Below are 144179 nucleotides of genomic sequence, written 5' to 3'. Positions count from 1 at the left end.
ACTGAATTGCACATGCTAAGCCTGATCTTATGACAGAAAATTTTATGAGGTTTTTACTTTCTGAACGCAGTTTCGATAGATTCCGTGTGGGCAACTGAAGTTTAGATTTTTTTCTATTTAGGTAATTTTCAGTTCAGGTGTAACCTTTAATGACAATGTCTCTAAAAATTTCTGTATGCTTGGCTGAAAACAGAAAGGAAATCATATAACATAAAACTGTAAGTCAAGTTGCGCGAAAAGACTAATAGCGATCAGACCCAGATCTGAACAATAAGTGCCATCACAATAAATGTAAAGAACTGCACTAAAATATACGGGTGGTTGAGTCGGATGGATCACTATATTCAAAAGCACTAAAAATCTTTTTAAAGAGCTTTAACTAGAAAAAAAGAAATGATGTAAAAAGTTGATAGCATGCCAATCATAATAGATTATAAAAACTGAATTTTGTAGTATCGATTTTGGTTCAACTCTCGTTTTAACTGCGTTAAAAGGCTCCTGGATTCAATATTCAATACAAATACGGTACAGATTGTTTCCCTCCTGGCCGGAAAGCAAGAAGTGTATATAAAAACTCAATTTAAAAATCGCCTCTAACTAGCTAACTCTATATATCCCGTTTTCCTTTAGACTGGTACGTTCAAACAAGCTTAAGATGTGGCTGCGTAATAGTTTCATTATTTTGCTACTTTGTTTTCTGGCCACGGTCATCGCTGAAACGGACCCAGACAAGACCGAGGAAAACAACGTCGAGGTGGAAAAAAATGAAACCTTTGAAGAGGTGAACAATTCTGAAGAACACGAGGAAAACGACGACATACAGGTTTCGACGGACTCTAAACTGGAGGGCGATGCGATCGACGAAAAAGATAAAGGGTTAAATGAAAACATTTCTGATGATGAGCAAAATAAGAGATTTATGAGAGGAAGCACACGAAGAAGAAGTAGTGGAAAAAGAAAAAGAAGTAGACGTACAGCGGGTGGGGGAGGTGGCGGAAGTCGAACAAGTTCAGGAAGTGTAACACGAAGACGAACAAGTTCAGGAAGTGTAACACGAAGACGAACAAGTTCAGGAAGTGTAACACGGAGACGAACAAGTTCAGGAAGTGTAACACGAAGACGAACAAGTTCAGGAAGTGTAACACGAAGACGAACAAGTTCAGGAAGTGTAACACGAAGACGAACAAGTTCAGGAAGTGTAACACGAAGACGAAAAAGTTCAGGAAGTGTAACACGAAGACGAACAAGTTCAGGAAGTGTAACACGAAGACGAACAAGTTCAGGAAGTGTAACACGAAGACGAACAAGTTCAGGAAGTGTAACGCGGAGACGAACAAGTTCAGAAAGTGTAACACGAAGAAGATCAAGCACAAAACCTCCTGGTCCGAGAGGTAAAGTTAAAAAGTTTCCTTGAGCCAATAAGGACGTTGTTTTTTGTTGGTTCTTTTCTGAACATTAGCAGAAATAAACAGAAAAATATGAAATCTTATTTTAGTGGATGGGCATAGTCAATGGTTTAAAGAATGTATTATACTTTTCATCCAGTTAGAAAATAAAAGTGCCCTTTACTGATTCACTACAAGATTATCTTTCTCTTTTCTTTATTAAGGTGCGTGTCTTTAGACAGTTTTCCTCGAATATATTGTTACTAATATTTTACCTTACCTAACATGGTATCGATTCTCCTAAAAAAATGCTTTCAAAACACCGTGACACTCCATCTTCTCTGACAGTTATGCATTTAGAAAGTAGAAACCACTTAAAGGGACTAGCCGGATTAGTCTTCTACCTTTTTGTGTAAACTAAGCTAAAATAACGAGGGTGCACTCATTGATCAACAAAATTGCCTTTGAACAACAACAAAAAGGCATAAATTCATTTTCTATGATGTAAACTCCCCGTGATCAATGGCTTTTTTTAAAGATAACAATGGGGGTCACGTGACCAAGACTTACCACACCACGGAGTGAAAGCTAGGGTTATGCTTAACCCATAACAGTGTCTGGATTTGGGTTGCAGGTTAAGGGCTTATGGGTTAAGGTTAGGGTTGAGTTGTTGGGGTTAGGGTGAGATTTAGGCTTAGGGTTGCAGTTTGGGCCTGGGCTAGTCACGTGACAAGCACTCCTGCCACACTGGATCACCTTAGTTGAAGTAAGTGTAGCCTTGTGACTTTATTGGGCCCAAGTAAAGTTTCTTGTCAAGCTACAATTTTAAATTATTTACTCCTCTTGCTTCGATTTTGTGCTGTGATCTGATTATAAAGGTTTGAGGGCTAGTGCCATGACCACCCTCCCCCCTAACTTCTTGCCCTGTGCTCAAGTTGACACAAACATTTGCAGAGGGACTAGTATTGATGAGCCTTGCATGTTTAAAGAGTCTCCGAATTCGAAAGATGGATTGACTGACAAAGAGTATTTTTGCTTACCACTTAAAATTTCAGCCCATATTTTCCATTTTTTTCGGCCCAAGTTTTACTTTTTTCTGCCAGTCCATCAATTTCAAGACTAGAACAATACGTTTTAGCAAGGCCAGGCCCCTATTACTATTATTATTACCAACACTTTTGTTGGATTTTCAAGTAGCACAAAATATTAGTGACATGCACTGCCCCTTTAAGTGTTTGCTTTTTATTTGGGCTTTATCTTTGATTTGGTTTCGGTGAAGGCCTTTTGCTGTAGGGTAAAATGTCGGAAAAACTTTACGGGGGTTGCCATCCAGCCACCCCCCCCCCTCCCCCCCATGTACGTTCGAGGGTTAAGGGAACTAACACTTTGAGTAGAATTTCATTTTAATCGTTCGAGCATTATGTTTTGCTGAATATCAATCAAGGGTACAGCTACAATATTACACAAGAAAATAACAAGAGAGCAAAACGATAATGAATCCATGCGAAACTAAGTAATTTAAATTGCTGAAAATAGCCATGCATTATAACGAAAGAGTAAACAGTATGTGAAACATAAGTTTTTTAATTAGTTAAATCTGAAAAAAAAAACCATTAGAGTGGAAGAAATTTAATGTTAAATGTTTGAGCATTATGACTGAAGTGCAGAATCTCTTCGTTATTTTCACGTAGCTAACTCAACCTCCAAAACCAAGCAAGCAAACAAAAAAAGCGCTGCTGTATTTTATAGCAGTTTATTTTGAGTATATTCCCCGAAAATGTTTAACAATTATTCCACGAGCGCGTGTTGGATATGAGATAGTAGACAGCCAACGAGGCGCGTAATGTGTGTGTGTGTGTGTGTGTGTGTTTATTTATTTTCTCCATAGCCCTTAGCTGAGTTAAACACATGGGTGCATATATATGTTGTTTTCCCAAGAAAATAACCATATGCCCGTTTTCAGTATTTATTAATGTTCCTTTCATTCCTTGAATTTAACGCGATTTCACTTTTACCTCGCCTAAAAAATCCTCATCGCATTGTCTCTTTCCTTCTTGTTCTTTTTAATTCTTTATTAAGCTTCACAGCCATTACATATAGTTATTAAGAACTGAGAGAAAACGAAGGAAAAAAATGAATAGGCTCAGATAGGCATACAATATATTGCAGTCCATGCGAGACGATAAACATCGTACCGGGAAATTAATTATAATGAGCTCTACAAGGATTTGATGCACTAGTTTTACAAACACTGTAAGTAAGAGGTAAATTTTAACTTTATTACTTCGCACACAATGTCTGCTTGGTTCTGTGTAAACCCTTTCTAATCTTGCTCTCCCGACAAACAAATTTTATTTATCCAGTTACTTTAATTAAGAATTTCATTATTACCCACTTCTTACCGTTGTTAAGTTTCTTATGGACTCTACGCAAAAATGTTCAAATATCAAATAATAGGAACACAAAAGGTACTATATTCGCTTACCGAAAGGTGCGTAATTCAGCCTAACGAAGGAACAAATAAGCAAAAAAGCAACCAAATTAACCGTAAGCGTTTTTGATTTCTAGTTGTAATTATTTTTTCTTACAAGCTACGCAAGTTTATATAAATTTATCCACTTTTTTAGCGGCATTCTCACATGCGCTTTTATATGTTATTTATATACTATACGGTCTACAAAATTGTTTAATATTAAAGCAATTTTATTTTCTTGTTGTGATCTTGTTGATGGCGGTTTCTTCATTGTAGGCTTGGTGATTTGAATAATAAATTGCAAGTGCTAGTTAAATTTCTCAAGTTCTTGCGAATCAATTACTATTCGCCTTACGTTGATCGACTAAATTCTGGTGATATTTGAAATGTTATTGATTTGATAAGATAAAATCGGATTTGCGATAAATGCTTAAAAAACAAAAAGGGTTGAAAACTGAGTTTGGTTCTAGTTAAGCCAACAAAACAAATTAAATTCTAGTATTTAAAGAGGAAGCTGCATTAGCCCTAGCTTGTTTTCATGGAAGCTTTGTTATTCAAGCGGGAAGAAAACCCGGCTCGATCGGATCAAGGTGAACATCAACAACAAACTCAACCCACATGTGATTCCTAATAGAATCAAACCCGCGCCACATTGGTGGGAGAAAAAGCGCTCTTACCACTGCGCCGCATTAAAGAAAAAAATATATATTCCGTTTCGGCAAATATTCGATAAAATCCCGTTACTCTTATTATACAAATACTAAAGCAGGGAACAAAATTGCGTTGATTTTTATCCACTGATTCTTCTCGGTTCTATATAAACCTTACTTAATTTTGTACCATCAACTCCGGAATTCATGTCTCTATACTTGTCTGAATGAGCGTCATTTAATTGCGATTTTTTACGGTTGTAGAAGATTCTTGACTGCTTATACACGGCAATAAGATGGAATTAAATACAAATGTGCTGCGGTGCCATATTCGCACACACTGAATGCGCATAAATTTCATACCAGACGACTAAATGGGGTGTGGCATTTACGTCCTATTATGACTTAAGGTTAATTCTTTTCTTTATGGTCAACGGAAGTATTAAATTTAATTTCCATGGTTAAAAAAAATAAAAATAGATTTCCATTGGTATAGAACAACTTTAAAGGTCTTGCATGTAGGACCATGTAATTGGAGATAAAGAGATACAAAGCAACAGCCAGAGCTGTCAAAACGTCTGTCAACATGAATCCTGACTGGCATTTGGCAGACACTTCCAACACCTACGTACGGTTTGCATAATTCAGAGTATTGGCCTTTCTAGGCATTAAACACATAACAAGGAAGACAAAAAATGCCTTACAAAAAGATCTTGAGACCTTCGTTTTAATGCCTGGATTTTTTTACGGTTAACATCTTTTACGGCTAATGCTTAAAATATTTCAATTTTTCTGCCTAACGATTCAATTTGTGGCTGTTTTACGGCAGACAGCTAACCCCATTGAGAACCTCTTAATAAGTACTAAAGCACAAGCAAGATGCGACCCAATTAACTTTGACGAGGTTATTGTTTTTTATTGGGCATTTCTACGTATTTCAGCACGTTAACAATATTTTAGTTTAATTTTGTTTTTTATTTGTTTAGTTCGTTCTCCTTTTTTTGTTTTTACGAGGGCCTATTGATAACAGTTGTAATTGTTAAGCTGATGGAGTAACCCTATTTGAATAAAGGCTGACTTCCTTGATTTTCTTGTTTATTGATTTTACGCGGACATGACGAGAAATGCAGAATGAATCTTCTTTCGTACCCAGCAAAATAATAACAGCTAAAAGTTGTATTGCTTTTTAGCTGAGACAAAAGTTAAAGGATCTTTTCCGCTCGTAGGAAAATCGAATTCCAAAATTTAAGCTTTTGGGGTTTTAGGCCCTTTTTAGGATGTGCCTTTGTTTCCCCTGAAAAACCGAATGTATTTTTTTTTGTATTGTTTATATTCTCCTCATTCCTTCGTAAACTCGATCCATAGACGCAGCCCAGCTCGTAAAAAATAGAACAATCCCGTAGTGGCAACAAATTTCCGTGAATATACAAGTTTTCTTAAGCTGTTGGGGGTTTAGACCCTTCTCAACATTTGTCTTTGTTTTTAATAAAAAAAACACACGAAAGTATGGTGTTTTGTAAAGTACGTTTGCTACCACATGGGTGTATGATTGCCTCTCCATGAAAATCGAAAGACATCGTTTCGAGATGCGTTTTCAAAATTCCCTTTTTCATTTAACTCAATGTTCTTTTTCATTCTTTATAAATTTTCGCAGCCATTGCATATATTTACGATTAAGAGGAAACGAAGAAATAGGGGCCGGGAATAAATGAGCTATATAATACCAAAAATTGAGATATTTTGAGACGGCAAAAACTATACCAAATAATCAATGAAAAGCACACTTAAGGTCTGACTCACTAGTTTCAGAAATACTAAAAGTAAAAATCTAAATCGTATTTTTTTTTTAACCTCGCCCAAAATCGATCTGCTCGGTTCACTGTAAATCTTTCCCAATCTCGTTCCAACAGTAACTAACAAATTTTTTTTTTGTCAGTGACTTGACTAAAATATTTACTTATTGCCCATTTGTTAACGTTGTTAAGTTACTTATTGATTCCATGCAAAAATGGTAAAAAAGTAAACAAAAGCAATACAAAAGGTAGTATATTCGCTCACCGAAAGTTGCATAATTCAGCCTGAGAAGGAACAAATTAAAACAAAAAGCAACCGGTAGCCGATTTTGGTTTCTTGTTGTATGTTTTTCTCTTACATGCTACGCAGTACGAATTTAAAATAAATTAATTTATCCACTTTTTGGCGGTATTCTGATTTTATGCCATACGCTTGTTCATGTACGTGTTATTTATAGCTAGGCTACACAGCCAACAGATCTAGAATTGTTCGAGTTAGATAGAGAATATGCCATGGGTTCGTTAATTGGTGCTAATAACTCAATATTATTTGAGTTTAATATTTCCCAATTTAACGAGCGGCTGCGAATTTCCTCTTTAAGGTCGCGCAGGACCCTTGCTCATTAATATATTCATTAGCCAAATTTCTTGTTGGAGTGCTGTCTTGTAAAGCTTTAATTCACTACATTTTGAATATCGATTCCTCTAAAATTTAATAAGGATACCCAGGGATGATGGAATTACATCATGATTGTCCTTTTACTGAGAGATGACCGTTGTCTGTGATGTTACAAGCCCTTAAAAGTTTAACTGAAGATAATGCGATTTTGTGTCCAAGTTTTCAGCTAGCACAGCGCACCAAATTAAATGATTATATAGCCTAGTGATAAATCGTAACTTCTTTTGTGTTCCCACTAGAACGAAATTTTCGATTTCAAAAACTGCTACAAGTTAATGGCTTCTAAGAGAGTAAAAATGTGAAATCTAAACTTTGAAACATGCTATCTTCATTTTGAGAAGGAAATTTAAAAATTCGCTCTAGCCAGAACACAATAGAGTACACCAAGTTTATGTTCCTCGCGAATCAACTCTTGAAATTCTATATCGGCGGAGAAAACTTGGACACAAAATTACAGGTTTTGAGGCTTCCGAAGACCTTCCGAGTCGATGTTTACAACAACGTGTGCTTTATTTAAAGCTGTGAATCTAATTATGATAATTTGCTATGTTCCAGCGCACGGGATGCGAGGCTGAGAACAATACCGTGTAATTACTTGTACAAAGAACTCTGAGAAAAAAAAATTCTCATGAATATTTCGTTTGTTGTCGGCTTCAGTCGTCGCAGTTCGTGCATACTCTTTAAATAAATACATACATAATGATTTCAAGGGTCCTGCGCGACCTTAAGGTAGCAATAAATTGGACGACAATAATCAAATTATTCATTTTAATTATTCGTGTTATTCGCAAATTGTTGGGATATTTATCGAACTAATTAACTAATTTCCGCATGATTGTAAAAAGAGTTCAGAAAACCTTATCTTTTAAAACGTTAATAAAAAAGTACAGCATTTTTCATTTTCCTGTTTCTTTCATTGTTCTGAGTGGCAATGGTATTACCACAATGCCCACGTTGATTGCCCAAGTCTTGGAATATTTTGGAAATATTATTCAGTAAAATTTAATTTAAATTTCGTATTTGTAGCAAAGAACACAAAGGGGGTCGAAAAGCTGTATTTGCTTCCATTAAAAAAAACACAGTCAGTACTGGCATATAAAATTTACTGAAAGTGTAAAATTTACATTTCAAGGATGTTTTCAGTTTTCCTGCTAATTTAGCCACACTGATATCGTACCGCTTGTTTCTTTTGGCACTTAAAACTAACTCATATTTAAGTCGGTTTGAGGGTGTGAACGTCAAAAGACAAAAGGGTACTATGGGTGCTATATTCGCCCACTACTGAACTTCATAAATTTCTTGCCAAAGCAGCAAACAGAACGTAGCCTAATTGAAAAGGCCTTATGGATTTCATTCGCATATATTTTTTTTTTTAAAAATAATATTTATAGAGAGAGAGATTTTAAATAAACGTTTCAGAGAAAACGTAGCAGCAATATAACCCTGAATTTAAATAACGTTTAATCTCTACAAACTTCATAATCAATGGCTCCTTAATTCTCGAACTTGGAGAAAGCTTTGAGCTTTCTCTCTGTTAAGCGGCCTTCACAAGACAAAATTTAGATGGCAAACTCGTGTTGGCAAATCGCAGCACGCGCCAATTTGCAGCACTGCCGCCATAGTGCAATGGCACTCACGTAGATTTATCGCTTGTGTCTTGCTATCGCCAAAAAAGGAACAGAAAGCGTTGAAGAAATATAAAGGGTGGACGAAACCGTGCATTTGCAGAAATCCCTCCCCTTGGAGCGTACAATACGCTCGTCCAAGAGCTTCGCACATGAGATACCGCGACCTTAAAAAGTTATTTGCGCACGGATCAAGGCTTCGCGCTCGTCTTGTCGGCCCCCTGCCATTTTGTGGTGTGTCACGGGAATCACGTGAATAGAGCACGAATCTTGATTGGTTGAAATTTAGTAATACAAGTTTGCCAATCGTTCACACGTCAAATACGAGTTTGCCAACACGAAAAAGTTGGTAAAAAAAGTTGGCGAGATATAATAGAGACAAGTTTTATTTGTCGCCAAGAGTTTCAAAGTGACCAACATGTTAACACACGCCATCTTGAGTTTGCCAACATGAGTTTGTCAACTTTAGTTTTCGTGCAAAGGCCGCTTTATCAGTAAAAGTTGAAATCACACATGCACACGCAAAAGTTATTTTTAGTTAGACTTTTGTTATTTCATCGACAGCTTTAAATCTTGAATGCAATATGGTATTGACCGAATGGCACCTCTTGCATAAAACCAACCACAAAGAGTTTAAACGATGGAACAAAAACTGAATAGCGGGGAAATGCGTTCATTCAACCAGAATTCTGTAAGGATAAAAGAGCTATTATATATCCTGTCAAGATTCTTGCTTTAAGTTTTGCGTAGCTAAACAACCCTTCCTTATTATGTACGCAACAGACATAAGTTCAACACCTGAAGGAGGCTACAATGTCAGCAAATACATGGTTCATAGTATATAGCTCTAGATAGTCAAGTATGGCATCATTGAGAATTGAATCCTTTCACATTTCACAAATCTAATCAAATAACTGTTAATGATTAACCATAAGATACTACAACCAGGTTGATTGAGTTCCTTTTTTTGGAAGAGCAAATATCGTTTCTTTTATTTTCGTTTTCTTTCATTCTTTTTTCAGCGGCCCTTAATTAGCTAAACAACCAAAATGGTTTTGGCACATTCATTTGCTTTTTATCCACAGGGTGAAACAAAAGCAGCTAAATTAGATGTTGCCGCATTTGTTCGTATTGGACGTAGAGTATTCACGAACGTCTTGCTGCGAGAGATTCGAGCAACGAACCTTCAGTAATAACTTGGTTAGTTATTTTATATTTACTGTTAAACTCAAATTCAGTTCACATTCAGTTCAGATGTAACCTTTTTTGACAATATCTCTAAAAATTTTCATACGTTTGGCTGAAAACAGAAAAAAAATCATATAACACGAAAACTGTTACAAATCAAGTTGGGCGAAGAGACTCATAGCGATTAGACCGAGATCTGAACAAAAATGTCATAATAATAAATGTAAAGCACTATACTAAAATATACAGGTGGTTGAGCGGGATTGATCGCTATATTCAAAAGCACTAAAAACCACTTTAGAGAGTATGTTCATTTCGCTGATAAAAAACATATTAAAAATTAAGGTTAAAAGCTGTTAAAAATATGACTAAACGTTTTCGATCTATTTGATCATCATCAGAGTGATGATCAAATAGATTGAAAGCGTTTAGTCATATTTTTTACAGTTTTTAATCTTAATTGTTAATACTCTTTAGAGAGCTTTAACTGGAAGAAAATGAAATGGTAAAAAAAAGGCCATAGGATGCGGATGATAATAGATTATAACAACTGAATTTTTTATACAACGATTTTTGGTTCAAACCTCGTTTTAACTGCGTTTAATGGCTCCTGGGTGCATTATTCAATTAAAACTCGGTACAAACTGTTTCCTCCCTGGCGGAAAGCAAGAAGTGTATATTAAAATCAATTTAAAAATCGCCTCTTACTAGCTAACTCTATATATTCCGTTTTTGTGCTAGACTGGTACGTTCAAACAAGCTTAAGATGTGGCTACATAATAGTTTCATTATTTTGCTTCTTTATTTTCTGGCCACGGTCATCGCTGAAACGGACCCAGCCAAGACCGAGGAAAGCAACTTCGAGGTGGAAAAAAATGAAACCTTTGAAGAGGTGAAAAATTCTGAAGAACAGAAGAAAAATGAAGATAAACAGGTATCGACGGACACTGAGCTGGAATTAGCTGATGAGATCGACGAAGAAGGCGAAGGGTTAAATGAAAACATACATGAACAAGATAAGAAATTCATGAGGGGAAAAAGACGAAATGGAAGCAGTGGAAGAAAAAGGAGAAGGAAACGAAGACGTATCGGGGGTGGCGGAAGACGAAGAAGTAGCGGGGGTGGCGGAAGACGAAGAAGTAGCGGGGGTGGCGGAAGACGAAGAAGTATCGGGGAAGGCGCAAGAAGAAGAAGTATCGGGGGTGGCGGTAGTGAAAGACGAAGAAGCTCAGGAAGTGTATCGCACTACATGTGCTGTCCCGCGTTTTTTTCACATACCCCTATAAAAAAAATTTAAATCAAATCTTGAATCAAAATCTTGAAACAAAATCTGAACACAAATCTTGATTCAAAATCTTATACCAAAACTTTTTACAAACCTTGAATCCAAGCGTAGCGTTTTATAGTATTTTATTTTTTAAATGCATGAAACTTTTGATCAAATATAATATTTTATTATATTTGCTCCTTGTCTTTACAACTGATCTGGAAATTAAATCTTTTTTACAGTGCTTACTCCAAAACTGTATTCAACACTTTATCCCAATATAAAATTCTCTTATACTCTTTTTTAAAAATCTTGCATCTTAGTGCGTTTAATTATTCCTTTTATCAAGTTGGATTCTAGTGCGTTTAAAATGAACGTCTTATATTACATTTTCAATATAATATTTTTGTATTTTTATCAGATTTTTGAACATGTTTTTATGTATGATCATATTTGATATAATACCGAGATCAGTACAAATGTTAACTAATCTATTTGATTGTTCCTTTTCACTTAATTGTAAGAAAAGTGTATTGTCTTTAATGCAATGTTTTTCTATGATATTCATCATCTCAACGAATTTTTCTTTGATGTAATTTGATGTCATTATAATATTTATTATACATTATTTTTTATATCATTTATACAGTGCGTTTAATCTGATTTTTTGTTGTAAATGATGCTGTTATTAATATGCTTTTGTGTCAAAAGATGTCTCCATTTACCGGATAATTTATAGTTATAATTATTGCAAATGACACAAAACCATTCCTTTTTAGATGCATATAAAGTCTTGGACCTTCTTTTTGCATCCATCTTGTCTTTTTCAGTAAAATATCTTCGAACTTCAACCATTTATATATATACTTTAGAAATTTTTATATATTTTTAACCGACAGTTATGGTAAATTTTTAATGTTATATATTTCTTGTGATTCGTTATTTTTTATATATATTTATGACTTTTTTAAAATTATGGTGATTAATATTTTATAGTTCAAGGTTAAACATCTGCATTATTGTCATGGTTTCATAATATTTGGTTCAATACAATAGATTCGAATGTTCTATTGTTTATATTAACTAACCAATCATATTACAATAAACTTTTATACAAACTTTTATATAAACGTTTGTCATAAAATAAACTTTTATTCTCAGAATTGATTCAAGATGCCTAAGTCAATAAGCACGAATTTTATATATGTTGTAGATCCTTCATTGGTATCCAACTATTAAAATCATCATTATATCCTTTCCACTTCACTAAAGCTTGTTTCTTCTTATAATCCCTCCGAATGACTTTATCAATTCTGAATACATCCTGTTTTGCTTTTAACAGTTCAGGTTCATAAAAGCTTCCTTGTATGTCTTCATTATTGAGATCTTTCAATTTGAAAGTAATAGGATTAGTGTATTGTATCTTATCGATTGTAAAAATTTCTTCGGTCCAGTTTGGCGTGTACCCTTTATCGAAAATATTTCTTTTATACTTCGATATTCGAACCTTATCACCTATTTTGAATTTCGGTTTCTGTTTTGATGTTTTCATATCACCGTATAAATTGAAATATACTAAGCCTTCATTCTTTTTCCTCGATGCTTCTACGGGTGTCATTTTAATGCTTGAGTGTTTGGTATTATTATACTGCTTCACTAATTTGGGCAACATATCAACATACATAGTATTGCCTTGTGCGGTAAACTGCTTCCACATTCGGGTTTTAATTGTCCTGTTCCATCGTTCACAAACACTACTCTTCTCTTCGTTCTCGGTGGAGTATAGTGTTATACCATTCTTTTCCAAAAGCTCCTTCATATTTTTATTGTAATACTCTTTCCCTTTATCAGTCCAAAGATATTGTGGTTTACGCCCCTCTTTGAATATTGTTTTGAATGCTTGAGTTACTGTTTCACCTTTTTTATCTTTCAAAGGCACTATCCAACCATATTTACTAAAAACATCCAGTACCATGAGAAGATATCTGTAGCTTTTGTTCCATTTACTGAACTGTTGCATTTCAACCAAATCCGAACACCATATTTCGTCAATATGATTCACAATAACACGCCGTCGAGTAAAGTTCCTCTTTATTTGCGTGTGTAATTCATCAGCTAATTTTTCTTGCCAGTTTTCTTCACCCGACGGCTTTTTACGTTTTTTGGCTTTTTTTTTTTTATACCCAATCCGATTTTTCTTTTACTAGCGATTAAAGCTTGTACCCCTGTTGTTCCCCATGGACGGTCTTTAAATGGTATTTTTGATATTCTCTTAAGCATAAGATCATCTGCCTTATGTTTATCAGCTAGTGATTTTGAATTACTGTAATCAATATCATGCTGTTGGCATATGCTATCTAGATTGTTTATTGGATCTCTATATTTAGGATCGTTAGATGCTAATCTTTTTTCTAATTTAGTTCCAGGTCCACAATAATTGTACTTTTTTCCTGTAGGTGTTCTCATGTGTAGTTCTCCAAGTTTTGATAAGTGTTTTTGAATATCAAGACCCTTACCCTTTTTATAGTAATCAACATTGTCTTTTACACCTTTGAGAGCTTGCCCTGCTAAAAGTCTTGCCATTGAAGCAAAGCTAGGTGATGGAGTTACGAAATTTGATGCTACATAGGCTATTTTATCAACAGTAGAAGGGCCTTTATAACGTGCAAGAGCCCCACCTTTTATGAATTTACTCTTCTTTTTACTGCAAATATAACAATTTGATTTTTCCATAAGACGGCCATTCTTTGCTTTGACTTTTTTAGAATTCATTGACTCAGTATTCTTTTTACATGAAACACAGTATGACTTACACATATATATATATATATATATATACATTAGATATTTAATCACAGTATGTGTTTCGCCATTTTTTAGATTTCTTATCCCAAATAGTACCAGAGCATGAAGGATCTTGGTGTTCACTTGGAGATGTCCAGAACTTTTTTGAAAATAATCCATTTTTATTGTTAAAAGCCCCTTTAGCAATTTCACCACTCCAGTATTTATCAAACAATTTCTTATCACCTCCGGTAGCGCCCATGATGAAAGATGCTACGTCTTGAGCTTGTTGAAACCCCGGAATCTTATTGCCGATCTTTTTGTTGATGGTTTGACCAACTCCCCGACCTTGTGTCTTTTTTTTATTGCTTACAAAACGGGTTTTAACGCTTTTACATTCAGAGCAAATGCATCTCATCATAAGTCGCCCATTTTTGGTTTGAACATATTTTTCACTTTCTGGTACGCATTCTGTCTGTTTTTTCTGCTTTACGCAATACGATTTAACCATTATATATATAAGTTATATATTTCTGAAATAATGTTGAATGAATTTCTCATTCTTCATTGTGTCATATATGTCAAACACTTCCAACAAATTAGAATACGTATTCCCATGGTTCATCTCATTCAAAAAGTATAAACAGAAGTATCCGCATGTGGTTGTATTTATATTCTGTATCTGATTGTTTTGATGTAGCAATGTTAAATTCTTCTTTTTTGCGTGATCGACTATTTCTTGAAATGGAGGCATACCAAAACTATCAAAATAATTGATTACCTTATCTTTTACATAAGTTGCAACCCAATGACTACCACTCAGATATGACGGTTGGAGATTGTAAATAAATATTCCTAATTTGTGATTATGTGGCACAGTCTCGTCTCTCATTAGTACATTTTTTATCGGTATATTCAAATATAAACACCAGTTTATTAAATCAAAATTACTCATTGGTATATTCTTATGGAATGTTGGCTTTCTTACTTTCTTTTCGGTTTTAAGATCTTTTTTTTTGGAAGCACCAATCCACCTGTTCTAAGAAATTTATCATATTCATCCCAAGAACCAATGAATGGTGGCGGTGTGTAAGCTAATACATCTTTCTTACTTGGTAGTCTAATATTTCCCCCATCCTTCTTTGAAGTGTTATCAGTTGTTGATTTGTTAGTTGTTGACCTTCTTGATCTTGTTTTCGTTTTCGGAGCACTAATTCCAATCATTGGAAAACCAATACGCGGTGCTCCATGACCAACCTTTATAACCTTTCGAATTTGTGTCTTCGAGATTTTTAAATCAGATCCAACACCGGATCTCTTAGCCTTATTTAATTTATTGATTTGACGTTGAGTTAACATTAAACTATCATTGCCAGTCAGATCTGAATTGCTTAATCGAATTGTGATTTCACTTTTATTTCTATAAGCAGTCAAAAGCTTCCTTCGCTGTCCTTCTGACAGATTCACTTTATGAGAGTGATAAGTTGTCATTACTTGTATATATATTATATGTTATATAATTTCTTGTTTATAAAACGTATACAAAATAGAATGGTTTATACATAATATTCAATTGATTGATTTATACAATAACCAGCTCATTCCCCACATTGTCAATGACGATTGTCTCATCATAAAGAACGATAGCATGGACGTTGAAAGGACTATCTCCCGCACTATTAGCGTTTAGTTTATATCTGAAGATCAACTGCTTTGGGTCTCTAGTTACTCGCTCTGCTTGATATGATAAATCAAAAAAGATAATAGGATAGAGAGAGTTGTAATTTGCCAAGTTGAGTTGTGTACCGCTGTTGTAATCATTCTTTCTCATACCATAAGACATCAAATCATTGAAGATCCTAACTTTGGACTCACTATCATATTCGGTCTCAGGATAAAACACTCCGTTGCCGTATTCCAATCGGCATGTTGTCAAATAACTACCATTCCCACGGTCAAGATTGATATTGTAGGTATCAAATTCATAGGGATTTTCATCTGCATTGTTTGATTTAGCTCGTTGTAGATATACAAAGATAGCCTTAACATTATCAATACTGGATGAGATCTGGAAGAATCCACTGCTATTCGTTGGTGCGGAAACCTCATACATTTCGCGCATATACGTCCAAGTGTTCTTTACCAAGAAGGAACTAACAAACTTATCATATAGGCTGTCCTTTGGAGTCAATTTTGGGACCCATAGAAGGAATCTATTAAGGACCACTCGACCATCAGCTACATCATCGGCCTTTTGAAGTAATTCGGCGTCATTCTGTAACTGTATATTGAACTGGAGTTGCATTGGGAGTAACATTCGACCTTCCAGCTCTTCAAAGAAACTGTAACGATTTAGAGGTATAACAACATTGACATCATTGAGACCTGTCGTCAAAAGTCGCCTAGCCTCAAACCCTGCATTCTGATTAGCATTTGCTATCCTATGGTCGGTATCTAGATACCAAAGAGTATTTTTTGCTACTGAGCGACTAAAATCGTCACTATATTCGAGGAGGTTCTTAACGAAAGTAACTTTATGGAGATTATCGGTATCATAAACGATTTTTCCTGCTGATTTAATCATCATGTGGGCAATCAATGAATGTGCTCCATTAATAACTGTGATACGATTTGCCCCCGTTGTTGCTCCATCAGCTAACATTTGCACCTGGAATTGCACCTCGAAATACGCATTATACCAATCGTAGAATGAACTTCTATCGTTAATCGTGAACTTATAGCCGTTTTTAAGTTGGTGCTGATCGTTAGCTGGGACTCGAATAACATCATCGAGTTGAAATCGAACCAACTCGGACCTCTGTAAGTATTCGCTTGTTCTAAAAGACATATATTATTATGTTACATAATTTTGCAATTATGTACCAATTTTTTTAATCATTTTATTCATTTTACTCAACGCCTTCTTTTTACACCTGATCCTGATATTAATCTATTGATGATCATATCAGTACTTTCATTTTTCTGTTGGTGTCTGACAGGTGAGGCATTTACTTTCTGTAAGATTGGGGATAGTGCCTTTTGCCCTGCATTCCCCTTCCTCATATTCCTAAGCCTTTCCATTATAAGGTCTCCGGCTTTTTCTGAAACCCTTTTACCCAGTTTATCACCTGCATGAGAAATACCTGATTTTATCGCCTTCTTACCTAAGGGCTTGACAAATTTTTTAACAACAGACGACATAACACTCTTCATCGGTTTGAAAATGTTATCAACGATAATCCCTGACCCTTTGTGCTTATATACAAATTTACCAAATTTTGGATGGTAAAACCTCTTGAATTCATATGGTTTCATTATATACTATTATGTTATATTATTCTATCCTTTTCAAAATTAATGAAAAAGACGTATCCGCTCCATTCAGGTTAATTAACCGTCTCTTCCCATCTGTGATGTATATCCGAATGCTACTTATCTGTTGCTTATTAACCGGATTATATGTGACCCTACGAGGCTCGATTGTAAACGAATAACTCGGCTGTAGTACGCTGGTCGAAAAAGTATAAATGATATCCGACTCTTCGCCATCGACTAAAGAAGTATTGACTAGATCGCAATGTACATTTAATATATCGGTATCTTGGCTTAGATTTGGGACTCTTGGACCAATATTAACCGCATCCTTTAATACCTTTTTATCAAACCCTATAAGGTCGTTGAAATTGCTATGCGTCAAATCAAGTTGATAATTTTGAGATAAAGTGATTGTGACTCGGAATGTTGTTGAATCAAAATCAATAGAGATGGGATATATAGGGTTATCATCATCCCCCGTCTTAGTAATCTCTTTAATATATTCATCAAATTCAGAATAATTCCAAACACCTGCAGGGAAAGTTATGTCTTCAAATTTATTCCCATTATCTGAACTATATTTAATCAGCTGATTACCATATGAGGGATTTACATTAAACCATGTAAATGACATGTTAATAATACGATTGAGACCTATCATATATTGGTAATTGCTATCCAATGTTATAGGCCTGTTGAATTTAGTTGTAAAATTTTGAGGAGTGTTATTCCCTTGATTTTTAACACTATATGATGATAATACTAACTCACGATCCATATATATAATACAGTTACATAAATTAGACTTTAAAGTACTGATTATACAATTTATTATATTGCGGTCTATTGATTGTCGACATTTTCAATAATGTGTCCAATATATTAACTCCCGTATTCCGCATTTCAACTGACGTATTTCCAGCCATTGTTTCACCGATGATCAATTCTAATATCTTGAGAAGCTGATTTACATCACTGAAAAATATAACGTTCCCACCTCTATGCTTTCTTCTAATCCCTGAACCTTTTTTTTGAATAGTTTGAAGAAGCTTTTTGTTATCATTAATATAAGCTGTTAAAACTTTATTTGAATTATCCAACTGATAACCAGTTTCCTTAGCTTCTTTAGCACTAATTTTTTTTGCTGATAATTTCTTCGTATTGCTTGCTTTGAAACCTTTTAATCTGTTTCGTTCATGGGTTGCTTGTGCAATGATACTCTTCAAATATGTTGTCTTATTCTTTTTATCAACTAATTTTGTTTTGATATCGTCTATAGAAGGTAGATAAAAATCTTCGGGTGTTATTTCATCTTCTGATTCATCTTCAACTTCTATATCATCATCAGCGTCTTCTTCACTTTCTGCTTCTACAATCTCACCTTCATCTTCAGTAAAAGTCCCATAATCAGGCCCTTCTTTTCCAAAAACATCTGAATATCTAGGTGGTTGCTTTGGAATTTGTTTTTGTTGTTGAGGTTCAAAGATATTATCTACGTCCATTTCCTCAAAAGGATCAACCTCGGGGGCGTAATCTGGACCTTCTTGTTCACCTTTCATCACCTTTTTGACACGCTTTTTTGGTACTTTGGGAATCTGCAAATTACTTTCTATTACCTCATCTAATTTACTTGTAACTGGTTTGAATACCTTCGCTAATGACTGTTGGCTTGTCTGCTGACCGATATTATTTTGTGTGATTGCATTTTTAACATAATTGATTTTATCGCCCAAATCAGATTTACTCTTTGCAAGATCTTTCCATCTAAGTAAACTCATTTTATTTTATATTATTACGTTACATAAAAAATGAAAATTGAATATAAAAATCAACATTTAACATAGCGTTTAACACCTTGATGTACACCGTGTTGAACACCTTGTTGAACTAAAAATAATATACCCATATAATATAATGAGAATACCGAATTATGACACTGAAGACGATATGGCCTCAAACTTTAGACAACTATACGATTTCATGCCAAATCAATGTTTCCGGATGCTGCTTTGTGCTCCAAGCGGTTCGGGAAAAACAAACACACTAATGCATATGATATACAATCTATTATATTTTGATAAAATTTATTTATACGCAAAAAACTTAGAGCAGTCCAAGTTTGTAGATCTTATGGATATGTTTCAGCAAATAAGTAATGAAGCTGGTTATGATGTTATTGAAGCACGCAATGATGAGATTATTCCCGTTGGAGACCTTGATGGTGACTCTCAGAAAATCATCATTTTTGACGATTTTGTATGTGATAAAAACCAAAAACCATTAGTCGACTATTTTATACGAGGAAGGCATAAGAACTGTAGCGTGATATATCTGAGTCAAAGCTACTATAAGACACCAAAAGACATAAGATTAAACTGTTCACATTTCTCTATATACGAATTCCCAAGTGCTAATGAGAGTAGTCTAATATGCCGTGAAAACAGTATTCCAAAAGAGCTATACGATAAAGCAACTGCAGACCCATTTAGCTTTTTATATATTGATAAGCCACGAAAATTCGTAACTAAGAATTTCAATGAAAAAATATAATATAATATAACTGATTGATATAATATGAGTTACTCAAACGGTTTATTACAATCAAATAACACTAATATTACACCAATTAAAGGCCCTCGAGGTGAAAAGGGTGACCCAGGAGTCGGCTTTGATGTTACGCCTGAAGGTAATTTCAATTTGAACAAAAAGAGAGTAATAGGGCTAAAAACGCCTGATGACGTTGCGATCGATGATTCAATTGAAAATTATTCAAGGGATCTCGAGACGGCCGTAAATAAACGATATCTTAACCAATTCTTCCTTAAAAAGAACAGAAATGAAACAGTGTTTGATTGTGCCGGCCTTTCATTGCAAAATACCGAAGTGTATTATCCAAGTTTATATAACGATCGATCTGTACCAAACGTAGGCTATGTTAGTGTTGAGGATAACAAAGTAAGGACTGAAATTGATACCAAACTTGCTACTAAGGCTGACAAATCGTACGCTGATAATACATATTTAACGAAGAAATCAGGAGGTGTCTTAGCTCAAAGCCTTCAAAACAAAGCAGACAAATCGTACGTTGATAACACTTTTTTAAAGAAGGTCGTAGGACGCGTTTTGACTCAAAAAATTCTAAGCAAACTTGATATTCACGGTAGTAACATGATGGAGGCAAATCTTGATATGGGTGGGTATAATATAACCCATCTAAAAAACCCAACCAATGATACAGACGCTGTAAACAAAAAATACATGCTTGATTATGTTGATAGCAGTCATATAACTTCCGTTGGTCAAGAAAACACGTTTGCCCATATAATGACCGATAGTATCAATCAATTAAGTGAGGAAGATGATATCGAGTTAGGCAGTTTAATTGATCATCCGAATTCATACCATAAGATCAATACGAAAGTTGTAGACAGTAAGCTGGTACTTGACAGCAATAAAGGCTACTACTCAAGCAGATTAGGTATCAATGTATATAGTTTACCAATCAATCGATACACAATGGTTTTCGAGCTATTTTTTCCAGCTGAAATAGATCATGATAGTCTAGATATCGATATTGTTTCATTAATCGACAACATCGACAAATCAACTACGCGAGTTTATGATGGATATAGTAGAACAATAGCACAAATTAATAAATATCAACAACATCCTAATAATTATTTATATGTTGATATCGTTTTAAAGATGAAATCAGGGAACGCATATGTCCCAAAATTACAAACATATATCGTGATTTATGGAATAAAAGGTTATCAGAGTAACGTTGATCATAGGATATACGATCAGCTATATTATGTTGAAAATGATAGAATAGCTTTCAACGCATCAATTGATATGAAAACAAAGGCTATTTATGGTATTAAACCAGCTACTACTAATGACCAAGCTGTTAATTTTGAACAGTTAAAAAATTTTCGGGATAATTTGAAGTCTGATCTTGAATTAAAAATGGATAAAAAAAGAAACATCAGCTATTACCATAAAATTTTCGAGTATTTTTATGATCTAACGGATGCCTCAAATTTCATCATGTCAGATAGTAACGGTGCTGTAGTGTCTGGATTAAATGGTAATCTTGTCTTTAATCCCACAAAATTGTTAGAAGATTTTGATCCAAAAAACGGCTTTATGAGTGGTTTCGAAATTAATTTAAATGAAAATGTCACTGAATCCGATGAATGGACTATATATATGGCATTTAAATATGACTATAAAGCCGGTGATAATAAAAGAATTAAAATAAACTTCGACAATGGTAGTAGTTTTGATTTTCCATGGGTGAAATTAGAGTCTAATCAGTTATCACTCGATTATGATTTAGATGTATCTTATGAGCAAATTAGAGATGTTTACATAGGGGTTTATTTGAATCTCTGGTATACTAAAATAGGTAGTCAATTTCGGATCGGTATTTGTAACAATGGTATTAGTCTCGATAAAATTTTCTCGGGGTATACGCTGAATGCATCTAGCCTTCAAATTTCTTCAGGTTACTATATAAAAAGAATAGGTTTTAGTAAAACTGCATATCCAATAAATGGTAAAGAGTATCATAAAATCCAATTTTTAGATAAAACCAACGGTATTTTCTTCGAATAAAAAATGCTTAATTGTATAAACAATATATATATATGAAAACTGCAAATTTAATACATGAGATACTGAAAACTATTGAACGGTTGATTAAAAATATCAGAAAATTATACAACAGATTTAAAAATAGAAAGAAAACATTGTCTAATCAATAATATATGACAAAACAACGCAAAAATATATTCGAATGGAACCATATTAGTGACAAGTTAAATCAAGCGCAAATTCAAGAATTAAAAGAATACTACAGAGTATACCATAAGAAGTGTTGGTGTTATAAAAAAGCTACAAAAAGCTTTAGAAGGCTGAAATTAATAGGCAATTCGCTGGCTATTTTATTCGCTTCAGGAGGCATAGTATCTTCAATTTCAACTGGTGGTATCAGCCTGATTGCAATCAGCACGGGAGCTTTATTGATACAAGGCTGGCTTCAGCATCAGAATCTCGATTTAAAAATTCAAAATGGAATTTTTGCTTATCAAAGCTATCAGCATTTGCTTAATACAATAAAATTCATGTTAAGAACGGGGGAATATGAACTATCCAATATCTTTTTAATGATGAAAACTACTGACGACTACATATGCGATACCGGTCCAATAATCGATCGGTATCTACTCAAATATGATGATAAATTTACTGAATAATCCGTGCGATCTGGGACGATTTTAATGCTAAAATATTTGCCCAATATCGATTATAAAATTCAAGCGTTTTTCTCGATTTAGTAATACAGATAAAATTGTATGGGATATCGAGCATTTTAAACAGCTGTCTTATAATATATTTCGTTGAGATCATCCTCTTTCTTCTTTTATTTATAGATGGAAGAATAGTATCGATCTCATGAAACACTTTGTAAATCTTATCGCGCTGATTATGAGACAATTGAACTCCATTTTTAATACATAAATCGTTTAAAACATTTTCAATGTGGTATTTACGATGATATACCGATTCTCGCCGTATTCTATGCATATTTTCATAAAAATCAAAATACTCATTGTAATAAATAGAACCATGAACCAAACCGCAATTAATACAAACATTTATACCGTTTTGATTTGACATATCCTGCTTACTACAGCATTGCTCAGCATCCTTGATACCTTTTATCAATAGTTGATCACAGAAAGGGCATATAGGTTCTTTTAAAATTTTTAAATCATAGTGGATTTCAGAATTACAAAGCATTATATATATAACACACATAACTTCACGGAACAGCTGTTTTGGCAGTAAATTTCAGAATAAACTTTTTGAGTAAACTTTTGAGTAAACTTTTGAGTAAACTTTTGTGTAAACTTTTGAGTAAACTTTTTGAGTAAAATTTGTTGAAATATGATTGGTCAATAGAAATCACGTCATTAAAAACATTGTACTCATTAATCATTTATAACTTATGGCTAAAACCGTAAACTGAATAATTATGTATTTTGTTGATCCTTACGAGGCCTTCCCCGTCGTCGTTTCTGGTATTCAGGTATACACTTTAAAAACATGGAAAAGATCATTACAATACATAAAATCTATCATCAAAACATTGAACAACAAAACATAAATAAACTTTATAAATATACCAATCATCATACTTTAAAAATACGCATTTAATACCATCAATATCAATAGTTTCAACCTCTTTTTTAGATTTGATATCAACGATTTTAGAATTATTAACATTAAAACCATAATTTTTAAATTCAGGATTTGGTAATATTATACCAAAATGTCTTTCAATATTGATATATGAATTATAAAAAGATTCAAAAATAAATTTTGTCAGTATGTAATATACAATTGAATCTTGAAGTTTTAAAATTACATTTTTAACATCATTAATAAAAATAGTTTCAGCCTCTTTTCCAGATTCGATATCAACAACTCCACCGCTATAAGTACAACCGAATTCCGGAAATAACGGATGTAGAAATATTTTAACTCCATCTAACATTATCTGTTCACCTTCTTCAATAAAAGTCATTTCAGGTGATTTTAGATAATCGGTTGTAATTCTTTTTGGTTTTTCATCTTGACTATCAATATGAGTTTGAATTTCATTTGGAATTGTAATTTCATTTAGCAAATCCATTATTATATATTATAAAGAAAATAATTATCTGTTTATACGTTTTTCATGCGTGATATAAAGACAAGTTTATGTAACTTATATTGTATAAGACTAAAAAGTCGTTACGCAGTCATTATACTGCCATCGTTGTTTTGAACAACCAATAATATTTTATTACTGGTTATTTTTAAACGCACAATATATTTATAGTAAAGATATAAAGAAATATCATTTATAGTATAATAAGAGAAAATGGGAAGAAATTTAAAGTATGATAACGACGCTGATAGAATAAACGCTATCAAAAATTCAAAGACTAAGTATATGTTAAATAAACGATGGAAATGCGATATATGTAATTACGATAGTTCATTAGCAGCTAAATGGACACATTTGAAGTCAAAAAAACATATCAAAAATGCTGTTATCAAAGCAATAGAAGATGATGATAGATTTGAAATAATTGATAATAACAATACACAATAAAACACTTTCATGCACTTTAACAATGACTAAATATATAAATATATCTAGTTATTCAAAAACATGAAATTAAAAAAAATAAAAAAAATAATTTTACTATAAACACTTAAAGAAATACTAATTTCATATAGTATAAAAAAAATGAAAACAAAAAAATTATCAAAACCCGCTCTCAAAAAACGCTCTCAAAACCCGCTAAAAAATAATACGATCTCACCAGAACTCGTATTATTTAAAAATATATTCTCTAATAATATTAATATGAATAAAACAAATCAAAGCTATTTGAAAAAATTATCATCTCAATATTTAAAAGATGCCAAAGCTTTAGGCCATAAATGGAAAGATTTATTAAATAAAAAAACACGTCAGAATGTAATAAATGATATCAAATATCACAGAAAGATAAAACAAATCATTACAACAGAACTAAAATTAAGTAAAATACATGAAACACGAGACAAACTATTCAAATCAAAATACGATAAAATACAAAATATCGAAAAACAACACAGAGATAAAAAGACAGATCAAATTATAGAATCTGAAATGGAGCAATATTCTTTATTTCTTGCAAGAAAAAGTGAACAGAATATATCAAATGCAAAAGACAAATACAGACAATCGTTTATTTCTTTATTTGAAGAAAGACTGAACAAAATGGATAAAAACACCAACATATCATTAACTATCGATGTAAAAATAATAAATGATATACTAAATTCCGAAATTCAAAAATCGTATGGTCCATTTGAAACAATAATACCAAAAGATATATCTCATGAAGACATGTTAAAATTCAGTTTATATACCATTTTACAATCAAATATAAATATGCTATCGGGAGAGCATATTACACACATAAAATACAGTTATATTGTATTGAAAAAGAAACAATTTATTAAACACAAAATGGGCAATCTTAAGCTTGTAAACTACTTGTTAAAAGACCAAAGACCAATTAAAAAGCATGGAAATAATACATGTGTTATAGATTATATATGGGATCAAGTTAAAAACAAACAAGGATTTAAAAAGTATGATTATAGCAGATTAAGAGATGAAATAAACGAGTACGTCCTCGATGGTCCAAGAATAAGCACATATGAAATTATTAAATGGAGTTCAGCTTGTCATCCAAAGTTATCTATTCATGCTTTTGACAGTCAATATAAAAAATTTGTATCTCATATTGCAAATGATTGTATTTGTAGCCTTGTATATATAGTAAAAGACCATCATTTGTGGCCTATAACAGATGAAAATTTAAAAATAACCGCATCAAAAGCTAATCAAGGCAGATGCAAAAACCTATTAAAACATATGGCAGAATTCAAATGGAGTTCATATCACGAAAATATACTAAAATTAACTAATATAGATGAAATAAAGTCAATTACATGTGAAAATCAAATTATTATATTACCAAAAGATACAAAAATGGCCATCGCAATAGACCTATACACAAAAAAATCTAATTACTATGTCGAGTACATGCATTGGGACAATAATGGTGTTTTGGATGGCTTTATTGATCACAATCGTAATATGTATGTACTTAACAATCAATATGACGAAAGAAAGAGTATATGTGACAAGTTGTTTGATATATACAAATCGGATGATTTTAGATGGTATAATCAAAGTTTTACAAGCATATCTTCAGCTCTTTATAAACAATTAAATGGTTATATACCGGAGTCATCTTACAATATCAAAACACGTCAAATTCTCGACGAATATTACCCAAGGGCTCTTTTATTTGCTACTACAGACGAAATAACAGACGAAGATATATCGAAGTTAGTATCTATTGATATATCTAAGTGCTATCCAAGCATATTATTAAACAATTCATCACCAATTCCCATATATACGATTCACGACGATATCGAAGAGTTTGACTATGAAGACGATTTAAATGATAATGGAGAATATTATATCGATGAGTATATGTTAAAATGTTTTAATGCTCCAATTAAAATTGAGGCAGGTTTTTATAACAAGGATCTCATAAAATATCTCATCGATATGTTAAATATGCCGAAGAGCCAGATAAAATACAAAATCGTATCAAAAAAAGCATTAAAACCAGACACTTTCAAAGGGTATATCGAGTATATGTTCAATAATTTTGATGAAAAGGAAGCAAAAATGATGGTAAATGCTTTTATAGGTAATTTAGGACGCAAATATAACAAAACAAACAATGGTTTTATTTCATCAGATATTGATACTATTTTATGCACTTGGACTAGTGCTTTAAACGAAAGTAGAAATATTACAATATCAAATTACGATGATATATTTCTTATCAAAGAGACTAAGATTGAACGATTAATATCGGACTATACAAATATCAATCGATTCGTGATATCAGGGGCTATATTAAAATGTCTAAAGCTATTAAACCAATGCTATGATGATGAGAGTAAAATTATTTCAATAAATACTGATGGATTTCTCATACAAAATCCCCGAGTTTTATTCAAGCACAAAAAAGATATCAAATTTGATATAAAATGCATAGGAAAAGCATATGTGACTGATAGTAGTTTTTCTTACTTTGAAAAGAGGTATCGAGATAATATTGATTTGACACAATATAAGGATTTTTTAGGAGAGGGAGCCATATACAATGGAAAAGCTGGAACAGGAAAAACACAAAAACTTTGCGATTTAGTCATTAAAGAGGACAAGCCATTGGTACTCAGCTATACAAATAAAGCTATCGAAAACGTCAAATCTAGATTAATCAAAAATAATGTCGATATCAATAAAACAAATCAATATTGCCATACTTTCGATTCATATTTTTGCGAATGGAAAAGAAGAGATATGAGCTCTCTTGAAGGAAAAACCCTTTTTATTGATGAATTTTCTATGGTACCTAACCAATATATGACCTTGTTATATCAAGCATTTTTAAAACATAATATCAAAGTATTTTTGTTCGGAGACTCTTTCCAATGCTCACCAGTGGAAAACGGATCTCAGATATCATATGACTATGTAAAATCATCTGCTATCAATCAAATGTGCCCAAATATTGAAACATTAAAATATATCAAGGGCTGTTCTCGATATGATGTACCTGCTTACAAAATGCTAAACAAATTTTTAAAAAAAGGTAAAATATCACACAAGTTTGAACAAATAGATACTACATTAATGAAAAACATTTGTTATCTAAATAAAACACGAATAGATGTGAATAAACGTTGTTGTGAAAATTTTTGTAAGGACAAACAATATTACAAGGTAAATTTCAATTATAATAGCAAGAAAGAATCTTATGTAGTTTGTAAAAATATGCCTCTAATAGCAACATCAAATATCAAGGACAAAGATATATATAATACAATGCAATTCAAAATTGAAGATATCAAGGAAGAAAGAGAAACCACTTTATATTACATAAATGATTTTTGGTTTAACCAAAAAGAACTTGAGGATAACTTTATTCCTAGCTTTTGTATTACTGTATACAAATATCAGGGCGCTAATATCAACGAACCGTATAACATATTTGATACTAATAGGATGTGTAAAAAACAGCTTTATACTGCTTTATCGCGGACTACTAAATTAGAATATATTAGACTAAATAACAACGATCTGAATAGTGTTTATAAAATAAGAAAACAACCCGATATTGAGCTAATTAATTCACGAATAAATAGCTTGTATAGAGATGGCAAAATATATATAGTTTCATTTAACAATGATAAAAAATACATTGGCAGTACATGTCAGGATATAAAAACACGTTTAAAATGGCATTTAACTAATAAAAACAGCCAAGTATATAAATTGAAAGACCATGATCCGATTATAGAATTATTGGTAAACTGTCCATGTCAGGATAAAAAATCTCTTGAAAAAGTAGAAAGTAAATATATCGAAGAATATGCTACCAAATACGGAAATAATTTAATAAATATAAGAATGAATCCAATAAAGAAAAAAGTTAAAAAGATTGAATATAAAGTACAAATAGAAACTGAAAAAGAATTGCGATCAAGAATAGCTCAATTAGATGGTAAAATAAAGATAAAAGACAACACCAAAGATAATTATTTGTATTATGACTGTAATATAAACAAAAAACGATACAGAACAATAGCCAAATACAATGAAAAATCAAGGGATGAAGCACATAACACAATAAGCGAGAAAAAGCATGAATTAATAAAGAGTTTAACAATAGAATTTTAAAAGTATTGATAAAGCAATGTATCCAAAATTTAGAAAAATATCAAAATACAAAAAGAGGAACTGTAAATTATATAATGTATATATATAAGTATGGATTCAAATAAATCAACACAATATTCAAAAACAGAAATAGAATTGTTTTTTAAAGAAAGAGAATCGTTTTTTAAAGAATTAAAAGAGCTAAAAAACATTTTAAGAAAGGATGAAAAAAGATATGAAAAAAATGTTGAATCAAATGAAATCAAAGCAAGTTTAAACGCACAATAGAATTTGTGTGAAAAAGAGTATAAGAGAATTTTATATTGGGATAAAGTGTTGAATACAGTTTTGGAGTAAGCACTGTAAAAAAGATTTAATTTCCAGATCAGTTGTAAAGACAAGGAGCAAATATAATAAAATATTATATTTGATCAAAAGTTTCATGCATTTAAAAAATAAAATACTATAAAACGCTACGCTTGGATTCAAGGTTTGTAAAAAGTTTTGGTATAAGATTTTGAATCAAGATTTGTGTTCAGATTTTGTTTCAAGATTTTGATTCAAGATTTGATTTAAATTTTTTTTATAGGGGTATGTGAAAAAAACGCGGGACAGCACATGTAGTTATCGCGAAGACGCAGATCAACCACAAACCCTCCTGGTCCAGGAGGTAACTCGGGTAAGCAAGTTTTTTTTTTATCTTTTAAAAATTACATGATAGCGTCATACTAAACTAAAAGCAGAAACTGTCTGATTTGCACTAACATACTGTTATTCCCTTATATACATAGCGTGGCACACGTTTTTTTCGGTAATCATTCAATTTCGCTAGAATTACTATCGTAAAAGTACTTCTGACAGTTTTGTAGTGTCTATTTTTGAAATCTGTAAAAAGGTTTTTATTTTATTCGGTACTGAATTATTCTATCCAAGTTCCAAATTGACGATTGCGCATATTAAATTTTTGGACCTTGAGAGTGGGCCCTTATTCGAGATTACATTTTCAGTTAGGTGTAACGCTGCGTAGCTTTATAAGGCACGTTGCTCCACTGTGATTTGTTTCTTCATTGCGCTCCGTTGTGTTTTTATTACTATATTAAACCAAAGTACTGAAATTTTGGCCCACCTTTGCAAACGCAAATAACCGCTGACGGAGTTACCCTATTAAATAAAGGCTTCTTCGTCTTCCAATTGCCAAGTGTTTGTACCGATAGGTCGTTAGTGACATTTTGATAACCAGTTAGAGAACAAAGCAAACTGTGACAAGCTAACGAACATGTTTACCTTTGTTTTAGCGAATTATAAGATTACTAAGGCTATAGCTCACCAAGACCCCGTGGCACTTGAACATGATTCCGCATCTGAGCTACCCGAGCCCCAGGACATGTAAAGATTTTCTCCTTCACCAGTACCTTGTGCGTGATCGAATTTTCCTGTCCTTGCCAGGTGATCAGCCCATGCTTGAGCATGTTGAGCCAGTCTGACATCCCAAGTCTGACATTCCAATGGTGAAAATGTAATATATTTACATTTTCACCATTTTTTAGCAAGAAGTTAGTTTATTTTGCAACAAAACAATGACTAATAATAAAATGTACCAAAGCAAAACTTTAACTGTTCATTGGAAGTTTTTGTAAAAATACCATCAAAACTCCCGGAAGTATCTCAGTAGTACCAAGTCAGTTTTAATCGCAATTAATATCAATAATAATCAATACTCCTCTTGTACACTTCAGGGTTGCTTATTCCAGGCTATGTGCTTATTAACTTTTCCTACCTACAGGGTGGGCTCATTATCGGAGTTGGGCTCTTAATCGAATAAATACGGTATGAAAGTATTATGCTTCTAACATTACTTATTTGTAACACGACGTTTTATTGGATAAGTCGGAGAAAGCTATTTGTTGTAGTCTGGTACTGATGAACATGTCCGTATTTGATATTTATTTTGTTAACACTAAGGGATCAAGGATTACTGCCTACGAGCCCATAATGCCAAGCGTGCTCTTCATCAGTCTACGCCACCGCTGAATTGGGATGTCAGACTGGCTCAACATGCTCAAGCATGGGCTGATCACCTGGCAAGGACAGGAAAATTCGATCACGCACAAGGTACTGGTGAAGGAGAAAATCTTTACATGTCCTGGGGCTCGGGTAGCTCTGATGCGGAATCATGTTCAAGTGCCACGGGGTCTTGGTGAGCTATAGCCTTAGTAATCTTATAATTCGCTAAAACAAAGGTAAACATGTTCGTTAGCTTGTCACAGTTTGCTTTGTTCTCTAACTGGTTATCAAAATGTCACTAACGACCTATCGGTACAAACACTTGGCAATTGGAAGACGAAGAAGCCTTTATTTAATAGGATAACTCCGTCAGCGGTTATTTGCGTTTGCAAAGGTGGGCCAAAATTTCAGTACTTTGGTTTAATATAGAAATAAAAACACAACGGAGCGCAATGAAGAAACAAATCACAGTGGAGCAACGTGCCTTATAAAGCTACGCAGCGTTACACCTAACTGAAATAAGGTTGTCATAGAAAAAGTAAAAATTCAATGAAGAATTAATTGAGCGCATGCATGAAATTTATAATTTGTTCTACAAACGGCCTTGAAATACCTCAAAATACAATTGAATCAATTTATCTTGTTACAGCATAACAAGTGGACTCAAAGTGTGCAGATAAAAACTCGTGAGTTTTCTGTAAATGCTACCAGCTATGAAACTACGCTAATTAATTCCTATTTACCTTTTTTTCCTTTTTTCTATGACAACTTTATTGCAATTAGGCGTATCGCCTGTTAAAGGCTAATAGTATGTGTAGTCCAAGCGTCGCGATTCTACTCACAAGTGACTACATCGTGAGAAAAACGGTAATACTCAATTATTGTATCAACAATGAACGCCGTTCTAAGGGTTACAAATTGAAAGAATTAAAATCATGAGTAACCACATAGAAAGTTCTATATAAGATAAGATTAGATGAACAACTTTATTTAAAGAGGTTTGCGGATATAATGACATTGATAAACGATACAGTTGCCCCCTGTTCTAAAAATGTACAAAAATACATGCATTAAAATGGACACTAGAAAGCCATGCTAAGGTATACAGTAAAATGTAACCATACTTACTTAACTTACCATAACTAGTGTAAAAAAAAACTGCGTAACCTGGTTTTTCTTTACCACATTTAAGGTACGATGAAATAAAATACTATAATTACAACAACCCTGGATTTAGTATGAAGACTGGCCATTTCACGCAGGTGAGCTTTTCCGTCCCCTTCCCCCAGGCGGGATGGGGGAGAAAAAAAAGTTTTGGGCTTGTTTTTTTGGGCAAGTATTTTTAACACATTTTATCCGTTACGCTTGCACAACGTCTACAATCCATGCTAACAAGAAATGAAATGGACAATGCTCGAATAGTTAAATATTTAAGTCAAATGCGTTGCAAATAACTCGATAAATACTTATTCATTTTCTTATGCATTTTCAACCGTCGAGAATGCACCGAAACTATAGATTAAATTGATAATTATTCAATTTACTTCCCCCCAAATCTCCCCATCACCCCTCCCCCCTCCCCTAGCTTCCTCCTCAAGGGAAAAGTGTTGTTTCTCCAATGTAAGACAGCCAGATATGAAGTTAAAATAAAATCATTGATCCGTCCATAACATAGCTTTTTTAATTCTGAGTTTAATCTATAATAAATAGATTTGCTTACAAGGAAAAGACAATTCTACAGAATTCTTTTGAATTTCATTCCAGCTACAAGCATGGATTATAGCACTCGAGTACTTCTATTTGCGCCCGACCAAGAAGTGTATAAACCTCTGAAATGTACTTATTCCAAGTGTTTGTATTGCAGGTGGTTTGGAGGAGCACTACTAAACTGGGATGCGGTGTTAAGAGCAATAATGGCAAGACCTATGTAGTGGCGCGCTATTACCCACCAGGAAACTATAATAACCAGTATCGACAAAACGTGATGTGGAGAAAGGTATGTTGATCTCAGTGATCATAACGAATTACAACAATTCAATTCAATTATTTTATTTGCCACTCATCTATTACAACAGTGTCCTATATAATAAATAACATTTAGAGTAGCAGGAGATCCCAGCAAGCTCATACAAGCTTTTCTAAGGAGATCCCCCTATATATTTTATATATATATATATATATATATATATGTATATATATAACATAATTTAACAATAACATTTTATAATATATGGTGGCCATATAAATCTGTGTCCACAAAACAGATATAATAATGCTAAAGAGTTTAAATTTATCTAATAATCAATATTTTGATTAAGTACGAAAGTTTTTAACTTCTTTCTAAACATCTGCAAAGACCTTATATTCTTTAAATATCTGGTAAGGTATTCCAAATTATAGGACCTTTATTTTGGAGAATCTTCCATAATTTGTTCTTTTGAATTTCATATGAAATTTTCCAGAAGACCTGGTATAATGTTGGTGAATAGTATTATTTAGTGAAAAATAGTTTGAGAAAGCACTAGGCAAGCTTCCCTTTGTGTATGAATACATGAATAAGCCTATTAGGTAAGAGTTTAGCTCATATATGTTCAAAAATTGGAGCGATATGAAAAATGGTCTACTTTCTTGCTGGTATTCAGAAAAAGTTATAATTCTTATAATTTTCTTTTGTGCTTTGTATAGAGCATCTAATCTAGAAGGATAAGTACTACCCCATAAACAAGCCCATCAGATTTGATGAGGTCTACTACCTCATAGACTAAATATATTTTGGAGGAAACGTTGCATACTGTATTGCCTCAAAAGCCTAAAATAATAAACTGACAGCCCCGGGAAAGAGCTCTGTTGTGGTAGTTGCCAATTCAGAGTATCTTATAACAAAAAACTCATTAACAGAACACCTATCGTTAATATATTCACAGTTTTTTTTACAATAAATTTTAAACTAAAATAATTTAAGAGTATCTTTAATTAATAACATGATTCTGATAGTTAATATTTGCTATTTTTTTATTGTCAATTTTAGTGATGTGCCGAATTGAAGGTCTGTGACACATGGACTCACAAGGACTGAGACTATTCAATATATTGTAGTTGATTTAGACTTAAAGCTCAATAAACATAATTATAATGAGTGGGTTAATTGACCTCTGTCATCATTTATTTATATTTTGTTTCAAAGAAAACGTGTCTTCCTTAACCCTATTCAGACCGGGCTTTTTTGGATCTTTTCAGACGGGGGGGGGGGGGGCGGATTTGCGTCACATCACTGACATTACATCATAATGTCAAAGTCCATCTTGATCCCCACCTTGGATTTCGATTTTTCCAAAACGTCACCCAAAATACTGCATACTCAAAATTAACAAAAATGTGCTTAATTCCTAAAAAGGTGAAAATAATTGCATTAAAGTTGTTTTCCATTAATAGAAAACGAAAATAAATTGGGAAACATGCCTGTGAAAATGCCGTTTCCATGGTGACGTCAAGTTCCTGACACGACAACGTATCCACCAAACTATTCCTGGATAAAATATAATAAAGTGGCAAGTTTGGCAGCGTTTGGTTAAATATTGAAAAAGTTATAAACGTTCAAAGTCGGCGCGGGCACTTTCCGCCACCCCCCCCCCCCCCCCCCCCCCCTTTCCCGGTCTGGATAGGGTTAAAGCCTGAGATAAGGCTCATTAATGGGAAGGAAACTTACGAAGAGGGAAATTCGGTAGAGCAATTAAAAATTAAAATATTTTCAAGATGTACAAAACTTTGGTCCCCATTTAGGTAGTGATAACCATTTTCAGCACCTTGGATCGACACTGCCACCTGTTTGTTTGAACACCACACAGTTTTGTTAGTATCATTTCTTAACAGTTTTGGGTCAAACAAATGCCCATGTCTTTACTCTTCGATACTCAATGCTTCTTTAAAATATTCTTATTAGACATGTATATCGTTTTCTTTTCCTGGCTCACATACAAAAATGCAAATGCTTTGAATTGAGTCCCCCTCTTTGACTAGAGAACTCTTAAAACTATAAAAGTAAAAATGAAGAAGAAAATTTAAGTGAATGCTTGCCTGTAGTGGTCATGCACTCATCTCAACTAAAAATAACATTCTTTCATGTACAGACGAAGAATCCTAACTAGTGGACGGCTTACCACTTGGTTATTTATAGCTATTTCAATTAACGTTATCCGATAAAAAAGTTACAAGCCTATACGAAACAAGACCGAATGGTGGTCTGCATGGGTATGCAGTGAAAGTTTGCATATTCGCGTGAGAGAAATCTATAAGTTTGTATTTATTCATGTGACATATTTATTTTTCCCCTTAGGAGACCTCTTACTGTAGTTTTTATTGTACTCTATCATTGCTTGTGGGAGGCGCGGTGGCCTAATGGCTAGCGCGCTCGAATCCGAGTCGAACGGCCCGGGTTCGAGGCCTGGCCGGGGCGCTGCGTTGTGTTCTTGGGCAAAACACTTTACTCTCACAGTGCCTCTCTCCACCCAGGCGTATAAATGGGTACCGGCGAATTTACTGCTGGGGGATAACCCAGCGATGGACTAGCATCCCATCCAGCTGGGGGGGAGTAGCAATACTCCTAGTCGCTTAATGCTACGGAAACCGGGATAACCTCCGGCTGTATGGGCCACTTGGCTCGGACACAGACTTTACCTTTACCTATCATTGCTTTAACTTGAAACTTCAAAAATTCAACGAAGATAACTTCATACATGCAACAGTGCACAGAAGGTGGGCACAAGGCACCGGGCAAGACTTGCACGCTCGATGCGCTCGCTTTTGGGTATGACGGCATTCTGCAATTACGTTCTCGAGTAGGATCATCCGCATGATATTTACATTTCTGATAATGAAAAATTTGTATCGCTGTATGCATATAACTGCCAGCAACAATACAAAACTTCTGTGGTGAAAGCTTTTCTTTCCATAACATTTTTTAAGGTCTTTACTCAAGAGCAATTTTAAATATTTCACGGCTATTCAAGTTTACTTATTCTTATTGTTTATGATTTTCTGGCCATTAAATTAAATATTTTAATATCTATTTGTTTCGCTCTACTAACCAAACCTGAAACCAGCATGAAAGAACTTTTAAATGCGACGCACTCCTCAGTCGATGTGAGTTTATTAAACAAGTTTAAGATGGATAACAATCTCCTTTATTTCTGTTTTTCTACAATTATAACTTGAACAAGAACGAAGTTGTCCTCGCTATTTCCAACAGACGATGAATTTGTAGAGCTTAATTGCTGAAAATAAGGAATTACTGCGCCCACTCACTCAGTGTGATCTTTCTTTAAGATATAAACAAACATCATCGTACTGAAGTGTAACCTACGAAAATGTAATTGGGCAAACCTGCCAGAAAGTACTTCCATGAATGCTGGAGCAGTAGTGCTAAATACATACAATTAGAATGAAATAAAAATCAGCGCATTTTTGTCACTCAAGCGGGGATCGTGAATCGAGTTTAACTATTGTCTTTGCATTTCCGTTATCAGAGTGGAAGTGCACAATATACCTTATTCACGTGTACTCTTGAGAATTCTTGCTTTCAAATTTTCATTAATAGATAGTGAACAAATTTAAGATGGATGAAGAACAATTTTCTAGAGAATATCACATGGTCTGTTATGGAAAAACAAATCGCCCAAGCGAATAAGGTATACTTGGAGGTCCATATCTCCTGTTTTCACCGCTTCGTTGCTAGTATTTATACCTTACAAGGACTTTAAACCAGAATATTAGTTTAGTATAAAGCATAATAAAATGGAGAAACAATCTAGTACTGCTTTTTTCGCTGCTAGCGGTCTCCTATAGGCAAGGTTCGCGCGGTTCCTGTTTACCAGAGATATGATAGAAATGTTTTCTCGAAAGCGACAGCAGTGCTCAAGTAATTACTTTGCGCAAAGATTACTATTATCGGTAGGGGACATTACTGCGTTCAACAAAACAATTTCTGAAAATAGCATTTGTAGTTTGGGTCTTTCGGAATGTTACACACCATTACCAACTGTTCACGAAAAGTAAAGGAAATTCGCGGGATGACTTTCCATCGGTCCAACCTTTTAGCAGAAGGTGGAGAATATCGCGCTAAGAAAAAAAAACCAAAAGCAATGCAACGCCGAAAAACATCATACTTGAAAACAGAGTCATTTTTAATTAATTTTACTTTGTCATATTAATATATACACACAATATACAAAAAGTGGATCAATTGTTTTAGTGTTTTTTTTTTTTACATTTTTTCAAACATAAATACCGTGAGCTCTACAAGGAAGTTTTCTAGGCTTTAAATGTCCACCTTAAGTCGCACGAGAAAATAATTCAATCATAAATTAATTGAATCATAAATTCGGTTCATTCACCCTTGCTTGCTTGATTTTTCTCTGCTGTCTGTAAATCGTAAAGGGAAAACATTTCAAACATTTTTTTTTATAAGAGTTCCAGCTTTATTTCGTTTTAATGTTTATTTTTATTTCTTTAAATGACGTATATGGTCTTTAAAGAAATATATGGCATGGAATGATGCTGTGCTATGATGCAAACCTTCAGTACTTGACGCTGTTCTTTCACAGCTTTTTAGAATTACTAACCTCAACAAGAATGTTTTTTACGCGAATTGCAACGTACAATGCCTATGTAGAGCTAAATTATTTGAATTTAAAGCGCTCTTTTATCAGGCCTACGCACTCAGCGTGATAAAACACATTCAAATATCAACTACAAACGTCCGTTTAATAATGTGCCCCTACAAGAGAATAATGGCATGGAAACATGCTCAAACTTTCCACCAGAAATACTGGATCACTTTTAAAAAAACACAGGCGATTAGAAGAAAATGAAAAGCAGCTGTGCATTTTTACCTCACTCAAGAGAGAAATAAGAACCAAGTTCAACTATTCTTTTTATAAAGTAATCCGTGATAACAGTAATCAGCTTTGGAGCAAAATTTGAAAGACCACACAGTCTGTTTTCGCTATCTGTTTTGCACGCTAGAATTAATATACCTTACACGAGTGTCTCAATGGGGTTAACCGTTAGCCGTAAAACGGCCAAAAATTTAGCCGTTAAGCATAAAAATTGGAAAGTTTTAGCTGTTAGCCGTAAAATATTTTAACCGTAAAAAATCGGTCAGTTATTTTAAATATAACGCAGTTTAGGTCAATTCTCGTTCCAATGGTCCAAGACAAAAATTTTCCAATAATGGAAATTAATTTTTAACTTCTGATAACCGTAATGGAAAAAAATTAACTGTTAGCCGTAAAACAGCCAAAATTTTAACTGTTAACCGTAAAAGCCACTACCCCATTGAGACCCTCTTACACATACTTTAAACCAGGGACAGCCCCTCCCCTCCCCCCTCCCAAGCCATCCTCAAGTTATCACTTTGGCGGCAATAGTTTCTATTATGCGTGGGAGAAATTCTGGTGTTTGACAAAACAATTTCTGAAAAAAAGCATTTGCCCTTTGTGTCTTTGTTTTATGTGTAACTCAAATGTTACCCGCCATTAACAACTGTTCACGAAAAATTGGAAAATTAACGGGATGATTTTTCAACAGTCCATCCTTTCAGCAGAAAACGGGAAATATCACGCTTAGAAAAGAAAACGAAAAGCAACGCAATGCCAAAAGACATCGTACTTGAAAACACTTTTTATTTTTTAATTAATTAGTCGGCAGATGAACTGGTTCAGTGCTTTTTTCAGTATTTTTGCACACATTAATATCACGTGCCTTGCGAGAACATCTTCTTGGCTTTAAACGCCCACCTTCATTTACCTTCGATTATTTATAATAATGTTGTCTGTGAATCATGAACACAAAATAAAGCTTTTCAAAAATGTCTTATGTTATAATCGCCAGCTTAATGGAATAACGTTTGAGTAGGATCATCATTCTGGTATAATTTTTATTTCTATCGACCATAATGTTTATTTCTATTCTGTTAACGGCACATGTGTGTCACTGACTATGCATGAAAAATGCTAGTGACGAATTTAAAACTTCAATGCTAGACGCTTTTCTTTGCACAGGATTTTACTGACCATAAAAACTTTGAACCAAGTAGTAGTAAAAAAGTAGAACCCAGATTTACAGTGAAACGCAATTAGAAAATATGTCATGGCTATTTAAGTTTACTTATTCTTATTGCGTGATTAGAATCCTTAAGCGATTAAATCATTTATTTTTCTAATGGTCTCGCTCTACTAACCAAGCAACTGAGAATTGTACTAGCCAAGCTTTAAACGGTGGTTCGCTCTTCAGCTTTAAGATTGCCTCGATTCTCTTCTCGATTCTCTTCTTCTACAATCATAACTCAATCGAGAACGACTTTGCTCTAGCTTGCGATGTGCAACAGATGATGCCTTTGTAGAGCTAAAGTATTCAAAACTAGAACGCTCATTTATCGGGCCTACGCACTCAGTGTGATATCACAAATTGAAATATCAAGTATTTTCATTTTAAATTATAGAGTGGAACACTACTAAAGAACGCAGCCTACGAAAACAAAATTAAAAACAAAACATTATTTTGTTTACCTTATGCGGGGGCTGAGACTCGAGTTGAACAAATAATCTTTGTTCTTACGTAATCAAAGCGACCGCACCCTCTCTTTTCACTGTTCGTTTTGATTGCAAAAATATATCCCTTAAACACACTTTCTATCAGAATCTCAGCTTCATAAATCATGGAAAAATAGAGAACCAGTCTAAGACTGCTTTTCCCGCTGTTAGATGGCTAGTATTACAAGAACAGTTCCAACGACTTTTGTTTACTAGAGTTATGATGGGAATGTGTTCTCGAAAGCGACCCTCTAATGGCAGAAGTTTCTGTTATGTTTTGGAGATGATCTGGTATTAAACAAACAATTACTGAAAATAGCATGTTTTCTTCAAGATTTTCCAGAACGATACACCCCATCAGCAACTGTTCACAAAAAGTGTCCGAAATTTACTGAATGCTCCTCCAACGGTCCAACATTTTAATATAAAGTGGGGAATATAACGCCAAGGAAAGAAAACTAAAAGCAGTGCAATGCTTAAAAATATCATACTTGGAAACACTTCTCGGTTGAAATTTATTTTTACGTTGGCGTAATAATAAATGAAGACATTTAAAAACAAAATCATTGATGAACCGGTTCAGTGCTTTTTTCAAGCATAAATACCGTGCGCCGTGCAAGTGTTAATCAGAACAACACAGGCCGATTCAAGGTGCGGTGGAGTTTACAGCGCGGATATATTATCAAGTGAAAGTTTTCACAAGGTAAGCTATTTGCCCTGGGTTTTCCATTGCTGACGCTAAACAGAACGTTTTGTAGGCTTCGTAGGTTTTTAAAAGATCACTTTCTGCCACGGCGATTCCAACCTTTATTCAATTTATTAACCTTTTCCTGTTCAGTTCGACTTTCTCCGTTTTCGTGCGAGTCCTAAAGGCCAAAACTTTTCACTGTTTTTTTTTTTTCCTTTAGTAGCTTACCACAATTTGACGATCACAGCTTAACTAAAAAGAACTTCCTTGCAGGAGAGTCTGTCAGTCGTTCGTCCTAGCCAACGCCATATTTAACTAGGATAACAGACCCGATGGCGAGGTTCTAAAAAAACTATTCGCCATTCCGTTGGCAGTAAGAATGGTCATGTACCATTGACATTTTAGCGCGCGGAAACTATAACTATAAGGCTCCCTATGTACACACTATCTTTGCACTTTTGGAGATTTGTTGTTATTCTGTGGTATTCTTAGGAGACGCGTTCAGATGTTAGTACGCAAGTTTTTTAGCGCGTCAGCTGGATGCTTAGTAGTCCAACACTGGAATATTTTGAGTGCGCCTTATAGGTTCGTGAGTGCGTTACGCAAAACTATCCTCACAGGTGGCCATTTAAGGTGGCTGAATACAGTTTTTACGCGGCTTAATAGCGCGCGCTCCGTTCTGCTTGACGTCATATGCTCGCGCGGACAGGCGCTGCACTCTAAAGAAACGAAAAGAGTTCCACCTGTTTTACCGCGCTACCAAATTTGTATACGTAAGAAAACTTAAAAACTTCGCTCTGAAACTGGGAGAAAACAAAGACAGGGGAAACAAATAGTCTTCTTCGCTTGCGATGCATGGCGTCATATGCGCGCGTCGCCGCCTGTTCACTTCGGGGTCGTAAAGCCAGATTGTCCAGAGCGTACCTTATGAAAAGGGGTGACCACGTCCACTAGAGAAGCTATTATCGGCAAAAATACAGTTCTATTTTGGAAAATTTCTTACAGATTTTTATATTATTTTGCATGATGATAATTCAAACCAATTCCTTATTTCTGAATTGAGGTGGTCGTGGGTGATTTGAGAAAACGCCGTTTAAACTACTAGTGCGTCCCCCCCTCCCGTTCATTTATTAGCATTTTTATTTTCCAAATTCGCATTAGATGGTTTAGGATGTAACAAACAGTGATAAGAGAAATAAAAAACTTTTCTGGAGATGTACAAGAGAGGAAGATTGCACTGATGCCCTCTCAAAACTTAGCCACCTTAAGGAAACTGCATAAGCCTATATGTCAGACCCAAGAATAACGTTGAAATGGTTTGATTTGTTTCCTTTTTAATCGATTTTACAGATTTATCAAGAAGGATGTATATCTTCTTTATTGGTTTGGTCCTCGTCGCATTTCAAGTCACCTGTCATGGCGCCCCAGGACGTTCATTCCCGGAGTCAGAACTTCCTTCGAATGTCTCTCAAGAGGAGGAACAAATAGAAAAAAGAACTGGTAAGTCATTTTCACAACACACTGATAACAAAACAGCCTACCTATCTTAAGAATGTTCATATACTGTTAAACTGTGTGTATGTTTTTGTTGTTCTCTCTAACAATAGTTATTCAAGTATGTTGTATTGTAAAATTCATAAATAAGTCAAAAGGACTGAGTGACTCAAATCCCCGTTTCAAAAATGCATTTTCCTGTTTTTGTACAAAGAAGGAATACTTTGTGCCAGTGATTTTCCCGTTGCTTGAATTCAATTTGCAGCGTGCAAAGCTGACAAGAGTGATCACTGTGGATATTGGCAGGGAGAGGGTTTCTGTGGTCAAAATAGCATATACCATGGGTATATGCAAGAACACTGCGACGCAACCTGTAACTGCAAATGTAAGTAAAATACAAAACCAAAATATACAATTATAGTAAATTTCCAAAAAAATACGATTGAGCCATGCGTTAAAAGTAAGTTCCTGTGTTTTTTTTAAAAAAAAAAAAAAAAATAAAAAAAATAAAAAAAAAAAAAAAAAAAAAAAAAAAATAATTCCTTTTTAACCAGGTAGCGTTTGCCTGCCCGCCGACGCATTACCATTTTAGGAGAGTTGCAGAAAGAATTAATTTTCACTCAAAAAATTCCTTTTTGTCTTTGTCCTAAACTGAAAGGTATCCTCTTTCTGTTTTCTATCGTTGAATGGAGTCAGGGTTTAAGAACCTTTGCAGCACACAACTACCCTAAACTGACCCCCCCCCCCCCCCCCCCCCCCCCCCCCCCCCCCCCCCCCCCCCCCCCAAATTTTTTAAAAAAAAAAAAAAAAATAATAAATTTAATTTTAAAAAAATCAAAAAAAAAATTCTCAAGATTAAATCCATTTATATACCTTCAATTTGCAGCATCAGCGTGCAAAGATGACAGGAGTGAACATTGTGGATATTGGAAGGGAGAAGGATACTGTCAACAAAGCAGCGTTTACTATCACTATATGATACACAACTGCTACGCAACCTGTAGCAACTGCAAATGTAAGTGAAATGCAAAATGTATAGCAGTAAATATCCAAATAGTGCAAAAAATGAGCCATGCATCAAAAACGTTTCTGTATTTACCAGATATCGGTGATCCATTTAATTCTCCTCTTACCTCCCATTTTGAATTAATGGTTTACTAACTGTTTTGCCCGCTCACCGACACATTTACCATTTTAGAAAGCTACATAAATATGACTTTTACTATAAAAATCCATTTTTGTCTTTGTCTTTTGCCTTAAAAAAGAATCCACTTTCTGTTTTCTATCCTTCAATGGAGTCAGGGTTTAAGAACCTTTGCAACACACACCTATCCTGAATTGACCGGAGACCCCACTCCCCCCATCCTCCCCTCGCCCGACCTCATTGCAGCTTAAGCCTGGTTTTCACTAGCGAGCGAGCACAAGTGCAAGCATAAGCGCATTCACGCAAAAAGAACAATTTTTTATCCTTGTTCTTGCGCTTGCCGCAAGCACAAGCATAAGCATAAAACTGCGATTCGCTTGTGCTTTTGCTTGAGTCGAAGCCGTTTTCACTGTGTAATAAGAGCTGGTATTCTTGCGCTTGTGCTTGCGTCGCTAGTAAAAACCAGGCTTTACAAAAGTAATGTTTTTTATAAATAAAATTAATAAAATGGAAGTTGATTTGTCTTTCAGCTTCATCCAATGCAGGATCACAAGGTGAGTTGTTTGTTACGTCCTTTACTCGAGTGTTAATAATGCTCGCGGAACGTCAGCTTTCTAAATTCGTTACAGCTAAGGCCATCCCCCCCTTTTTTTTCGTTTATCGTCGTATGTGTTTTCTGATTTTGGGTCGGTCGGTCGGTCGGAATTAAAAAATAAAGAAGTATGGAACTAGGAGTATGGAACTAGGAGGCCCGGTACCTCAGCATTATATCCGTGGAGCCTGGAAACAAGAAGACATAGTTACAAGGTCAACATGGCGGCAATGGAGGAAGGAAAAATCGACGTCGTGGTTAAACTCAAACGAGAACAGCGTAAAACGGATGAACCAGTATTTAAAACAATATGTCATTGCCTTCATTGCCTTTTGTATAACCTTTTTTTTTTTGAAAACGCGAATATGGCTGGGTCGGTCGGACGACGCTAAATAGAGAGAAACAGGGGATGGCCTAAATTAACCTTTATCAAATTCAAGTTGATCGTTTTGCTTCCCAACCGACGCATTATCGTTGATGAAATAATTTTGTGAGTTAAAAGATTTAAAATACTCGAGTTGTGATCAGGCATTGTAAAAACTTATCCTAAACTAAATTTGACACTGATTAAAAAGATCTCTTTGTACTGACCATCACCATTTTAGGAGAGCTACATATAAAAAAAATCACTAAAAAATATATTTCTATCATTTTGATTTTAATTTGCAGCGTGCAAAGCTGACAAGAGTGATCATTGTGGATATTGGCAGGGAGAGGGTTTCTGTGGTCAAGATAGCATATACCATGGGTATATGCAAGAACACTGCGACGCAACCTGTAACTGCAAATGTAAGTAAAATACAAAACCAAATATACAATTATAGTAAATTTCCGAAAAAAAGATGAGCCATGCGTTAAAAGTAAGTTCCTGTGTTTAACCAGGTAGCGTTTGCCTGCCCGCCGACGCATAACCATTTTAGGAGAGTTGCAGAGAGAATTAATTTTCACTCAAAAAATCTCTTTTTGTCTTTGTCTTAAAAAGGTATCCTCTTTCTGTTTTCTATCGTTAAATGGAGTCAGGGTTTAAGAACCTTAGCAGCACACAACTATCCTGAATTGACCAGAGTCCCCCAATCCTACCATCCACCGAACTCATTGTAGCTTACCACCATCACACAAAAGTTATGTTTTTTATAAATAAAATGCATGTTGATTTGTCTTTCAGCTTCGTCCAATGCCGGATCACAAGGTGGGTTTGTTACGTCCTACAGTGGAGTGCTAATGTTCGGAACGATAGCTTTCAAAATTCGCTACAGCGTTAAATTAACTTTTATCAAATTCAAGTTGATAGTTTTGCTTGCCAACTGACGCATCACCGTCAATGAAATAATTTTGTGAAATACAAGATTAATAATACTTGAGTTGTAATCAGGCATTGTAAAATCTTATCCTAAACTAAATTTGGCAATGAGTAAACAGTAAGTTTAGTTGCAATTAATTATACGTCCTCCGATAGAGTAATAATGCTTGGAACGTCAGCCTTCCAAGTTTCCTACGGCGTTAAATTAACCTTTATCAAATTCAGGTTGACAATTTTCTTAGTGTTTTACTACCGACGCTTCAGTCACGGTCTTCGTACGTTTCAAAGCCAGTCAATTTAAACATGCACTGTGCTCTGTTGTTGTTGTTCTTTTTGGTTTCTTTCGTGGATGACACAATTCATGCCATGGGGCTCGACATGGATCTCAGTGGTACTCACTGCATTCTGCTAAACAATTAATTTATGTATTATTTAGTGGATTGATTACTGATTATAGTATTATTCCTATTCAGTACATTTTTAAAGTTGGCTGAAAAGCCACATTAATGGAGACAACTAATAGACTACAAATATTACATTAAATCAGAATTAATCCTGGATTAATCAAATTGATTCATGAACTGGCTCACAGGAACTCATGTCGCTTATCCTATCTAAGAATTAAAAGTTAGACTGAGCCCCCTTTTTTGCTAGCTAGCTATAGTGGAGGGAGAAACGGGTATTATTTTCAAATCCCTATAAAATAAGTTGTGAAGTCTGATTTCGATAAATATCTACATACATATTTTTCAGAAGCCAAATTGGACGTACACGCCTGCCTGAAAGCCCATAATGACAGGCGTGCACGACACAGTGCACCGGAGCTGGAATGGGATGACACACTGGCTCAACATGCTCAAGAATGGGCTGATCACCTGGCAGCGACGGAGACTTTCGAGCACGCAAAAGGCACTGGTGAAGGAGAAAACTTATACAGGGGAGGCGATGGGTGCCCAATAGCAACGAAGCTTTGGTGAGCTATGGTCTAACTAATCTTATGATTCACTTAATAAAATAAAGCTGGTCTCGTTTGGCTTGTCAAAGGTAACTGTGTGTTTACTTTGCTATTTTGGGTTTATTTGTGTTTGCGTTATTTGTGTTTGTTATGGTGTGTTAGAATTTGTGTACTTTGCTATTAGAAAGAAGTACAGAAAAAAATGAAGCATCTAAGGCTTAAAAGTTCAGCAATTTTAAAGCACAAGCAGTTACAGGAATCTTACTTCACCAACTTACCGTAACGAATATACGTAATCTTGTTTCTCTTTTTCCCAATTAAGGTACGATGAAATAAAAGACTATAATTTTAACAACCCTGGATTTAGTATGAAGACTGGCCATTTCACGCAGGTGAGCTTATTTCTCCGGGGAAGGGGTTAGGGTGTTGAAGGAGTGGCGAAGGATTTGTCTTAGCATCTTAACATATAAAGTCCATTTTTGTCAAATTTTTATTCACTTGAGGTGCACTTGCACCTCAACGGCTATAAGTTAGTGTAGAATGTTTGATTATAATTAAAGTTTAAAGTCAAATCTATTGGACTAACCTCTTCAGCTACGTATGTAAACAGTTGCCCATTTGAGATCATGTGATGCTCTCCAAGAATTGTTCCTTTGTCCATCTGGAAATTACTCATTCATTTCCATGAGAATTTATTGGAATTTGCAAGACACATTTCTCAAGGGTAGCATCACGTGGTCTGAAATGGGACAACAAACAAACGAAGTATAGAGGTATTTTTGATAATCAGGTGCATGAATGCAGCGGAACGGACGCGAAATTCGGCCACAAATCATAAAACCTGAGAAATACTTTTACACAAAATCAACTTATTCATGCCCTTTCCCTCTTCTCTTCATCAGAAACCTCGAGGTTTTACAAGCCTCGATATCTACTCAATAGATTGTCTTAAGACTCGTTTACACGGGCGCCGAGTTTCGATACCATTTTTTTTTTTCGAAATTTTCAATGCAACTTTTGTCACTCACGAGCTTGCTATGAAAATCACACAAAAATCGCACTGTATATGTTCGAAATCGAGGCGACAAAATCGCCGCTAGTTCACACTTGCGATTTTCATTGCGAGCGGCAAATTTTAAGCGTTGAAAGGGCAAAAATCGCATCGAAAACCGCCTTTGCAAACGAGCCTTTACAAGGAAAAGAAAAGATCCATATTTTAATTTGATACTGCTTTAAGCATAAAACATAGCACTCGAGTACAGCCTAAAATAAACGTGATATTTATTTTCAAGTGTTTGCATTTCAGGTGGTTTGGAAGGGAACTAGAAAATTAGGCGTGGCTATCGCGACAGACAGTAAAGGCCGCAACTATGTGGTAGCACGCTATTACCCACCAGGCAACGTGATTGGTGCATTTGCACAGAACGTTTAGTAAAAGGTTTGGTAATAACAGTGACTTCAATTAAGCTGACAGTTGCGCGTTACAATCCATTAAATGGGCTTTGTCGCGGATTCTAACAGATTTTTGAACAGCTAAATTTTATATTTGTGTCGTAGGAAACCTAACAACAGTGGTCCGTTTTATTTCATTTTTTTTTTTGTTAAAAATTGCTATATTAGAGCAATGAACTTGTTAACAAGCGCCTTTAGCTGCGGATGGCTCGGAAGGAAATGGATTGCAACTTGAAAAACTGAGGCTTAACTTTTCAAGTTGTTTCTGCGAGTCTTCAAAAGATCGATATATATAGCCATTGCATGATTTCTATTCACAAAATAAGGTTATATCTTGCTTTAGATTCTCAAAGATAATGTTTTTCATGGGTAGAGTTATTGCCTGTCACTAATTTCAGAACAGTTTAGAACAAAAATCTGCGAAATCCCTAAGACGTAGCTCCTTTAACAAACCCATCAGAGTTGAAGTTGATCACGTAGTTACTGAGGTTTACTTCGTATGCCGATGACTTCAGATCGACATAGATCGGGAATCAAAAAAACTTCCTTTGAAATCAATATAGGAAAACGTTTTATATCGTCATACCTTAAAACCCCAAAATAAGTTGAAAGCCGCGGGAAAAAGCTTTTTAGTGGTAGCTGCCTATTTAGAATATTTTAACAGCAAGTTGTGATTCACATACATTTTTATAATACCCGTTGCGAAAATTAACGAATGGTAATGATTCTAAAGTGTTGTTTTCATTGTTTATATTTAGATTTGTGGTTGACCTGAAGAAAGGCATTTAACAAGACGCACCGATTTGTAGTATAGGACTGTGATCCTTGGTCTCACAGAGGCTGAGACTTTTCAATATATTGTAGTTGATCTCTAGACTAAAAGCACAATAAACATAATGAGTGGGTTAATTGACCTGAGTCGTCGTTTGTTAATATTAACTAACATTATTATTTCACGAGGGCTGCACATAACAGTCTTGTGTCTGACGAACCTGTGACCCCCACGTTCCCAATCGAATTGGAATTTAGAGTGTTGTTTTTTGAGGAGGGAGAAAACGTGAGAACACGTACGGAAAAAAAAAATAGCAACAAGGACGAGAACCAATAACAAACTCAAACCATTATATATTTAGCAATTATTCACCGAAGTGGAGGTGAATATTGGTGGATATTTACCGAGCCGCTTCGCGGCTCGGTAAATATCCACCACATTCAACGACACTGAGGTGAATCATTGTTTTAGTATGTACTGCACAAGTTGAATACCTAGCGGACTAAAACATCACTTTCGGTAAACAAAGCGACACGCGAAGGCAGTTTGTTTCTCTTTAGCTGCTCGGAGGTGAATAGTACTTTGTAAATCACCTCAGAGTTAACCAATCGACTCGCGCGAAAAGCACTATTCACTTATATTTCAAGCGAACCAATTTTATATTAAACATACTGAAATGCCCTCCCCTTACAATATCCCAAACAAAATGCCCTCCTCTTACAATATCTCAAACAAAAAACACTGTTATGGTCTATTCAAGAACACTGTTTACGAAGAATCGGCGAAGCAGAGGCACCAAGATTTGCTCCGAGAAAAATACAAACATCTATGGCTTCACCGTTTTATCTCGAAATGAGAGAATTATCGAGGCAAAAAAGCGCGAGTTTCCATTTTCTTAATCATATGAATATTAACAATTCCCAAAATTAAGGTTTCAATACACTTGTAAAGATCTGATCTTTACAACAAAAACAAAACACTTGTAAAGATCTGATCTTTACAACAAAACACTCAAGCGAACCAATTTTATATTAAACAATTTTATATTAAACATAATGAAATGCCCTCCCCTTACAACATCCCAAACAAAAAACTAAATATATATATATATCGTTCTTACAAAAAACGTATTTCCCTGTTAAAAAGCCTGCGATTAGGATCATCTGATAGGGAAAAAACTACGATCGCGAAGAGGGGAATGGTGAATTGACTACATTCATGTAGTGATAACAATTTTTGCACTCTTTGGGTCGACATCGATAACTGTTTTTTTGAGCGCCACACATTTTTTATGGTAACATTCCTAAACTGTTTTGGTTCGAACAAATACCCATGTCTTCACTCTTCGATACTGAATACTTCTTTTAAAAACCTACATGACGTATACCTTTTTCTGGCTCGCATAAAAAAAAAGGAAATGCTTTGAACTGAATCCCTGTCTTTCACTGGTGAATTATAATAACAAAAAAGTACAATAGAAGAAGAAAGTGTAAGTAAATGTATGACAAAAGCGGTCATGCACTCATCTCAAATGAAAATGGCATGCTAACATGTTAAACATCCGTACTAGCAGGAGGCTGAGCAGTTGGTTATTTAATTATAGCCAGTCTTTCATTTAACGTTGTCAGGATAAAAGCGTTACAAGCCTACGAGACAAGACCGAATGTCGTCTGGGTTTTCAGTGGGAGTTTGCAAATTCGCATAAAGAAAATCTATACGTTTGTATTTATGCATGCGATAAAGGAAATGCTTTGAACTGAATCTGTATTATGTCTTTAATTGTAAAATTATTTCTAAATTCAGCGTTACGTAAAGTACCTTCTTTCCTTCTTTCAGAGGTGAAAGCCTTTCTTTTCAAAAAGTAGACGAGTAGAACCAGAGTTATATCGGTTTAACACGGTTTGAAGTAAAGCGCAATTTTAATTATTTCACGGCTATTTAAGTTTACTAATTCTTATTGTAAATATCATTGTATCTTTTAAGTCATTATTTTTTTTTTTATTTTGATCATTTTAATTTCCATTTGTTTCGCTCCATCAACCAAGCCTGAGAACTGCTTAAGGGAAGCTTTTTTTTAGTCACTCAGGTGATGGTTCAATTCATTAAAATCTATTTAAGGTTGACAACAATCTTCGCTTTATTTCTGTTCTTTAACGAAATATCATTATCACTTGAACAAGAATGAACTTGTCCTCGCGATTTTTAACAGACTATGACATTGTTTTTAAAACTAGAACTCTATTTTCCCGGCCCACTCACTCAGTTTGATATAACTTGAAATTATAAACAAACATCATATTAAACGTCCGGCTTTTTAATTATGTGTAACCTACGAACATGTCAGCGTGCAAATCTGCCTAAAGGTATAAAAGGTGGACCAATACTAAAAAATACAGACAATAAGAACAAAATTATAATCGATACACTTTTCCTATTCAAGCGGAATTGAAAATCGAGTCAACTATAATTGTCCTTGCAATTTCTTAAACAGAGCTGTGGCGCACAATTTGGAAGACCACATCTCTGCTTTCACTATTCAATTGAAACATGTTTCCGAGAGCTTTTGTAAGGCCCACATATGTTTCCCTAATGTTTTCCAGTTTTTTTTTGCCATACTTAAAGCATTGTTACCAGCGTCAATTTTTGTCTCCAAGAAGCAAAATATGCTTCTGCTACACCGCAAAAACATTCAGTGTTTCTGCGTGGCATGGAACCATGGCAAAACGAGGAAACAATTTTTGACACATTTTCCTCGTTTTGCCGGGCCTTTACAAACTGACTGAGCATTTAGGTTACCGGTAAATCGAGGTAAGGCATAACAAAATGGATAAACATTTTAAAACTGTTTCACTAGTTGGTAGCTAGGTACAGTAACTACGAGCAAGGTTCGAGCGGTTCCTGTTTACCAAAGTTATGAAAGGAATGTTTTCTCGAAACTAAGCGACCGCAGTGCGCAAATGATTATTTTGGTGGCAAAATTTCATTTATATATCCGTGGGAGGCATCCTTGAGTTGAACAAAACAATTTCTGTAAATAGCATTTGTCCTTTGGGTCTTTGTTTATGTGGAATTTCAAAAGGTTACATGCAATTAGCGCGGCCTGTTCACGAAAAGATGTAAAATTCAGGGGTTGATTTTCCAGCGCTCTAACATTTCAGCTCAGAAGGTGGGTAATAGTACGGTAAGAAAAGAAACCAAAGTAAAGTAATGCCGAAAACATCGTTCTTGGAAACATATCATATTTTTAATTAATTCGTACGTCGGCAGATGAACTGCAGGTTCAGTGCCTCTTTCCGCATTTTTTCAAACAAAAATATCGCGAGGCTTTAAACGCCCACCTTCTGCCGAGTAAAAATGCGAAATTCAATTCTGTTCATTTTCCTTCGGTTTTATCATTTAGTTTTGTCTCTGTTGTCTTTGAATCATGAAGGCAATATTAAGCTTATCAGAAATAACTTATGAGCGCCAGCTTACAGGGATAACGTCTGAGTAGAATAATAATTATTGCTCTTGTTCAAAATAAAACAGCAGGATGTTTATTTTTTTCTGTAAAAGATACGTATGTCGCTGTTATGAATGGAAGATGATGTCATTGAAATTTAATGATTTAATTATTTATGCCCATTGTGTCATTGTTTTAGATTTCTTTCAGGCATTTATTTTTTTTTTCTAATTGTCTCGCTCTAGTAACCAAACTTAACAAAGAATTGTACTAAAGACTGAAAATTCTAGCTGGGAATCGCCCATTTAGCCGATTAAGATTGGTTCGAGTCTGCTAATCCGGCATAACTCAATCGAGTACGAACTTGTTCTCGCGATTTTTTGCAACCGACGACGTCTTTGTGAAGCTAAAGTAGTCAAAACCGGAACTTTCTTTTACCTGGGATATACACTCAGTGTGATATGACATTGAAATATTATTAACCAATTTCTTTCTTCCAAAACAGTGGTACACTAGTAAAGAATGCATCCATCGAAAACAAAATTAAAAACAATACAATTTTTCTCGGTGTAGCGAGGGTTGAGACTCGAGTTGAACTAATTCTCTTTGTACTTACGTGATCAAATCGATGGGACACAGATGGACAGCCACACCCTCTCTATTCATAGTCCATTTTTATTGTGAAATTTATTCCTTAATTAAACGCACTTTAGACCAGAATTTCAACTTCGTAAAGCAGAGCCAAATGGCGAAACAGTCTACGACTGTGCTTTTCTTGCTGTTAGCTGGCTAATTGGAGCACGGTTCTAATGGTTTTGTTTATAAGAGTTATGAAGGGATTGTGTTTCCATGGCGACAGTACTGTAATGCTTGAGTGATCACTCTAGCGATAAAGGTTCTATTTGATACTGGAAATATTCTAGCATTGAACAAACAATTTCTGAAATAGCATGTGTCCTTTGAGCTTTTCCAGAATGAAAAATGTATCAGCAACTGTTCAAAAAAAGTCTGCGAAATTTACTGAAAAGTTCTCTGACCTTCCAACATTTTAATATAACGTTGCGAATATAACGCCAAGGGAAGAAAATCAAAGGCAGTGCAATGTTGAAAAACATCAAACTTGAGAACACATCTTACTTTAAATTTATTCTTACGTTGGCGTAATAGTTTTTTAAAACATTAAAAAAAAACATCGATAAAGCATAAATACCGCGCGACGTGCAAGTATTAATCGGAACTTCACAGGCCGATCTACGGTGCGTTGGAGTTTACAGTGCGGATAAAATACCTGGTTAACATTTTTACGAGGTAAGCTATCTTTCCCGGGTTTTTCATTCCAGAAGCTAAAAAAACATTTTGTGCAGCCAAGTCAACGCTTGCTTGATTTACCTCCGCTTTCAATGGGTCCTTAAGGCTAGAACTTTGCACATTTTTCCTTAGTAGCGGTAGCCTACCAAGTCGTACGCCGCTACACCAAGCTGAACTTCCTTCAGCTTCAGCTAACATATGTTTGTGTGTTTTTAAAATAATCACGGTAAATCGTAATTGCCTAACAATGATTTACCGTACACTAGTGTGTACACATATTAGTTATGCAATATTTATGCAATCGAAAGCTGTTTCAGTCTACACCGTTTCTGTTTTTTCGCTCACTGTTTGGTAAATTTCTTGATGTCTGCTCAAATAGTTCCGTTTCTAAAAATCAGTTTTTTCCGAAGACTTAAAATATAAAAATGTCGAGTTGTTTGAGAATATTTGGGTTTTTTATTCATGTTTAAAAACTTTCTCTGAGATGGATGAAAACATCGCGTACGCTGCCGGTTAGGCTTTCGGCGGGAAAACTTGGAATGCCGGGAAGCTTTTGTGGAATGCGACTCGTGGAAGACCGCAGAAATTTGCAACGGCCTTCTAGGCTCCTGATTGGCTCTATTCTTTAAGGAATGTGATAATTAAATGTGGTATGTGCGTATACAATAGCCCTTATGCATGATTACGTCAACGTGGCTACAACAGTTTCACCACCAAGCCTCGCTTTCAAAGTGCAAACTTGTAAATAAAATGAACGAATTTCCAAAGCAGCAAAGATGAAAATAATACCCACGTGAAAACTGCATTAAGGTGGCGAAAGATTGCGAATAATTTGCGTAAACGAGGCTTGGTGGTGAATTTTGAGCTTATGACGTTATCATGCATAAGGCTTATTGCATGCCATGAGGTTTAGAAACAATTGTCGCCATTCCGTTGGCAGTTAAAATGGTTATGTACCCTTGACATACTCACGTGCGTACAGCATCAGGCACAAGGCGCACCTCTGAACACGCTGGATTTCCGTGTTTGGAGATTTATCGCCATTTTGAGGTGTCCTTAGGATGCGCGTTTATGTAAGCGCGCTAACTTCTAAGCACGCCAGCTTACTGCTTACTAGGCCTGCATGAAAATTTTGAGCGCGCCAGCTAAGGTGTTTTTTTGCAAAAAAACGTCCTCACGAGAGCTTTATTTTGGAAAAGTGCATAAGCATTTATGTCACTTTAAAGCGCATCAAACCAAGAATAACATGTAAATGGTTTCTTTTAGTAATTTTACAGATATTCCAAGATGTCTATTTTCTTTGTTGGATTTGTCCTCGTCGCATTTCAAGTCACCTGCAATGGTGCCCCAGGACGTTCATTCCCAAACCCAGAACGTCTTTCTGATATTTTTCAAGAGGAGGAGCATATGGAAAAAAGAAATGGTAAATTACTGAAAGACTATAAAATTTCTAGTTATAAACAAAACGTAAATTTTTTAAACTTTATCAAGTCTGATTCGTTTTGTTAACTGTTTTTTTCACAATAACATTGTCTCCAAAAAAAGGAAACTCCATTTTCGCCGCTTCAGAAATGATTAATTTTGTTTCGTACAGCAAAGATCGTGAAGTCTAATTTCGATATATTACATTTATTATTACATTTTGTTTAAGATTTCGCGTCGGACTGCCTGCGGGCCCATAATGCCAGGCGTGCCCTTCATCAGGATACACCACCGCTGGTCTGGGATGCCACACTGGCTCAACATGCCCAAGCATGGGCCAATCACCTGGCAGCGACTGGGACTTTCGAGCACGCAAAAGGCACGGGTGAAGGTGAAAACCTCTATGCAGGAGGCGATGGGTGCCCAGTGGCAGTGAAGCTTTGGTGAGCTATAGTCTAACTTATCTTATAGCTTCTTATGATTCCATAAGGTAAAGCTGAAGTGTCGTTTGGCTTGTCTTAGGTAACTGTGAGTGTGCTTCGTTTTTTTAGTTTGTTTTGCTCTCTTATTAGTTACCAAAACGCCATTAACACCGCTCATGAAAAAAACACTTGGCACTTGGAAGTGCAGTGTTTTTATGTCCTTTATTTTTGGCTTCGAGTATTTATGGGGTTACTACGTCATTTGTTTTTACCAGAATTTGACTACCTTGGGATAATAAACAAAAAAAAAACAACTATGAACTACGCTCTAAGTTGTACAAAGTGAGGAAATTGAAAGCATAAGCATTCACAGCAAAATTTCTAACTATTGAAAACTGACTAACTTACCATGACGAGTATAAAAGACAATATGTGATCTGTTTTTCTTTTCCCATTAAGGTACGATGAAATAAAATATTATGATTTTAACAACCCTGGATTTAGTTATGCCGTTGGACATTTCACGGCGGTGAGTTTACAGTTTCCGGGGGTGGGGAGGGCAAAAAGGTTTTCGGCTAGCATCCCAACAAACAAAGTCGATTTTTGTCTTTTTTTTTATTATTCGGCTACAATTTATGCAGAGAAAAAATAAAATGTAGGTAAGAGCAGAATGTTTGATTGAGTAAGTTTTCAAGTCAAAGCTGTTGCAAGAAACTGGATAAATGCAAAATCCGGTGCACGAATGCAGCGACCACGGAAAGGTGAAAGTATCGACTCAGATATCTGAAATCTTAAAATGTGAACAAAATTTTTCAGAAAATCAAATTTACCCAAGGCCATCCCCCTCCTCAGAAACATTGAGTTTTTATAAGCTTAAACATCTTTTACCAAAATTGTCCTACAAGGAAAAGAAAGATGCACATTATAATTTCATTTCAGCTTTGAGCAATCGAGTACATCTATGAATAAATGAATGAATGAAAGGCTTCAGGTGTCAATGGTATTTAACTGAATTGGGGACACTATTTATACATTAAACTATATCTCAGTTAGGTTAAATTCTCTGAACCCAGCTACCCTGGGTCCAGAGGCCGTCGCCACGACTTAATAGAAACCCGAAACCACGAATATAATAAAAAGCCCCCGTGACCCTGGATAGGTAGGTAGGTATAGGTAGGTAGATAGGTAGGTAGGCAATTTTATTTAGAGAGGGTGCCACGTAGAATGTTTATTGGATAAATTTTCAAGTCAAATTTAGAGAGTGGTAGAGTACAGCCTAAAGTAAAAGTGTTTGTACCAGCTGTTTATAAACTTCCGAGTTTTACTCATTTTTACGCGTTTGTATTTCAGCTGGTTTGGAAGGCAACTACTAAAGTGGGCGCGGGTATCGCGGCAAGAGGAAACATCAACTACGTAGTGGCACGCTATCTTCCACCAGGAAACATTGTTGGCGGTAATCATTTTGCAGTTAACGTGATGCCACTGGTATGTTAGTTATAAGCAATTATTGGATGAGGTTGAGCACGATATCGTGAATTATCAAAACCGAGGTCTGTGTTATCTGCCGAAGCCGAAGGCTGAGGAAGATAACACAGACACGAGGTTTTGATAATTCACGATATCATGCGAAAACCGAATTCAATAATTGTTTTATTATACCTTTTCAAACAATTTGCCATAACTTCCTTTATCACCGGCGTAAAACTTCGTCAGAACATTGGCCAAAGCGGTTTTATCTTGTGTTTCCTCCAGGTTCTTCTCCCCCAAATAATCATTCATAATTTTTACACTTGTTTTTGTTGTTCTCTTGGTGTTTTTAGAATCTTTATTCTTGATCAAAACTATCAATTCCTCTTCGGAAACGGAGGCGAATCGCTCAGCCATATTTTCAAAAGTTTGACAGCACTACAAGGACGAGGGGCTTGGAAACTAGGCGGACTTTGAACTCGACATGATAACCCAATATCTGCTGCAGATATTGGGTTATCATGTCAAGTTCACATGCTACTGTATATTGACTGAATGCTCTCGACCAATCACATCTTTCGAAGTAATTCTAATGTAAAATAACAGTGATTTTAAGCTGAACATTACGTAATACAAGCCATTAGCTAGCTTATCAGCGTTGATCGTGTATTTACTGTTGTCTGATTCTTGTACCGATGACATCAAATTGGAAAGACAAAAACACCTTTATAAATGAATGAGGAAACGATGTGTGCTGCGCTGCTTAAAAACCTAAAAATAAACTGATAGCCGAGGGAAAGAGCTGTTTTGTGGTTGTCAGTTGCCAAATCAGAGTATTTCAATAACAATTTGTGATTCACAAACACTCATTGTTAATAGTGGAGCCCCACGTCGAAAGCTCACGCGAGCACAGCCCCGAACTTGAAAAAAGTAAGCCCATCAAGTTGTCACGTGATTATCTGTCTGTCAGTCCGACCGACCGACCGTGCACACAGGTGCTTTTGCTGTTGTTTCTGCGTAGGCAGCGACTTAAATTTCACCTTGCACATATGGCCACCGTACTGTTAATATCTATTCCGCTTATTTATCTGAATAGAAACATTTTTCGTAAGCGCCAGTAACAAATGAATTGAGGAGCTCCACTTTTAAGCTTGCCTCAGGGGGGGGGGGGGGAGAAAGTCGGCACTTTTCTTTGGAGACATTGCGGTGCCTGGAAACGGTGCGAGTCTATATCAATCAAGCCGTTGCTAAGAAAGACGTCACCCAAAGTTTTGTTTTCTCAGAAAGATTTAAATATCAATGACTGCATGCGTGTGAAATGCGAATAGTGGCGGTGTTTGCGTTTGATGTTTCACGCCACTGATTTCTCCCACGTCACTGAGAATGTTTTGGCGGCGTGGAATACCAAGCGAAAAATTGGTCACGTTTGACATTTAACAACCAAAAAATGGCAAATCATTTCAGAATTATTGGAGTTAGTTTTAATTGGTATAATTCGCAAGCCCTACTTTTGTCAGACTGGACACCGTTATCACTGTTTGTTATTGTGATGTCCGGCAAACTTCAAAAGAACAAACAAAATGCAAATAGCTATTTGTTTTGTGCACGGTCAAACCAAGAATGCGAACTAGACAATGACTTTGTCGCTCCATGTCCTTAGCAACCATTCGATAGCTACTGCGCACATTCGGTTGCCCGGCACCGCTAGGTCCCCTTTTTCAGTCGTGTAACAAAGGGAGTTTCTTCCCCCCCCCCCCCCTGGCTTGCCTTAATAAGATGTCCATTGTTATTGTTGCCTTTTTGCGAAATAAAGACATCGTATGCTTATAACCCTTTTATTCCAGTTTTCTTTTTTTTTCTAAGGCAACTAAAAAAAATAATAAATTTGTTTTTATTCATCAGAAACCAGTGGTACCTATCGAGCAAATTCCAAAGACAGACGCAAACGAGGTGAGCGTTTCTGTGAGCCCGGTTTCTTATTTTTAAAAATGAAAACAAATTGTCTGGGTCACGAATGACTTTTGAAGAACCATATTCTTTGTTTTCAAATGCCACAAAGCGTAAAAAACGTCTGAAGACGACTTAAGTAAAGCGGTTGGCGCTGACGAATACATTCAACTTAAGCGCGTGCGCTGCTGTGACACGATATGGCGCAAGTGTTCAATGCAGGAAAGAGAAAGTGTAGCTTTTACACTATTTTTTTTCTGCAAGCTACATTAGTACCTATTTGATGTGTGTAACTTGGCATAAAGATCAAAACAAATATCTGTATACTAAAGAATTCTACCTACTCCAATGCTCATGAAAGAATAATCAAGAGTCGATTTTTAGTCTATTGCGTTATTTTAAATTAAAGCCATTTTAGCTTTCGAAAACGCGTCTGAACTCTGTGATATCCATTGGGTAGGGATAGGGTTATGGTGTTCATTGCTTACTGGGGTTAAATATATCTTAAAAACGTTTTGCTTCTAGTTCTAATTAACCTGGAGCCTTGCTCTCTATATAAAATGAGATGGGTATCCGTATAGCAATGCGTCATTCGAAGTTTTACCCGATCCTGCATTTCACCATTTTTTCATGACGTATACATCAATAAAAGAACACGTCATTTCCAAAGAATGAGGATATTTAGAAATAAACTATTTTTGCATAATAATATATTGAGGACAGAAATAATGAATAGTTATCATTAGAACAAATAATTAACGTCTATATATCGGTTCTGTTTTACAACACTACTAATTGTTCTGATCCATTAACAGCAAGCGACAACTGCAGCAACTGAACCTATGCCAACCACACCGACAGAAGAGGTAAATATATTTAATAGTTACAAATGGTCCGGGTCACGCTGTCAAGTTTAGGGACACTTGTAGATGTAATTGTCTTTCCTAGAGCAAATTAAACTAAAATAATAACATGGTTTGTGTCAGCTAGACTTGTGTAATTATCTCTGACCATATAATTTCTTTTTAATTAATGAACCACCAAATTGTTTCCCGATACATTTGTTTGAATACTCAAGATAGTTTTTATTTATAATAATAATAATAATAATAATAATAATAATAATAATAATAATAACAACTTTATTAACGTGTCAAATCTGTAGTAGCTGAGGGGAAAAGTCCCCTCTACTTGTGGACACCTAACCTGCCTAACTAAAAAACGTAATTAATATATATAAAATAGAAAATATTTATATACATTTAAAAAAAAACCTAAGTACAAATATATTAAAATTCTGTTTCTTTAACTATATTAAAATATAAAAATTAAAATTATGTTAAAAGTAAAAATTATGTCATGGCTGCCAGTCATTCTTGACATAGTTTGCATCCCCGACAGTCACTGATATTAGCAGCCAGCGCAGTGAGGTCCCGACCACGTATAACGCATTTGAATTGTTTTAAAGATGGTAAATTTCTTAGTATAGGTGTGAGAGCATTCCAAAGTTTGGGCCCTAGGTATCGAAGAGAGTGTTTGCCAAATGTTACCGAAGAGAATCGGGGTTGAACAAATTCACGTTTTCTAAAATTATAAAAGCCACTGTCTAATTGGAAGAATGAATGAAAAAAGACCTGTAAAAAACAGCTGGTACGTTTTAAGCATTCCAGTAAAACATCTTTGCAGCATATGTTGTTTAACTGTCATTTTTGTTTCTCGATACATTTAATTTGTTTGAATACTCAAGATAAATTTTATTTAAAAATGGTAATGAATAAGATCTGTAAAGAACAGCAGGTACGTTTTAAGCATTCCTGTGAAACATATTTGCAGCATATGTCGTTTAACTGTCATTTTTTTCAATTTTTTTTTAATCCATTAACAGCCAGAGACAACTGCCACCACTGAACCAATGTCAACCACACCAACCGACGAGGTGATGAATTTTTAGAGTCAGTTTACGTTTTTAATACAGTTGAATCCCGATAAGCTCGAGCCTTCAAGGGAAATCGAAAAAGGTTCGAGTTATCGGGAGTTCGAGTTATCGAGGGTAAAATTAGTAAGAAAATGACCTGGAGGGGAATCGGAAAAGGTTCGAGTTAGCGAGTAGTTCGAGTTATTGAGGGTTCGAGTTATCGAGATTCAGCTGTAGTTTTAAATGGACTGGGTCGCACTGTTCACTTTTAATTAGTGAAAATTGTAGATCAAAAAATTTTTCCTAGACCAATGTTTTAAACCAAATTAATCTTGGTTTGTGTCAGCCAGACATCTTCCCTTGACCATATCTAATAAATAACCATAACTAATTTTTAATGACCCACCAAATTGTTTCTCGATACATTTGGTTGAATGCTTGTCTGTCTCGGAAGCTGCTATAGTTTTTTTTTTTAATAAGGGTCTGTAAAAGTGAGTAACGATTTGTTAAAAAAGGACGTCCATGAACACTGTGGTATTCTAAAGTCTTCGAAAAATTGCTTACTACAGTACGCTTTTAAGCTTTCCAGTGAAACATCTATGCAGTATATGTATCTTTTTTTTCAATTTTTTGGTCGACTAACAGCCAGAGACAACTGCTACCACTGAACCAATGTCAACCACACCAACCGACGAGGTGAGTTTTTTTTTAGAGTCCATTCTCTTTTTTTAATCGTTTCAAATGGTCTGAGTCACACTGGGTCACAATTGTTAATTGGCAATTGTAGATCAAATGACCAATGTTTTTAAACAAACTTAATCTTGGCATGTGATAGCTAGACATCTTCCTTTGACCATATCTAATTAATGGCCATAACGAATTTTTTAACAAAAAATATGTCGTTTAACTGACATTTTTTTCCTTGTTTTTGGTCCGTTACAGCCAGAGACAACTGCCACAACTGAACCAATGACAACTACACCAACTGAGGAGGTGAGTATTTTTTTAGTTAATTTTTTTTTTTCAATCGTTACAAATGGTCCGGGTTGCGCTGTTCAGTTTGGTAACATTTCTAGTTCTAATGGTCTTTCCCAGACGAATTTATTCAAACAAATGAAGCGATTCCAATTAAAACTTGTTTTGTGTAGCAAGACATCTTCCCTTGACCATCCGCAATTTTTTGAACAAACAGGCTTTTTTAACAAAAAAATAATGACTTATCAAATTGTGTACCGATTTATTTTGGATAAACACTTGGAAAACAAGACGCCTAAAGCTTAATGCTTAGAACCGGGCGGTTAATGTTTAACTACTTGATTAGACAAGTACAGCAAAAACTTTTAAAATACCATTTAATTTATATTGGTTCCCACGCAAGTCTGTGGATTGCTTGTCCATGCTTGGACAAATTCCTGCTTAGGCTTTCAAATTTTTATTTTTCTTCCGAATACTGAATAACCTAGGTATTGAAAACGTTTTGTGTGCAATCTTGAATAAATGAACTCAAACCAGTTAAATGGCAGTACAAATGATCTCCGACCAAAAGAAACAAACAATTAGAAAGATTTCGTTAAAAACTAAGACGCGTAAAATAAAAAAAATGTACCATGTACCACACCAAAAAATGGGAATAAGAACAAGATAAGAAAGCTTTTCAGCTTTCAAACATGCAAGCTCTTCAGTCTTCACGTCAATTTTGGGAAGAAGTCACGCAAACGCAAGTTCTTGATTGCGTGATTCACTGCAGGTCATTTCTCCATCGCCGTTCGGTTCCGACTGAAACTCAAAACCCTTGAATGAAAAACAAAAATTATATATTTTATATTCCTCGCTAAAAAGAGCGGAGTAACCAGAAAATTACAGTATTGGCTCCTGCTCGAATAAAACGAGTCACATAAATAATAAAAAAAACGAATAAAACGAGTCAAATATCAAGAATAACAGAAAAATTTCTAAACAAAATTACAAAAGAAAATAAAAAAGACTAAAAAAGGGCATGCATTAGACCACACGTATTAGATAACAGATGCTGTTAAAAATCTTGCTAAATGAAAAACATCTTCAAAGTGGAGTCTGGAGCCGTTTTTAAATGCAGGAGCTTGCTGCAAAAACATTGCGTGACTGATGTAAAAAAGCTTCGACCTCAGCGACCTGTCGAAACAATCACCGGTTTCGGACTCCAGTACTCGCTTGAGTCGAACGTTTGAATAAAAACACAAAAATATATCTTTCACGTTTAACAGAAATCGGGGTATTAGATAAAATTTTAATTGCTCCTGCTGAGTAAATATCAAAAGTGCGGGATCTGAATCCTGGCCAAGAAAGCCGCCGAGTGAACTACTACGACAAATAAAGCAAATATGTAAACATCACATGGTGCCTCAATCTATAAATAGATGCCGTGTTCGTTTCAAAAGCCTAAAAAGGCAACTAATACAAACGTGAAAAAATAAAAAAGAAACATGAAAAAAGTTTTAGATGAATTTTTATTCAAGATGGGGTCAAGAAACATTTTAAAAGGCAAAAAGATTTAGAAAATTTCAAAAACGTGAAATTTTGCATGCCGTGGTAGAATTTAATTACATGTATTAAATTATCCGCGCCAAGATTTCATTTTCATTTTTCAGACCATTTGTTTTACTTGCTGGCTTTACGGATCCCTTCACAAATACCATCATACATGTAGTTCGTAGAAATACTATACATTACCATTTTGTTTACTGAAGTCTTGGGAAGTGTGTAAGTAAAGCTTTTACATCAAGAACCAAAATAAGATTATTTTGCTGTGCAAACATTCAATCGTCTCTGATACGCGACTTTGCCAGCTCAACTGTGCACGGATGAAAATGGACATAATTCTTCCTATTAAATGAAAAGCATCTTCAAAGTATTCCGGCGCAAAAATGCTCTGGCTACCAGCCGTTTTTTAAAAAAGCAGTTATGCGTAAAGCTTGCTGCAAAAACATTGCGTGACTGACGTTGCGGTTTGGAGCTGTCAAAACAATCACCGCTTTCGCAATCCAAACGCTTGAATAACACAAAAATATATATATTTCACGCTAAACAGAAATCAGGGTTTTAGATAAAATTTAAAATAGAAGAGTGATTTAATAGCTGGGTTTAATAGCTCCTGCCGAATAAATATCAAAAGTGCGTGATTTGAATCCTGGCCAAGGAAGCGGCCGAGCGGGTCTGGAACGATTTACCGACACGACTACGACGAAAAAATTCCGGGCGATTTATGAACCGGGCCGGCCCAGTCTCCCCCCCCCCCCCCCCCCCGGTTAATAAGAAGTGTCGTCTCTTTACAAAAAAATAGTTTAGAAATACGTTTTTACACATTCCAGAAAGCCATCTTTCGCAGGATACGTCGTTTAACTGACATTTGTTTAATTTTTTTTTCATTAACAGCCAGAGACAACTGCCACCACTGAGCCAATGACACCCACACCAACCGACGAGGTGAGCTTTTAGGACGAGTCTTCTTTTTTAACCGTTAATATGCTGATATTACTAAAAAAACACATTTTTAACCGTTGAATTGATTTTTTTAGCGCTACAGTGCTAATTTCTTTCAACTTTGCTAGAAATGCACTTTCTCACACTGCAGTAAGAATTTGTTGAAGTTAATTTTTTTTTTGTGAAATGTACAATACTTACCTTTTTTGCTGAACCGTTCCGATTTTTTCCCTTGCTTTCTTATTCTCTCTACCTTCTACGAGGGTCTCAATGGGGTGGTGGCTTTTACGGTTAACGGTCAATATTTTGGCTTTTTTGAGGACTAACGGTTTATTTCGTTACTTAACGGTTAAGAGAAGTGTTAAACATTAATTTCCATTGTTTGAAAAAGTGAAAAAATAATTTCCATAGTTGTAGAGAGTTAAAAGTCAATTTTCATTGTTGTAAAACTATTTTAAGATCTTAGGACCATTCTAGGATGAAAAAGTTTTCTAGCCTGTTTTATTTTAAATTATACTCCGCTAATTTTCATAAGGCGGTTAAGTTTTGTGGTCAAATGGCCTTTTCCGAACTTTTTTGCTTGGTAGTTACAGTTAGTTTACGGCTAACGGTTAAAAGGTTTCGGTTTTTACGCTAAATTAACGGCTAACCATTTGGCCATATTACGGCTTACGGTTAACCCCATTGAGACCCTCTTCTACTCTGTACATTCTTTCTTCTGTCCTGAAAGGTTTTGATCTTTATCAATGGGGTAGCCTGGAAAGGAGACCATGCATGATCACGTGCAGGTATATTGACCTGTTTCACTACCAATTTTACACCAAAAAAATGATCACGTTTTTTTTTACGTAAAGCTTTTTAAGCAATTTTCTTGTGGCATAAGATATCTAGTGTAACCGGAAGAGGTTTATTTACTTTTCAGCCGCCTATTTTGTAATACCAGATCATAATGAAATCATTGTAAACAGAGAAAAAATAAATAAATACCTTATTATAGGAAATTAACGTGTCATGAAATTAACGCGAATTTCAAATTTTCGCGTTAATTTAAGTCGCGTTAATTTTTGTTAACGTTAATTTCCGCGCCGTTAATTAAGTGGAGCGTTAATTTCCATGACGTTAATTTCCATTATTTTGGCCCCAATGTTTCGTTACAGTCCAGATGCTCTTGACTCCAAGGAAAAAGCATAATTTTATCTTCCACTATCATCGATACTGCGAAGAACGCTCAAAGTGGGAAAAGTACCACGAACATTGTTTTCGTTTAAGATGAAACGCCTACAAGTGTTGAAATAAACTTGTTCCTGTTGTGTACGTCGCGTTAATTTCCTTCATTTTGAAATGTTACTCTCTCGTTCGCGTTAATTTCCTTTATCGGGAAGTAATTTTTCCTTCAATTCGCGTTAATTTAAGTCGCGTTAATTTCAAATACCTTAATTAACACAAGCGTTAATTTTCTATAATAAGGTAAATACTATAGAAAGCCTCGCTTTTAGGTTTTCCTTACAAGTTATATATAAAATAAATAAATTCATACCGTAAGATAGCCTGCGAATACAGCCGTCTCTCATTCGCGTCCCGCAACGAAGAGCGAAATTTTCGCTCTTCGTTGCGGGACGCGAATGAGAGACGGCTGTATTCGCAGGCTAACCGTAAGAGTATCCATTATTAATGACATGATGATGCTAAACAGTGTTGTTTTTCGATGTTTTAATTTTTTTTTTTTTAGATTTTGCGTTAACCTGAAGGAAGACATTTAAAGATGCGCCGATTTGTACGACTGTGGTTCTTAGGCTCAAGGGGACTGAGATACTGCAATACATTGCTGTTGTTTTAGACTAAAAGCTCAATAAACATAATGATTAGGTTGATTGGCCTCTGTCGTCTCTGACTCGTACTTGCATGGCCTGCGAAAAGGCTCCCGAGTGGTGCAGGGCGAAAAAGAAATCTGCGAGTGAACCGATCCAGCCGAGCGTGGAACAGGCTCCCGAGTGGGGCGCTAGGCTCACTTCGATAGTGGATTTCTTTTTTCGCCCTGCCGCACAAGGAAGCCTGTTTGCAGGCTAGTACGCGCATCATGCGTGGTTATCTTTATTTCTCACGCTTTCGCTATAAATAATCACAACTTACGTCATTCGGTGTGTATGCACCGTTAGTTCGTAAAGGCAAAGCAGTTTGCACTCAAAACTAATAAAAGTACGTATGGGGACGTTTATATGAAACAAGTATTTAAAAGCAAAAATAAGCACTGCAAAGCTAAGAAAGCGAACTGGAAGGAAGCTTGCAGGTTGTCTATTTACAGAGTGTGACCAAGGAACTGAAGTCGGGAGTCCAGTTTGTGACGAGTAACAAAGTGGAGGGCTACACAAGGGATTCTCACTTGGCTAGTCTCATAACTGCGTCCGTCAGACTCCAATGCCAAAGAAACGGAACTGTTTACCAATCAAACTTTCTTGTTGAAATTATGTGTCCTTTAGCCTGCGTACCACTTCGTGATTATTGTTAACCTCCCTACGCAAATAATTAACAATTATCCTGCGAAATCGCGCGGAATATCGCCTGATACTTTTTTGCGGGTTAACCCTAGCTACCCACTTAAAAATATGCGATGACCGGTGATTAAAATGACTGAGTGATCCGTTGAGTTCACGGGAAGAGTAAAATCATCTGACTCCTAAGTTTTGACCTTGAAGTGCCTATAGCCCTTAAAAATGTTTTTGCCCCAAATTAAATGTTATGGCGTGCTTACATTAATTTTTGGTTTTAGTGAAGGAGGCGATTTTTAATGGGCAACACGTGAGGCACCTTATTGTTGCCATCTTTGTTTCTGTGGTTCTGTTGTGTTTTTTTTTTTGTTGTTGTTGTTGCTGACTGTTGTTGACGACTTGGCTAAAAACACGTCGCATTCTTGCCGTACCTGTCTGAAATAAAGAAATCAGTACCTGTGCTTTTCCCAGAAAGATTCAAAGATAATAATAATAATAATAGTTTATTTAATCTCTTTTGCAGTTAAAAGAAACTGAAAGAAAGATCGGATAAATATATACACTTGTACATATTGGGTCCAACAGACGAACTAACTCACAGTGATCGAAATTGTTGATCTCTTTTATAAAGGGTTCAAACTCTACAGTTGAATGAGCTATTTTACGATATTCAAGTCTTTTTTTTTTTCTGATGCACAACATAACTTTCTTTAACAACTGAACGAAACAAGGATACGTTAATAAAATGGTTAAGAGTGAGGAAGTTTTAGACGAATTATGAGCAAAAACGCGACAAAAATTGGCCAAATAAATAGCAATAGTCCAAAGAAAAAAATCATTTTATATTGGCACAAGGCATACACAAGGTCGGATATTTCATTCTCTATTATGTAGACCACATCATCCGTATAACAAAAATAATATTGATAATCTTAGTTAAGTGCAAGTCGGCCCCCTATCATTTAAATGAGCTGTAACTGAAACACTTAATTAACGGTTAAGCACAGGAACTGTTTAACATAATATACATCATAAATAAAAAAGCAAATATTTCTAATTTTATTTAAGAGTGATTTAGTGAGTCTGTGAGGGGGTACCTAAACTTTTAAGTTTGCCCCCAAGGGCATTCCTTGTCCTTTAACTTGTATTATTATTCTGATCTGGACTTCGACAATACTAGTTGACTCTCATTCTTTGAAGGTTTTTGCTGTAACCACTCTAGCAAAAGTCTTTTCAATTCTGCTAAGTGTATTCAACCTGAAATTAGTTTCCTAAGCGGTTTTAAGAACCCAACTCCGTAAGATGCCAAAGGTATAACTGAATCATATTGCAAAAGCTTCAACTAAGTAATACACTATATGCGTAACGACATCTTGAGTAACACTTGCTTAAAGCTATATAAAAGTTTCCTATTCTTATATCATAACTGAAGAAAAAGGCTTTTTAGCCCAACCTTAAGGTATAAGTAGCTATAGGTATAAATAAACCAGCCTAATATCATTTTGAAATAAGTCATGCAAGTAATTTTTTAAACGTGACATGCAAGCCATTTAATTAATTGACGATTTCATTTCGTATTAGCAGCGTTGGCTTTTTTTCAGAGCAGCATGGCGCCAACACACGCACAATACCAAGTATCTCTGCTATATTCGCCACTATAGTTTGGAACGTAATTTCTGATTGGCTCGTTAATTGTGTATATGTACTTTATATTGCTTTTCAGGGCTAGCTGTGTTGTTTGTGCCTGATATCTACTGTTTCGTGAGCCAATGGTGTTGCTAAGTCAAAGAATGAGGTAAAGCTTAAAATTAGAAAACTGTTATAAAAGGGATGTAACAGTTTGAGCTTGCATTTACACCTGTTGCTGTGTTTGCGGTGGAAGGATCTGCTTTCAGAAAAGCAAAAAAGCAGCAGCTTGCATTGGAGAGCTTTGAACAGAAGACAAACGGTTGATTGATTACTGATAAGACAAACGGTTAGTTGTTATTTCCAGTTACCGTTAATTGTTGAGAATGGCGTAGAGATTAATATAATTCAAGCATAAGTAGCTACTGTATTTTTTTAGTAAAATGTTTAAGTCCTTCAGAACTAAGTTTTAAGTGCCTTAGTTAAAAATTAAACTCTAGTCAAGTTACACAAGATTCCCGACGTTTTGCATTTTGTAGCGGGGTGGTAATGTTTTTTTTGAAGGACGGCAAATAATTCGAAAGTGATAATCACAAAAAATGGATTTTTGGCCTCTCATCCAATTCCAGTTTAAACTTTAATTAACACCTTTTAAAAGGTCAAGTCTCCTCTGGCTGATCCCGAAATATTGAAGACTGATTTATATTATAGCCCTTTCGTACGTTTTAGCTAATTTACACAACGTAGTGTCCGAAAAAATATTATATTTATACCCGTGCAAAAGTTAGGTTGCGTCGACAGGTACGATAATGTTCAATAACGTTTGATGGCATTCTACTGGCAAAAATGTATAAAATGTGCAGTACGTAGTCTACGTAAAGGCATGTTTTCGGCGGCCGAACATGACGTCAATTGTGGAGTATTGGTGAAGTTCTATTTTCCTTGTTTATAAACCGAGACGGAGTGATGAGGTCAAATACACAGGAAAAAATAAATAAATGTGGCCCACCAATATCACACCATGCCGGTGTAATATTAGCCTGAAATACAATATGTTCTTTAAATTTATTAACCCGGCCCACAGTGTTTCAAAACTACTCCTACAGTTTTACCAGCTTATTGTGTTTCATGTGCTTTCAATTTTTTTTATTTCCAAGAAAAATGAACAACGTTTTATCATGTTTCTTGTTCATTGCATCATTTCAAGTCGTTTGTAACGGCGAGCCGTTTGGACTGCCTGTACCAGTTGAAGGTATTGTGTTTTATTTATTCCGTTCTGTCGTTTGCTTTCGTGTGCTTTCAGGTTTTTCTTTTCTACTGCCAGTCAATGCAAGTCTACATTTTAAATAAATAAACACTGACAGTTTAGCTTTGGTTGTTGTTGTTTGTGTTGCTGTTTTGCGGAGGGGGGGGGGGGGGGGAGGGAAGGTTTAAAAAAGAAATATCGAAAGGTAGTTGCGTGAAGCACAGCCAGATTAGTTCTGTATACTCAAGACCATCAATTATAATTTACACTCAATTCACAATAAAACTTAGAAGTCGAGACTTCAACTAGCTTTATATAGTTAGTTCAATTAAAATAGGTTTGAGTGTCGAGAATAACGTTTTTTTTTTTTTTTTTTTTGGTTTTAGCGACACTTGCACCACCGAAAACGGTCACACGAGGTAAGCTTTAGATAAACATTACAGCTTTTTGAGTTTCTCCCTTAACACAAGCGGATGATTTTGTCACAAGGGAAAGGTTAACAATCTGGAGATTAAAAATAAAGTGAATTTAATTTACGGAAAAAAGGATCACTTATTTTACTTATTTAATCACCTCCAGAAGTTCAACCATGCAAGTTTTCGGCGACACCTTATGATATTTAACGTCGTGTGATATTTGAGCCTTAAATAAAGGATTGTGCCTTCTAGAGGACTCAAAATAAGTTTTTAATATTCGATTTTTTGATTTTGAATTTTCGTAGCTTCAACAACTTCAGGCCCAACACCTTTGATCCCGACGGTTAGATTTACGCCATTGGACCCAACGAAATCAGGCTCGCCGACGACTTCAACAACAACAACAACAACAACAAAAACTTCTAATCCTACGACATCAGGTACGACCACTTTGATTCCGACGACTTCGGCATCTTCGACGTCGGGTTTGACAACTTCAGGCCCGACGACTTCGATTTCAACAACGTCGGGTTCGACGACTGTAGTACCGACGACCTCGGCCTCCACGACGTCGGGTTCGACGACCGTAGTCCCGACGACATCAAGCTCGACGAGTGCTGGACCGACAACTTCAAGTCCAACTACATCAGTCCCGACGACTTTGCCCCCGAAAGGTGAGGTTTTCTTCGTGTAGCAACCACCCAGTGATCTACTGTAAAAACAGGAGTGATAAAGAAACTATTAATTTTCTTTCACGGTTAATTATTACTTAAATGTCCCCTCTGGGACTATGAATCTAAGGTCATCAGTAAAACATATCCAATCGTATCCAAAACACGTTGGATTCTTCACAGGTGATTTGAAAGCTTATTTCTGTGAAACATTCTCCATTTCAGAGAGTGCATGCAACCATTGCCACCCGGCACCTGTGACAACAACATTATATTTTTGCGTTTCAGGAAACGTTCTTGTAACCTTGGTGGTATACTCTGGTCTTGTTGATCCAAAATGGCAGGTTATCCTCAGTCCATCAGACTATCATTCTATCCAAAGTCATGGCTACAGCTCAGACTGCATACCTGCAAGGCTTAGCTACAAGGGTTTCTTAGTACAGGACGCTACTAAGGAACTCTTGATTATAGGTACTGACGCTGAAAGTGTACGATTACAACACCTCTTGCTCCAAACCATGCCAAGCAATGCAATACCAAGTACCCTCCGGCAACGAGTTTGGAATGAAATCGGTTCTATCTCAGCAGAATGCGGCTTAACGGTGAGACGTAAACGTCTCGCACCCCCGTATAATCCATTCTTGTGGAATCAAGTTCAAGCAACTAGGCGTAACAACAACTGCTACAACTATGCCAATATCCGAATCACGAATACCTTTGCACAACCTGGTCGAGGAAGTGGACAGATCTTTAACCGGCTGACGGCACTCTCGGTGCGCGATGCTGCAATACGTGATGGTTTGCTGGTTCTGAATCCCCATCCTGGTGCCGGAGACCCTGTCCCTGGTCCCCCTGCTGGACCACGGCACCTGGTGGCACTCTTTATTGATCGAGGTTAGTAAAGTCTTCCGATTCATTACATGTGCAATCAGCTGTCAAGGAAAGGTATCAGTTCCATCACCGTACGTGCGAATGTCATGTTTAGATTCTGCATCAATGCCATGATGGACAAATTTAGGAGGGTTTGGGTAGGAGGAGGTGGGGTCTTTTTTAGACCTTTTGAGGGAGGGGGCTTTTTTCAAATAATATATCAGACAGAAAGAAATGAACTGCACTTATTTTTTTTCTAGTACATTTATAGTTCTCAAGAAAAGTGTAGGCAAGCTCCTCTGAAAACTGTCAGGTTAAAGTTTCCGTGACATCTCTAAGATGCATGTATTCTCTAGCCATAAAGCTTGAAAACAGACTTTTCACATATTTATCATTCGTTCTGACATGTAGTTGTTTTCATGAATTATATTTAAAATGTTTTATTTATACCTAACAACAACAGAAACATAAGCACAAAAGCTATAACACTATATTGCGTGGCTTTTTCTTCAGGTATCGATTACCACTGGTATCGTTTGGATCAAGGCGGATTGTGGTCTCACAAACCTGGACAAACTCGCGTCACACGAGGCGATCAGGCGGGAAATAACATCGCGGATCCAAGAAGGGCTGCCACGGGAAATTATCGATTTGTTGCCTTTATGACAACTGATAGTAATACTGTTACAATTTTATAAGTACCACGTGCACTCTCTACCTATTTACGTTGTCCAGCAGATATTTAACCTGGGAATGGGTGTGGTGTACGGCGCGATTTTCGTACCCTATAACAGAACAGACCCTAAGAGACGTACTTCGGTGTGAGTAAACATTTGAGAAGAGCTTCAATTTTTTTAATCGTAGACGTAATTAGTAGTTTCTTTCAAGAAAAAAAAAACTTTTTCACAAACCCGGCATACCACACCAAAAACACAGGCCAAAAAGGCTAAAATCTATACCCCATTTTAGACCAAAACGGCCAGAAACCAAACAATTTACCGCCGCGCTTGCCTAAATAGTTTATAATTATAAAAGAGTAGCCACCCACCCCCTCCCGGAGTTGTTTAATCAGCTTAAACATGCAGTATCTCGAACTGTACAAAGCAATTCCATAAGAAGATGTAAATCTCCGAGTCTGAAGCACAATTTGGCAAATAAAATTACGTCTTAACATTGCTTTATTATGACTATCTTGATATCCGTTCTTATTTTTTTTTTTCGATGTGAGTCAGTGTCAGCTACATATAAAAAAATAGGTCACCAAGGGTGACATGAGTCTAATGCCGTATGGCATAGTGATACAGATTGCGCGGTTTTCGTAAGCCGGTTAAAATTGGTTAGAGGTTTGTGTTCGGGAGTTTAATTTAAAATGCTTATAGCAAGCTAGGGGCATCGTGGATGATTATGGATGAAAACGAAACAGTCATAAATGTTATATGCTTCACAAAATTTAAAGTATGAACAGGAGTTGATGTTACTTCTTCCGTATTGTCCGTAAAAGCAGAAACGATTAAACATTTGGACAAGATTGCGTGACGATTTACAAAAAGCATGTTCATTACAACAAGGGTTGAAGAACTTCACATCGTTTTCTTTCAGATTTTTCACCATTTTGATGATGACTCTTGAAACAGATTTTGCAATAAAAGCACTTGAAATAGTGACTGTTACTCCATTGTACTGTAAGCACTTAGTGACAGATTTTCCTAAAAACGGGTGTAAATGCTCACGTCAATATAATGATGACCTTTTGAACGCTGGAAACTAGGCAATTATTATCGAGCTACCATACACAGGAGCGAAGACTGTTTATCATGATGTACAAATTTCGCGAATCATCACTTCCACATCAATGTAACCATTTTATGATTTTTCTAGCTGTAAGAAGAACTTAAGATCTCTGAGAGTCGTAAAAGCATGAAATTCGATTTCAGTGTATGGCAAAGGCCGGGACAGTGTAATACTGCAAAGCGGCCAAACAAACGCATTTTGATTTAGTCGCGTAACTTGATTTACATTTATCCATGTACATCTTTTATTTTTGAAGGTTTTTGTTTGCACTGTAAAGAAAAAATTGGTCAAAATTCGAATGACTTAAATACAAAATACGAGGTAAAGTTTTCTATTTTTTAAAACAAAATAAATATTTGGTCGCATTGTGTAAATAAACGCGAGTCGCCGTCGAAATATTTTTTCTCAAAGACGTCTTGCTTTTTAAGCAAGACGAAAACACAAGTGCTTAACTGAACTGAAAACGAAGATTTATTTTCACAAAAAGCTTACAAATGTCTTAACTGGAAAATTATTACGTCCTGTTCAAGTGTTGAATAATCGTGACTTGAGAAAGAACTTTTAATTATGCGTGGGAACAGGTGTCGCTGATTGGCTGTTTTTAATTGAAACTAATCGTGCGTGTCCGTACGGAGTCCGTTCTTGCAGCTGATCATTGTTTTCTACATTACAGCGAACGATTATCGATCCCGAACCATTCCCTTGGGATTGCTAACAGCTTTTTTCATATAACAAAGAGTCTAATGCGCATGCGCAAAGCGCACGCAAGCATTAGACTCAAAAATGCAGATGCAAGTTTTCTTTTGAGCTGTTCTGTTTTGTGTAAGCCTGGGGCTGCTAGCTGGAGTATTCCAGTTCCAGCAAGAAAACAACAACAAAAAAATACGAGGGCGATATGGAAAAATTCGAAGTTTTAGCAGAGTAGAAAAATACTGGTATAAGTTGACAAGAAACCAGACTGTTCTTATCCAAAAAAGCTTCTCTACTTACAAGGGACCGTTCATATTTTTTGAAGAAGGGGGGGGGGGGTTGTTGTTGGTGGGGTGGGATTTGAGGGGGGGCCATGAAAAAAATATGGCTTCAAGGAGGGGGGCAGCCAAAAAAATATGGTCTATAAGGGGGGGTCACTGGAAATAATAATACTTTTATGCGTTGTTACGATGGCTTCTGTAATAGTTAAAAATCTTGCCATAATGCCCAAAATAACATTTCTGAGGTTCTAAAAATTCAAATTTTCCCGGGGGAGCATGCCCCCGGACCCCTCTACTTTGTTATGTACCATACGCCATTTACTCAACCCAACAGCTTATTGGTTTCAAATGCAGTCACCCCCATACAAACAAACGGCATCCTTAACAAACAGTCATGGCAACGTCCGCTACAGGTATTTGGGGATATGCTGTTTGTCTATTATTATGACTGACCTACTGAATACATTCTTTAGTCAAGGCCTGATAAATTTTAATTTCACTTGATTTTTTTTTCTTTTTTTTAGTGGGGGGGAGGGTCATTGAAAAAAAATCGGATTTCGAAGGGGGGGGGGGCAGGTAAAAATTTCCCATGAAGAAGGGGGGGCCATTGTATATAACAGTGACTATCTATCAAATCCCACCAGCCCTCCCCCCTACCACATAAAAAATGAATGGTCCCCAAGGTTTGAGAAAGGTGAAAAACCACAGACTTCATCTGCGACCTCGAGAGAAGACAAGTGTTTCAGTCAAGGGCGATAGTTGCCGGTGGGAATATTATGTATAAAAAACATTAGCCCGAGAACAAAGTTTAGGAAGTTGTATACGTAACGTTTTTTTTTTATAGAAAATATAATTTCCAAGGGAAACTATCGGTCCACGACACCGCCGTGACAGGAATTTTCTTTTGGTTTTAAAACTGAAAACGACATGAAGTTATTTGCCATGCGATACTTCGAGGGTTTCAAATTAAATTTATATCTGTTTTGAGATTAATTTAGAATTTATTTATTTTTTATTTTGGGTCAAATTAAAGTAGTGAGTACAAACGATCTTATACTTCAACTGCAAAGCTCACTTTTCTCCCAAATTAAGAGCCGCCGTCTAAATTTTTCAACTAAGGCCAGGCCAAACGTCGAACTTCACATGAGACGGATTAAATTGCAGTATTAGTCGACCCAAACAGGTAAAGCTCGACTTTTGGGCCCGGGGGGTACTCAAAAAAGTTTTATACGGGGAGGCTCCGCCCCGAGCTCTGACCCCTTACCCTTTTATATACCACTTTTGACAAAAATTGTACCCCTTTCGTATACCTTTTACTGAAAAAGGGTACCCCTTTCATATACCTAAAAGACATGGCATAGACTTAGAACGGGACGTTTTCTTGTCATTTTCACGTAGCGCTTAATACATTAAATTAATACAGCCATAAATTGCGTCTGTTCGAAATATTTTAATTAAAGGCTCTTTTAAATACCTAAATGATAGATTTCCGTACCCTTTCGTATACCAAAACTTGTAAAATCCCTACCCTTTCATATACCTCAAATCTGAAAAAGGTACCCCTTTCGGGCGGAGCCTTCCCGTATAGGCCATTATAGGGAGTACCCCCCCCCCCCTCGGGCTTTTGGGTCCAACGTCGAACATAATTCGTCGAACCGACGGTTTAGGAGACAAGGCGTTGTCGTTGTTCAAATACAAAAAGCATTTTATTTAATACAAGATTATTGATATTTCGAATTTTGGACTTGGAGTTAGGAAATTCAATAAATCTATTCCTTGCCCACCCCAGCGTTTTTGACGGACTTTGCATGACTGGTTAAAAATGAAAACGAATTTATATTAAGAAATAAAGTCAATTAAAAGAAAAAATGTTAAAATCTGGTACTAAACAAGGCAAAGGTAAATAACAAAACTTATCGTAGTGTATAATCATGTAAAAACTACTTTTATCCTTGGAACTGCGGTGCTGACGCTAGACGCTCTTTCGTCTACCCATAAAACACATATAGTAGACGCCAAATTAATCAACCATGACGCGCGCTTTTCCCAAATAGTGCTATAATTAACAATTATTCACCGAAGTGAAGTGCGCGTGGTAAATATCCACCACATTCACTGACACTGGTAAATAGTCAACTCGGCTGCGCCTCGTTGACTATTTGCTCATAGAAAACTCGGGCTAGTAGTCTAATTGTTAAATAACACTTTTTACATCCGAGCAACACTTACCAGCCTGAAAAAATATGAAAAGTCATGCAAAGTCCGTCAAAAACGCCGGGGAATGGGGTGAATGGTGTTGATTAACGTCACGAATAGATTTATAAAAAATATCGCTGAAAAAAATCTTAAATCCAAAATTTGAAATATCAATACTCTCCTAATAAAATGCTATTTGTATTTTGAAAAAACATCGCCTTGATTCCCGACTTCCGAACCACCTGCATCCCCCCCCCCCCCCCCCCACGCGACTTCGTTGTATTTTGGGAACGAGGTTGACTGCTGCCTCACGTGTTTGTGTAACGCAATCTGATCAATGGCGGGTGAAACACAATCTTCAACGAACTCAACGAGCTTTGAGAACTTTCGAAGTAAACTGTACTATAAAGGTAAGTGTTTCAAAGAAGCTGATTAAGCTAATTGCATTCTTGGCTATTTAGGTTGCCAAAGGAGTGTTAGATTTATGTCAAACGGCGACTAATGTGTCAAACGACTCGAAACGATAAACAATTTTCTACCGGTATTTTTAAGGTTTCTCGTCTTGCTTGAAGCTGAAAGTGAAAGTTCCATAAAAATGGACTTGTACCGACTGAGAATGCACCTTCAGATAGTCATATTTGATCAGTTACCCACATTCCTCGTTATTTCGGAAGGTAACATCATGTCAATGCATGCCCTTATTTATGTCGATAGAATGACCTTTTATATGCTTTGCATATTGGTTTACATGTTGGTAGTTTATTTGTGCCACAACAACCAATCAGTCAAACATCCGACCTACCCCCCCCCCCCCCCTTGCAAAAAGGTCGTACACTGACGTCGGCTACCAGTCCTCTTGAACTCGCCATCAATGCGGTTGTGTCTCTTTAGAAAAAAAAAAATTAGGCAAGTCACGCAATTTTGTCGAGCCGAGAACAGTACCAAATAAAATATAGGAGACGACTTCAACCTGTGTGCAGGCTAGCATAATAGGCCAATTTCGATAATGTTAAAATTCTAACTTGTCTCCGATGCTTGGGGGTAGAAATCATAATAAATCACATCAAGGATTGTCGTTAACTCTTTTTTTTAATACAGACACCTACAATATACAGCTAATTTGAGAAAGGTTGTCGGAAGAAAGCACAAACGTGCACGCGACAAGACCAAAAGGTAATATGGGTAGACGTTGAGAGCTACTGCACGTGCTGAATCCCATTGAGAATGAGAAGAACGACACGACAAACGCAAATTTGCACGTCTTCTTTCTCTTCAGACATGTTGATTAGCCTCCCTGAATTTTAAAAGAATTTTTAAAACTCAAAGACATGCATTTGTAAAAGTAAAGCTACAGAAATAGGCCTTCTTTGAGGAAAACAAAAAAAAAACACAAACGTGTATTTCCTCTAGGTCAATATGCAAAATTGAAGCGAATACTGGCCCAGAAAACCTTTCGGACTTGTCGCGTGCACTTTTGTGCTTTTTTCCGACATCCTTTCTGGAATTAGCTGCATACAAAGCTAATGCACTACGGCCGGGGGAGGGGGGAGGGGGACAAAAACTTATAGACGCTATACGTGTATGTGCCGTTGGAATGGGTCCCATTTTTAAATCTCCAGGTCTGTTATGAATGTAATTCCAATTTTGGCCTCATAGTCTGAGATGGAGTCGCGCAATGGGGAAAGGTTATCAAAACGTTATGCTTTTCTGCTTAGCTAAATCGGGTCGTTTTGAAGTGTGCGAAGAAAAAGCAGATGTTGGAGTATTGTGGTAAAAATATAAGAATAAAAACATCCCCTTCATTTTTACCGTATTTGATGGGGTATACAGTTTACTCTTAAGTCTGAGATGTGGTCGCAAATTAGAGCTTCTTTTGTCTGAGACGGGTTTGTCCCGGGTGGAACATTACGTGACACTGCCGGCTTATTAAAAAAATGACAAGTTTGTGTAAGACGTCTCTTTTATTAAAAAAAACAATGGCAGTACAGATCATTAGGTACGTTTTCTTTACTTATTTGTTAAATTGTTTTTATCGCACCACTTATAGTAACATACATTCCTTCCTGCCTCGATAAGCCTTTGCTACCAAACTTGTGTTGTTACGTTTTCCTTAATTTTTCGTACACCAAAGATTATAGTATTAAACTTCCCCTTACGATTATAAATCTATTTGCGAGGGAACAACTCATGCAATCGTGACCACTCCTAAAGAGACATCAGTTATCATAAAACCAACAAATTGATAATTCCAATTCAGTCCTTTGTCAGCCTGTCTTGGATCAGTGATGTTATTTCCCGCCTCGTCCGTTTGTATGACTCTGGTTTGACCAGGTTTGTGAGACCATAATCCGCCTTCATTCAACAGGTACCAGTGGTAATCGATACCTGAAGAAGAGGCCAAGAGTAGTAAATGGGAAAGTATTTTGAAATATACTGTGTGTTGTTTTTTCTGCCTGGAATATAGTAATGATAAGGCGCTTCCCTTTTTCAGAAAGCGCCCATAATTAAGCTTTTCCTATAATTAGGAAAGAGAGCCCCTTCTCTTTTTTCCGGCGCTCATTTTCAAGCCGCCAACACCCACCACCCCAAGACCACCCCCCCCCCCCTCCCTCCGCTCAAAAATTTAAAATACGCTTCGCCGTCTCCTTTTATACATGAAACGTTGAAATATTTTATTTTTAGCACCTGAAAGAATCATGGTGGGATCCATTTTGTCAATCACAAGTCTGTACTCACCTGGGTCAACAAAAAGTGCCACGAGGAGCTGTAGTCCAGGAGGAATCCCGGGGACAGGGTCTGCAGGCCCAGGTTGGGGAGTCGGAAACAACAAGCCATCACGTACTGCAGCATCGCGGACTGCGCTGCCATTCAGCGGGTTAAAGATTTGTCCACCTCCTCTTCCAGGTTGTGCATAGGTATTCGTGATTCGAATATTTGCCCAGTTGTAGCAGTTGTTGTTACGTCTAGTATTAGGATTGGTATTCCACGGACCTGGACTAAACGGAGGTGCAACACGTTTACGTCTTGTCAGAAAACAATCTGCAGCCGGCGATACGTTACCAATTTCATCTAAAACACGCTGGCGTACTTGGTTGGGTATCAACCCAACTGGCATTGTACTAAGCAAAACCTGTTGCAGACGATCGATTAAGGCGTCATCTAGACCTACAATCAGTCGCTCACTTCCAGCGTCCCCCACTAAGAATCCTTTGTATCCGAGTTTTGCAGGTATGCAGTCTGGACTGAGGCTATTATTTTGGATTGCTTGATAGTCTGACCCATTAAAGTCGGACAAATTAACCCGCCACTGTGGATCAGGAACACCAGAAAACACCACCAAGGTTATAAGTACGGATACTGTAACGCAAAAATTAACAACGTTAAATTGTAAGAGCTGTTAAAGGTTACAGATAAGCTTTTCGGGGTGGAATTTTGCAAAATTGTAACAAGTTACCAGAAGATAGCTCACTCTACTGGCTTTCTTCTAGAAAAAAATGTTTTAAAACGTATTTTTCTTTCAGAGTTATTGCAACTTTTCTGTTTTGCGTGACTACAAATTAATTACCAAAGGTGTTATGAGATGTCAACACTTCGGAACACCCGTGCAGTTTGACGGGGAAATACATCCAAGAATGATCACATTACGTAACTTGTTCACGAAGAGTTCGCGTTTTATTTGTGGTCCATGCGAGGAGATATGCGAGGCAAATTTGTTAGAATTGAAAGCGACTATCAAACGAGCAGGTAAGACTGTAATCAATAAGTATTCCTACCCGTTTGAATTTATAGCGTTGATGAACACGCGCTTCGAGTTTTCTGCACTAGGAGTTTCCACGCTCGGGCTAATTGCGGTTTCCTGTCTTTTAGAACTGCTGTTACCGCTTTGCCTCTTCTGATTTACATTTGATTTCCGCACGCCCGACTTCGTTTTCCCATTTTAACCAGGTATAAACAAATGCAATGGCTGCAGATCGAGCGGCAATCGCGAATAGCTTTTCCTGTGAATTCGAAACTGTTTTGTAGCAAGCAGCTTTAGGGGGCTATATACGCGTTGACAAGGTGTGAAAACTAGTAAAATCTTTTCGGCCAAAAATCTCAGGGTTTATTTTTCCACGAATAACTTCTCTTCAAATGAATTAATAAGGTATGTAGATTTGTCGGATTTTTAGGAAATTTGGCCAAAATGATCGTAGGATATTGGGGCATAAAAGTGTGTCGGGCTTTAAAAATATTCAAAATATTTCTACTGTGACACCTCTTTGCGTGACGCGAAACGAAAAATTTCCTATTGGCCAACTTCAGAGCTTATTTTCCCAGAAACCAATAGAAAGATTAAAGCGGGGGGGGGGGGGGGGGGGGAAGAAACGAGGTCTGGGACCGAGTAGTGATGCTCTCACAACTTGCAACGCGATCAATTCACGATGTAGTCAGCGGTTTTTGGACGATGATGCAACAGGCAATTTTTTCCCGCGAAATGGAAGCTATGGCAATCACGACTACCATGCCGTGGAACGGAATCATTATAAAGGGGTTTAATTCTCTCAACTAAAAATCTAAAAGCAGTGTGCTTCCCAAAATTTCGTCATCGTTGTGTAGTTATAAGAACGCAGAATTTTGTGATGCCGTACTACTTTTTAGTGCTGAAATGCAAGTGATTGTATCACGATTTTGAACTGGCCCACATGGGGATTGTAAATGAGGTAAAACAAAGAACGACGTCAACAAACAACCGCAAGACAATAGAGCAAGAACAATAGCTCCCACCGGCGCGGGAATATTCGATCGCCACGTTTTCATTACCATTTCCGTGATGGTTTTATTCAATAACAAACACCACATATTGACACCAAGAACCTTTCCGGAGAAAGACAAAACTTACAAAACCTTTTTTTTTTTACTACTATAAAAATAATAATCGAACTCTCCCACTAGTCCCATGTTGTTATTGTTTTGGCAAGTTCACAAAGAAAGGAGCTGCTCATGCGCCTTAGAGACATCCGCTGACTACCGTCCCGATGATTGCTTTGCAAGTTGTGAGAGCATCGCTCAGATTTCATATAAGAGAATGTATGGGAAGTTGCTCCCTCCCCCCCTCCCCCCCCCCCCCCCCCCCCCCCCCACTGGATTAAAGCCCGACAAACTTTGGTAGCCTATAAAGTGCTGATTGATATACTGCAGTTTGTTTTGATGTAAGAGATAACGCGGATGCGGGTAGTTCAGCTAAGCGAAAATCGACAGTTTTAAGTTTGAAGGCTCGCGCACGCTAACTGAAGCTATAAATTTCAGAGATTTTCACATATTTGGCTTCTACATTTCATAGCCTTGCCATAGATATATAGTTAGCAATGGTTTCACCGAAAATAACGCGCGTACGAAACATTTTCCGAAAGGCACCCGAAAAGGTTATCAGTCGAATATGTTTTTGTTTTTTTTTAATTGAAAAACATTTTACAGGAATTCTTTAAATTTGCAGGAAGATAGGTAGAGTCAAATCAGGAACAGTCTTTTCACTGTTCATGGAGTCATAGGCGTACGAGGCGGGGGCCTATTAATACATTTTGCTCATCAGCTCCACCAGGATCCGGTTTTTTATTCTCCTTTGTCCCTTTCTGAAGTGTGTTCATCAAAAGTGTTCATTCTTAAATTAAGGCTCGTGCAACTTTGAGAGAAATTTCTTTTAGTGATATTCCTAAAGTGAACTCTCATTCATGCGATTAGCAAATAAGTCACCCCTTCATGCAGTAGGCAACATATTTCATTTTCGTATCATTCATTGGCAATTGTTTGGCTTAACTGGAGGAATCGGAACAAACACTAAACATTTGCAAGACACACGAAAAGACAAAAAAAAAAAAAAATAAAAAAAATAATAATAATAATAATATGCACCGCGAGACATGCACGGTTAGTCGGCTGTCAGTCACGCAATCGCCAGAATTTGTGTGATTTTGCGTGATCATTTCTTCATCTACGCTCACAAGCCAATAATACTGAAGCAATGCAATCTCGTCCCCAGAGGCCGCGATCCTTCTGGTCTGCGCCAGGGATCGTGACCTCTGGGCTATTCTAAAAAGCCGCAGAAACAATGAAAATACTTCTGATTGGTCGATCTGTAACGCGCCAAAATTTGAACGTGCGTCGGGATGGTTGTCCTGGCCCCTGGGGAATTGAAAGTCTGTGCTTTATGCAAATCACAGATTGTGCACGCAATCGTAACATGTGCAGTTTTTGGATGTATTTCTGTTTGGAGACGACATCAACAGTCTCAGAGCAATTCTTTTTCACTTAAATAAGCATGTTTAATGTATAACGATGTTTAACAGTAGAGAATGATCCCAAAACAGCATTAATTAACTGCGCTGCGCAGTTCTTGCTCTGCACGGGGTTTATTATTAACTGCGCTGCGCAGTTCTTGCTCTGCACGCGGTTTATTATTATTATTTTTTTTTTTCGTTTTGTCGGTGACCAGACCCAGACCTCCACTCGGTCGAGCTTGAAATCACGCGATGTTTAGAAGCTACAAATCAGTAACAAATGGAAAATTTTTCTCTTTTTTGTCTTTTTAAAGTATGTTTAGTGTGAACTATTCGATTTTGAAGCGTTTGGTTCATGGAAAATACTAAATTTCTACGCTTTCAAAGAGAAATATAATTTAGCGGGCCACAATCTATGAATAAATACCATTACGTTGGTGGAAAAGAATGTGCTGACATGACAAGTTTCACTTTTGATCGGCTAGACCCCGAGTCACGTAATTTTTCAAAGCTATCCAGCCACCTTTGAAATCTTTGCGAATCCTTTGCTCTTTACTTAAAAAAATCAGTGTGAAGTATTTTGAAGCGTTTAAATCAAAGAAAATACTAAAATTTGATGCTTTAAAAGAAAAATTCGCTTTTATTAGCGGGCAAGAATTTACATTTATTTACATTACGTCTGTGTCCTGGAATGTGCTGGCGTTAGCAAATTTCTACTTTCACAAGGCACCGATCGGCAAGAATCACGCAATGCTCTGAAAGCTTAACTGCTACAAATGGAAACTAACCTATCATGTTAAGTGTAAAATGTTCGACTTTTTAGCTTTAAGTATTTTTTGGAGCTGTGTCATCTAGAGGATTTCTGAAATCTGAAGGAAAACCACTAAGACAAACATGTCCTGACTTGCAAGATTTACGTCATTGGTAAATTAATTCTCCGGGGAATTCCAATTCAGCAAAACACAGGTCTAGTGTTCTTCTCAAATTTGATTTAATTATTTGCTCCAATATCCCATTTTCGGAGCTGGTTATTCAATCTTAAAACGGTAATTAAAGACAACACTGGATGCTGATTTAAAAGATTTTTTTGTTTCACGGATCAGGATTGTGGGAATTAAATTTGGCCACCATTAGCATATAAGAAAAATATTTAATTTCGGATGGAACTAGTCAACCATGAATTGTCACGCAAGGTGTTTTCTTACCATCTTGTTTGTCAGTCGCAACATTGTTCGACGCAGGTAAAGGGGATGAGGGGGGGTTAATTTTTTGTCCCCCCACATGGCTCCCCTAAAGTGCTCACGAGACCAGCGCAGTTGTAAGCTCTAAGAGCTCTTGTTATTTTTCGTTTTGTCGGTGACCTGTACCAAACCTCCACTCGGTCAGGCTCATGTCACGCGATGTTTAGAAGCTACAAATCAGTAACAAATGGAAACATTTCCTTATTTTTTGTCTTTACAAAGAATGTTTAGTGTGAAATATTCGATTTTGAAGCGTTTTATTCAAAGGAAATTCTAAATTTTCATGCGTCGAAAGAAAAATATATTTCAGCGGGCCAGAATCTGTGAATAAATACCATTACGTTGGTGTAAAAGAATGTGCTGACATGACAAGTTTCACTTTCGATCGGCTAGACCTCGAGTCACGTAGTTTTTCAAAGCTATTATCAGCTACCTTTCAAATCGTTGCGAATCCATTAATCTTTACTTACAAAATTCAGTGTGAAGTATTTTGAGGCGTTTGAATCAAAGAAAATACTAAAATTTCACGCTTTAAATAAATACGCTTTAGCGGGCAAGAATTTACATTTATTTACATTACGTTTGTGTCCTGGAATGTGCTGGCGTTAACAAATTTTTACTTTCACAAGGCACTGATCGGCAAGAATCACGCAATGCTCTGAAATGGTTTAAATCTGCTACAAACGGAAACTAACTTAATCCTCTGGTCTAAACTTAGCATGTTAAGTGTGAATGATTCGACTTTTTAGCGTTATTTATTTTTGGAACTGTGTCATCTATAGGATTTCTGAAATCTGATGGAAAACCACTGAGACAAGCATGCCCTGACTTGCAAGGGTTACGTCATTGGTAAATTAATTCCCCAGGGAATTTCCATTCAGCAAAACACACGTCTAGTGTTCTTCTCAAATTTGATTTCCTTATTTACTCCAATATTCCATTTTCGGAGCTGGTTATTCAATCTTTAAACGGTAATTCAATACAACACTGGATGCTGATTTAAAATATTTTTTTGTTTCACGGATCAGGATCGTGGGAATTAAATTTGGCCACCATTAGCATATAAGAAAAATGTTTAATTTCGGATGGAACTAGTCAACCATGAAATATTACGCAAAGTGTTTTCTTACCATCTTGTTTGTCAGTCGCAACAGTGTTCGACGAATGTAAAGGGGATAAGGGGAGGGGGGGGGGGTGCATTTTTGTTCCCCCCACATGGCTTCCCTAAAGTGCTCACGAGACCAGCGCAGTTGTAAGCTCTAAGAGCTCTTGTTACAATTACGTGACACGACCTGAATTTGCATAAAACCGCAGACATGTCTTGTCTCCTGTGAATGAATTAACGGTCGAATGACTTTTTAATTATTCAGTGGAACGTGGAGCGTGCGCAAAAGAGTCTTGCAATCTCTGGCGCACGCGCACAATCACACCGGAACCAGGATTTCCTGGTTCCGGTTTGGATTCGTCCAGAGCCGTTGAGTTTCCCGGCCCGCTGGTCAAGGGAAACGCAGGCTCTGGGGACGAGATTGGAAGCAATGACTCAAGTGAGAGGCGCGGTGACTTAATGGCTAGTGCGCAAACGCTAGAGGGGTCCAGATTGTATCCTTGGACAAAGTCATTGTGTTGCATTATTATTCCAGTCAATAACAAAAATGGATATAGGCAAAAAATATTTTTCCTGTGGTTACCTGTGGGTTGTGGGCTTGTAGTTGGCAAAGGTGGTCTGGGTGTAGATGGTGGGGCTGGTGGGGTCGTTGGTCTGGTCCTAAAACGAAAAAAGAAACGACAATCGGTTAGTGTCGTAGTTTTGGTAACTCCAACATTACGTTTAAATCAATTATATTATAATTACCAGAATGTAAAATCATTGCATGACACTGACTTGTGTTAACATTAACAACAACTCTCCAACCCGAACCTTCTATGTTCTGTAACTTTTGTTTCCAACGTTCTGTTTCCAACGTTCTGTCCGTCTGTCTGTCTGTCTGTCTGTCTGTCTGTCTGTCTTTCTTGCTGCTGTCTATCTGTCTGTCTGTCCGTCTCTGTATGTCTGTCTGTCTTTCTGTCCATAGTACACGAAATTGCAGTCAACACAAACACAACGCTGCAAAGGAAGAGGTTTGTCCTTTGTCTCGGGAAACACGTGCGCAAAACATTTAAAGGTTTGTAAACCACTTATTAAACGCTCTAAGTAGCTGGAGCATGTTGCAGAAGTCTACACGGTCCATACGAACGAAAAATACATGTACTTTGGTGGTTAATCACGTCACAAATAATTATTCTGATTGGATCCTTCATGTTGAGCAAATTTCTTCGGTGACTGGGAAAAATGACTTTCACTAAAGCTTGTTAATGTCATCCCATCGGCCGTTTTCTTGCATGGTCAGTGCAAGTTAGAATCAATAAAGTTTAAGTGACACAATTAATTTGCAAATCTCTTTGACTGTCAGTGCGTGAATTTGCTTTCCTGAGGTTCTTATCATTTCCACATATGAAACTCGACGTACAGATAGTGCACATAGCAGTTTAGCTGCCAGCCTTGACTAGCGCTAACTAAACTGGTGCAGTAAAATGTCACAGTTGGGTTTTTAGCGCCTTGTTTCGGCCCATGGATTAAAAAACAAGGCATGTTTACATGTAGAGCGCTTGTTTTGGCTCATGGATTAAAGAACAAAGTATATTCATGCGTACCGCGCTTGTTGCGGCTATTAGCTTATGATGTGACGAGCGCTTGTTTCGGCTCAAGGATTAAAGAACGAGGTATATTCATGTGATAGAGCGCTTGTTTTTGCTCATTGATTAAAGAACGAAGTATATTCATGTGTACCGTGTTTGTTTCGGCTCTTGGCTAATGAGATGCATTTTTCTAGTGGGAAGGTTAGGACAGGCATCTGTGGCCCCTTGAGTGAACTAATGAGATGCATTTTCCCACTCGGCAACTTTGTTTGTCCAGTCGACACAACTTGTCCACTTGTACGACTTGTAAAACGTATTTTTCCACTCGTATCAAGTGGACAGTATTGGTCATGGGTGGAGGGGAGGGAGAGAAATCCCATGTTAACTTTTCGTATCTGTGCTAGCGGAAGAAGGGGTCATACGTAGAATTATATCACCTTCCGAATATCAAACAATTACCTCCATTGTACAAGCCACTAAAAAATTAATGAATTCTCCAAATCGCTATGTTACTATTCTACTGGCAAAGTTTATTTTGTCATGCTTATCTTAACTGATGTAACATAATTTTCGTTTTTCATTTTTACCTGATTATTATTATCAGTCTTGTTTTAGTTAATTCCTATGCTTTTGCAATTCTATATGTATTTATGGTCACGGAAATACATGTAAAGCTTCTTGATGTTGATACATTAACCTTAAGCTTCTAGGTCTTGCTGGGATATACTTTTAATTTAATTTTTTGTTTTTATTTGCTTATTATTTTCGCAGAAAGAAAAGTCTCGATGTTTTGTTATCAATTTCCCGGTACTCATTGATATTCCTCAGCATAAAGAGGCTGTATAAGGGTACAGCGTCCTGCCCCCAAAACACATCACAATAATTCCGGCTCCCCAAAAAGGGGGAAAGTGGTCGTGGGCTCATCAGTGGGCATGTGTGAGAAAAGGCACACGAGCTAAAGCACGTCGTTATTTTTGGAAATACATTGGCTGTAGTATGCTGCATGAGAGTCCACACGGACGCAAAATTCATGCATTTCGGTGGTTGATCATATCACGAAAAACTATTTTCTCTTGGACTCTTTCACTGCATGTGTCAGTGCCGTCATTGGATTCTTCGTGTTTAGCAAGGGCTATCCCTCAGCCGTTTTCTTGCATTGTCAATGCCAGTTAGAATCAATGAAATCACACCCTGAATTTGCAAATTGCACGTGTATGAGGTTAGCAGTGGGTGAAACCGTTTGACTAAGGATTTTCCCACTGCCACATTTAAATTTGCTCGTGCATAAAGCTAGCGTTAACTAACCTGCAGGTAATTGTCACAGTAGGGTTTGTAGTTGTGGCAATCGCTGGTCCTGAAACGTACTGATTGTCTCCAGTGAGACACCTGCTCTTGGCTAAAGCTGAATCACCTGTGTACAGCCCTGCGTCTCCTCCCACCAAGTCACTTGGCACACAGAAGTTGCGCTCGCCACTAGAGGAATTATCTGGCCGTACAGCACATTGCCCTTGTTGCCCATCCAGAACACTATTGAGGGTAATATTTCTGCATACTCCTGTCAGTGCAAGGACCTGTAAGTGGGTCTGATACGCCACTTGCGGGCCTTCATTGCATCGGTACTCCAAGCACACTACGCCTGCCGAGCCAACCATTGCAGCTTGCTCTGCAGTGAAACCGTATCCCACGTCAGGCTGACCCGGGGCTTTTCCGGTACTATTAACATAGATGATTGAGTCGGGATTCGATCCGTTAATGACCGCTTTGATGAAACAAATCTCATCCGGCCTCACATTCCAGAAGCGGGGATTGTTAGGATCGTTATTTCGAGGACTTTCCCAGTGGAAAAGTTGGCTGGCATTGGCTTCTTCGAATTCAAACGCTAAGTCACCTACTCGGTTCTCTCTACATCTTCCTCGCTCGAATAAGAGGTAGATTGGGCCACTGTCACTTACTTTTGTAGAATTGAACTGAAACGACTGTCCGATAATCTGAGCGTTCACTGCTACAGGAAAGAAGATGGGCTGCTGTGGAATTAGGGGCTCTCCATTTAGTTCTGCTCGCAGGATTGCTGGCCTGTCTCGTAAAGATAGAATGCACAGAATTCCACTGGCGGGAACGGTTTCTTGACGGTAAGAAGTAAACTGTTGGCCATTGTCGGTCAGTCCAATGCGAGTCACCACTGTCCCTCGAGGAGCTCTGACTCGGACAAAGCTGGCAATAGCGACGTAATCCCAGTTAATTCTGTCCCAAGGAATACCTGGTATAATTATGCCCACAAAGAACCTCCTTACTTGTCTTTTCCTCCCCAAACTTCCAGCAGATTCTTCAAGACGCAGCTCTCCAAACTTGACCCAGCGGCCTGTTGTCTGGCTAAGGTACCACTGCGCAACTGTAACACCAGGGGGAATATCCAACTGTTCAGCTTCTAAAACGACAGTGATGTTCTTGGCCAGATTAAGTTGGCGGCCGTTATCGTCAGTTAAAGCCAGCCTCAATATTCCCGCAGTACCCAGCATCACCTCCTCTCCATTTTCGTCTATCGCTGAAAAATCACCCGGGGCTGCCGCCATGTCTGCTTCACTTCTAGGATCAACTACTCCGATGTTTGCTGTGACATTGCCATTGTAGATTGCACCGTCAGCAGTAACGAATGCATTTGCAGGAATCATGATGCCGAAAAAACTGGGTTTTCCATCGGATCCATTAAGAGCTATTAGCTGCTCCTCACTGGCTGAAAATACCATTACAGGCGGCTTCGTTTGTAGTACAATGGTGTAGAATGACACCTGACCCTCGTTTAGTGTAAATGCTTTTGTCGTGTCCATCAACAGTCCTTGGAGCGTGTCTTTAAAGGTCAGCACAAGTCTCTGAGTGCCTGATTTGACAGGAATCCTGAAATTTCCACTCATGTCTGTGGAGAAGTTTCCTCCTCCACCTTCCACAGTTATCTCGCCGTTCTTTAACGGATTTCCATCGCGATCAACTGCTCTTCCACGAACAATAATTTCCGAGACAGAACAATTTGCACAAGCGCAGCGGGTGACTTTCTGAATAGTAAACGTCTGACCGTTATCACAGCTCACGGCGCTGTCAGACAAAGCGACAGGGCTGCAACACTTTCGAATGGATTCCTGCCCTCCGCAGCCACCCGCCTCTCCTCGCGTAACGCATGGTTCATTGGAACAAGTACCAACATTGACGCTGTTGCTCAAGCTGCTGTCTTCAAAACATCCGGGAGGCAAAGTTAAAGGGTTTGTCGTGGGGGTGGGTTCGCATGAATCGTTGCCACTGCCTGAAAGTGTAAATCATAAATGTACCTAAGAACACAATGTGGACTAAACCTACAATAAATCTACACCATTTCAAATACTTAAATATTAAATATTTGCTCGACTCAAAATATCTTTTCTGCGGAATGTGAACGGGTGCGTAGCATGAGGAAGAAACCTTTTATCACAAATTATCGCAATTTTCCTAAAGCGCAGGCAACAGAGGCAACAGTTTCAAAGTACTGTCCCACATTAAGATTTTCATAGGATTTGTATTGTTCTCAGTTTTCAATTTTGATTGAGTTATGATTATCATTTTATTTTTATCTTTACCAAAAAGTGCCAACTTGTTTTATATTTCAGTTATTTATTCATTAAAAGGTGCTAATCATCATGGCAGTAACCAACATTGCTATACGTTTTCAAGCATGTAACTGGGGATTCTAGACTTCACCGGTACCACTTCGCAATGAATGTTGCAGTTCACAAGGATAGTAAGAACAGATGCTCTTAATGAGCCTTATGAACGTTGCCAATGAATTTTTTAGAGAACTGAAAAGAAACCGAAAGCTATTGTTTGGCCATTATTACAAACAAGTTCCAATTTTTTTGTAAACACAACTTCGTTCACATCCCCCCCCCCCCCCCCCCCCCCCGTTATTTTCCACTTGTTAAAGCCTTGGCCAAAAAGTGATTAATTTGGGCGTATTTCATTTGCAACATACGCGTATAGCCGTTGCATTTCCTCGTTGGAATTTTCTATTATTTTTTTTTTAAGTCGTAAAAGACAATAACAAATTACAAAGAGCAAATGCGACGGCTATACGCGTATGTTGCAAATAAATACGCCCTATACATCAAAAAGAAGAAATCAAAAAAAAAATATAAATCAAGGACTTTAAAACACAATCTCCATCTCCCGGGGGGGGGGGGGGTACTTAACAAAAATGTGCCGCCGATAGGGTATGGTTTTTGAGGTTCTCAGTCCTTAAATAGGGTATCATTTATGCTCCTTTTGACAATGTGTTCCCGGTGTGATCCTTAGATAGGGTACCTAAATTTTATTAGCTAAAATAAACGCCCAGCTGAACGAAAAAAGGTATCTTAAAACTGAATTTTCTGTTCAGGTATTAGTAAAGCGATTTTATAAAGATTTGTTTCTTACCGTGCGCGGTTAGCCGTTATTTGGGTCGTCACGGAATGATTCTCCTCCCCTTGAATAGGGTGTCATTTTTCGCTTTCTTTATCCTTAAATAGGGTCAGGGTTTATGAACCTTGGCGGCACACCCCTATCCGAAATTTATGGGAGTACCCCCCCCCACCCCGGGCTCCATCTAAATCCCCCGCCCCACCTATATATAAGTTTTTTCCCGAAATTATAAGCCTATCGACGAAAAATATAGTAATTTTGATCTAATCCCTTCCATTTTACATCTTACCAGGAATCACTTCAAGATTTGCTTCATTGGAGAATATAGAACCAAAGTCATTTGTAGCACGACATCTATACAAGCCAGAATCATTTGAAGATAAACTAGATATACGCAGGCTGCTCCTTGATTCCTGCAAGGGTGTGCCTTCATGAAACCTTTAAAAGAATATTTCCAAAAAAAAAAGAACATTAAGCGTCCGATTTTGTACCACGTGTTGCGTTTTGTCCAGTGAGCGAGCGCGAAGATTAATCGGTGGGCTATCATTGGAAAAAATAAACGGGTTTAGTCGTTGTGTAGCATTTCTAGTTTCCGGTACAATTATTTGTAAATAACTCAGGTGATGTTACTTGGATGAAAGAAAAAACTGAAATCAGATCTGTATACTTTCCATAATCACTTTATGTATCAAATTTGTTACAAACTCGGCCTAATAGAGGAGGCGTTTATTCAAATCCTGCAGTTTATTCAAGCCCGATGTTTATAACCAAGGGTTTTCATTCATTATTTTTGACAGCCATAAACGTTGTTATTTTTCCTAAAGCATTCTACACCTCGAATAAATGCTTGAGGGGCTTATTTACAACTTCACCTTGGAGACCCGGCGTTTATTCGGGGCCCGGCGTTTAATCGAGAAAATACGGTATGCTGTTTTGCACTAAGGTACAAGTAGTTTACCGGGAATGGGTAGACCAATTTATTCATGAATTCAACAGGCCTGAGTTAATGAGCTCTGTATATCCAGAACCGGTTTAATGAGATGCGTGTCACGCAGGTATAGGAGCTGGTTTAATGAGATGCGTGTCACGCCGTTGGTTTATGGACAAATTTAATGAGATACGAGTCACAGTAAATGTAAGAGGCAGACTCTATTATGCATGGTATTGTTTTGAGTATTTATTGTTGAATATTACATGAGTTTTTAGGAGAGATGTAGGTGTTGTTATAGAGTTATTGATCCACCCCACCAGCCGGGTGCTAATGCAGTTATATAGAAGGAGAACAAAGACTTGTACGAGAACCAATCAGGGAGTACCGTCAAACAAGTCAAACCAGTTTTGATTCCGGTTGGATTTGATTATTCAAAATGGCGCATGTATCTTGTTTGGTAGCTGGTCAAACCGGTTTTCAGGCTGGACAAAATTATTCAAAATGGCGAATTAAAATCCTAAAGGTCAAACTGGCAGTTTAAACCGGTTTTATAGTGCTGATTGCTTTAAGTACCGTTTGTGTAACTTTGTGTATGTGTAAACGCAAGGAAAACAAATTCTTAATTAATTTAAAAATGCTTCAGAAATAAAAATAGCTCGCATGACTTCTAAACATGACGCGCGAGAAAAAGCAATTACGACTTCTTGCAATTAATATTTGTGTTGGACTGGAAGCGCATTGTTTTTATAAAAGTTGAAGATTTCAATAACAAAAAGTTGTCGAAGTGTTTGTACGTTTTACATAATAAAACTGTTTTTGCTCACCCAAATCTTGCATTAAATTTAAACGTGTAGTTGAGTGCATGACAATCCGAGTGACCGCAATGTTGATAAACAGAAATGATTAAAACACGTTCAGGTTGAAAATACGTTACTTTGTCAGCACGTCAGTTGAAAAGAACTTAACTTTAAATTGCAATTTCATTAACATTATTGTAAGCGTCAAATGATTTTTACAGCGAATTATTTGTTAAAAATTAACTCCGAAAACTTTATTAGACAATCAATAAGCGATTTAACGTTCAGCTCGTAAACTTATAAGGCGAAAGGGGAGTTGAAAGTCATTTGATTTTTCCTTGAGCATCTTTACCTCAACGGTTTCTCTCGGATTGTGCGTGGATGCTTTTGTTTTGTTTGCTTTTGTTTTGTTCTTTTGTTATTCAACTTTGAATTTAAATTTGAATTTGTTTGCCTTCTATTTATTACACAGAAGAGGCAAACGGAGAAAGTTCTATTTTAAATAACACTTTTTCGCTTCAGTGTGTGTTATATTTTAGTTGTATTAAACTGTAAAATCTCTTTTGCTGGTTTGTTAATAGTAATCAAATCCGTTAAGTGACATTATTTCGGTTTGAGTAGGTTTATGTATTTATTGCTTTCAGTGCTTCAGAGGTGTCAAAGTGAATTAAAATCAAAGGGAAAAAAACATTTCGCGTTCGCTCAAGTCATTAAACAAATCATACTACTGTTCGCGTAACAAATCTTCTGAAATGTTTCTATGTCAAAACAGCGAATTTGCCTCGCATTTCATGGCAAGTTTATTTTTAAGCTAACATAAAATATACTCTACGCTCAAGATTGTAGTTTGTCTACAACAAAAACTAATTAAGTGCATTGTTTCTTTAGAAATGTTATTGAGCACCAGCTTCCATTTAAATGAAAGTAATACTAACAAGCTTGTTAAAATGCTCGTAACATAGGAGCTTCTTACTTAAAAACACTCGAAAGAAAAATTACCGTCTCGCGCATCGCAATATTTCATTAATTTGTTTTTTAAGCCCCAGTGCGCATTATTTTTCTTTGAGTAGTATTAATTTCATTTGAGTTGTATAAGCATTCATTTCGAAGGTCGTGTTTACTGTTTCACTGTACCATGAAACGAAAGAACGTACTGTTCTCGCGTTCAAAAACAAAACCAACAAACGAACAGTGTTATCATGTGATTAATCTTAAGAAAATATAAGTCAAATACATTTTATTCACATTCTATGATGAGATTTCTTTTGCTAATAAAAGTTTACACTTTTCTCGAAACTGTAACTGTGTACAACAAAAGTTCATTAAGATAATATGTTCCTGAGAAAGGTAATCGAGTGCTTACATTTAAATAATAGTAATGTTCACCAATCTTTTTTTTCTCCCGTAAATGTTACCCGCGCGTGAAAAGTTTGGTCAAGTCCAACATGATAAATGATCAAGCACTGAGACAAAAATATTTTTAGAAACTTATATCTTCATTGAAACATATAACAGAAACACATACACATTGCAATGAAACAGTTCGCATGAATGGCAATGTATAAAAAAAACATACTTTCGATTTATAAAATGTTATGTTCAAGTGAAAGGCAAATCAATATAAGGAGTCCTGCTCGTCTCCATCCTCACTCTCTCTGATTTTTAACTCTTGCTTTCTCACTTTCTCTTCCAATTCCTTAACGATATCCTTGTATAGGTCAATCGTCTGTTCTTGTCTTTCCATATGCTCACAATTCCGCCAGTACTCTCTCGGCGGATAGAAGTGTGCGTGAATGTGCTTTGGCATGTTATCTTTATTTCGGTCGTAAAACTTCCAAAAACTCACTTCGATTTCATGTATTTCCTGGCGCATTTCTTCCATTAAACGGACTCTTTTTCGTAACTCTTCGATCTCACGATCTTTGCTTTCCCATATTCCTCTATACTCTTTCACCTTCTGCTCCAAGACTTCTGTATACACTTGATCTACTATTTTGTCTTTCAATTCTTTCACTGTTCCTTTCAAGGCTTCGACTTCATTCGCTTGCGCCACACGATTACCTTCCGACTCATGATACGCCTCCGTGGCTTCCTTCAACTTCTTTTTCAAGTCATAACACTCTTCTTCGTAGCCTTCGATTTTATCGGTCAGTCTGCTCACTTCGTGCCTCAGCCTTTCCTCGCTCCACTTGTCCATCTCGAAAATAAATCAACTCGTCGTGTAGTCCAAACTATCTTGGTTTTATCGTTGTTATATTGGCTGTAAAACCAATGAGAAAGCACTGGTGTCATGGTCAAACCGGTCATGCCGGTTTGCAGAGACCTGCTGTACGAGACGATTGAAAATGGCCTACATAGGCAAGTGAGAGACAAAAAAAAATACATATACGAAAGTACGCGAGATACTCCGAGTAACTAAAAATTACTCATTTTGCTCAAATAATACTCATCTAAATGCTTCGAGTAACCAGAATAAACTCTTTATACTCGGCCACTTTTCTTTCGGGGCGAGGCATAAAGTGTGCGGGTCGATCACAGGTCGATAGTTTTGATGCGCAAGCTACTGAGCCCAAGGATTCAACTACTCGAGATTCCAAGAAATAATAAACCTTTTATTAAATAAAAAAAACGTACATACACAATAAACAATCAAACACATTTTGGGCACTTTAAAGCCGCAGTAAACGTAACGTTCGTGATAAATGAAAAAAAGGTCATCGTCATAGCTTCAACAACAGCTGTATCTTCATCCTAGCAAATTTTAGTTTTAGCTATGGTTTACATTTTTCACTTTTTGCATTGTGCTGCTGCCTCGAAATTTTAAAAGATTTTACTGCTTAAGTAATCAGTCCACTGATTAGAAACGAAGATTGTTTTGTATCTCACTTATGACTAAATCAATATCTTTGCTAAGCTCTTCGTCGCTTCCTTCTTTTCTTTCATAGACTTCATAGTCGTTTGTTAGTTCAGTGCTCCTCAGTTCTTGATTACAGTAGCTTACACTTTGCATGTTGCTAAAGGCCTCTCGTTTTTGTCCATTGAGACCATTATAAATGGCATAGATAACTCGATCTACGATCTCCTCTACTTGCACTACGTTCCCAGAGTTTTTGAGTTCTAAAGATGAGAGATAGAGGGCAGTCCTGGGTAGTTTAGGTAACTCAGCAAGGGAGCTTTGCCAATTGTCACTGACGTAAATTCCAAGTGTGCTACAAACATTTTGAGCAAGCTTCATAACATGAACTAGGTCAACTTTCTCCACTGCTTGGTCAAAGTAGCGGAACCACGCATCTTCTTGATTTATCATCAAGCAGGAATGAGCCGTCTGGCTTAGATGATTAATAGCACAACCATCGCAACAACCAATCTTTACTTGCTGAATAAGTTCATCGCATAAAGCAGCGAAAGTAAGCTGAAAGACACGATCAACTAAGGAAGCTACACGTTGTCCCGTGAATATGTCAAATTCATCAACTGGATAAAACACTCCATGAGATGTTGGCACCATGATTCCTTCGTTATGCATGCAAACAATTCCGAGGTTGGCCTCTCAAAAGCTAATGTGCAGTAGAATTTGAACAGCACTGAAACCTTATATCTTCAAGGATAACAAAAGAGTATAAACAAAGGCACTTCTCTTAACTGGTTTAACCTGACTGCTTTTGGCATTTTCATCAACGAAGTCTTGCTTAATCATGCTTGGGGGCACTATGTTAATTGCAACACTTACATAACAATACAATCAGAAAATACATCCTACCAGTAACTCACAGCAAGCTTACAAAACAGTCATTGCTATTGAGTGACTCGACTACTTAAATAAGCAAACACATTACTTTACTCATTTCGAGGGAAGCAGTCGTGGAGTAAACATCATAGAATCGAACGCATGGGGCATCTTTGTCAATTTTGTCAAAGATCATTTAGTCGACGATACAACAGAGACCGTCACGAGAAGCAAAATTGTCATAAGCGTCTGGACCAAGAACAAGAGGAAATGACTTCGTTTGCTCGAGAAGAAACCGATGAAGATGAACATGGAAACAACCTTAGCCAGGACGATGAAGAACCAGAAGAAGAGTATCATGAAGTTGATGACGATATTGATGGTAAAAGCGAAAACGAAGATGGAGATGAAGAGGAAGATGAAGATCACAGTGATGAAGACAATGAAAGCACTACTGCAAACGATGAAAATGACGATATTGATCCCTGGGATAAGCTGCGAGAGGAATCCATTATCGATTTAAAATCATCCTTGGTGGAACAAGTGGAACAATACTTAACGCAGGGTTTGTCGAAAGAAGACGCCAAGTTTCAAGCATCCACTCTTCTACTTCCTGCATACAGAAAGAGGCTACGACTCTTGTATCTCCACTATTTAAAGTGGTATCGTGTTCTTAAAACTGATCCAACACACAAAAAGGTTATGACAACACTGCGCAGTTTTATGGAAGACGATGAAATGGACTTCGCGGAGGCAGCAGAAGCAGCAATCAATAAAAGAAAATATTTATTGAACCGACTGTTTCAATACAATGACGTCTGTAAAGAAAATTTAAGTGAAAGTGACGATGAAGAAATTCGTTACCAAGTAAGAAAAAGAAAATATCACGAAATCCATTAATACGAAACCTGACCTACAAAACAAAAACAGTAACATGGACCTAAGCAACGGAGTCAAACAAGGAAACAAAGACTTGCGCCAGCTGCAACTTGTCAAATAGAATAAAACTGCAAAGAGTTTCTTAACAACACTTAAAATTATAGGCACTCTATGGAGTTGACCATTTCCTGTACTACTGGGTCATTTCAATGTATTTTTGATTCTTTAATAGGGACAATAAATTGTTGTGAGAACTTCGTTTGTGTAGTCTCTTCTATGGAATTCAGCATAAGAGTGTCAATTTGAATACTTGTTCAAAGCTCATAGAGAAGACAAGAGTAGGCAGAGCAGAGCAGAGCAGAGCAGAGCAGAGCAGAGCAGAGCAGAGCAGAGCAGAGCAGAGCATAGCAGAGCATAGCATAGCAGAGCAGAGCAGAGCAGAGCAGAGCAGAGCAGAACATAGCACAGCACAGCACAGCACAGCACAGCACAGCACAGCACAGCACAGCACAGCACAGCACAGCACAGCACAGCACAGCACAGCACAGCACAGCACAGCACAGCACAGCACAGCACAGCACAGCACAGCACAGCACAGCACAGCACAGCACAGCACAGCACAGCACAGCACAGCACAGCACAGCACAGCACAGCACAGCACAGCACAGCACAGCATAGCATAGCATAGCATAGCATAGCATAGCATAGCGTAGCGTAGCGTAGCGGAGAGAGAGAGCAGAGCGGAGCAGAGGGAGCAGAGCAGAGCAGAGCGGAGCAGAGCAGGGGAGCATAGCGCAGCATCTGAGAAGAGCAGAGCAGAGCAGAACTTAGCAGAGCAGAAAGTCAGAGCAGAGCAGAGAGAGAAGAAGAAATAGGAGAGCAGAGCAAAACAGAGCAGAGCTGTTGAAAGCTGTTGGCGAGATTGCTCTAGATCTCTTAAAAGGAAGCATTCTAGTATCTAATTGATCATTTAAACGTTAAAGCCACATAAGTCAAAGCTCCTTTATCTTACTCGCAAAAACACCAAGTCTCAGAAAGAAGGATTTTTGCCTGCCATCACCACTTTGATTGCCTCTTTCGCTGTGGAATTATCGGGTAAATTTTTCAAATGAAGTACGCGCAGAAGATGTTGATGGTTCCTGAACATTTATTGCAAAGTATGGAAACAGAACATCGATTAACGGCTCCTCCGCAACTCACGACTTTAACACGGCTAGATCAAGACATGAAACAAATCATGGACTCCTCCTTAGCAGAAGATCAAAAAGTAATGTTGTTGGATCATCTTCTTCGAAGGTACCAGGGATTAACAAAACAGATGAAAAGTGAAGCAAGCATAAAACCTACAGTGGTGCTACCCAAAACAGATCCAGCGCCGCCTAAAGAGACAATTACTAATGTAAATAGTCCTGCGTCCACACCTAAAGTTAAGACTACAAGGGAAACACCAAGACAACTACCGCCCACACCCGCGACTACTAAACAATCGAAAATTCCTGTCAGAATGGAAACACCCCTCAACGCATTGCCTGAAGAATCGGCGTACGCGATAATGATGGAAACACCACCAGATTCCAAACGAAAATCTGTGAAACGGCTTAAAAAACCAAAAACGCCTTTAGTGGCAAGGTTACGCAGCAATAGACAATGGGAACCTTACTAAACCAGGAAAACCGGTTTTTATTCGCTGACTCTATATATACACAACGGCTGTACGCTCATTTACATTTTGCTTTACACGATGGTCCCAAATATTGCAAACGATACTTGCTACGAGTGTGATTGTATCGAAAAGATGAAGCATGCTTACTGGAATTCGCTAGCGTATTTGGTGTACGCTGAACTTGAGCAAAAAGAACCCAGTGTTATCCAAGACAATCAAAAACTGATGACATGTATCCAAGACAATCAAAAACTGATGACATGTCTACGCGAGTCAGTGGATAATTGGAAAACAAATGCATACTGGCTCTGGCAGGATCTACTAGACATATTGGATTTCACTGCTCCTGAAAATCAAGACTGGATCGATGACACTTCTCCAGAGGAACAAGAGGATGCGATCATTAAAGCCATCATATATCCGGACGAGTTTGGCAAAACCTGTTGGTACTGGTTAGATCTGATTGTTAATGGAGTTGACGAAGTTGACCGGTAAAACCTGTTTAGCTCCATAAAAACTATATAAAAAATTTGTGTTTCCACTCTCGAGCCATACTTCAAGATGAGTTACTCACAGTGTGGACTTTGCCTTAAAGATCTTGAATTGATCAAGCCTGCCTCAGGTATACCTTACATTCGATGTGTAGACTGGAAGTTGTGTCCTTTCTTTTGCCGTGAAGGAGACGTGCACGCTTATCAACAATGTATCAGAGATCGCGTAATACCAGAATACATTGCATTTGAAGGTGGGCAGTTACCTTACTGCAGACATATGGATGTTGCGACATTAAGAGTATCAAGGTCACAGAGCAATCCTTTCAGACCCTATTTCACCTGCAGGAGGAGTAAAGAAATGTGTAGATTCTTTAAGTGGGCAGATGAAACACCGATTGATGATGAACGTAAAATATCGTCACCAACGTACTGCCCTGAGGAAAACAAGCCATCAAAAGGAGTGAAAGTCAAGTACACGCCACGACCCAAGCTTAAAAGACAATTTGCCATTTCTGAAAAGTTGGCTCATTGTTGACTCATTGACTCAATTAATATTGTATTAGCAACATCGCTGAACATTTAATATTTATTCATTCATTATTGTATTAGTAACATCAATGAACATTACGTTTTACATTTAATATTTATTCATGTTTGAGATTGTACACTTTTTCTATACTCAATAAACGTTTTTTTACTTACTCGAAAAAAGTGTGGATTTTAATTCGCCATTTTGAATAATTTTGTCCAGCCTGAAAACCGGTTTGACCAGCTACCAAACAAGATACATGCGCCATTTTGAATAATCAAATCCAACCGGAATCAAAACTGGTTTGACTTGTTTGACGGTACTCCCTGATTGGTTCTCGTACAAGTCTTTGTTCTCCTTCTATATAACTGCATTAGCACCCGGCTGGTGGGGTGGATCAATAACTCTATAACAACACCTACATCTCTCCTAAAAACTCATGTAATATTCAACAATAAATACTCAAAACAATACCATGCATAATAGAGTCTGCCTCTTACATTTACCGTGACTCGTATCTCATTAAATTTGTCCATAAACCAACGGCGTGACACGCATCTCATTAAACCAGCTCCTATACCTACGTGACACGCATCTCATTAAACCGGTTCTGGATATACAGAGCTCATTAACTCAGGCCTGTTGAATTCATGAATAAATTCGTCTACCCATTCCCGGTAAACTACTGGTACATGTGTGACGTGATCACTACTATACTAAAAGAGGGGTCCTAAAACATTGCGCCACATTCTTTGTTCAGACGAAGGACACCTTTTACAACATTGTAGTCTAAAACTAAAAAGATTTTAAAGGACCGTGTTTTTCGTCTGCAGCATTAACCTGCACACTTTTTTCCAGATAGTGATATGAATTATATTAGAAAGTGAATTGTCCTGCAAATTTTACAATGTTTACACCTTTTCTCAAAATGGTGGAATCAAACTGCAATAAACATACCATTGATACGTGGGGGGAGGTGTTCCCTCTGCCTCGCAGCATAGTGTGACTTCATCGCCCTCCAAACCAGCTGAGTCTTGAGGATGCTGGGTAATAGATGGTACCACTAGAAAGCAAAAACAAAGAAAAGAAAATCATAAGCTGCCAGTGAAGAAATCCAGAAGAAACGTTGTGTTCTGAGGTAATGCGCTCGGCACTCTCAATTCAAGTGTATAAATCATTACTTTTGGGGGAACCCCTTTGAGAGGAAGGGGACTAAAGGTAAGTTGGGAAAGGGGGGTTAATGAGAATATGCATTCTGATACTTTAATGTTACAGAAACTGTAAATATGTGCCGGTTTTGATTCCCCTGAATCTTGCACAGTCTAATGTAGATTGAGGCAGATCTGCCCAGGTACATTGACAGAAAGACAGCGTTACAAAGAGACAGACAGACAGAGTAAGTGAGTGAGTGAGTCACCTCTATTTTAAAACGGCAGACTGTCAGACAGACAAAAGAAAGACTGACTGGCTGACTGATATAAGACAGTCAGATAGTGTCACCACTTTTACTTATACACAAACCTTAGTTCGATTTTGGGAATAAACTTCGACTTATTATGATGAATAGAAATACCGTATTTTTATGGCCGTTTGAGATTAGAAGCCGGATCTGTATGGGGAATAGCAAGCACTGATATCCTTAAGCTTGGAAATTTTCAAAGTTTCAACCTGCCAAAAAACCTTGTCATTGCAGTTTTCTGGCCTGTCTATTTCTCCCAAGCTCTTCTTTTTCTTACAGGAGTAGCACCAGTGAAAATAATTGTAGAAAATTTATTTGATTTACAAGCCTTCTCTCTCACACACCAAACCTTCCAATTTCTGAGGTGTGCCAAATGTCATAAAATCTTACCGTTGTACGGAAGTGGTATGACAATTGCAAATGAGCCTATACTAAGGGCCCTGAACAGATAAAATAGGAATTGGGATTGAACGAATTTCCCTGGAAAAGGAGGAACCACCAAAAAATAAACAATAGAACAAGGACTGGGATTTGGAAAATCGGGAAAACAATGGGCTTGAAAATGGGATTTGAGCAAAATTTGGCGTGGGAAATGGGATTTTATACACCCCCCCCCCCCCCCCCTTCCGCACCCCCTTCACCTACCGCCTTCGCATGTAACTCCAGTGAATCCCGAAGGACATAAGCAGAATGGTCTGTTATCAAGTTCCAAACATGTTCCTCCGTTCATGCATGGCGACCTGGCACAATTAAAACCTAGGAAATAACATAACTCTTAAGGTAATTGCCCGAAATAGAACTGAACATAGAGCCAAACTTTGCCTACTTGTTGATTACCTAAAGGGGACTTAAATTTTGAAATAAAAAATGGTGTCCCTATATTCGTTTAGGAGCAGGAAGACCTTAACATAAATCCTTAACAATTCCCTTGCTAGAACTGGCAAAGTACACATTTTCAGTGATATTTTATTTTTCAAACATAGGAATCGGTCTGTCTTCGTTTTACAGAAATAACATGATCACTACGTCACCCAAAATAAGAGAAAAATTAATAAGTCACCATACTCGTTTACGAGAAAGAGACGATTCATTTTTCTCGCGGACTAAGCAGAATAGAAAAAAGACGCCATTTTGTTTATGTGCGAGCGCTTATTACGCGTAAAATTCTGCGCAGTAAGAATGCGCAGTGCAATTCAGGGGAATGGCTGAACAATAGATAAAAATTCATATTTTAAAACGTGTCACGGAAGATTGTAAAAACATCCTCTGAGTACTCCGGCCAATATGAAATTGTAACGACAGTCTTGCTTGTCGCCCTCCCCAAGAGGAGAATAAATTTGACTAATATATGACCAATGTGTTCACTCTCTACTACCAGGCAAGATGCTTGAGAAAGCCAAAAGTTACCAATTCACACTATTATATTTTCGTATTCTTCAAGCGGAGAAGAATGCAAGCGGCTTGCAATTTTGCTGCTTGGAAAGTTTGATCTACGAACTTCACTCATGCAAAGTTTTGGAGGACCCCTTTGCTACCCTCTGGTTGGAGCGAGTTGGGCCGATTGAGGTATTACGGAAGGAAATTTGGTGCTTGCGTTCCAAGTATTTATTTCAGAACACGTTCACATGAATGCCAAAACTTTGATGTGGAATAGCGAAGCGCGCGAGTATCGTCACGACTCAGACAAACAAAATGATATGGCGGACAATTTTCATAAAACACTTTCTTAAACAGCCTGTGTTCCTAAAACACACTTATAAAACGAAAACTTTGCCAGAACAACACGCTGATGCTTTCTGAGCCTCTAGGGGGTTATGTTCATTTACATTCTATTTTTAGACCTTGCGCGCTTCGCTATTTGATCTACATATATTGGTTTGAAACACGGTGCTTCGTATTTTTTTCTTGCTCCATTATCTTTTTATGAATTTTTAAAGTGCTACTACGATCAAATTTTCGATTTCCATATTTTTACATTTTCGTGTACAATAAGACTTTCTTACTCACCTTGCAAATTTTCAATCCATTACGAACATCAGAAGTCGTTTTGTTTTAACGTTTATTTCCGATATTTTATGGCCGCCATTAAACAACCTTGTTCCAAGCTTAAGGCTTGGTTGCGAATAGGGAGAAAATGACGTCAAAGGCTAAAATACCTCACGGGTTGAAATTATAATAACAATATGTATTGAAAATCACGCGAAAAGCAACAAAAACTTTGGGCTTGTTTTTCATGCAATTTTCTATGCTAATTGTTATTCTAATTTCAACCAGTGAGGTATTTCAGCCTTTGACGTCATTTTCTCCCTATTCGCAACCAAGCCTTGGAACAAGGTTGATTAATGGCGGCCGTAAATTCTCTGGAATAAATGTTATAATACAACGACTTATGATGTTCGTAATGGATTGAATTTTGGCAAGGTGAGTAAGAAAGTCTAATTGTTCACGACAATGTAAAAATATGAAGATCAAAAATTTGATCATAGTAGCACTTTAAACTTGCACTAAATGCGCTAAAACGACTTGTGCTGAGAAGACACCGAGAGACCGCGATGGGTGCAGCACACAGCTTGCAACACTTCCAGCTTAACCTGGTTAGCTGCTAGAAACCAAGAATATAACACTCAAAAGAGTCGTCTGAAAAGTAAAGCTGAATTCTTAGTTATCTCAAAATTTTCTGACCATTTCTCATTTTTGAGTCTAATGCTTGCGTGCGCTTTGCGCATGCGCATTAGACTCTTTGTTATATGAAAAAAGCTGTTAGCAATCCCAAGGGAATGGTTCGGGATCGATAATCGTTCGCTGTAATGTAGAAAACAATGATCAGCTGCAAGAACGGACTCCGTACGGACACGCACGATTAGTTTCAATTAAAAACAGCCAATCAGCGACACGTGTTCCCACGCATAATTAAAAGTTCTTTCTCAAGTCACGATTATTCAACACTTGAACAGGACGTAATAATTTTCCAGTTAAGACATTTGTAAGCTTTTTGTGAAAATAAATCTTCGTTTTCAGTTCGGTTAAGCACTTGTGTTTTCGTCTTGCTTAAAAAGCAAGACGTCTTTGAGAAAAAATATTTCGACGGCGACTCGCGTTTATTTACACAATGCGACCAAATATTTATTTTGTTTTAAAAAATAGAAAACTTTACCTCGGTTTTTGTATTTAGGTCATTCGAATTTTGACCAATTTTTTCTTTACAGTGCAAACAAAAACCTTCAAAAATAAAAAATGTACATGGATAAATGTAAATCAAGTTACGCGACTAAATCAAAATGCGTTTGTTTGGCCGCTTTGCAGTATTACACTGTCCCGGCCTTTGCCATACACTGAAATCGAATTTCATGCTTTTACGACTCTCAGAGATCTTAAGTTCTTCTTACAGCTAGAAAAATCATAAAATGGTTACATTGATATGGAAGTGATGATTCGCGAAATTTGTACATCATGATAAACAGTATTCGCTCCTGTGTATGGTAGCTCGATAATAATTGCCTAGTTTCCAGCGTTCAAAAGGTCATCATTATATTGCCGTGAGCATTTACACCCGTTTTTAGGAAAATCTGTCACTAAGTGCTTACAGTACAATGGAGTAACAGTCACTATTTCAAGTGCTTTTATTGCAAAATCTGTTTCAAGAGTCATCATCAAAATGGTGAAAAATCTGAAAGAAAACGATGTGAAGTTCTTCAACCCTTGTTGTAATGAACATGCTTTTTGTAAATCGTCACGCAATCTTGTCCAAATGTTTAATCGTTTCTGCTTTTACGGACAATACGGAAGAAGTAACATCAACTCCTGTTCATACTTTAAATTTTGTGAGGCATATAACATTTATGACTGTTTCGTTTTCATCCATAATCATCCACGATGCCCCTAGCTTGCTATAAGCATTTTAGCGGAGCTCCACAGCGGCCCGCAGGACCGCAGAGCGGAGCCCCATACCCATAGAAAATTCACAGAAATAGAAAAACCATGAACTTGAGTTTTCATGGTCATCATGGCTAGCGGCATGGCTCGCGGGCGCGTACGGCGTCGTACGTACGGTGTTGCGCACTTCAGAAATAGATAAACACTCATCTATTTGTTACTGGGCATCCAAGTTATGGTCAATTGACAGCTGTCAATACAAGGTATCCGCTGACCAGTATCACGTGATCATATCGCGGGCTCAGGTGTATAACTCATCGAGGTAACGCGTTTTTATAAAGTTGACCGCTGACCGAAAAATGGTTTTTCTATTGGAATGCGGGCTCATTAACTATTTTTTATGCCTACGGTCAGTGAATTCAGATATTTTAATAAAGGGCAAAGTAAATTACCGGGGAGCTCCGCTTTTAGGCTTGGCTAAATCTATTTAATAAATTAAACTCCCGAACACAAACCTCTAACCAATTTTAACCGGCTTACGAAAACCGCGCAATCTGTATCACTATGCCATACGGCATTAGACTCATGTCACCCTTGGTGACCTATTTTTTAGTACATTTTGTCATAATATCTCATGCAGTCAATATTAATGTTGGCCTTAAAGATTACACGTTATATCTGCTTTACAAAGCATTCCCCGATACAGAAAAACATGACCAAAATAGCTGTTGTCAGCAACGTACGTTGTATTTGACACCCTAACATGTTATCTACTTACGTTCACAGATCCCACAGGTAAGGTTACAGTTTTCCCTCATGAAAGCTAATATAAACGGCTCGTTGCTATTACACCAACCAAATGCTCTATAACCAGGGCAACTGAGAGGCTCGTCCAGCTCTTCTGGGGTGCATACTGAGGAGTAAATATATATGTAAGCACAATCAGAAAATTAAACTTTGTAATTTGATTAATGAGAAGTTAATGCCATGATTATAGGTCGCTCTATTTTACAAATAACTACTTCAATTCTTTGTCGGTCGTAATTTGGAAATTGGTAAACTTCACTTGTAGGACTATTTTAATTGGGACAACAATGAGCGCCAGAAGTGTTGAGACATTCGGCACTCTTTGAGTACTGTCGACAAATTTTACCCTTCACCCCTCCGATATAACCCCCTTCCCCAAAACAATGTTGTTTTTACTATCTGCAAGACTTGCCGCGTTTGTGCACAACATTGAAAATTAAGGGAGAGGGGTGTGGTTCGCAAGCTGCAATGAATCTAAAGTGAAAAAATGTGAATGTTAAATTTAGTATATATTACAACCAACTGTCTCAAGGACTTTTGTCGCTCATTGTATGTGAGTAAAAAGCAAGTTGCATACACCATTCAAAAGCTCACCTGGCAGAGGAGGTGGTGGGGGTGGAGTAGTCGTCGGGGGTGGCGTAGTCGTCGGGGGCGGCGTAGTCGTTGGGGGCGGCGTAGTTGTCGGGGGTGGCGTCGGCGGTGGTGCTGAAAAAGAAATGTAAAAAAGATTATTCGGAGAGCAAATTTGGGTTAATTAAGAGTGTTTAACGTCTATGTTACTCAAGCCCTTATCGACCTTGTGTGCATGGAAAACTAGTTTAGGTGTGCAAAAGAATAAAGTAAATTTTTAAAGTAGACCCCTATAGGGTCTTTGACACCCAAATATTACACCTACCTTGACAAATTTCGCAGGTAAGGTTACACGCCCTCATGAAAGGAAAAGTGTCGCGGTCTAAATCACAAAAACCAAGTACCCTATAACCAGCACAACTGGAAGGCTCGACCAGCTCTTCTGGGGTGCATACTGAAAGTAAATAAATATAGCAAATAAGAAAACAAGAAGTCTCTGTCATATTCATGTTGTTCAATTAAAATGCGAGAATCCGATTGTTTCTCCCATAGCCGATTCGCGGATAGAACAGTTACGCCTGCTCTCACAAAATTTGGTTCTAAAAGCTTTTCGACACTTTCTCCTGCACTAAATCTGGTGTAGGCATTCTTTTCAACAGTTAGTCTAAACTTCAAATTATATTAAAAAACTATTTTAATGTTGTTGTCCGTTATATAATAAGCGCCTCAAATGCAAACGAAAATGAGAACAAAACGCTTATAAACCTTAATGCACCAAATGAAGAGAATCTGAATTTCTCCAAAGCTCTTTTTGTATGTTGCGGACTTTCAAAGAGAGAAATTCGTAATCGGAGGCGATTTTGACCTTGTTCTAGATATAGGGATAGACAAGAAGGGTGGTTCTTCCAAAACGCATAATTTCAATTTCTTTTGTATTTAACTGATATGTAACGAAAAAGAATACTCCTACAAGACTGAAAGCTAAAACTTACCCGGTGGTGGTGGTGGTGTTGTTGGGGGAGGTGGTGTTGGTGCTAAATAAAGACAAAAAATAATTTTGTCAGAAAAGCAAAGACACAATAAAAGAAAAAAGAAAAAACGTTTTTAACAGGTAATAAACAATAACATCAATATAATACATCAAAAATGCCCAAATAGCAAATTTAAATGAGGATGACACAAATCATACTGACGTGTCTTGTCTTCTTTTAATATGCTATTTTTCTATTGCTTTCGAAAAGGTATGATTTCGAAAATAGACATAATTTAAGAACAATAAACTCAGCATTTATTGTTAAATTTTAAAGTTAATTTCTTTAAAAGAGGATCTCATTTGGATCGGGGGATGACTGAAAATGGGGAGGATGCAAATAAATGTCAGTCTGAAAAAACTTAAAAATGCGACAGTCCCATTTTCAAGTTGATGTTCAGTAAATGTATTTCGACAGACTAGCACTTACATACTAGAGTGAATTTAAATATATCATTAAAGTGCTACTATGATGATACTCGCATCTTTCCTTTCGTATCCATGTTAAAATATTACAAAGTGCTCTTTATGAGAAGGAAAATGCCGTTGTTTTCCAATATCTCTTTTCTTTCCAGAGATATTCAAGCTTTTAAAATATGCAAATAAGCAAAAGAATATCGTTATAGACTCAACCAAATTCTGACCATTGATATCTCAGCCAATTTGTATGAGAAGTCACTGATTCCTTTTAGTACCACTCTGCTACTTGTGTTTCACAATTTAAACTTATATAAAATTTGGTTGCCATGGCAACACACTAGGTTCCAAATTCCCCCGATGCTAAAGGTTTTTCTGGCCAATTCTGGCATTCTTTTTTGTTATTTGCCAATGATGCGCTTTTACCTGCGTGATCTGGCAAGCATATGAATTGATTGAGCAGAAGTCAAAAAAGCCAAAATATCTCCGGAACTAAAAAAGATATTTGAAAACGGAAAAACGGCATTTTAAACCTTTCGTTAAACACTCTATGAAACGCCTAAAATTGCAAGGGGTGAAAACTTGATGAAATTCGCATCTGCTTTATCTTAGCCGTTTTTAAACATTACTGAAGTAGTCTGAGCGAGAAGAAAAATACCGTTTATTTACCATTTTCAAATATCTCTTTAATTTTGTTACGAAGATAATCACGTTTATAAGATATGCCATTTTGGTCATATAAATACAGTAGTAGCAATTAAGAGAACTTTGAAACGGTGAGGTTGCCAATTTTGAGACTACTGATGCTTAAGCCTGGGGGCGCTACTAAAGCTTTTGAGTGAATATTTGGACAATAGGAACAAAACGTTTTTGGGATGCATTCGCCTACCCATTGTGTTCCACAACTTTTTTCGAGTTCTCCCAAATTCTCATTATTTCAAAACTCTATGGAATTAAGATTTGAATGGCTTCTCTTCTTACATAAAATCAGCAATCGATTTTTTTTTCTAAATTGTGTCACTTTTAAGCTAACGCGTTTGCCACGCATTGATTAACATCAGTTAACTATTTTTTGCCAATTAGACCGCTATATAGCTATATAGCTACTTTGGTCAAAATGACAAAAATAGTTCAAACGTTATCTTTGACACCCCGACCCGGCTCTATACTTCCTAAGGGTTACTTACAGCTCATATTGCATGTGAAATGATGGAAGATTGAAAATGTCTTATTCTAATCACGAATGTTTGTTTTAAGTTTCCCAATGAGCGCAAATGCTGAATTTTGCTTGTATCTTTGAAAATTCTGGGTCAGTTCTCCAAGCAGAACTTTGTAATAAATTATTGATTTTGAAGATTAATGGCGCGCGTGCGGCTACCAAACCTTTCGAGTCCCTTTTTTCAAATGTCGATATTTTTATTCTGCTTTCAACTTACGTTGACAGATTCCACAAGTAACGTTACACGCCCTCATGAAAGGTACAACGTCACGGCTTAAATCACAAAAACCAAACTGCTGATAACCAGCACAACTGGGAGGTTCATTCAGCTCTTCTGCGGTACACTCTGAGGAGTAAATATATGTAGCACAATAAATAAAAATAACTTTTTAATTTGATTAGAGAGAGGGACAATTAGTGGTTTTTATCTGACAAACAATATGTACAAGAGATAACTGATAATGATCTTAAGCACAGTATAGAGATCAACAAAGAGAACTGAGACCCTGGGGGTGTCTCTCTAGTGGACTATACTAAACAAGTAGTCTCCTCCCGTAAGGGGTATCGTTTTAGGGCTAAAGGTATATAGAAGTATAGGGTTTTCAAGACCAAAAAACGGTCGACTTTTTCAAATAGTTAAATGGTTTATTTCAGTCAAAAATTCAGAAAAGAGATGCAATATTCCTTCTGTAGTTGTGTCAAAAGGGTGGCATTTTCCTATCGTAGGTATACGAAAGTGTCATCTTTTCTATTCAATATAGTATATAAAAGTGTAAGGGATCAGATCTCTGAGAGGAGCCTCCCTGTATAAAATTTGTTTGATTCCCCCCACCCCCCTCCCCCCGGCGGGTGTACTCAAATTAACTCAGTGAGACAACATCATGTTCACACGAAAACAAATAGCGATTAAAAAACTCACCCCGTAGAGCACCGGGAACTAAAACAAAACACAAAAGAAAAACAAATATAAATTTATTTTAAAAACTAATAGAACGAATGATGACAAAAAAATTCAAAAAGGGTTCGAGATGAAATCAGACAAATACAGAACTCTGTTTGAAAAACACTTACGTTGGCGTTTTTCGACCTGGTATTTGTCCAAGGTGATTTCGTCAGGAAGCTCTGGAAAGGAATTCCATGAGGCAACATCACAGGTCACTTGAGATGCGACGAGAAAGAGAACAACACAGAACACGTACATTGTCTTCTGTTAAGAAAAAAAAATAAAGAACATTGTTGGAATCCTAAGCAAAGAAACCGTTTTGTAAAACGAAAAACCCTTTAAGAATCGGGACGTCTGTTAATTCTTTTCCGATGCATTTTGTGAGGAAATATTCAAAGCTATATACTATATACTGTAAAGGTTCTTAACTACGCCTCACAGGAGCTTTTACATGCGTCGTTCTTTCATTCATTTAAATACAAACGCCTCAAGGTACTGATAATCCATTTCTATTCAACATGTTGTATCACTGATTACTGATCGGAAATATACATATCTTAATTTTCGGCACTTCTTGATTAAAACATTTCATGCTTGGTTCAAAATTGTTCAACAAATTTTTCCCAATCAGTAATGAACCACATATTCAAAAAATTTAACACCACTGAGTCCAAATTCGTGCAAAATAAGGCGAAGAGACTAATATTGCGAGTAACTTTGTTGTTTAAAGTTACGTTCAAGTATCTTGGTATTGATTTGGATGAGAGCTTATCGTGGGACTCCATATCCCATATTGACAATATTGTCAAAAAGGCATCTGCCATTCTCGGCACTATCAAACGTGTCAGGAACTTGGTTCTCCGTGAGACTGTTATTATGATCTATAAAGCTTTAATTATTGTAACTCCATTTTGGGCAGCATAAGTGTGTCAGTCTGAGAGGCTCGAAAAACTCCAAAATAGGCCAGGGCTGCATGTTTAATCACTTTTTAAATCTTCCACTTTACTCAGTGACCTCGACCTGAGCAAGGGCGTTCAAAACACGAAGACAACTAACAATTATTCTCCTAAAGGCTCTCCACAATCTTTCTTCGACTCGCTTATAATTAAACACTACCTTTAAAACTACATCAAGTGTCCACTCGCATGTTTTCTACTAAATTTAAAATATAACCTTTTGGTTTCTAAACCGAGTACTGTAGCAGGCAAACGAATCTCTCAATATCGCGTTTCTGTGATCTTTAACAGCGTGCTTTTAAGCGGTTAGATGCAGCCCACTCTTAACTCTTTAAGAATTTTTTTTAAGTTTTAAGTATCTTGTGCATATAATTAGAAGTCAATTTAATTATCTTAATTAAGTAATTAATGTATTGTTTACAGACACGGCTCGATGGAAGAAGATGTAAATGTAAATTGATACCGTGTATAAATAAAGTTAGTACTACTCTTGTCTTAAGTCAGTTAATGCTATAGGAAAGGCAACACCCTTTGATGTCTTCAAAATCAGTCAAGGGACAATCGGACCCCAACATTTGAAATAGTTTGTATTGGGGCGTTAGGTAAAACATTGATTGTTTCGATCCATTTCTTGCGAGGATAATTAATCTTTGTATTCGATCCCTTCTTTGTTTTGAAACAAATATACCTGTAATAATCTTCCCACGTCTTAGGTGGCTTGTCTTAACTAACTGCGAATGCGTATAGCATTCAATTGGCACAAGCCTGCCGTCTCATGATCACCGTGCAGTCATATGACATATTTAACTGAGCTTTATTGCAGATGCTTCATTTTGTGAAACCGAAAGTTTCATAGTAAAACATAACATACTCATTACCTGTAAAACCCTAGCAGGCCTTATGTTTTCCGGCATCAGTTCCCTCTACGAGGTTTGCGTGAAATGCCAATACTTCAAAAGTTATAGCAGGCTTATATAGCTGCCTGTTATGTTAGCAGACGTAGAGACGTGTGGCGCCGTTTTGACAGTTTAAGCAATAAATAAGTACACTATTTCGTGCATTAATAATTTCAAGTAGCATGCCATGAGATAAAACGAATATACGATTTACAATGGACCCGTATAGCGGATTTAATATTCAGGACGGCGGTGTGTGCACACGGCACGAAATACCACAGATACCATATCTGAAAAATAGTCAAAAGGTAGTTAGCCGACAAATCTTTTTTATCACGGAGCTTTAACATTCAATTCCTAACAATTTTTCTATAGCGGGCTACACAAGTTAATGTAAAGGTGTCGTTAAAATTCTTTTTGTCAATGCTGAGGTAGAAATCGCCTACTCTCCGTTTTGTTCCCCCTCCCCTCCCCCTTTCCCGTTTTTGTTTTGCTTAGTCTCACGTGCAGGCTTTCACACATTTTTTGCGTAAATGAAAATGACTGCTAGGCAGGCTGGATAAACACTTCCATTTGTCAATACCCTGGAACTGAAATCTGAGGTCGATAGTATTATGATGAAATGATTCGAAACGCGCACAAAAATTTATATCATGAAAATTCCAAAAGATCATTTAACGTTTGCATTATCGTAAAATATTCGCACTTTATTCTCAATATCGTTCTTTGCCTCGCATTTTGCATCAGGACAATATATACAATATATAATAAATCAATTTATCATTCAATTGATTTTTTTCCTTCCTTTTCATTGGCCGAAAACCCACTTTGTAAAGAAGAAAACAGGAATTGCTTGCACATGTTTTATCGCCATGGCAACACGCTGGATTTTTGTTGACCAAAATATTTCAACTTATCCTCAGCAACAATCATTGTTCATCAGCGGATAATATTAAGAGTGTATTTATTTACAACATACGGGTTTAGCCGTCACATTTGCTCGTTAGAATTTTTTATTGTTTTTTTTTAAGCTCGAAAACAATTAAAAATTACAACGAGCAAATGCGACGGCTATATGCGTATGTTGGAAATATATACGCCCTAAATACGTCTAACTGTTTTTTTCTAGCTCTCTAGCGCAATATCAAGTGGGATTTAGGTAATAATTTGATTAATTTTGCTTCACTAATTCATCTGTTCCTCCATATTTTAGAACGTAATTTTAAATATCCGCTTCATATCAGTGTAATGTGTATATGTCGTGGTTCAAATTTATCTTTGGTTGAGTTTTTCAACCGGTTTGATTTTTTCCTTTATTAGACTCAGTGCTAATGAATTTGAGATAATAAAAAATGAAAAACAAACTGGTTTGCAACAATTTTAATCCAAAGATAAATTAAATCACAACATTTGCACTGTGTATGCGATGTGTGTACGTGATCCCTTCGTTGACGTTTTAAAATGGATAAGTAATTATATATAACCAGTCCACGATAAGACATTATGTCACAATTTCTGCAATTTATAGCGGAAAAGTGGCCGTAAACATTTCTGGTGATTTAAGGCCATTCCAGCGTCTTTAATCACCGATAACGAAGCAATGTACTCAGTCCGAAAATAATTTTTTTTTTTTTTTCAAAATGCTGGCATCAGCAAGATGGTCGTGTGGTCTATGACCCAATCCTCTTCGACCATTCGTCAAGTACTCTGCGCCTGCCGACTCAATACAGACATTGCGCGTATTTTGGCTTTTTGGCAGAAAATACAATTGCGGATTCAAAAGCGAACCGCAACGTACGTTTTAAACGAAAATGGCTTATTTAAAGCATAGTTAGTAGTACTAACTATGGTCGAGGGCAAGAGTGAAGAAAGCCGGCACTTTTCCTTGAAGATGTAGCAGTGCTAGGAAACGGTGTAAATCAAGTCAATCGAGCCGTTGCTAACAAAGACGTCAACCAAAACATTGTATTAATGAGGTCATTAATGCATGCATGCGTGTAGAATGCGAACAAAGAGCTGATTGTGCGCCGATTGTTTCACGCCACCGAGATATTTTTGCCTTTACAGCCTTTTTGCCTCAGTGATGTCTCACGTCAGAGAGAAATAGGGAGCTTTAGCAATAACGACGGCGACGCCGAGGACAACGCCTGGTGCAAAATGAATTTATATTTTACTCTTAAATCTTGCGATTATCCAGAGGTTTTCAGTGTATCTATTGGTTTAGGAACTAGCTCCAGCTGATATGTTTGACAAGATCTAATGGTTAATATTAAGATAATGAGAAGTATTGCGAAGTGATGTTCTAAGTTACACAATTGTTGATTTAGCCTTGACCGTACGCAAGATTCATTATAACTATTTACCTTCCTTATGGGAATTTCCGATCGATTAGTGATCTTATCGTGAATCAGTTCCGCTCATCCGCAATCTACTAGGAATTGCAAACTAAGCAAAAACCTTAGCAATAAGCTCTGTTGTTTGCACAACAGAGCACTCGAATATAGATTGAGCACGTACTATAAGGAAAATCTTGCAGAGGTCATTGTAAATAGAGAATCATCAATAGAATTATACAACTTAAGATGAAAATGAACTTCTTATTGATCTTTAAAGCAGTTTCTCGTTGTATTTCGCTTTGTGTCAGTAATCTAATTATATTCAGACTTCTGTAAAATGCAAGGTTAGCATATTATAAGTAACACTATTATTTGCCTTTATCTTAAGCAATATCCTGAGACTTATTTTGAACGGAAGATGCAATTTCCTTCCTAGAGATCGATGTTGATAAACTAGATGTACATTGTTTATTTTGTTGAAACCCTTATTTGAACTTGTAGTTCACCTGTCGTTAATTGCCACACTGTAAGCGTATATAAGTAGCCCTGTACTGTACAACATTTGAGTTACCTACAGCTGTCAAGAGTTGTTTAGTCCAGATGCAATAAAGAGTCAAGAGAAGTTCCTAATCCTTGAGTGTCTTACTAGTAGTATACTAAGGACAGAGGTTACCTTTCCCGTGGGGCGGAATCTCATTAGCGTGGGGCGGAATTAATTAAGTAGGTGACGTCATAGGGGCGTAAGTGACGTCATCAAAAATGGGGCGTAATCTAAAAATAGAAAAATTACATCATCGGGGCGTAATCTAAAAATAGAAAAATTATATCATTAGGGTGCAATCTAAAAATAGAATAGTGACGTCACAATACCCCAGGGGTAAACGTCATAAAAATGATTAGATCATAATTTAAAAATAGAATAGGGACAGTATTGCCTTCATCTTGTTTATTGTCGCAAAAATAAAATCATATTTTGATATACGTTAAAGAATCTGCATTCAGAAGTCTTTTTAAAGGTAAAATTTTCGGTATATTTAAGCTTTGTGGAGCAGCCGACCGACTGGAAAAGTCATGGGAGCAATTATTTCTCGTTTCCATTCTAACTCGGGCAATAGTTCGAATATAATGTATGCAGATTGGCGCAATGTTTTGCTGTGAAAGACCAAAGTCACATTTTCATAGTCCCCGCATATTTGGATCATCTCTGGTAAGTTTTTGCTTCAAGTCCAAACTAGAATTAGATAACTTCCTGATCCTCAATCAACTAACGCCAAGATTTATTGCACGCGAATTCGCATCAACTTGAACTAGTAATTAGTTTACGAAATCAACATTTCACTGGCACTTTTTTGTTTAACGAAATTACGTTTGTGAAGATCCATGATGTCATAGTTTAATTTTCTATTCCGTGGAGGTTGCGGGGTTTTTTTTCATCATTTCCTCAGTACAGACATGAGTATTTATTTCGGTTAGATCACTAAATTCTGTAATTATGCAAACTTCTTGTTGCATACATTTTCTTCTGCTAACTTAATTATTTTTAAAACAATGGTTAAGACTCGATGTGTTTATCGAGCGTCGCAAGTGTTCACCCTTGAATAAATTTAGGTAAGAGTAAACTAAAATTAAAAATATCGGTTAAATAGGGTTTGAATGCTTTAAAATAGTCAAGAAACAAGACAGAGACAACATATGATGTAAAAGGCGAACTTTACTAGCTGTTTGTTATATTATCTTTCGAAATAATTTTTTGCTAAAAAGCTTCATACAAATCCTTATAATTTTGACGCCGCCATTTTGACCGAGTTGTCAAAGCGTGAGCCTGGGCCCCCTGTAAAAATACGATAGAAAATTGTTTGTCGTTTGTCACATTAGTCACCAATTGACATAAATCTAACACTCCTTTGGCAACTTAAATGGCCAAGAATGCAATCAACTTCTATAGAAACAATTACCTTCAGAGTACAGTTTACCTCGAAAGTTCTCAAAGCTCGTTGAGTTCGTTGAAGATTGTGTTTACCACCCGCCATTGATCAGATTGCGTTACACAAACACGTGAGGCATGCCGGTTTATGTCAGCGGTAAATGCAACTAAGTTGAGGGAAGAGGGGAGGGGGGAGGGCAGGCGGTTTAGGAGTCAAGGCGTTGTCGTTAATCAAATACAAATAGCATTTTATTACAAGAGTATTGAAATTTCGAATTTTGGACTTGGAGTTAAGAATTCAATAAATCTATTCCTTAAATTACTCAACAGAATTCACCCCCATCCCCCACCCCAACGTTTTTGACGGACTTTGCATGACTGGTTAAAAATGAAAACGTATTTATATTAAGGAATAAAGTCAAGTAAAAGAAAAAAATGTTAAAATCTGGTACTAAACAAGGCAAAGGTAAATAACAAATATTATCGTAGTGTATAATCTTGTAAAAGCTACTTTTATCCTTGGAACGCCGGTGCCGACGCTAGACACTCTTTCGTAGCCTCTCCGCAGGAGCAGGGCCGTAGCCAAGGTAAAAAAAAACTCCAAGTGCTCAATTCCAAGTCTCTAGCCTTTGGGGCGGTTAACAAATGCTAAACGCCACAGTGAGTGCACTCAATCAATCAGCATCTACCCATAAAACACATATAGTAGACGCCAAATTAATCAACCATAGCGCGCGCTTTTCCCAAATAGTACTATAATTAACAATTATTCACCGAAGTGGAGTGAGCGTGGTAAATATCCACCACATTCACCGACTCTGGGGTGAATAATTGTTTTAGTACATACCACACAAGTTGAATAACTAGCGGACCAAAACATCACTTTCGGTAAACAAAGCGACGCGCGAAGGCAGTTTGTTTTTCTTTAGATTCTAGGAGGTGAATAGTACTTTGCTAATCACCTCCGAGTTAACCAATCAGCACGCGCGAAAAGCACAATTCACTTGTGTGGTTTATACTAATAACACTTTTTACATCCGAGCAACACTTACCAGCCTGAAAAATATGAAAAGTCATGCAAAGTCCGTCAAAAACGCTGGGGTGGGGGATGGGGTGAATGCTGTTGATTAACGTCAGGAATAGATTTATAAAATAAAAATTGCTGAAAAAAATCTTAAATCCAAAATTTGAATTATCAATACTCTCGTAATAAAATGCTATTTGTATTTTGGAACGACATCGCCTTGATTCCCGACTTCCGAACCACCTGCATTCCCCCCCCCCCCCCCCGACTTCGTTGTATTTTGGGAACGAGGTTGACCGCTGATATGAACCGGCATGCTTCACGTAAGATAAGATAAGATAAGATAAGATAACTTTATTTATTCCGTGTTTGTGTAACGCGGGTGGTAAACACAATCTTCAACGAACTCAACGAGCTTTGAGAACTTTCGAAGTAAACCGTACTATGAAGGTAAGTGTTTCATAGAAGCTGGTTGCATTCTTGGCCATTTAGGTTGCCAAACGAGTGTTAGATTTATGTCAAACGACTCGAAACGACAAAAAAATTTCTACCGGTATTTTTAAAGGTTTCTCGTCTTGCTCGATGCTGTACCCTGCTGAGAATGCACCTTCAGGTAGTCATATTTGATCAGTTACTGACATTCCTCGTTATTTCGGAAGGTAACATCATGTCAATGCATGCCATTATTTATGCCGATAGAATGACTTTTTATATGCTTTGCATATTGGTTTACTTGTTGGCAGTTTATTTGTGCCACAACAACCAATCAGTCAAAGATCCCACCTACCCCTTCCTACCCCCACGCACATGCAAAAAAGGTTGTGAGTGTAAAGAACTGGTCGCAATGATGTCGGCTACAAGTCCTCTTGAACTCGCCACCAATGCAGTTGTAAGTCTCTTTAGAAAAAAAATGCAGGCAAGTCACGCAATTTTGTCGAGCCGAGAACAGTACCAAATAAAATATAGAAGACGACTTCAACCTGTGTGCACTTCAGGGTAGCATAATAGGCCAATTTCGATAACGTTAAAATTCTAACTTGTCTCCGATGCTTGGGGGAAGAAAACATAAGAAATCACATCAAGGATTGTCGTAAACTCTTTTGTTTTAATACAATCACCTACAATGTACAGCTAATTCGAGAAAGGTTGTTGCAAAAAAGCACAAAAGTGCACGCGTCAAGACCAAAAAGTAGTATGGTAGAAGTTGAGAGCTACTGCATGTGTGAATACCATTGAGAATGAGAAGAACGACACGACAAACGCAAATTTGCACGTCTTCTTTCTCTTCAGACATGTGGTTTAGCCGCCCTGAATTTTAGAAGAAATTTTAAATCTCAAAGACCTGCATTTGTAAAAGTAAAGCTACAGAAATAGGCCTTCTTAGAGGAAAAACAAGATCTTTACGCGCAAAAATACAAACATGTATATTTCCTCTAGGTCAATATGCAAAACTGAAGCGAATACCCAGCAAACCTTTCGGACTTGTCGCGTGCACTCTTGAGCTTTTTTCCGACAACCTTTCTGGGCAGGAATTAGCTGTATACTAAGCTAATGCACTACGCCGGAGGGAGGGGGAACACTAACTTATATACACTATACGTGTATGTGCCGTCGGAAGGGGTCCCATTTTTGACCTTCCAGGTCAAAAATAGGTCAAAAAAAAGCCTCATAGTCTGAGATGGAGTCGCTCCATGGGAAAAAGTTATAATAACTTTATATTTTTCTGCTTAGCTAAATCGGGTCGTTTTGAAGTGTGCGAAAATAAATAGCAGATGTTGGAGTATTGTGGTAAAAAAAAATATAAGAATAAAAACATCCCCTTCATTTCCCGTATTTGATGGGGTATACAATTCACTCTTAAGTCTGAGATGTGGTCGCAAATTAGAGCTTCTTTTGTCTAAGACGGGGTTACGTGACACTGCCGGCTTATTAAAAAAATGACAAGTTTGTGTAAGAGGTCTCTTTTATTAAAAAACAATGGCATTACAGATCATTAGGTACATATTCTTTACTTATTTGTTAAATTGTTTTCATCGCACCACTTATATTAACATACATTCCTTCCTGCCTCAAAAAGCCTTTGCTACCAAACTTGTTGTTGTTACGTTTTCCTTAATTTTTAGTACACCAAAGATTATAGTATTAGACTTCCCCTTACGATTATAAATCTATTTGTGAGGGAACAACTCATGCAATCGTGACCACTCCTAAAGTGACCTCACTTATCATAAAACCAACAAATTGATAATTCCAATTCAGTCCTTTGTCAGCCTGTCTTGGATCAGTGATGTTATTTCCCTCCTCGTCCGTTTGTATGACTCTGGTTTGACCAGGTTTGTGAGACCATAATCCGCCTTCATTCAAAAGGTACCAGTGGTAATCGATACCTGAAGAAGAGGCCAAGGGAAAGTATTTAGAAAAATACCTCGTGTTGTTTTTTCTGCCTGGAATATAGTCATGATAAGGCACCTCTTTTTTTTCAGAAAGCGCCCACAATTAAGCTTTTCTTCTAATTATAACATCTATGTTTTCAGAGCCCCCTTCTCTTCTGGCGCTTCCGGCGCTCATTTTCAAGCCGCCAACACAAACCCACCCCCAGCACCCCCCCCCCCCCCCCCCCCTTCCTCTTCTCAAAAATTTAAACTACGCTCCGCCGTCTCATTTTATGCATAAAAAGTTCAAATATTTTATTTTTAGCACCTGAAAGAATCACAGTGGGATCCATTTTGTCAATCACAAGTCTGTACTCACCTGGGTCAACAAAAAGTGCCACGAGGAGCTGTAGTCCAAGAGGAGGCCCGGGGACAGGCTCTGCAGGCCCAGGTTGGGGAGTGGGAAACAGCAAGCCATCACGTACTGCAGCATCGCGAACTGCGCTGCCATTCAGCGGGTTAAAGATTTGTCCACCTCCTCTTCCAGGCTGTGCATAGGTATTCGTGATTTGGATATTTGCCCAGTTGTAGCAGTTGTTGTTACGTCTAGTACTAGGAACGTTGTTCCACGGACCTGGACTAAACGGAACTGCAACACGTTTACGTCTCGTCAGAAAACAATCTGCAGCCGGCGATACGTTACCAATTTCATCTAAAACACGCTGGCGTACTTCGTTGGGTATCAACCCATCTGGCATTGTACTAAGCAAAACCTGTTGCAGATTGACGATTAAAGAGTCATTTATACCGACAATCAGTCGCTCACTTCCAGCGTCCCCCACTAAGAATCCTTTGTATCCGAGTTTTGCAGGTATGCAGTCTGGACTGAGGCTATTATTTTGGATTGCTTGATAGTCTGACCCATTAAAGTCGGACAAATTAACCCGCCACTGTGGATCAGGAACACCAGAAAATACTACCAAGGTTATATTAACGGACCCTGTAACGCAAAAATTAAAATTATTTACTTTAGTTATTTTCTTGAAGATGTTTATGCAGTTGCATAAATTTAACAGGAATTCTTTTAATTTGCATGAAGATAGGTAGAGTCAAATCGGAAAATTTCGTTTTACTTGTCATGGATTCAAAGGCATAAGAGGTTGGGGGAAGGGAGACATGGTGGCTGCAGCCCCTACAGCACCGAAATTCTTCGGACAAAATGCTTGAAACTCGGGGAAAAAGGCTTGAGAAAAAAATGAAAAAAAGCCGAAAAATCTCAACATTACGTTCAAAAAAAATTACACCAACAGAAAAAAAGTATTGGAAATATACCGAATCCGTGATGAAGAATCAGGCCGTGCCCAACGAAATATTGGAAGGATATTATAGTAGTGTTGTTCAATCCGCCTTCCGTACGGTCAGCCTTTCTGTTTTTTATTTGTTTATATTTAAACATTTTGCTGATCAGATCCTCCAGGATCCGGTTCTTTGTATTGTCTTTGGCCCTTTCTCAAGTTAAAAGTGGCTCAAGTTAAAAGTGGCCCCCAAAAAAACAATATTGTATTTACTATCTGCAAGACTTGCCGCGTTTGTGTACAGCATTGAAAAGGGAGAGGGGGTGTGGTTCACAAGCTGCAATGGATCTGAAGTGAAAAAATGTTAAATTTAGTATATATTCCAACCAACTGTCTCAAGGACTTTTGTCGCTCATCGTATATGGGTAAAAAGCAAGATGCATACACCATTTAAAAGCTCACCTGGCAGAGGAGGTGGCGGGGGTGGCGTAGTCGTCGGGGGTGGCGTAGTTGTCGGGGGCGGCGTAGTCGTCGGGGGTGGCGTAGTCGTCGGGGGTGGCGTAGTCGTCGGGGGTGGCGTAGTCGTCGGGGGCGGCGTAGTCGTCGGGGGTGGCGTAGTCGTCGGGGGTGGCGTAGTCGTCGGGGGTGGGGGGGGGGGCGTAGTTGTCGGGGGTGGCGTAGTCGTCGGGGGCGGCGTAGTCGTCGGGGGTGGCGTAGTCGTCGGGGGTGGCGTAGTTGTCGGCGGTGGTGCTGAAATAGAAATTTAAAAAAGATTAATCGGAAAGCAAATTTGGGTGAATTAAGGGTGTTCAACGTTTATGTTACTCAAGCCCTTATCGATCCCTGTGTACATGGAAAACTAATAATAATAATAATAATAATAATAATAATAATAATAATATAATAGTAACAATTAATGAACTTATATTGCGCAAGAATCAATCAAGGATTTTCACTTGCGTATTTAAATGGCCCTAAAATTAATGAAAATACTAAAATTATATTAAGGTTTTTTTAAAGTAGACCCTCATAGGGTCTTTGACACCCAAATGTGATACTTACCTTGACAAATTCCGCAGGTAAGGTTACACGCCCTCATGAAAGGAAATGTGTCACGGTTTAAATCACAAAAACCAAGTACCCTATAGCCAGCACAACTGGAAGGCTCGACCAGCTCTTCTGGGGTGCATACTGAGAGTAAATAAATGTAGAAAATAAGAAAACAAGAAGTCTCTGTCATATTCATGTTGTTCAATTGAAATGCGAGAATCCGATTGGTTCTCCAATAGCCGATTCGCGGATAGAACACGATCGCGCCTGCTTTCACAAATTTTGGTCTTAAAAGCTTTTCGACACTTTCTCTTGCACTAAAGCTGGTGTAGGTATTATTTTCAACAGTTATTCTAAACGTCAAATAATATTAAACTAGTAATACGTGACTCGCAGGGCCTCGCGAAGCTCTGGGTTGGGGGAGGGGGGGGGGGGGTGTTATAAATAAGGAGTGGATTATTTGAAGTTGAACATTTATTGAATTGTACATATTCAATTTTCCACAGTAGGCAGAAAGATATATTTGTTAGAAATTTCAACGGGCATGGCCGCGACACCCTCGTTCCCAGGGTCTACTCCGCTTTGAAGATGGTGGCTTTTTCTGGTTCGTAAAGAGGTATAAAGCGTTGGGAAACGCAGGCTATTTTCAAAATCATTGACAAATTATTGGATAGTCGCATTTTGGACATTTATTTGATGGCATTAAAAAAAAAGAAGAAGAACGAACGGCAGGAGGATTCGAAGCCTCCGCCCGCGCGCCCCTGATGGCGATGAAAGATTTATAGCCTGAATAGGCGTTGAGGGAGTATTATGTGGAGATCAATGTTATTTTAATCCGAAAAGAAAAACGATAAAAATGAAAGGCTCAGAATTCGAACTCACAAAAAAAAAAGAAAAAAAAAAGAAAAAAAAAAAAACCCTAGCCGGATTCGAACCCCCGACCTCAGTTCCGAAGATCTGATTTCAAGTTCGACGCCTTACCATTAGGCCACCAGCGCGCGGCGGCCGTGTGACGTCATTTCCGCCACACACCAAGCTCACAAATATATATATATAGAAATATATATGACCGTAAACTCCACACGAGATTTCATCCCGCCTGATCCTTTTGAGGGACAAAATTATACACCCCGCTACGCTCGGCCTTCGGCCTCGCTTCGCGAGGAAAAACTATTTTGATGTTGTTGTCCGTTATATAATAAGCGACTTAAATGCAAACGAAAATGAAAACATAACGCTTATACACCTTTATGCACCAAATAAAAGGAATCCGAATTTCTCCAGAGCTCTTTTTGTATGTTGCGGACTTTCAATGAGATCAATTCGTTGAGATAGACAAGAAAGATGGTTCTTCCAAAACACATAATTTCAATTTCTTTTGTATGTAACTGATATTTAACGAAAATACTAAATTCTACAAGACTGAAAGCTAAAAACTTACCCGGGGGCGGTGGTGGTGTTGTTGGGGGTGGTGGTGTTGGCGCTAAAATAAAGACAAAAATAATCTTGTCAGAAAAGCAAAAAAAAAAAAAAAGGAAATAGAAAAAACGAGCTTAACTGAAAAAACAATACATCAAAAAAATGCCCAAATTGCAAATTTAAATAAAGGTGAGACAAATCATGCTGACGTGTCTTGTCTCCTTTTAATATGCTATTTTTCTATTGCTCCTTTTAGTTAATTTGAAAGATATCATAAAACTAATAATTTTAATAATAATAATAATAATAATAATAATAATAAAATCTTTATTTATACTTCAAGATAATAAAATTCGTCAGCATTGTAAAATGCTGGGGTCAACAGATGTCCAACTATACATAATCCATACTATGATGCCCTGAATCTAAGCCACTCTAAAACATAACTAATGTAGTCTGCGCAAGAAGAAAAATACTGTTTACTATTTTCAAATATCTCTTTTTGTTACAAAGATAATCAAGTTTTTAAGATATACCAATTTGGTCATATAATTAAATAGTAGCACTTTAAGAAAACTGTAAAACGATGGGGTGGGAGGCGTAACGTTAGCTTTTGAGTGAATATTTGGGCGATCGGAACAGAACGTTTTTGGGGATGCATTCGCCTACCCCTTGTGTTCCACAACTTTTTTCGAGTTCTTCCAATTCTCATTAGCTCAAAACTGTATAGAATTAAGAATAAAAGGGCTTCTCTCAATTCATAAAATCAGCGATCGAAACTTGTTTCTAAAGTTTGTCTCTTTTAAGCTGACGCATTTGCCATACAGTGATTAACCCTCGGACGTACAAGGAGGGGTGATTGCCACCCCCTCCCCCCCCCCCCCATGAAAAGTTTTTTCGAATTTTGGAGAAAAAAGATTTACTCTACAAAGCTGAAACTTTCAGTAGCTGTTTATCCATCCCTTGCGAAAATTTTGATATGTCAACCATGTGTTCATGATACTTCACGTTGCCATGACGTCATAACTACGAGCTGGTCTTGCCAAAAATTGGGCTTTCTTCTCAGTGCAAAATAATTTCGCTGAGCCTTAATAGAACGAAAACTGCGGGGAGGGGTTCCTTCCCCCCCTCCCCTTGTACGATGGTGGGGGTATGAATTTGCTTGTACGTCCGAGGGTTAACATCAGCTGCTATATTTTGCCAATCAGGGCTCGGTTGTTCAAAACTCCGGTTAAACTACCTAAAAATAAAAAATGGGAATTTAAAGTGGGATCTTCCACTAGGTGGCTCTTCTTGATCCCACTGATTCCAGATCGAATTGGAATTTGGAAGTGTTGGTTTTTGTGGAGGGAGGAAAACCGGAGAACCCGGAGAAAAACCCTCGGAGCAGGGACGAGAACCAACAAAAAACTCAACCCACAGGAACCGGAATCGAACCCGGGCCACATTGGTGGGAGGCGAGCGCTCTCACCACTGCGCCTTCCCTGCTCCCTTTTAACTAACCAACGACTAAGCCTAATCGTCGATTAAAATCACCAACACCGGGTTAGCTAATCAGTGGAACTAGAACGTTGTTCAAAGCCTGATTAGAGGCTCGATTAGTTAATCGCAGATTAACGGTTAGTATTTGGTGTAAAACCACTTGTATTGTCTCGCTAATCGACGATTAGTATCCCAAAATGCAATTCTCCTTGAGTAAACACTGCGATGGTTTCCAATATGGCGTCCGCAATGTCGCATGTGGTAAAAAGAAAACAGCTGCGGCGACGTAAAACTAACTGGTCCGATTCGAAAATAATCATGTTTCCACTCGCATTAAATCATAGTGATGACTAGCATTTGGACAATTGGTTTCAGAGCATGACCACGCTTCGTAAATCTCCCCTACGAGGTTTGTAATTTACTGGATGTATTGAATTATTTATAGACGCTCTGCCGTACCAAGGCCGTAGTTCTTGTTTTTGTATTGTATTTATTGTTTTATAAAGCTTAAAATAAGGCTTACACAGAAAAGAAATGTACAGCAAAAAGTAAATAAAACTATTTTAAAGACAACGGTCGTAGTTCTTGATCGGATTCTTGATCGCAACAAGCCAGTATTGTTTCGTTATATTGATAATTTAGCAGGCGTCTTTGTCTCACAAACAACAAGTCCGCCATCTTTTTCCAGTTTAATCGGCCGATTAAGAAGTTAAACTACCGAGCGAGGAGGGTTAAATTTAACCCTTAGTTTAATCGTCGGTTATCGCTAATCGGGCTTTGAGCAACGCAATCTAATCGCAGGTTAAATTTTAATCGCCGATTAGCATATTTAATCGCGGATTAGCGCTAATCGGAGTTTTGAACAACCGGGCCCAGACCGCTTGTTTGTTTACTTCGAACAGTACCTATTAAGCTATTTTGGTCAAAATGACAAAAATAGTTCAAACGTTATCTTTGACACCCCGACCCGGCTCTATACTACCTGAGGGTTACTTACAGCTCATATTACATGTGAAATGATCAAAGTTTAAAAATTTCTTATTCTTATCACGGACGCTTCCTTAAGTTTTCCAATTAGCGCAAATGCTAAATGTTGCTTGTATCTCTGAAAATTCTGTGTCATTTCTCCAAGCAGATTACTGATTTTGAAGACTAATGGCGCGCGTGCGGCTACCAAACGTTTCGAGTCCCTTTTTTCAAGTTTCGATATTTTAATTTTGTATTCAACTTACGTTGACAGATTCCACAGGTAACGTTACACGCCCTCATGAAAGGTACTACGTCACGGCTTAAATCACAAAAACCAAACTGCTGATAACCAGCACAACTGGGAGGTTCATTCAGCTCTTCTGCGGTACACTCTGAGGAGTAAATATAAGTACCACAATAAATAAAAATAACTTTAATTTTTAATTTGATTAGAGAGAGGGACAATTAGTGGTTTTTATCTGACAAACAATATGTACAAGAGATAACTGATAATGATCTTAATCCCAGTATTGAGATCAACAGAGAGAACTGTGACCCCCCCCCCCCCCCCCGGTCCCTCTATTGGACTATACTATACAAGTAGGCTCCTCCCGAAAGATGTACCTTTTTCGGGCTGAAGGTCTATAAAAGGATAGGGATTTCACGACTAAAAAACGCTCGTATCTTCCATGTAGTTGAATGGGTTAATTAAGTCCAAAAGTAAGAAAAGAGAATACCTCTTCTGAAGTTGTGTAAAAGGGGTTGTATTTTCCTATCGTAGGTATACGGAAGTGTCATCTTTTCTATTTAAAATGGTGTATAAAAGTGTAAGGGATCAGATCTCTGAGATGAGCCTCCCTGTATAAAATGTTTTTGAGTACTTTCCACCCACCCCTCACCTCCTACCTCTCCCACGCAGGTGTACTCAAATTAACTCAGTAGGACAACATCTTCACACGAAAACAAATAGCGATTACAAAACTCACCCCGTAGAGCACCGGGAACTAAAACGAAAAACAAAAGGAAAACAAATATAAATTTATTTTTAAAACTAATAGAGCGAATGATGATAAAAAATGCAAAAAGGGTGCGGGATGAAATCACACAAATACACAACGCCATCTGAAAAACACTTACGTTGGCGTTTTTCGACCTGATATTTGTCCAAAGTGATTTCGTCAGGAAGTTCTGGAAAGGAATTCCATGACACAACATCACAGAACACTTGGGATGCGACGAAAAAGAAAACAACATAAAACACGTACATTGTCTTCTGTTAAAAAAGAAAAGAATAAAGAACACCGTTGGAATTAATATTCTAAGCAAAGAAGCCGTTTTGTAAATCGAAAAACCGTTAGGAGTCGGGACGTCTGTCAATTCTTTTCCAATGTATTTTGAGAGAAAATATTCAAAGCTATATACTATGCACTACAAAAGTTTTTAACTATAGCCTCATAGGAGCTTTAACATGCGTCGTTCTTTCATTCAAACGCCTTAAGGTCTTTATTTTCCATTTCTATTCCACATGTTGTATATAACTGATCAGAAATATACATATCATAGTTTTCGCCACTTCTCGATTATAGCCTTTCATACTTGGTTCAAAACTGTTCAACAATTTTTTTTCCAATCAATAATGAACCACATTCAAAGAATTTAACACCACTGAGTCAAATGCATGCAATGTAAGGTGAAGAGACCAATATTGCGAGTTGACTTTGTTGTTTAAAAGTTACCTTCAAGTATGTTGGTATTGATGAGAACTTATCGTGGGACTACCATATTGACAATATTGTCAAAAAGGCATCTTCCGGCCTCGGCGCTATCAAACGTGTCAGGAACTTGGTTTCCCGTGCGACTCTTATTATGAACTATAAAGCTATCACTTAACCGTACTTGAATTATTGTAGCTCCATTTTGGGCTGCATAGTTGTGTGTCAGTCTGAGAGGCTCGAAAAAACTTTAAAAATAGGCCAGGGCTGCATGTTTAATCACTTTTTAGATCTTCCACTTTACTCAGTGACCTCGACCTGAGCAAGAGCGTTCAAAACACGAAAACAACTAGCAATTATTCTATTTAAGGCTCTCCATAATATTTCTCCGACTCGCTTAAACATTACCTTTAAAACTGTATCAAGTGTCCACTAGCATATTATCTAAGAAATTCAAAATATAACCTTTTGGTTTCTAAACCGAGTACTGAAGCATGCAAACGAAGCTCTAAATATCGCCTTTCTTTTCTCTTTAACAGCTTGCCTTTGGGTGCTAAGATGCAGCCTACTCTTAACTCTTTTAAACCATGTACTTATCGCATAACAAAGTAAGTATCTTGTACATATAATTAGAAGTCAATTTAATTATCTTAATTAAGTAATTAATGTATTGTTTATAGACACGGCCCGATGGAAGAGCATGCAAATGTAAATTGATACCGTGTATAAATAAAGTTTACTACTTCTCTTGTCTTGAGTCAGTTAATGATAAAGGAAAGGCAACACCCCTTTGATGTTTTTAAAATCAGTAAAGAGACAATCGGACCCCAACATTAGAAATAGTTTGTATTGGGGCGTTAGGTAAAACGTTGATTGTTTTTTATCCTTTTCTTGCGAGGATAATTAATCTTTGTATTCGATCCCCTCTTTGTTTTGAAACAAATATACCTGTAACAATCTTTCCACGTCTAACGTAGCTTGTCTTTACTTACTACAAGTGCGTATAGCATTCAACTGGCACAAGCCTACCGTGTCACCGTGCAGTCATACGACATATTTAACTGACTGAGCTTTATTGCAGATGCTTCATTTCGTAAAACCGAAAGTCTTATGGTAAAACATAACATACTCTTTACCTGTAAAATCCTAGCTGGCCTAAGGTTTTCCGGCATCAGTTCCCTCTACGAGGTTTGCGTGAAATGCCAATACTTCAAAAGTTATAGCAGGCTTATATAGCAGTCTGTTATGTAAGCAGACGTAGAGACGTGTGGCGCCATTTCGACGGTTTAAGAAATAAATAAGTACACTATCCCGTGCATTAATAATTTCCAGCGGTATACCAAGTACTTAACCGTACTTGAATTATTGTAGCTCCATTTTGGGCTGCATAGTTGTGTGTCAGTCTGAGAGGCTCGAAAAAACTTTAAAAATAGGCCAGGGCTGCATGTTTAATCACTTTTTAGATCTTCCACTTTACTCAGTGACCTCGACCTGAGCAAGAGCGTTCAAAACACGAAAACAACTAGCAATTATTCTATTTAAGGCTCTCCATAATATTTCTCCGACTCGCTTAAACATTACCTTTAAAACTGTATCAAGTGTCCACTAGCATATTATCTAAGAAATTCAAAATATAACCTTTTGGTTTCTAAACCGAGTACTGAAGCATGCAAACGAAGCTCTAAATATCGCCTTTCTTTTCTCTTTAACAGCTTGCCTTTGGGTGCTAAGATGCAGCCTACTCTTAACTCTTTTAAACCATGTACTTATCGCATAACAAAGTAAGTATCTTGCACATATAATTAGAAGTCAATTTAATTATCTTAATTAAGTAATTAATGTATTGTTTATAGACACGGCCCGATGGAAGAGCATGCAAATGTAAATTGATACCGTGTATAAATAAAGTTTACTACTTCTCTTGTCTTGAGTCAGTTAATGATAAAGGAAAGGCAACACCCCTTTGATGTTTTTAAAATCAGTAAAGAGACAATCGGACCCCAACATTAGAAATAGTTTGTATTGGGGCGTTAGGTAAAACGTTGATTGTTTTTTATCCTTTTCTTGCGAGGATAATTAATCTTTGTATTCGATCCCCTCTTTGTTTTGAAACAAATATACCTGTAACAATCTTTCCACGTCTAACGTAGCTTGTCTTTACTTACTACAAGTGCGTATAGCATTCAACTGGCACAAGCCTACCGTGTCACCGTGCAGTCATACGACATATTTAACTGACTGAGCTTTATTGCAGATGCTTCATTTCGTAAAACCGAAAGTCTCATGGTAAAACATAACATACTCTTTACCTGTAAAATCCTAGCTGGCCTAAGAATTTCCGGCATCAGTTCCCTCTACGAGGTTTGCGTGAAATGCCAATACTTCAAAAGTTATAGCAGGCTTATATAGCAGTCTGTTATGTAAGCAGACGTAGAGACGTGTGGCGCCATTTCGACGGTTTAAGAAATAAATAAGTACACTATCCCGTGCATTAATAATTTCCAGCGGTATACCATGAGATAAAACGAATATACGATTTATAATGGACCCGTATAGCGGATTTAATATTCAGGACGGCGGTGTGTGCACACGGCACGAAAATACCACAGATACCATATCTGAAAAATAGTCAAAAGGTAGTTAGCCGACAAATCTCTTTTATCACGGAGCTTTAACTTTCAATTCCTAACAACTTGTCTTCTATAGCGGGCTACACAAGTAAATGTAAAGGTTTCGTTAAAATTCTTTATGTCAATACTGAGGTAGAAATCGCCTACTCTGCGTTTTCTCTCCCCTCCCCTCCCCCTTTCCCGTTTTTGTTTTGCTCAATCTCACGTACAGGCCCGCACACATTTTTTGCGTAAATGAAAATGACTGCTAGGCAGGCTGGATAAACACTTTTATTTGTCAATACCCTGGAACTGAAATCTGAGGTCGATAGTATTAGGATAAAATTATTCAAAACTCGCAAAAAAATTTATATCATGAAAGTCCAAAATATCATTTAACGTTTGTATTATCGTAAAATATTCGCATTATATTTTCAATATCGTTATTTGCCTCGCATTTCGCATCGGGACAATATATACAATATATAATAAATCAATGTATCATTCAATGCATTTTTTCCTTCCTTTTCAATGGCCGAAAACCCACTTTGTAAAGAAGAAAACAGGAATTGCTTGCACATGTTTTATCGCCATGGCAACACGCTGGATTTTTGTTGACCAAAATATTTCAACTTATCCTCAGCAACAATCATTGTTCATCAGCGGATAATATTAAGAGTGTATTTATTTACAACATACGGGTTTAGCCGTCACATTTGCTCGTTGGAATTTTTTATTGTTTTTTTTATTTTAAGCTCGAAAACAATTAAAAATTACAACGAGCAAATGCGACGGCTATATGCGTATGTTGGAAATATATACGCCCTAAATACGTCTAACTGTTTTTTTTTTTTTCTAGCTCTCTAGCGCAATATCAAGTGGGATTTAGGTAATAATTTGATTAATTTTGCTTCACTAATTCATCTGTTCCTCCATATTTTAGAACGTAATTTTAAATATCCGCTTCATATCAGTGTAATGTGTATATGTCGTGGTTCAAATTTATCTTTGGTTGAGTTTTTCAACCGGTTTGATTTTTTCCTTTATTAGACTCAGTGCTAATGAATTTGAGATAATAAAAATTGAAAAACAAACTGGTTTGCAACAATTTTAATCCAAAGATAAATTAAATCACAACATTTGCGCTGTGTATGCGATGTGTGTACGTGATCCCTTCGTTGATGTTTTAAAATGGATAAGTAATTATATATAACCAGTCCAGGATAAGACATTATGTCACAATTTCTGCAATTTATAGCGGAAAAGTGGCCGTAAACATTTCTGGTGATTTAAGGCCATTCCAGCGTCTTTAATCACCGATAACGAAGCAATGTACTCAGTCCGAAAATAATTTTTTTTTTTTTTCAAAATGCTGGCATCAGCAAGATGGTCGTGTGGTCTATGACCCAATCCTCTTCGACCATTCGTCAAGTACTCTGCGCCTGCCGACTCAATACAGACATTGCGCGTATTTTGGCTTTTTGGCAGAAAATACAATTGCGGATTCAAAAGCGAACCGCAACGTACGTTTTAAACGAAAATGGCTTATTTAAAGCATAGTTAGTAGTACTAACTATGGTCGAGGGCAAGAGTGAAGAAAGCCGGCACTTTTCCTTGAAGATGTAGCAGTGCTAGGAAACGGTGTAAATCAAGTCAATCGAGCCGTTGCTAACAAAGACGTCAACCAAAACATTGTATTAATGAGGTCATTAATGCATGCATGCGTGTAGAATGCGAACAAAGAGCTGATTGTGCGCCGATTGTTTCACGCCACCGAGATATTTTTGCCTTTACAGCCTTTTGCCTCAGTGATGTCTCACGTCAGAGAGAAGTAGGGAGCTTTAGCAATAACGACGGCGACGCCGAGGACAACGCCTGGTGCAAAATGAATTTATATTTTACTCTTGAATCTTGCGATTATCCAGAGGTTTTCAGTGTATCTATTGGTTTAGGAACTAGCTCCAGCTGATATGTTTGACAAGATCTAATGGTTAATATTAAGATAATGAGAAGTATTGCGAAGTGATGTTCTAAGTTACACAATTGTTGATTTAGCCTTGACCGTACGCAAGATTCATATTTTGTTGAAATCCTTATTTGAACTTGTAGTTCACCTGTCGTTAATTGCCACACTGTAAGCGTATATAAGTAGCCCTGTACTGTACAACATTTGAGTTTCCTACAGCTGTCAAGAGTTGTTTAGTCCAGATGCAATAAAGAGTCAAGAGAAGTTCCTAATCCTTGAGTGTCTTACTGCTGCTGAAACGCTGTCCGACTGATAAAGAAGCTAACAACCCTGTACCTCTGGCATTGAGTAACGAGTGCCGTGCAGCGAGCCTGTGCTCTACCTGCTTTCTTCCCTGTCAAAACCGTCCAAGCCGTCCGTTAAACAGCGCCCCTGCTGGTTATCCGTTTCCGTGCATTTAGTGCACTTCAGAGCCAAAAACCTATCGTTACAGTTCATTCCCAGATAGAAACACGAAAATTTAGATGTCATTGTTCACGTTCTCCAATATACGCAAAACTAGGTCATTACACGCTGTTGTTTCCCAGAGAACGGCCAAGACATGAACCATGATTTAAATTCGTGGTTTGCTAAAGCTCCCTAATATCTCAGCGACGTGGAATATCAACTCATTTGCATCTTATCGAATAACAATAGTTCTCAAGTTGTTTTTCTTCTCGTTCCCCATAGAGTTCCGACTTGATGATTTTCATTTGCGGGGTATTTTGCAGTTGCTCCTTGTACAATTCGCAAAACCTTACTTTTGCCAGACCGATAGCCGTTAATTATCATTGCTTTTTAGCTGGGTTTACACAGGCAATTTTCATGTGACAAATATCTTTGATCGTGTAGATAACACAACAGATATTTGTCGATTGATGTCGGTAGTGCAAAGTTTAGTGCGTGTTTAATTACCTTCGACAGCAGAGATACGCGCGCACAGTGCCCAGTTGGAGATTGGAAGATTGGGAACCACAAATGCTGACGCAATATTTGGCATATGTTATGTGACGAGTCGTCTACACGAGCAATTTTCCTGTGACAACTTTTATGTCACATAACAGCTAACATGCTAGCTTGTCAACAAATATATTTGTCACATAAAAATTGACCAATTTTGCTCATCTACAAGAGCAAATATAAGTTGTCACATAAAAATTGCTACATAAAATTGCTTGTGTAAACTTGGCTTTCCTTTTTCTTTTACCATGGTTAATAAATGAAAATGGTTATAAAGCCCGGCAAAAACTTCCAAGGAGCAAATAAAACAAGATACAAAGACTTAAGCCTCAGATGTTATTGGGAAGCTAGCTAAGAGCAGCGACGTTTGCTTTATGGCGGCTAGGAGCTAAGAGAGGCATCTAATGTGTGATGCACGTTAATATAGGCATTTGATATATTGTTCATCGCCAGAATGAAAAGAGTTAATGTCATGATAGAACTTGTTCTGTGTGTTCTCGGCTAACGAATATAGCTATTATCGGTCGCGGGCGTGGTGGCGTAGAGTTTTCTTGATCAGTTTGGGACGCTGTTTTACCGACACGGTGTACTGCATGAAACTTGATCCCGGGAACTTGATATCTTCGGTTCTTAACTTTAGCTCGTTCTCTATTATGTCATAAACTATGTCCCAACAATTTTCCTCTCTTGCTTCTGGAATGTTCATGATTCTCAGATTTTCTCTTCTGGTGTAGTTCTCTAAAGCGATAAGTTTTTCTTGGGTCTCTTTGAGTGATGGTCGCATTTGATCGTGGTCAGCACGAATTTGCTTTATCTCCGCTTGGAGTTCTTGGATGGTCGATGTGTGCTTGTCCAGCATGTCCTGGTGAGATCTTTTTGAATCTTTATTCGTTTTCGCCTCCTGCTGGACGTCTTCGATCACTGCCCACGCGTGCTCGAGGGATTTTTCGATCTCTTTGATATTGATTTTGACACCGTCAATTTGTTCTTTGAATTCGCATCTTAGTTCGGACATTTGAGAGTGCATTTGTGAAAAGTTGTCTTCCATTCTTGATTCCAAAGAGGTTAGCTTGTCCATAATCATCCTCAAAGAGGCTTGGTCTTCGGAATCCTTGCTCGAAGTCATCTCAGGTTTTTCTTGGCTTTTTAGTCTTAGTCTTCTCTTCGGAGTCGGGTCTTCTACACAACTCAGCGAGCGAACCTGCCGTTTCGACATCAAAAGGTCAGGATAACGCATACGGTATTTTCCATATTAGGCTTTAGTTATTTCAGTTTTCGGCGGCGCTTTTTTTTTGAATGTCGAAGCCTTTCTGGGCTTCCCCGGGCGAAATTTTACGCAGCTCGTACAACGCGTCCATCGGCCATCTTGGCTTTCACACCTCCCTCTTACTAACCACAAAAATCTGACAAGTTTGTGTAAGAGGTTTTTTATTAATTCATTATATATATTTGCGTTACAGAGCAATTAGCTCCCTTTTCCTTCGTTGATTTTTTAATTATTTCATCCCACCACCTAACATACTTCCCTCGATAAGCCTTTGCAACCAAATTTATTGTTGTTGCGGTTTTCTCAAGTTTGATACACTGACAGATTATAGTATTAGGTTCCCCGTTGCAGATTATAGAGCTGTTTGTGATGGGGAACTATTCATTCAATCGTACCAGTATTGACATCACTCGTCATAAAAACAACAAATTGATAATTTCCTGTATTAGCCGTTCTTGGATCAACGATGTTAATTCCCGCCTCATCGCGTTGTATGGCGCGGGTTTGTCCAGGTTTGTGAGACCACAGTCCGCCTTGATCCAAACGGTACCAGTGGTAATCATTACCTGAAGAAGAGGGGAAAAGAGTTAAAAGAGCAAGTATTGAGAAATATACCACATGTTGTTTTTCTTCCTAAAATATTGTCATAATATTGTGATTCCTCTATACGCCAAACGCCATTTACCTTTCTAATAAATTCTCTTTTTAGGCCTAAAAATAAAAATGAGCACCCTCCGTCTTTTAAAAGTTCAACTTCAATTCGTTTACAGTTTGCCTTTGTGTGCGTGTGTTTTTCTAAAGAGATACAGAACAAGTGGCAGAAATTGTTTGGATGTAATAAACTCAAACCCTTATAATGAAAACGGCCAAAATTTCAGCTGGCAAATCAACTCATTAACAAATGAAATTAATTGTACTATGTGTATAATAGCAATGAAAAAAACCGTTGTAAATTTGAAAGGACAAAAAGCAGTGGAATGAAAGGCCTCAAATTTCTTCAAAAGACTAAGTACCCAAGACCTTGGGTACAGCTTTTCCCAATACGGACATCTCGGCCGGCAAATAACATATATGTATCGAATGTGGGCTATTGGCAAAACGACCTTAGTTTTAGCTGCACGGTAGCTGCCGACATTTGTACTAGGGTCCGGTTGCAAAATGCATCTTGCATTTAAGTGGGATATTTTGCAACCACTCCCGGTTTACCTAAAGGTCTTCTTGTGCACTATTATGGATAAATCAGCTGATGGTGGGTGAAGACTATGGGAAACACATCACAGCATGAAAATTGGGATTTACGTGAGTTTAACGGTAGTTAAATCTGATTTAAAGTTTGTTATCAAACTGTACACTATCAATTAAATGTTATTAAAGGTGGTTAAACCAATCTTTACGCTGCCACGTGTAAATGTGATGTAAAGTTTGTGTAAAGAAGTCCCATTACCCTGCCTTTAAACTTGAGTGTAATGCTGGCATAAAGGTCAGCTTTAAAAAAATGTAAAGTTAGCGTGAAGCTGATTAAATTCCAAATTTACGGCAGCCTTACTTGAGCTTTACGCCACACTAAAGTTATGTTTTTCATGCTGTTAAAATGCTGGTGCGAAAAAATCCTTAGGAACACAGGGACCAATTACACAAAATCCCACTTAATCTTAAAGTTGTTTTATGCAACCGGGCCCAGAACCCTATCCTGGCCGTTAATTTCTTGGTCAAGTTCCTCATTGTACTGATGAAGCTTTATACATAATCGCTGCTGCAGGATGCAATTATCATAGTGGGACTGCATTTGATCGATTGCAAGACTATACTAACCTGGCCAGATGAAGAGCGCCACCAGGTGCCGTGTTCCAGCAGGAGCTCCGGGGACAGGGTCCAAGGCACTAGGTTGGGGGACCAGAAGCAGCAAACCATCACGTATTGCAGCATCACGCACCGAGACTCCATTCAGCATGTCAAATTTTGGTCCACTCCCTTTGCCAGGCTGTGCATACGTATTCGTGATCTGAATATTGGCATAGTTGTAGCAGTTGTTGTTACGCCTTTGTTTAAGAACGTCATTCCACAAGAATGTTTCAAACGGAGGTGCAAGACGTTTACGTCTCCTCGTCGGGCATTGGGGCGCTACAGTACCGGTTTCATTCGAAACACTCTGGCGTACCTCGTTTGTTATCAACTCATTTGGTATTGTCTCAAGCAAGAGCCGTTGCAGTCGGATACGTTCGGGATCTGTACCTACAAACAGTCGCTCACTTCCAGCGATATCCACTAAGAATCCTTTGTATCCAAGCTTTGCAGGTATGCAGACTGGAGGGATACCATTTGCTTGCATTGACTCATAGTCTGACACATTGAAGACGGACAAATCTACCTGCACCCATGGATCAAGAACGCCAGAAAATACCAGCAAGGTTATATTTGTTAAATTTACGACTGCTGCAAAGTAATAGTTAAAATATTTTTTAATTGATGTCAACATTGTAAATACTGCTTAATTTCATGAACATTTTTATGATATTTGAATAAATTTGAAGGTAAATCCTTAAATTTGTAGGAAGACAAGTAATGCGCCAAATCAGGAAAAGTCTTTTCACTTGTTTGTTTCGCACAAATCTTCCTCTCGACACGGGACGCATATTACCTCCGAGTGGTTGGATTTGACTTTTCATTGAAAATTTTCTGCTTTCAAGCCTTCCAATGATTTCTTATTCAGCAGACCGCTTTTTTTCACTATACCGTAATGCGCATGCATGTACAGACAATTATGAACGGCTGAAGTCAGGGCATGAAGCATATACGCTGCTAGGCCATTTGGATTAGCATCGAATTACAATACTTTTGAAATTATAGAGTTATCCAATGTATGTAATCACTGATCTTATTGTTTGACAGAGCAAATATCTGCATTACGATTGGCTGAGAGCCGGTAAATTTAACATTTATTTTTAACCTGCACTCACTGATGCACGCGCGTTCAGTCTTATAACAAAAGAGTAATCATTTGATGGTTAAAGGAAATAAAAAATTTCACTACTCATGATATTTACAAATTTCTTTATAATTGCTTGCCTTTAGGCTTGTGCAAGTATGATCTCTGCCTTGCCATTCAAGTTTTTGACTGAGCTGCAGGAATCGGAACAAACATTAAATATTTGCAACGGAATCATTTCAAGATATGCACGATTAGTCGGCTGACAATCACACAACCACCAGAAATTGTATGATTTGCATAATCATTTCGCCAAATACGCTCCCAAGACGATAAACCTCATGAAATGGCGAAGGTGGGAGGCGTGGTGACTTATTGATAAGAGCGCTAAACTCCAGATCAAGAGGTCCAGGTTCAAGGTTGTACTCTTACGCAAGACACTTAACTTTCATGGTACTTCTCTCTACCCAGGGGTATAAATATGGGTAAAGACGAATTCAGCGCTGGAGGGTAGGAGTTGAAATACTCCTAGTTAAGTGCCGGCCATATGGGCCACTAGACTCGAACTTGGTCTAAACTTTAATGACCCGGTTTGACTATGGACCTTTAAAGTACACAGGGACCATTGCCTTACCTGGAGTCGTCGGGACCATAGTCGTCGGGGGTGCAGTCGATGAGGCCATAGTCGTTGGGGGCTGCGTTGATGGGGCCATAGTCGTTGGGGGCTCAGTTGATGGGGCCATAGTCGTTGGGGGTGCAGTCGATGGGGCCATAGTCGTTGGGGGCTCAGTTGATGGAGCCATAGTCGTTGGTGGCTCAGTTGATGGGGCCATAGTTGTCGGGGGCTCAGTTGATGGGGCCATAGTCGTTGGTGGCTCAGTTGATGGGGCCATAGTCGTTTGGGGTGCAGTCGATGGGGCCATAGTCGTTGGGGGCTCAGTTGACGGGGCCATAGTCGTTGGGGGCTGCGTTGATGGGGCCATAGTCGTTGGGGGCTGCGTTGATGGGGCCATAGTCGTTGGGGGCTCAGTTGATGGGGCCATAGTCGTTGGGGGTGCAGTCGATGGGGCCATAGTCGTTGGGGGTGCAGTCGATGGAGCCATAGTCGTTGGTGGCTCCGTTGATGGGGCCATAGTCGTTGGGGGCTCAGTTGATGGGGCCATAGTTGTCGGGGGCTCAGTTGATGGGGCCATAGTCGTTGGAGGCTCCGTTGATGGGGCCATAGTCGTTGGGGGTGCAGTCGATGGAGCCATAGTCGTTGGGGGCTCAGTTGATGGGGCCATCGTCGTTGGGGGCTCAGTTGAAGGAGCCATAGTTGATGGGGGTGCAGTTGATGGAGCCATAGTTGATGGGGGAGAAGTCGTTGGGGCCAAAGTTGTTGGGGCTAAATATGCAAAACAAAGCACTGTAAATATTAAACGTAATCAAGCAACTGCAAGCAACAATACGTGCAAGTATAAAATGGTTACGCAAGAAATATTTTTCCTGTGGTTACCTGTAGAAAGAATAGGACCACTTTTAATTCCTCAATTAATACCGATTGTCCTATTGTTGTTTAACAAGGTATTTTAATTTTCTGTCTAATTACATTTCGTTATTTTTAGAAACGATTGTCCTTGTTTATACATAAGCAAGGCCGAGAAGACACAGAGACTGTGGCGGGTGCAGCACGCAACAGGTCTCGTCATTTCCTGGCTAGCTGATATAAGTCGAGAATTTAACACCTTTCAAGAGTCCACCGTTTGGTGGTAAGCTGAATTCTTAGTTGTCGACTATTTCTTTGTTTCAACCCTCTTTGTTTTTAGTAAGTTTTGTCAAATATAAGTCAATATTTGTAACTTTACTATGTTGGCCTTGAACATTACCCAAAATGTCCGCTTTAAAAATCAGTATCCACAAAATATTCCCCTGCGCTTAAAAAATGACCAAAATAGCTTGAATATACCTTATATTTGACACCCTTATTACTGCTAAGTAAACGCCCTCATGAAAGGTACTACGTCACGGCTTAAACCGTTTTGAGGGTTAATAATAACTGCTTTTTTGACAATTAACCTCTTCTCAATTCAAAATAATTCTGGTATATCGTACCTTAGCTTAGAAGGATTATTTAATCTCTTTTCCAGATCTCTGGGAACAAGATTACTTTTCATCACCTTACAACTTTTATATAAATTAATGCCAAAGTAAATACCAAAGTAAATGCCAAACGTTGCTTGTATGAAAAATTCTGGGTCAGGCCTTCATACAGAACTATGCGATTAACTACTGATTTCGCCGCTTAGTGGCGTTTCGATGTTTTAATTTTTATTTAAACGTACGTTGACAGATTCCACAGGTAAGGTTACAGTTTGCCCTCATGAAAGCTAATATTACCACGTCGTTGATATCACACCAACCAAATGCTTTATAACCAGGACAACTGAGAGATTCGTCCAGCTCTTGTGGGGTGCATACTGGGAAGTAAATATATGTACCACAATAAGTAAATAGTTTTTTATTTGTTTAATGAAAATTTTCTTTTATATCACTTGAATTGGTTGTTCTATTAGGTTGTTCGCTTAAGCCTATTCACCTACAGAACACTATCGCGCTTGCGATTCACGAAATGGGGCTATAAAAGCGTTTGCAACATCTTCTCTAGCACTCAAGCTGGTGAAAGCATTCTTTTTAACAGTAACTTCAAATTATAAAAGATTTTATTGATGTTGAAGGCAGTTATATAATAATGCAACTTAAATTCCAACAAAAAAGGTAATTTTGACCTTGTTTTAGACATAGAGATAGACAAGAAGGGTGGTTCTTCCAAAACACAGAAAAAGTGTGAAATTAAGCGATATTCACAAATTCTCCTTAAATGAATTCTGCACTCTCTTAGACGGATAGTTAGTTTAATAAAGCTTTTAAATTGCAGTTCAAAAGCTGAAATAAATAAAACTTAACAAATGAAGAAACTTAAATTTGAACTAGGCCGGTGGTGATAGAAAATTTTAGCAGGTACAGTTATATGCCATAGACATGTAATGTTGACAGAAAATACAGAAACTGAAATAACTGCTTCCTTTGAAGGCGAAATTTTGGAAATTGTAAAATATATTTTGTAGTACTAATTTAGAACTATAGGGGTGAAGAAACAAAATTTGTTACTTTATTACATACATTTGTGTTCGTTAGATTGTTTCCATATTTTAGATCACGCCTCTACCAGTTTCCAACTCAAGAAAAAGAGGCTTTTCATAATCAAAGAGATCATCCCTCCTTGAATCAACAATTATACTGTGTAAATCTAAAATTATCCTGATAATTCTCTCATTGTCACGTTTTATGTTCATTCTGTTGTCACTGTTTATCATAATTAATACTAGCATCTTTGTCTAATTGTTATAAATGCAACTTCCAATGCTTTGTATACTAACTAACTGAAGATGACAGAAGTTTCTGTCTGACAAGTCTTTTAAACTTAAAAGTTGCGTCGTTTTCTTGAAAGTTCTGACTTGCCTGCTACTATCAAGAATCCCTTGGTAAATTACATACACCATTTAAAATCTCACCTGGTGGAGGGGGTGGCGTAGTTGTCGGGGGTGGCGTGGTCGTCGGGGGTGGCGTAGTCGGTGGTCCTAAAAAGAAATGAAAAAAGGTTATTTGAAAAGCACATTTTGGTTAATTAAGGATGGTTAACGCTCATGTTACACATTCAAGCCCTTATGTGCACGATTAACCATATTAAGTGTGCAGTAGAATAGAGCGAGGTTCAATAAAATACACGTTTTTTTTATAAAGCAGGATACCAAATTAAACTAATTTCTTACTTTTACCTCTTTATTTGGTACAACTCTTATTCAGTTGTTCTTTTAAATCTTATTTTCACATGATCACCTCTTCAAATGTTTGTCTTTTTTCAAAGATTAAATACGTTTTAGGTCCGTTTTAGTTCCAGCTTTGTTTTCATCCTGACCAAGGATGAAACACAAACTCGCGCTTTTTTCGCAATTTCTTCCCGGCCTTCGTGTACCCGAATGGAATTTTTACGAATAATATGACAGAATGAGACCCCTTTAGCTGTTGTTTTTTAAGACTAACGAATCAATTCTTGGTTTTCATGTTACGTCATAAAATTCTGAAATTCAAAATTCACTAGGCCTACTAAATTTTCGTTGTCATTAGACGTAAGATAAACTAAAAATATATCTTTTTGCACATTTCCAGATCGATAGTGTCATTCGTTTTTTAAACAGACCATTTTGAATATTTGAGTTCTCCGTCGTATGTGACATCAAGCTGAGTGCCGTGACAAAGCTGTTTTGTTTGAAAAAAGGCCTTTCCTTTCAATTTTCAGCAGAATGAACATTTCAGATATAATAAGTGGTGTTTATATGAAACTTTACTAGCTCATGAGCCAAAGATTGCCGCTGTTGTAAACAGAATTGAGCTCCAGATGGTTTCTCCGACATCACGGCGGCCATATTTGTGTCCCTCGGAAGGACACAGTTATGGCATCTCCATACTAAGCTTTATATATTTGCGTGAGAAAGGTTCGGCAAATAACTCGCGAACGGTACACCGCACAGACCTGAAACTTGGAGAAATTGTTTATCTATTTATCGTCTTTAATATTTAAATTCATAGCTTCTGCAGTTGAATGGTTTCGAATTTATTTTTTGATTGCGTGATGTACAGTGAAAACCAGCAATAGATCCGTAAGTAGAGTGTTAGGAGGAATCGAAAGATAGATTTTTAACGTAAAACGGTAACGTGACATGGTTTAGGACTATGGGATCACTCAAATTCTAACTACAGCCTTACTCGACACCTTCGGTGTTTTGGGGGATATTGGCTCTTACTTCGTGTAAAAGACACAGTTCACCTATAACAATAGAGAACAAAAGGACAAAAGAACGAGGAATATAATAAAAACAAAAGGTTTGCGATGCAGTATTCTGTTGTGACGTGTTCTGTGCTTCTACACGAAGAAGGAGCCGGGATATTGATGAATGAGGTGAAATTTACAAGTCGAATACTTGTCAAGCCTTGTTTCTTTGCTAAAATCCATATTTGGTCAAACAAGACTATTCATTTAGCGTCACCATAATTTGTATCTACATAGTACCTAGTCGTACAAAGCAGTCATTCTTTTAGAAGAATCCGGTGTTAGACCTTTTTCTGTCGTGCGGGTTGATCCAAACAATATCAGGGTCTAGCTCTTTGACTAAAAAGTAATTTGGTGAATATGCACTGTAAGAATTACATCTCGATACATCCTTCACTTATAAAATTTATCATCATCCACAAAATGATGAACAATCTTGAAAACTTGAAAGCACCATCTCTAAGTCTTCCTCCGATTCCAACGGATCTTTGTTGTTTAACTCGTATTATAATAACAAAGTACAGTATATCAACATCTTCTTCTCAGGCGAACAAAGGAGAAGGGGGTGAGAGGAAGATGCCTTCCCCATGAGCTTTTTTTTAATTTTTAAAAAGAGTATGTACCCTGAGATGCTAAACCGCAGTTTATTTATCGATATGTCGACTTATTTCCATGAATTTTTTTTTGCCATGGAAACCATTTAGGGGCTTTTGACATAATTCTTCATTTTTTTTTTCCAGAATTATTACATAAACATGCTCGGCTATTTAATCAATGCAAAATAATTTTGATGTGCCTTTAGAACGAAATCCTCGGGAGAGCTTTTACCATAACTTTTATCGTAAATTTTCATAAATTCGTCAATTCGAGGTAATTCTTAACTTTGCTTGTATGGAAAATTCTGGGTCAGGTCACCACGCAAAACCATGCGATAAATTATAAATTTCGCAGGTTAGGAGCGCGCGTGCGTCTACCAAACCTTTCGAGTGTCGATATTCTAAATTTTGTTTTAAACTTACGTTGACAGATTCCACAGGTAAGGTTACAGTTTTGCCTCATGAAAGCTAATATTACCACGTCGTTGATATTACACCAACCAAACGCCTGATAACCAGCACAACTGAGAGATTCGTCCAGCTCTTCTGGGGTACATACTGAGGAGTAAATATAAACAGTACCGCAATAAATAAAAATAGCTTTTTAATTTGATAAGAGAGAAGGACAATCAGTGATTCTAATCTGACGGACAATATAAACAAGAGGTATCTGATAATGATCTTAAGCACAGTATAGAGATCCACAGAGGGAGCTATAAGACTCCTTATAGCAGACTGTACTGGCAGGCTCCTCCCGAAAGGGTTACCTTTATCGGGTTGTAGGTATATAAATGGATCGGAACTTCACATGCATAAGTTGGAGTAAACAAAAGGGTAATGTCATTTTTGACAGGGATGCCATTTTCCTATCGAAGCTAATACGAAAAGGTTATTTTTTTTTCTGTCGAAACGGGTATACCGTATTCACTCGACTAAACGCCGCTCTCGATTAAACGCGCGCAGATGGAAGCAAAACTACCAATAAACGCCCCCTCGAATAAACGCCGCACCCAGTTGGAAGAATGCAGCGTTTATTCCAGGATAATAAGAAAAAAAACAACAGCAAAAACCAACTACGGTACAACTCGGTAATCTACGCCATCCTTGCACAATCTCAGCAAAAAAAGAGACATTGGAACTTTAGGCATGTTTCTGCTTTATATAATATTTACAAATGATTTACCGTAATTGTTGTCAGTGATTTAAGAAATATGATTTTGAAATAAACGCCGCCCTTGAATGAAAGCCGCATCAAAAACGCTAAATATTTAAAAAACGCCGCGCGAGTAAATACGTTGAGAGACCTCGGAGGGTTGAGACCTCGGAGGCTTCCCCGTTAAAAAAAATGTTTAGCAACAGCGAGTCAACATCATCACACAAAAACAAAAAGCGATTATAAAACTCACCCCGTGGATCAGGTGGAACTAAAACGAAAAAACATTAAATATACATTAGTTTCAAAATTATTTAGCGAATGGTAATAAGAATTGCGGAAAGATGAGTGAAATCACACAAGTACAGAACTCCATCTGAAAAAGAAATACTTACGTTGGCGTTTTTCTACTTGGTTTTTGTCCAAGGTGATTTCGTCAGGAAGCTCTGGAAAGGAACTCCATGAGACAACATCACATGTCACTTGGGATGCGACGAGGAAAAAGACAACAAAAAACACGTACATTGTACTCTGTTGAGAAAGAAAAGAGTGAAGAACATCTTTGAAATTAATTAAGCAAACAAACCGTTTTGTAAAACGAATAACCTCATTAGAAATTGGGAGGTCTGGCTATTCTTTTCCGATGAATTTCGAGAGAAAATATTTAAAGCTACTATAAAAGTTTTAAGCTATAACCTCATCTAACATGCGTTGTTCTTTCATGTATTTTAATGCTAACGCCGTGAGGTACTTGTACTTTTTTTAGGTACTTATACTTATATTATACGTACATTGTCCTCCATTAAGAATGAAGAAGATTATTAAAGAACATGAAGCACAACAAAGAGATAGCAATCGCTGGAATAAAGTCGGCATAAACCGTTTTTAACACGAAAAACAGTTGTAGAGATCGAGACGTCTGGTAACTTTTTATTTTTTCGAAAAATTTTGAGACGAAAATATTTAAAGCTACTATGAAATTCTTAGCTACAACCTCATCCTATTTGCGTTGTTCTTTCATTCATTTAAATGCAAACACCTCATGGTGCAAATACTCCATTTCTATCCAACGCATTTGTATTACTAGACGAAAATATACAAATCTTAATTTTCAGCAGCTCTTAATCAAAGTGTTTCGTACTTGGTTCAACATTGTTCGACATTTTTTGCTCAATAGACAATGAACCGTATATTCACAGACGTTTACACCACTGAGTCAAATTCGTGCAAAACAAGCTGAAAAGACCAATATCACGAGTTAAGTTTGA

The 144179-nt window shown here is 37.2% G+C and overlaps 5 protein-coding genes across 9 annotated transcripts in view; 2 read left to right on the top strand and 3 right to left on the bottom strand.

The window, feature by feature from the left end:
- The first annotated feature begins 39752 nt into the window (after positions 1 to 39752).
- On the top strand, positions 39753 to 64763 carry LOC144646955 (uncharacterized). The gene is made up of 17 exons (XM_078506678.1): positions 39753 to 39816; positions 41152 to 41301; positions 41561 to 41680; positions 42182 to 42310; positions 42970 to 42993; positions 43701 to 43820; positions 44197 to 44220; positions 45085 to 45304; positions 54564 to 54633; positions 55455 to 55589; positions 57474 to 57521; positions 58334 to 58384; positions 59404 to 59454; positions 60079 to 60129; positions 60376 to 60426; positions 62845 to 62895; positions 64622 to 64763. The coding sequence occupies exons 2-17, from the start codon at positions 41166 to 41168 to the stop codon at positions 64631 to 64633; spliced, it is 1293 nt and encodes a 430-aa protein (XP_078362804.1). The 5' UTR covers positions 39753 to 39816; positions 41152 to 41165; the 3' UTR covers positions 64634 to 64763.
- A 2508-nt stretch (positions 64764 to 67271) lies between these two features.
- Positions 67272 to 71213, top strand: LOC144647513 (uncharacterized). The gene is made up of 6 exons (XM_078507311.1): positions 67272 to 67353; positions 68162 to 68256; positions 68637 to 68669; positions 68972 to 69340; positions 69626 to 70231; positions 70721 to 71213. The coding sequence occupies exons 2-6, from the start codon at positions 68166 to 68168 to the stop codon at positions 70903 to 70905; spliced, it is 1284 nt and encodes a 427-aa protein (XP_078363437.1). The 5' UTR covers positions 67272 to 67353; positions 68162 to 68165; the 3' UTR covers positions 70906 to 71213.
- A 5894-nt stretch (positions 71214 to 77107) lies between these two features.
- On the bottom strand, positions 77108 to 129178 carry LOC144646950 (cartilage intermediate layer protein 2-like). 5 transcript variants are annotated; one of them, XM_078506671.1, is made up of 15 exons: positions 128838 to 129178; positions 125954 to 126089; positions 125803 to 125820; positions 125080 to 125208; positions 122388 to 122429; positions 120959 to 121087; positions 120359 to 120646; positions 104886 to 105020; positions 100880 to 100990; positions 99733 to 99838; positions 90045 to 90193; positions 86642 to 88628; positions 84349 to 84425; positions 77902 to 78522; positions 77108 to 77550 (listed from the first exon to the last, which is right to left on the bottom strand). In XM_078506671.1, exons 1-15 carry the CDS (start codon positions 128871 to 128873, stop codon positions 77351 to 77353), a joined length of 4164 nt encoding a protein of 1387 aa, XP_078362797.1. In that variant the 5' UTR covers positions 128874 to 129178; the 3' UTR covers positions 77108 to 77350. The 5 variants fall into 5 exon arrangements, with proteins under 5 accessions (XP_078362797.1, XP_078362796.1, XP_078362798.1 ...); XM_078506670.1 differs by lacking the exon at positions 128838 to 129178 and adding an exon at positions 127665 to 127791; XM_078506672.1 differs by lacking the exons at positions 120359 to 120646; positions 120959 to 121087; positions 122388 to 122429; ... (2 more) ...; positions 125954 to 126089; positions 128838 to 129178 and adding exons at positions 105509 to 105619; positions 105810 to 105938; positions 106477 to 106518; ... (2 more) ...; positions 109222 to 109357; positions 110928 to 111007.
- Positions 118175 to 119701, bottom strand: LOC144645862 (uncharacterized; the record flags this gene model as incomplete). The annotated part of the gene is made up of 2 exons (XM_078505394.1): positions 118175 to 118616; positions 118981 to 119701. Coding segments are annotated over 2 exons (921 nt in total), but the record flags the coding sequence as incomplete, so codon positions are not given.
- A 4335-nt stretch (positions 129179 to 133513) lies between the features above and the next one.
- Positions 133514 to 144179, bottom strand: part of LOC144646954 (uncharacterized) — an 11193-nt gene continuing 527 nt past the window's right edge. Inside the window, exons 2-9 of the mRNA XM_078506677.1 lie at positions 143307 to 143442; positions 143165 to 143182; positions 142182 to 142316; positions 139847 to 139912; positions 138617 to 138751; positions 136930 to 137679; positions 135182 to 135802; positions 133514 to 133935 (exon numbers count right to left, since the gene is read on the bottom strand). Of these exons, the coding sequence (XP_078362803.1) occupies positions 133751 to 133935; positions 135182 to 135802; positions 136930 to 137679; positions 138617 to 138751; positions 139847 to 139912; positions 142182 to 142316; positions 143165 to 143182; positions 143307 to 143442 (2046 nt within the window). The 3' untranslated portion in view covers positions 133514 to 133750. The remainder of the gene's footprint in view (positions 133936 to 135181; positions 135803 to 136929; positions 137680 to 138616; positions 138752 to 139846; positions 139913 to 142181; positions 142317 to 143164; positions 143183 to 143306; positions 143443 to 144179) is intronic.

The sequence above is a fragment of the Oculina patagonica genome, chromosome 3, assembly GCF_052425735.1.
Source record: "Oculina patagonica isolate OP01 chromosome 3, crgOcupat, whole genome shotgun sequence".
NCBI classification, from domain to species: domain Eukaryota; kingdom Metazoa; phylum Cnidaria; class Anthozoa; order Scleractinia; family Oculinidae; genus Oculina; species Oculina patagonica.
Note: the sequence above shows the minus strand (reverse complement) of the source record. Positions and strands in the feature narration are given on the sequence as shown.

What these genes read in the sequence shown, in the direction of transcription:
- LOC144646955 (XM_078506678.1), top strand. Translation starts at nt 41,166, where the DNA reads ATGTATATCTTCTTTATTGGTTTGGTCCTCGTCGCATTTCAAGTCACC. An exon ending in CAAAGACAGACGCAAACGAG is followed by an intron (nt 57,522 to 58,333) that starts GTGAGCGTTTCT and finishes ATCCATTAACAG; the next exon opens with CAAGCGACAACTGCAGCAAC. An exon ending in CAACTACACCAACTGAGGAG is followed by an intron (nt 60,427 to 62,844) that starts GTGAGTATTTTT and finishes TTTCATTAACAG; the next exon opens with CCAGAGACAACTGCCACCAC.
- LOC144647513 (XM_078507311.1), top strand. Translation starts at nt 68,166, where the DNA reads ATGAACAACGTTTTATCATGTTTCTTGTTCATTGCATCATTTCAAGTC. An exon ending in ACCGAAAACGGTCACACGAG is followed by an intron (nt 68,670 to 68,971) that starts GTAAGCTTTAGA and finishes GAATTTTCGTAG; the next exon opens with CTTCAACAACTTCAGGCCCA. An exon ending in GACGACTTTGCCCCCGAAAG is followed by an intron (nt 69,341 to 69,625) that starts GTGAGGTTTTCT and finishes TTTGCGTTTCAG; the next exon opens with GAAACGTTCTTGTAACCTTG.
- LOC144646950 (XM_078506671.1), bottom strand. Translation starts at nt 128,873, where the DNA reads ATGCCGGAAATTCTTAGGCCAGCTAGGATTTTACAG. An exon ending in TACCTGTGGAATCTGTCAAC is followed by an intron (nt 122,430 to 125,079) that starts GTAAGTTGAATA and finishes TCTTTATTTTAG; the next exon opens with CGCCAACACCACCACCCCCA. An exon ending in TGGAGTTACATGCGAAGGCG is followed by an intron (nt 99,839 to 100,879) that starts GTAGGTGAAGGG and finishes TTTGCTTTCTAG; the next exon opens with TGGTACCATCTATTACCCAG.